General features: G+C 48.6%; 3 protein-coding genes and 1 long non-coding RNA gene across 4 annotated transcripts in view; 2 read left to right on the forward strand and 2 right to left on the reverse strand.

Annotated features, from left to right (window-relative positions):
- Nucleotides 1-2,715: 2,715 nt before the first annotated feature.
- On the reverse strand, nucleotides 2,716-21,129 carry LOC140458785 (platelet-activating factor acetylhydrolase IB subunit alpha2-like). The gene is made up of 5 exons (XM_072553422.1): nucleotides 20,988-21,129; nucleotides 13,124-13,213; nucleotides 9,220-9,336; nucleotides 4,726-4,848; nucleotides 2,716-3,933 (listed from the first exon to the last, which is right to left on the reverse strand). Exons 1-5 carry the CDS (start codon nucleotides 21,066-21,068, stop codon nucleotides 3,655-3,657), a joined length of 690 nt encoding a protein of 229 aa, XP_072409523.1. The 5' UTR covers nucleotides 21,069-21,129; the 3' UTR covers nucleotides 2,716-3,654.
- A 30,271-nt stretch (nucleotides 21,130-51,400) lies between these two features.
- On the reverse strand, nucleotides 51,401-74,721 carry LOC140458787 (platelet-activating factor acetylhydrolase IB subunit alpha2-like). The gene is made up of 6 exons (XM_072553425.1): nucleotides 74,495-74,721; nucleotides 73,480-73,621; nucleotides 65,467-65,556; nucleotides 58,894-59,010; nucleotides 53,409-53,531; nucleotides 51,401-52,618 (listed from the first exon to the last, which is right to left on the reverse strand). The coding sequence occupies exons 1-6, from the start codon at nucleotides 74,590-74,592 to the stop codon at nucleotides 52,340-52,342; spliced, it is 849 nt and encodes a 282-aa protein (XP_072409526.1). The 5' UTR covers nucleotides 74,593-74,721; the 3' UTR covers nucleotides 51,401-52,339.
- On the forward strand, nucleotides 74,591-111,241 carry LOC140458786 (uncharacterized). Its single transcript, XM_072553424.1, has 4 exons — nucleotides 74,591-74,700; nucleotides 106,550-107,350; nucleotides 108,118-108,260; nucleotides 110,353-111,241. The coding sequence occupies exons 2-4, from the start codon at nucleotides 106,564-106,566 to the stop codon at nucleotides 111,193-111,195; spliced, it is 1,773 nt and encodes a 590-aa protein (XP_072409525.1). The 5' UTR covers nucleotides 74,591-74,700; nucleotides 106,550-106,563; the 3' UTR covers nucleotides 111,196-111,241.
- Nucleotides 111,242-134,448: 23,207 nt separating this feature from the next.
- The window catches only part of LOC140458789 (uncharacterized), an 11,407-nt gene continuing 2,574 nt past the window's right edge, over nucleotides 134,449-143,281 (forward strand). Inside the window, exons 1-2 of the long non-coding RNA XR_011953698.1 lie at nucleotides 134,449-134,669; nucleotides 139,048-139,218. This is a non-coding gene — a long non-coding RNA (uncharacterized lncRNA). The remainder of the gene's footprint in view (nucleotides 134,670-139,047; nucleotides 139,219-143,281) is intronic.

The following is a 143,281-nucleotide window of genomic DNA, read 5'->3' on the forward strand; positions in this document are numbered from 1 at the left end:
CAGGAACCTGGGTTTGATTCCCACCTCAGGCGACTGTCTGTGTAGAGTTTACATGTTCTCCCCGTGTCTGTGTGGGTATCCTCCACAATCCAAAGATGTGCAGGCCTAGTGAATTGGGCTATGCTAAATTGCCCATAGTGTTAGGCGCATTAGTCATGGGTAAATATAGGGTAGGGGAATGGGTCTGGGTGGGTTACTCTTCAGAGGGTCGGTGTGAGCTTGTTCGACTGAAGGGCCTGTTTCCATAATGTAGGGAATCTAATCTAAACTCATTTTGCAACATGACTTGTCAGCCTTTGTACTCAATGCCCTCACTTATTTTTAAATTCATTCACAGGATAAAGGCATCACTGGCTAGGCCAGAGGGCAGTTAAGAGTCAACCACATTGCTGTGGGCCTGGAGTCAAATGTAGACCAGACCCAGGTAAGAATGGAAGTTTTCCTCACTGTTGGACATTAGTGACCCATATGTTGTTGGTTTTTCTGATTCATGGTCATCATTAGATTCTTAATTCCAGATTTTCATTGCATTCAAGTTCCACCATCTGCCATGGTGGTATTTGAATCTGGGTTTCCAGAACATTCCCTGGCTCGACAGTCCATCGATAATATCCTCCTCGACTGAAGAAAATAAACATGCCTTTTTCACCACCTTATCGCCACTTTCAGGGAGCTATGGTCTCACACCCCAAGATCCCTCTGTATACCGAGTCTCTTGCCATTTACTGCATCCATTCCTCTTGCATTTGGTCTCCCAGAATGCATCACCTCACACTTCCCTTTGAGTGCACCCTCATGGAGTAAGGACAGCAGATTGCCGAAACCCAATGAGGTTTCCTTTTCCACAACTGATGGCGGGTTGTCAGGGTGACCGTGACGGAGCTGGGATTTTTATTCCAGGCTTGTGAGCCGGATTGAAACTCCCACCAGCTGCCGAGGGAGATTCGAACTGGTGTGTCGAGTCACTGTGTGGGTTACTACACAATCGCTGCAACACCATCTGTACCACAGCTAAGATTTCCTCATCTCACTGATCACTGCAAGAGCTGTTAGCTGAACATCCAGAGCAGCTTGACCCCACTGACTGCATGTAGCCCCTAAAGTCAACAGGAAGCAGGGGCTGCACCACCCAATCCGTCGTCTTCTAGAGAATCATTGGCTGTTCGGAACAAAAATATGACCCATCCTTTCCTTCCAGTCACATCTGACAGCCAAGGTGTTCGCTCGTGAGGTTTCTGTGCTCTGGGATACAGTGCAGCTGGAATATCCAGGGGGAAACGGGCAAATTCCACACAGACAGTCAGCCGAGGCTGGAATCGAACCTGGGTCCCTGGCGCGTGGTGTTGGGGAAGATAAACTGATGCTAGTTACTGACTGTGTATTTATATTATACTATGAGGTCAGAACAATTGTAATTTTCAGCAGGAATGGGGAAACTTCTGTTTTTTTTTCCCCTAGGGTGCCCACCTGTACCTGAACAGCTCGAGGGGTTGGTATCGCCTGGTTATGTTTTATTTTCTATTTTCCTCACACTACCGCCTCACAGTGATAAGTGCTTACATTTTCCTCAGACTCATGGGGTGTGTGTGTAGGTGAGACACAGTGAAAGGCAACACATGTACAATCTTTATTCAATTTCCACCACCAGGAAGAAAGGAAACACCAGGATGGCCAGTGACACGCAATGCCCTCTCATCAGAGGCAATGCACCCTTTGTTTCCTTTAAATTAACTCGTCGTTTCATAAGAGATAACTTAGAGCTCCACCTTAGAGACAACTGAAACAGCTGGATGTTTCTTAGAGGTGCACCTTGCACTCATTACTGGGAGTAGAAGCAATCGGCGGTGATCATGAAAAGAACTAAAATGTATTGGTCAATAAAACGCATATTGTCCCAAGGTGCAAGTTAAGAGAATGCCCACACCTCATTAATTGATGTATCTGTCAGACAGTCACCAAATATTGAGTAATTCAAGTACCTTCAAATTGAGAAATGTTTTAGTAGGTCATCGCGGTCTACAGCACAGAGAAAGGCCCTGGTCCAAATCAACTAACAAATTATATCGAGTACGGGAGTTGGGAGGTCAGGTTGCGGCTGCACAGGACATTGGGTAGGTCACTGTTGAAATATTATGTGCAATTCTGATCTGCCTGCTGTAAGAAGGATATTGTGAAACTTGAAAGGGTTCAGAAAATATTTACAAGGATGTTGCCAGGGTTGGAGGGTTTGAGCTACAGGGAGAGGCTGAATAGGCTAGGGCTGTTTTCCCAGGAGCATCGGAGGCTGAGGGGTGACCTTATAGAGGTTTACAAAATCACGAGGGGCATGGATCGAGTAAATAGACAAAGTCTTTTCCCTGGGGAGGGGGAGTCCAGAACTAGAGGGCATAGGTTTAGGGTAACAGGGGAAAGATATAAAAGGGGCAACCTTTTCACACACAGGGTGGTGCATGTATGGAATGAGCTGCCAGAGGAAGAGGTGGAGGCTGGTACAATTACAACATTTAAAAGGCATCTGGATGGGAATATGAATAGGAAGGGTTCAGAGGGATATGGGCCAGGTGCTGGCAGGTGGGACTAGGTTACTTTAAGATATCTGGTCGACCTGAACGAGTTGGGTCAGTTTCTGTGCTGTACATCTCTACAACTAATACCGCTGGAAAAAAAGAAAATTCTGGCTATTGGAAACCTGAAATAAAACAAGACTCTGAAGTGTTTAACGTTACCACGACCATTTCAGTTTTATTGGTAGGACTGATGTGCTTTATAACCGGAGCTCATGGTTCTCTCTTACAGTTCAAACTCACTCGGAGCCAGGAAACCCCAGTATTGGAGTCTCTCGTTCTCTTCAATGTGGCCTGGTTTCCAAGACACCCCTAATCATTTCACATTAGGGATTTAGACCTCGGTTTGCATGGAGGGATGGAGCGTCAATTCACCCACAGAGTTGGGCGGGGGGGTGGGGTGGGGAAGGAGGGAAAGAGAGAGAGAGAGAGAGAAACAATGTCTCCATCTTTTCACTCACATGTACACTTGCTCCCTCTCTCTCCACCCATACACACTCTCTCTTCACACACTCACTCCCCATCCTCCTCCAAGCGCTGACAGTCATGTTTCTCCTCCCATCCGGCCTCAATGTCACACATTACGTTCACGCTGCCCTGAGACTCCCTCCTGCTCGCCCAGCCGCTCTGCACCATAAATCCCTGTGATGGGATGTCAGCAGGTTTCAGACAAGCTGCCAGTGTGGTAGTGAGGGAGGAGAAGGGCGGGAAGGGCAGGCGAAGGAGAACAGGGGGGAGGGAAAAGGCACGAGGGTGTGGACAAGGGTGGGTGAAAGAGTAGTGCGAGAGACAGACAGAGTGCAAGAAAACGAGAGCGAGACTGCACGGGCAGGAGGGCGTGAAAATAACAGCAAGAGAGAGAGAGGGAGGGAGGGAGAGAGAGAACGACAGTGGGGGTACAGGGGGAGTGGAATGAGTGTGTGGTGGGGCTGGGTGGGTTGCTCACAGACTGAGTCAGTCCGAGTATAGCCCTTTAGAGTTTGGTCATCTCACTGAGGGAGCCGTCTCCCTGGGTGGGCTTCCCCCCCCCGTAAATGCTGTGGAATCCGCACAGCGGTGTACCCAGGGTGACAGGGGCAGTCTCTGGCCATCAGATGCCCGGATTGGGGGGGTCAGAGGCAGCCTCAGCCAGCAGCTGCTGTACCCGGGCATGGATGGCCTGGCAGACGCTGCTGTAAGCGTGACGGGTCAGGTGCAGGTAATCGTACATGTCGTTGTGGCTGATGGTGCCGTCAGAGTTCACGAAGCCTGGGTCCACGTCCAGGTAGGAGGTGTTGCTGACGTCCTTCACCATCTCCTTCACCAGCTCGTTCACCTGGGCATTCTTCACCCGCAGCTGGTTCGGGTCCTTCCCCCGGGGCAACAGACCCTGTAACAGGCAAAGGCTGGCATCAGGAGGGGCGTGGGGGGGGGGGGGGCAGGTACCAGAAATCAGAACAGCGCCAAGCACGGGCACGGGGGGGATGGGTGTGAAGTCTAAAACAGGTGCACAAGTGTTAGAGTTAGAATTAGAATCCCTACAGTGTGGAAACAGGCCCTTTGGCCTAACAAGGCCATACCGACCCTCCAAAGAGTAACCCACCTCGACCCTATGTTTCCTATATTTACCCCGACTAACGCACCTAACCTACACATCCCTGGACACTAGGGGACAATTTTGCATGGAGGAGAAAGTGAGGACTGCAGATGCTGGAGATCAGAGCTGCAAATGTGTTGCTGGAAAAGCGCAACAGGTCAGGCAGCATCCAAGGAACAGGAGAATCGACGTTTCGGGCATCAGCCCTTCCTGAAGAAGGGCTGATGCCCGAAATGTCGATTCTCCTGTTCCTTGGATGCTGCCTGACCTGCTGTGCTTTTCCAGCAGCACATTTTCAGTGACAATTTAGCATGGCCAGTCCACCCTGACCTGCACATCTTTGGAATGTGAGAGGAAGCCGGAGGACCCAGAGGAAACCCACGCAGACAAGGGGAAAATGTGCAAATTCCACACTCAGTCGCCCGAGGCAGGGACCCTAACTGTGAGACAGCAGTGCTAACCGTGCCACCCCAACCCAGGGCAGGATCTCTGGCACCACCCCCCCCCACCCCACCCAGCTATGCCCACAGCCATGCTTCCTTCCCGCCTGCGCCCCCCCCCACCCCCCACCGACTTTGCCCTCACCAGGATGATGATCTTGGCCAGAGGTTGCTGCTGGATCATGAGGTGAACGATGGCCTCGATGCCTCCTGCCACTTGCTCTGCAGTGTGGCCGTGATTGTTTGTGCCAACCCACAGCACGATGACCTGCAAACACAAGTCACCCAGTCAGAGCGGCACACCTTACAGACAGAGAGAGAGAGAGAGAGAGAGAGACACACACCCACACCCACACAGACACATCCTTTCCCCAGTGAGGGTGGCACACCTTACAGACAGAGAGAGAGAGACACACACACCCACACCCACACAGACACATCCTTTCCCCAGTGAGGGTGGCACACCTTACAGACAGAGAGAGAGAGAGAGACACACACCCACACCCACATCCTTTCCCCAGTGAGGGTGGCACACCTTACAGACAGAGAGAGAGAGAGACACACACCCACACCCACACAGACACATCCTTTCCCCAGTGAGGGTGGCACACCTTACAGACAGAGAGAGAGAGAGAGACACAGAGACACACACACACACCGACACATCCTTTCCCCAGTCAGGATGGCACACCTTACAGACAGAGAGAGAGACACACACACACACACACCCACACAGACACATCCTTTCCCCAGTCAGGATGGCACACCTTACAGACAGAGAGAGAGACACACACACACACACACCCACACAGACACATCCTTTCCCCAGTGTCAGTGAATAAACACCTTCATATTTGAACCATGGACTAAAAACGAGAGAAATCAGTGCTGTTTTAAGAAGAAAGGGGGACACAGCAAGCACGAGGAGCGATCTGCAGCTTCGGGATTAGATACATGAAGGTGCCTGGTGCATGAGGGACACTGTCACCCTCTGGGGGCAACGACTCCAGATGAACCAGCACTGTTTGTTCTGGGTTCAGGAGAGCTCAGTGTAGCAACAGGCCTTTGATTGGTCAGGACCATTTAACACAGGCCCTGCATGGAGACTGAAACAGAGACACCTCCAGAGACTAACCCCCTCAGTCCTTCCTCACTTCCCTTTCGCTGTGAAGTTGTTCTCCCCAATTCCTTTATCCAATGAGCAGCAAAATTGTATTCGAGGACGGTGAATGAAATAATTCAACAAATCCGAAAATGACATAAAAGACGCTAGGTGCTACTGAGCGATAACAGAACGATCATCGCTGTGTGGACAAAATTGAGGTCTGTGGAGCGAACCCGTGATTGTTGTGTGATTTTTCATTGCTGATACAGAACTATGTTCCTTTGACTGTTAAACTCCCTCCACCATTCATAATACTGGTGTTTTGCCTTCCTGTCTCTGTGGATGGCTGTGCTGGAGGTTTAAATGAGATACAGTTTAAGTTATATACATTGCTAGCCCTGATCTTTTGCTGCCATTAGAGTTGCACAGCATCGAAACAAACCCTTCAGCCTAACTTGTCCATGCTGACCACATTAATCTAGTGCCATGTGCCAGCACTTGGCCCATATCCCTCTGAACCCTTCCTATTCATATACGCATCCAGATGCCTTTTAAATGCTGTATTTGTACCAGACACTACCACTTCCTTTGGCAGCTCATTCCATACACACATCACCCTCTGCGTGAAAAAGCTGTCCCTTAGGTCCCTTTTAAATCTTTCCCCTTTCACCTTTCATCTATGCCCTTTAGTTTTAGACTCACTACCCTGGAGAAGAGACCATGTCTATTTACTGGATCCATGCCCCTCATGATTTTATAAACTCTGTAAAGGTCACGCCCTTAGCCTCCCACGCTCCAGGGAAAACAGCCCCAGCCTATTCAGCCTCTCCCTATAGCTTAAACCCTCCAATCCCAGCAATATCCTTGTCATTCTTTTCTGCACACGTTCAAGTTTCACAATATCCTTCTGATAGTAGGACGAGCAGAATTGAATACTATATTCCAAAAATGGCCAAACCAATGTCCCATATAGCCATAACGTGACTTCCCAACCTCACTATTCTATCTACCCAGCAGCTCCCCTTTCAAAGAACTATGAACCTGCACTCCAAGTTCTCTTTGTTCAGCAACACTCTCTTACCAATGGACCTTACCATTAAGGCTCTAAGTCCTGCTCTGATTTGCCTTTCCAAAATGCAGTACCTCGCTTTTATCTAAATTAAACTCCATCTGCCACTCAGCTCATCTGATCGCGGATCCCTTGTACTCTGAGGTAACCTTGTTTGCTGTCCACTACACCACCAAGTTTGGTGTCATCTGTAAACTTACTAACCATTCCGCTCTTGTTCAAGCGGACAGTGTTACAATAAATAAGGCTTCTTCTTTTGCCAATTTCTGAGCACTACTTTGGAGTAAGGCATCGTTGATGTGTGATGAGGGAGTTGGTACAAATTCTTCACTTTCTTGCAAAACATGAGTACAACCTTTGGATGTAGGTTTGCTCACTGAGCTGGAAGGTTCATTTCCAGACGTTTCGTCACCCTACTAGGTAACATCCTACTAGGAAGCACTGCTGAAAATTCCTGCTTTCTATTTATATGTTTGTGATGTTATTTCCTATGGTGAAGTCACTTCCTGTTCCTTTTGTCAGGGGGGTGGTGGATGCGATTTAACTCTATGTATTGTCCCAGTCGACTGGGACAACACATCCATCCTAGGACAAGCCAAACAAAGACATGCATGAGAATTCCTAAGAGCATGGCATTCCAACCGGAACTCTATCAACAAACACATCGAGTTAGACCCCATCTACCACCCCCTGAGAAAAGGAACAGGACGTGACTTCACCACAGGAAATTACATCACCAACCCAAAGAAACCCAAGCATATAAACAGAAAGCAGGAATTTTCAGCAATGCTTTGCCTGAGGCCCACTGAAGACGTTACCTAGTAGGGTGACAAAACGTCTGGAAATGAATCTTCCAGCTCAGCGAGCAAACCTACATCCAAAACCTCAACCTGAGCTACAAATCTTCTCAAAACTCGCCATGAGTACAATTGCTCGTCCCCACCTCAGGAGAATGGTTGGGGCAAATCTGACATGAATATTCACCCGTTCAGAAACATTACCTTGCAAAACATACACAGGCTGGATCAGGACAGAGGAAGTCAGAGACGCTGTCTATAGCACACGAGGGATTAAAATATTAACTGTCACTTCCCTCCTGTGATTCAGAGTGTTATGGACCAGGCCCGACCAGATCAGACCCCCCTCACATATTTTATGGCAGTAGCCTAAACCCTAACTCTCTCTTAGTTTAAAGGCAGATGTGAAGTGCTGTGTTCCAAATGCAATGGGACTGATCAAACTACTGAATATTAAGCAAAACACAATTTATTTAAACACTATAGTTAAAATATAAACAAAACCAACGTAACCAAATAATAGATACAGTGCCTATTACTAATGAACTGTTCCAATATAGTAACATCCCACAGACACACCCCTTGGCAAAAAGGCAAATTCAGAAAAACAGATTTGTCTGACAGCAGCAGACAGAAACTCCAGCTTCTAGCTGTAACCGAGAGGGGGATAAGACACCTGCTGCTATTTCTTCAAAACTCCAGCAGCTACTGCCCTGTTGAGATTCCAACAGCAACTGCTTAAAGCTCAAGCTGAATACTAAAAACACTAGAAATCCTGGGTCTTAGTGCTGGCCACACCCATCCAGGCTGCTTCTATTGTTCCAACTTTAAACAAAGACCCCCAAAGCCTCTCAAGCTGTTTACGTTCACTGGCTTTCCCAGGAGGAAGTTCGGCACCTCGGTCTGAAAACCTGCCTTTCCCAGGAGGCAGTGGGGCACCTCGGTCTGAAAACCTGCCTTTCCCAGGAGGCAGTGGGGCACCTCGGTCTGAAAACCTGCCTTTCCCAGGAGGCAGTGGGGCACCTCGGTCTGAAAACCTGCCTTTCCCAGGAGGCAGTGGGGCACCTCGGTCTGAAAACCTGCCTTTCCCAGGAGGCAGTGGGGCACCTCGGTCTGAAAACCTGCCTTTCCCAGGAGGCAGTGGGGCACCTCGGTCTGAAAACCTGCCTTTCCCAGGAGGCAGTGGGGCACCTCGGTCTGAAAACCTGCCTTTCCCAGGAGGCAGTGGGGCACCTCGGTCTGAAAACCTGCCTTTCCCAGGAGGCAGTGGGGCACCTCGGTCTGAAAACCTGCCTTTCCCAGGAGGCAGTGGGGCACCTCGGTCTGAAAACCTTTCTTTAAAAAAACACTCAAAACAAAACAACCACTTAAAGTTTCAACATTGTCACAAGTGTGTGTCAAGGGAGCTGTAGTAAGATGACAAGAAGGGGTTGGGCAAGAGGAAGAGTTATTGTGTGGGCAGGCAGCTCACCTCGCCGGTCCTCAGGACAAATTTAATGCCCCTTTCCAGCACTAATAAAAACAGTGAACCGATCATTTCCACTTAATGGTCTGAGGGAGAGTGCACCAAGTCACTGGGTCCCTTGAATTCCCGATCCCTACCACTCCAGCAGTCCCCTTTCTCGATATTTCCCAAGCCTGACAATCTCTACCCTGGTCAAATCTTACCTTGGGTTTGATATTCTCCAGCTCGCCATGTTGAATTCTCCACAGAACGTTCTGGGTCGCGTCACCCCCAATTCCAAAATTCAGGGCGTGGAGTGGGGAAAATAACTGACGCCAAATCTGAGCAGAGGGAGAGAGAAGGTCAAAAAAGGTGGAGTGAGAGACTGAGGGCAAGAGAGAGAGAGAGACAGGAGAGGGCGAAAGACAGAGACAGACAGACAGATGGGGAAAGTGAGACACAAGGAAAGGGGAGGAGAGACTGACAGACACACGGGGAGAGAGAGCGAGAAAGACATAGGGAGAGGGCAAGAGATGCAGGAAGAGACACATAGGAAGAAGGGATGGGAGACACTGACGTGGGAGACAGTGCGAGAGAGAAAGACGAGAGAGAGCGCGCAAGAGAGAGATATGGGGGGGGGGGGGAAGAGACGGAGACACAGGAGTTGACGGAGAGAGTATGAGAGAGAGAGATGAAGAAAGAAGATGCAAGAGACAGACATGGAGAGAGGACAAGAGACACAGGAAGAGTCATGAGAGTCCTATAGGATAGAGACAGGCCCTTTGATCCAAACTGGTCCATACCGACCAAAATGTCCACCCATGCTAACCCCATTTCTCTGCACTTGGCCCATATCCTTCTGATCCTTTCCTATCCATGCATTTGTCCAAATGCCTTTTAAATGCTGTTAATGAACCACCTCAACTATTTCCACTGGCAGGTCATTCCACGTTTGTAGCACTCTCTGTGTAAAAACATTGGCCTTCGGTTCCCTTTTATTCTTTCCCCTCTCACCTTAAATTGATGCCCTTTAGTCCTCGATTCTCCAACCCTGGGAAAAAGACTGAGTGTGTTCACTCTATCCATGCCTCTCATGATCTTGTACACTTGAATAAAATTCCCCCTCAGTCTCCTATGCTCTAAAGAAAGAAAGTCTTAGTTCCATCCACAAAGCATCATTGGAAGATCCTTCAGTTATTTCTTCTCCAATTACTGCTGTGATACTCATCTTCATCGAAAATGCAACTCTTCCTTCCTTCCGTCCACCACCTCTGTCCCACCAAAAGCACCTGTGGATTGGCATATTAACCTGCTAGTTCTGTCCCTCCCTTAGCCATGTATCTATAATAGCTATAATATCCCAGTCTCACGGACCTATCCCCATACCGAGTTCATTGGCTTTACCTATCACCCTCTTGCATTGAAATAGATGCAATTTAACCCAACAGGCAATCCTTGCTCCTTGTCGTCCAGCCTGACCTGTCTCTTCCGATTACTGTATCTCCTTCAAGCCTAGCATTTGCCTCTCTGCTGGTGAGGATCCCACCTCCCTGCCAATCTAGTTGAAACCCTCTTTTGGAGCAGGGGGTGAGAGACAGAGACGTAGGGGAGAGGACAAGAGAGAGAGAGAGAGACACACACATGGGGAGAGGACAAGAGAGAGAGAGAGAGACACACACACACACATGGGGAGAGGGCGAGAGAGAGAGAGAGAGAGAGACACACACACACATGGGGAGAGGACGAGAGAGAGAGAGACAGACAGACAGACACACACACATGGGGAGAGGATGAGAGAGAGACACACACATGGGGAGAGGGCGAGAGAGAGACACACACACACACACACACACACACACACACACACACACAGGGAGAGGACGAGAGAGAAAGAGAGTGAGAGAGACGCACGTACATGGGGAGAGGACGAGAGAGAGAGACACATGGGGAGAGGGCGAGAGAGAGAGACACACACACGGAAGGAGAGAGGACGAGAGAGAGAGAGACACACACACACACATGGGGAGAGGGCGAGAGAGAGACACACACATCGGGAGAGGGCGAGAGAGAGAGAGACACACACACACACATGGGGAGAGGGTGAGAAAGAGCGAGAGAGAGAGACACACACGGAAGGAGAGAGGACGAGAGAGAGAGAGACACACACACACGTGGGGAAGGGGAGAGGGAGAGAGAAACACACAGGAGAGAGACACACAGGGAAGGGGGGAAAGAGAGAGAGACACACACGGGGAAGGGGAGAGGGCGAGAGAGAGACAAACATATGAATGGGGGCAAGAGAGACAGAGAGAGGAGGCAAGAGAGAGGGAGAGACAAGGAGAGAAAGTTAGAAAGACAGGAAGAGAGAGAGTGAGAGAGGAGGCAGGAAAGGGTGTGTGAGCAAGTGAGACAAGGTGAGAGAGCCGGAGAGAGAAAGAGAGACAGACAAATATGGGGAGAGAGGGTGAGACAGAGCAAGAGAGACATGGGGAGAAAAGGAGAGAGGAAAAGAGACAGCAAGAGAGGAACAATGAGAGAGAAGGTGCAACAGAGAGAGTAAGACAGAGACTGAGTGGGTGTGGGTGAGGAAGGAGACATGAAGGGAGGTGGTGGTAGGAGACTGTGAGAGACTGGAGGCCAATCTCCAGGAGGTTTACCAGCTGGGATGGAACAGTTCAGCTTTTGAGAGAGGCTGGCTAAGATCAGGTTATCATCTTTGGAGCACAGAAAGTTGAGGGGGTTCTGATCGAGGAGCATAAGATAAGGAGGGGCAAGGACAGGGTGAATAGAAGACAGCTGTCCCCCTTAATCAAAGGGTCAATAATAAAGAGAGAATGTTAAAGTGAAAGCTTGGCAGTTTCGAGAGAATTTGGGGAAATACATTTCTCACTCAGAGGTGATGGGATGTCAGCGATGCACTGACTGGGAGGGTCGTTATGGTGGGAACCTCACAATAATTGCGAAGTACTTGGATGATAACTAGGCTGTGGGCTAGTATGGGAAGGTGGGCCGAATCTAGATTTACATCATTTGGATGGTGTGGTTCAATGGGCCAAAGGGCCTCTCTGGTCTTGTGCGATTCTATGATTCTTTGACACTGAGAGAGAGAGAGAGAGCAAGAAAGAGACTGAGTGGTGGGTGGGGAGTGTGAGGCAGAAGGACATGCAGAGAGACAGTGAGACAGAGGGAGAGGTATATCAGCTCACACACAGACAGCAAGAGAGAGACTGAGGTTGGGGGGGGGGGGCACTGAAAGAGACACAGGGGCATGAGGAGGGAGTGGGACAGAGAGGAGTGAGAGCGTGAGTGAAAGACAAACCTGGGGGAGAGCAACATGAGGAAACACAGCGTGAAAGTGAAGGAGACTGGGAATACCGACCGAGGGCAGTGACAGCGATTCCCGTGAGAGACTGGGAATACCGACCGAGGACAGTGACAGCGATTCCCCTGAGAGACTGGGAAAACTGACCGAGGACAGTGACAGCGATTCCAGGGGATAGACTGGGAATACCAACCTAGGGCAGTGACAACGATTCCTAGGGGTAGACTAGGAATACCGGCCGAGGGCAGTGACAACGATTCCCGTGGGAGACTGGGAATACAGACAGAGGACAGTGACAGCGATTCCTGGGTAAAAAGACCGGAAATAGTGAGGGCAGCGACAGCAATTCCCATGAGAGACTCGGAATACCGACCGAGGACAGTGACAGTGATTCCTGGGGATAGACTGGGAATACCGACTGAAGACAGTGGGAGTGATTCCTGGGAGCAAGTGTGGTCCTACTGCTATTGAACCCAGTTGGCATGGTGCAATTCAGTTCAGGTGCAAATTACAAAGCAAATGTCCTCCCTGTCCAGGAGGGGTGGGGATTAAACAGCGTTCTGATCTGCATTGTAAATACATACCCCTTGTATCTCACAGAAGGCAAGGATTATGTTGGCCATTTCCTGTATTCACTTCCACCGGATTCCCAGCTCTTTTCTCACATATCCTTCCATCCTCACTTCCCCAGTGTTTTCTTTTCCCCCCCCAATTGGTTCTCTCCTGAGATACAGGCATTGCTGACCGGGTTGGTATTTAAAATCCCTACCTTCTTGCCCTGGGTTATGAAGAGGGGAGGACCTCACCTCAAACTGGTGCAGTAACTGGACCAACGAGTCTCCCACAAACAGAACATCGGGCTCCTTGTCCTTTGTGTCTGCCACAAAGCGGTTGTGCTGTAGGATACAAGAAGAAAAGGTGACGTCCAGGGGAGCAGATGTTACGCGGTAGGACTGCTGGAGGGTTAAATGATGAGGGGTGATTATAGAGTCTTATAGCACAAAAACAGACCCATCGTTCCAACCAGTCCACGTTGACCATAATCCCAACTGGTCCCACCTGCCTCTGCTGGGCCCATATCCCTCCAAACATTTCTTATCCATGTACTCATCCACACAACTTTCAAACATAACTGAACCCACATCTACCACTTCCTCTGGAAGTTCATTCCACACGTGAATCATGGAAAAAAGTTGCCCCGCGTGTATTTTTAAAAATCTTTCTCCTCTCACCTTAAAAATGTTCCCCATAGTTTTGAACCCCCCCCCCCCCAAAACTAGGGAAAACACACCTGCCATTCACCTTATCTATACCCCTCATGATTTTATAAACCCCTCAATCTCCCATGCTCCAGAGAAAAAAAAAGTCCCAGCCTATCCTTATAACTCAAGCTCTCCATTCCCAGTAATATCCTGGTAAATCTTCTCGGAGCCCTCTCCAGTTTAATAATATCTTTCCTATAACGGGGCGACCAGAAATGGACACAGTATTCCAGAAGGGACCTTACCAATGTCCTGAATAATCTCAATGTTACTTCCCAGCTCTTATACTCAGTGGTCTGAGCAATGTAGGCAAGCCTACTAAATGTCTTCTTAACAAATTTCAAAGAATTATGAACCTGAACTCCTAGATCTCTCCATTCTACATCACTACTCAAGGCCCAACTTCTAACTGTAACAGTCCGTTCTTTGTTTGTTTTCCGAAAATGCAATACCTTACATTTATCCAAGTTAAACTCCATTTGCCGCTCCTCAGCCCATTGATAATACAAATGAGAAAATAGCATCCCCTGGAATTGGGAGGGCTCAGGAGTGATGTGCCAATAAAGTTTGTGCAGAAAGACGGATTGTCTGCAGGAAATGTGGCAGGGCCAATAAATCCGAGCGATCCTTCCTAATTGCACACGTATGTGAGGAACAAGAGGATAGCCAGAGTGAGGGTAGGGCCGATCAGGGATAGTAGAGGGAACTTGTGCCTGGAGTCGGAGAAGGTGGGGGAGGTCCTTAACGAATACTTTGCTTCAGTATTCACTCGTGAGAGGGACTTTGACGATTCGGAGGACAGCGTGAAACAGGCTGATACACTAGAACAGGTGGAGGTTAAGAAGGAGGATGTGCTGGAAAGTTTGATAAACATAAAGATAGATGAATCCCCTGGGCCAGATGGGATAAACCCAAAGTTAACACTTGAAGCAAGGGAAGAGATTGCTGCTCGTTTGGCGATGATCTTTGTGTCCTCACTGTCCACTGGAGTAGTACCAGATGATTGGAGGGTGGCAAATGTTATTCACTTGTTCAAGGAAAGGAATGGGGATAATCCTGGGAATTACAGACCAATCAAGCTTACATCGGCAGTGAGCAAATTATTGGAGAGGATTCTGAGAGACAGGACTAGTTAAGCATGGTTTGCCCTTCATGAACCCATGTAACGTCTGCTCAATGGGACAATTTCTATCTAAGATGCCTTGCTATATCCTCCTTGACAATAGACTCAAGCATCTTCCCCACTAACTGGTCTATAATTCCCCAGCTTTTGTCGACCTCCCTTTTTAAACAGTGACACCACATTTGCTGTTTTCCAATCTGCTGGAACTGCCCAAGAGTCCAACAAATTTTGGAAAATTTCCACAAGTGCACTTGCTATTTCTTCTGCCATCTCTTTTAGTACCCTGGGATACATTCCGTCAGGACCAGGAGACCTGTCTATCTTTAGCTCCATTAGCTTGGAGAAAGTGAGGACTGCAGATGCTGGAGATCAGAGTCGAGAGTGTGGTGCTGGAAAAGCGCAGCAGGTCAGGCAGCATCTGAGGAGCAGGAGAATCGACATTTCGGGCATAAGCCCTTCATCAGGAATCATCGGGGGGGGGGGGCTGAAAGATAAATGGGAGGGGATGGGGTTGGGAGGAAGGTAGCTGGGAATGCAATGGGTAGATGAAGGTGGGAGAGAAGGTGATAGGTCAGAGAGGAGGCTGGAGCGGATAGATGGGAAAGACGATGGACAGTCAAGAGGGTGGTGCTGAAGATGAAGGACTTTTTCCCGAAGCGTCGATTTTCCTGCTGCCTGACCTGCTGTGCTTTTCCAGCACCACTCTAATCTAGACTCTGATCTCCAACATCTGCAGTCCTCACTTTTGCCGAGTCAAGAGGGTGGTGCTAAATTGGAGGCTTGAGACTGAGATAATGTAGTGGGAGGGGAAATTAGCAAACTGGTGAAATCCACATTAATCCCAGGGGGTTGCAGGGAGCCAAAGGAGGAATATGAGGCGTTCTTCCTCCAGGCATTAGTTGGTTAGGGTTTGGTGATGGAGGAGGCCCAGAACCTGCATGTCCTTGATGGAATGGGAGGGGGAGTTGAAGTGTTCAGCCTCGGGGCAGTGGGGTTGGTGGGTGCGGGTGTCCCAGAGGCGATCTCTGAAACAATCCGCAAGGAGGCGTCCTGTCTCCCCGATGCAGAGGAGCTTCCCCAACACTCCCTCTTTCATGAGAATGATTGTTTCCAGGTCCTCATCTCCTAGCGAGTAGCTGGTATGTCATTCGTGTCCTCCACTATGAAGTCTCACACAGAGTACCTGTTCAATGCCTCAGCCGTTTCCTCGTATCCCATTACTAAATCCCACTTGTACATATAGCCACTTTTTCTCATTTTTCTCATTTATAGAAACCTTTGCTCTCTGTCTTTTCATTCTGAGCTAGTTTATTCTCATAATCTGACTTTTCTTTATGGCTTTGTTTGTGGCTTATTGTTCACCTTTAAAGGTTTCCCAATCTTCTAGTCTCCCGCTGATCTTAGACACTTTGTATGCCTTCTCTCTCAATTCGGTGGCCTCCTTTAGTTCCTTAGAAACCCATGGCAGGTTACCTCTTTTCCTACAGTCCTTCCTTTTCACTGGAATATATTTTTGCTGAGCCCTTTGAAAAATTGCTTTAGGAATTCCCCCACTGTTCGTCAACTGTCCCACCATAAAGTCTTCGCTTCCAGTCTATTTAAGCCAACTCCTTCCTCATGCCACTATAGTCTCATTTGTTTAAGCACAGGACTCTGGTATTGGACTCTCCATCTGTATTCTATATTGAACCATACTGTGATCACTCCTTCCAAGAGGATCCCTACGATATCATGAATTATTCCTATCTCATTACACAGGACCAGGTCTAGGATGAGCTGTACAGGTGACTGTCTGTGTGGAGTTTGCACATTCTCCCTGTGTCTGCATGGGTTTCCTCCGGGTGCTCCGGTTTTCTCCCACAATCCAAAGATGTGCAGGTTAGGGTGAATTGGCCATATTAAATTTCCCATAGTGTTAGGTGCATTAGTCAGAGGGAAATGAGTCTGGATGGGTTACTCTCCGGAGGGTCGGTGTGGACTGGTGGGACCAAAGGGCCTATTTCCACACTGTAGGGAATCTAATCTCATCTAATCTAGGAGAGCTTGCTCCCTCATCAGTTCCAATACATACTGTTCAAGAAAACTAACACAGATACATTCAATGAACTCCTCACCAAGGCTACCTTGACCGAGCTGGTTCAACCAATCTACATGCGGATTAAAATCCCCCATGATAATTACCGTACCAGTTTTACAGGCATTAGTTATTTCTTTATTTACTGCCTGCCCCAATATGATATTATTTTTTGGTGGCGTATAGACTATGCCTATCAGTAAGTTTTTCTTCTTAGAGTTTCTAATTTCCACCTAAATGCCATCCATTGCTCTCTGTGATTGAGGATTCCAAGTGCATCACAAGCCTCGATGTAAAAATAATTTTTCCACATCTCAGTCTCAACCGGCCTGCCCCTTCATTTTAAATCGTGCCCCCCCCCCCCCCCCCCCCACCCACCTCGTTCTATACTCTCCAACCAGGGGGATTTATCTTACCTGCATCTGCCCTCCCTCTCCCATTAAAGTATTTTCTAGGTTTCAGTGACGTCTCACTCTTCGTTAGTGTCCAGGAGCAGTTCCTCCTACAACAGTCCCCGCTATCCTGCAGACAAGTCTGGGGAACCTTTGTTACACTCCTCCTGTGACTATGCTGTCTTTCCCAAGGTAAGGAGACCAAAAACCACACTCAGATTTCAATGTCCTGTTCTCCCATCCTCCAGTGACAGGCTCACATTCAGTGACTTAGAAGGATTGTGGTGTTGGGGGGGGGGGGAAATCTAATTGAAGCTTACAGAATACTGAATGGCCTGGACAGAGTAGATGTTGGAAGATATAGCCATTGGTAGGAGAGACTAGGACCCAAGGGCACAGCCTTAGAGTAAAGGGAAGATCCTTTTACAATGGAGATAAGGAGAAACTTCTTCGGCCAGAGAGTGGGGAACCTATGGGATTCACTGTCACAGAAAGCTGTGGAGGCCAGGTCATTGAGTACATTTAAGATTGAGATAGATAAGTTCTTGAGTATCAGTGGTTACAGGGAGAAAGTGGCAGAATGGGGTTGAGAAATTTATCAGAGCTGAAAATGTGTTGCTGGAAAAGCGCAGCAGGTCGGGCAGCATCCAAGGAGCAGGAGAATCGACGTTTCGGGCATGAGCCATGCCCGAAACGTCGATTCTCCTGCTCCTTGGATGCTGCCCTGACCTGCTGCGCTTTTCCAGCAACACATTTTCAGCTCTGATCACCAGCATCTGCAGTCCTCACTTTCTCCTTGAGAAATTTATCAGCCATGATTGAACGGCGGAGCGGACTCGATGGGCTGAATGGCCTAATTTCCGCGATGTCTTCTGGTCGTGGACACCCAGGCCCCTTTGAGCATGTGATGACGAGGCCTGGATCGTGCGGGTTGGGAAGAGCTCAAGCCCTGAAGTTGTTGAGTTGGAGAAGGCGGAGGGGCTTCCCAAGGGCTGAGCTTCACTGGGGCACTGCAGCAACCTGACACAGAGATGTTGGTGGTGTGTTAAAGTGGCAGGCAACTGGAAGCTCAGGAACTCTCTTGCGGGCACAACGTGGGTGCTCTGCATAGTCACCCAGTCTGCGCTTCGTTTCGTCAGTGTTGAGACCAGCGAACGCAGCAGACTAGACTGAGTGATGACTTGGTCCCAACTGCACAGCACCCATTGTTAGCCACTAACTGTCCCAGGAACAGCTATTCACCCTCCTAGCTGGATCGTTACCCACTCCTCTGTCTGTCCAACTGTTGATCTCTCTTTCTTTGTGCTCTATCCCTATCGTTTCCGTCTTCCCCCCCCCCCCCCCCTTCACCCACTCTATCCCCAGCATATAACCATCCTTTTCTTCAGTACTGTTGTTAAGACAGTGGGTATACCTTTAAGAGAGTTAAAAGCAGTAGAACTACCAGACCCAGTACCAAGTGTACTCAATAATACTGACAATGTAACACAGGGTCGAATGTTGCAACGAATTAATCGAGTGGTTCGACCCAGTGTTACATTGTCAGCATTATTGAGTACACTTGGTACTGGGTCTGGTATTTCTGCTGCTTTTAACTCTCTTAAAGGCACACCCACATCTTCATAACACTACCATCAGTTGTGAAGAAGGGTTACCGGACCCGAAAGGTTAACTCTGATTTCTCTCCAAAGCTGCTGCCAGACCTGCTGAGCTTTTCCAGCAATTTCTGAATACCTGGCTTGATCGTTTCTTACGCAGCTGTAGTCATTCTGGGGATTAGAGTCAGATTTTTTATACACTTCAGCTCATCACGTCTGTGTCAGTCATCACACGTTTATCCATTCAAATCCCATTTTCCAGTGCGATGGCCTTGTATTCCACGGTGTTTCATCGACATACTTCAATGTTTTGAGGGTGCCTAACTCCACCACACTTTCGGACAGTGACTTCTAGATACCCATGACCCTCTGAGTGAAAAAACGTTTCTCAAAATGTCCTCTAAGTCTCTTGCTCCTCACCTTAAAACAGTGTCCCTGGTTACTGAAGAGGGGTGCTGCCCTCTTTACCCTGTGTTTGCCCCTCAATCAGATGCCGGGTCCCCCAGAATCCTCTGGGAAACATCCCAAGTTTCTCTTTAGAGCTGTGTCGCTCCATCCCAGGCAACAGCCTGGTGAATCTCCTGTGCACCCTCCCCACACTGCAATCCCATCCTTCTAATAGAGTCAGAGCTCAGTAGAACACACAGTCATTGCCATCATCGGCGGTCTCTCACAGACGCTGATGACTTTCGTCCACACTCAAGGTGAGTCAGTAGCTGGTGTCAGACCTATGGGGCTATCACAGGCTCTGTTACACTTGGGGCAGGTGCTGGTCACAGGAAGAGGTGGGTGGGGCATGATGTAGCAGCCCAACCCTTACGCGGTTTTCGCCCGGCTTCTGTTTTTCTCCCCGACAGCAAGTCTCCACGTGCTCCATTTAAGAAAGAATTGGATAGAGCTCTTAAAGATAGTGGAGTCAAGGGTTATGGAGATAAGGCTGGAACAGGATACTGATTGGGAATGATCAGCCATGATCATATTGAATGGCGGTACAGGCTCGAAGGGCTGAATGGCCTACTCCTGCATCTATTGTCTATTGCTCCAGCTTCCCAGATGCTCCTGCTCCTCCACTGACGGCTGTTCCCAGGTGTCTGTGGGAATGCAGCCCTTCCTCTGTCCACCTGGAGCCCATCTGCCACTTTGGAGCTGGGAGTAGAGCACCCGCTTGTGGTGGTGGTGGTGGTGGGGGGGGGGATGCCCTGACGTCAGTCATGTGGACAACATGCCCAGCCCATCATGGCCAATTTTGGGGGGGTGCGGTCAGTGCCACGATGCTGGGAATGTTGGCCCGGTCGAGAGCGCTGGTGTTGGTGCGTCCGTCTTCCCAGTGGATTGCTGTGACCTGATTAATGTCTTACACACCTCCAACAAAACCTCCCTGCTCTAGAAGTCAACACCTTGACTAAAAACAGGCAAGGATCTCAGTTGCCTGCAGCTTGTGTCGTGTGGTCACAGGAGGATGGGATTCAAGTCTCACCGGCTCCAGAGGTGTGCTGTGATATCTCTGAAACAAGTTCGTTAGAACCTATTGGCCCAAAGTCTTCGCTAGCTGTCTGGCTACTTGCAAGGATTCACGGATGTGCTTCCCTGTCCTTCCCACGGTCTTTCACCTCACAAAATGCACCACTTCTGACTTTTCAAGGTTTAATTCTCAGCAGGTACAGTAGCAGCATTTAAAAGGCATCTGAATGGGTATGTGAATAGGAAGGGTTTAGAGGGATATGGGCCGAATGCTGGCAAATGGGATTAGATTTATTTAGGATAACTGGTCAGCATAGACGTGTTGGACTGGAAGGTCTGTTTCCGTGCTGTACATCTCTATGACTCTATTTACTAGTGGCCAGTCTGTTTGACCATAGCCTCCCATAAGCTAAGACTACCTTCCGCTCAATTCTTGCGTCATCTTCAAACTTACAGATCGTACTCCTACTTTCACATCTAGATCATAACTGAACTCTGTAAAACAGTACTGAACACGGAGGTACACCTCTGCTTCCTGTTGCTACACATCTTTAGAATCCAACTTGTCCTGAAGCAGCTTCTTAACCAGTCTGCCACGTGCGACCTTATGGAAGGCCACACTCAAGTCCATTTAGACTACATCCGCCGCAACACCTCCAGGTCTCATAACAGAAGGGTACAACAGTGGATGGCACAGTGCCCATACAGAGCAGGGCTGAAGAGGAAGTATATGCTGGACAGACCCAGCTGCCCATTTTACCTGAGACATCCATCGCCCATCGCCTTGAACGTCCGGGACTGCGGCAGGAATAGCTGCTGGGTTGTTATCTCCGTCACTCATGGTGTCTGCAAACAGAGCACTGAACCTCCCAGGATGCTCTCTGTCCTCCAGGAGGGCAATCCTGCAACACACATAGAGAGGGACTTTGTTAGAATGCATAGTGCTGCTGGGGAAATGGGTTTGGGGGAAACTGGGTGGGGAGGGGAGGGGGATGGGGAAACTGGGCATGGAGGGGGGGACACTGGGCATGGAGGGGGGGACACTGGGCATGGAGGGGGGGACACTGGGCATGGAGGGGGGGACACTGGGCATGGAGGGGGGGGACACTGGGCATGGAGGGGGGGGACACTGGGCATGGAGGGGGGGGACACTGGGCATGGAGGGGGGGGACACTGGGCATGGAGGGGGGGGACACTGGGCATGGAGGGGGGGGACACTGGGCATGGAGGGGGGGGACACTGGGCATGGAGGGGGGGACACTGGGCATGGAGGGGGGGACACTGGGCATGGAGGGGGGGACACTGGGCATGGAGGGGGGGACACTGGGCATGGAGGGGGGGACACTGGGCATGGAGGGGGGGACACTGGGCATGGAGGGGGGGACACTGGGCATGGAGGGGGGACACTGGGCATGGAGGGGGGGACACTGGGCATGGGGGGGGACACTGGGCATGGGGGGGGACACTGGGCATGGGGGGGACACTGGGCATGGAGGGGGGGACACTGGGCATGGGGGGGAGACACTGGGCATGGGGGGGGACACTGGGCATGGAGGGGACACTGGGCATGGGGGGGGACACTGGGCATGGGGGGGGGACACTGGGCATGGGGGGGACACTGGGCATGGAGGGGGGGGACACTGGGCATGGGGGGGGACACTGGGCATGGGGGGGGACACTGGGCATGGGGGGGGACACTGGGCATGGGGGGGGGACACTGGGCATGGGGGGGGGACACTGGGCATGGGGGGGGGACACTGGGCATGGGGGGGGACACTGGGCATGGGGGGGGGACACTGGGCATGGGGGGGGGGACACTGGGCATGGGGGGGGACACTGGGCATGGGGGGGACACTGGGCATGGGGGGGGACACTGGGCATGGGGGGGGACACTGGGCATGGGGGGGGACACTGGGCATGGGGGGGAACACTGGGCATGGGGGGGGGAACACTGGGCATGGGGGGGGACACTGGGCATGGGGGGGGACACTGGGCATGGGGGGGGGACACTGGGCATGGGGGGGGGACACTGGGCATGGGGGGGGGACACTGGGCATGGGGGGGGGACACTGGGCATGGGGGGGGGAACATATGCATGGGTGCAAAGGGATGATAGTTCCCCCCCCGCTGACCGAAAAGCCTCCCCGCGATGAAACCCCATCCTCCGTCTCCCCACGGCCCTCTGTCCATCCCTGCAGCCATCCCCATCTTTCCCCCCCTTTCTCTCTCTGTTTCCCTCCCTCTGCTCCTTACCCTGGCTCTGGGCGGAATGTGTCTGCGCATGCTCGCAGGGCCAGACGGACCCATTCCAGTGAAGGTTGTGGGGGGGGGGGAACGGGGGGACGGAACCATTTCCCTCGCGGGGAGAGTGGGTGCGTGCACACAGCGAGCGGAGACCACCCGAGGGTGAAACAAACAGGCGTCACGTGGAGGTGCGCGTGTGAGGCAAGGGTGGACAAGGTCAGAGTTCACACCACACCGGGTTCTCATCCAAAAGGTTTATGTATAAACCTTACGCAGGAGCACCAAAGGGAGGGAGGCTCCGAAAGATCGTATTTTCAACAAAATCTAAAAGTCACACAACGTCAAGTGAAAGTCCAAACCCTCAACTCAACCTGTCAGAATGCAATCTGGTGCCATGTGACCGTTGGATTTGCGCGCCATGTGAGGGGGCGGGGCCAGTGTAGGGTGAAGTGGGGAGGAGGGTGATGTCAGGGAGAGGCGGGGCCACGGACGGAGCGGTGACAGTGATGGACGGGCCAGTGAGGGGCTGCGGTTGTGGAGGGGTGTGTCAAAGGAGGGGCGGGGACACACACTGGGCGTGGCCAGTGAGTGTCATGACTGTGGAGGGAGAGGTCACGGAAGGGCGGGGTTGAAGAACTGGGCGGAGTCAGTGGGGGGGGGCGTACCAATAACGGGGCGTGTCATTGAGAGGCGGGGTCAAAGACTGGGCGGGGTCAGTGAGGCGGGACCTGAAGAGTCGTGAGCGTGGGGTGCGGACAGACAGGGGGAGGGGTCATGGATGGGGTGAGACGTGCTTATTGAGGGGCGTTGTGGGGTATTGCGTAGGAAGAGTGGGCGGGGTAAGCACGGGGGCGTGGTCAGAGTGGGCTGGGTAAGCACGGGGGCGTGGTCAGAGTGGGCGGGGTAAGCACGGGGGCGTGGTCAGAGTGGGCGGGGTAAGCACGGGGGCGTGGTCAGAGTGGGCGGGGTATGCGGTGAATGGCGGAGCGTGTTTCAGGAACCCGGATGTAGCGTCTGGAAAGAGAGTGTGAGTGACTTAAAACCGTTAGAGAGAAGGAAAGGGATAGAGAGAAGAAGAGAATGAAGGCGCAAGGAAAGAGAGACAGAAGGAGGAAGGGGACAGAGAGAGAGGAATGAAGGAAGGGGACGGTGTGAGTGAGGGGGGAAGGAAGGAAGGAAGGAAGGAAGGGGACAGAGAGAGTGAGTGAGGGGGGAAGGAAGGAAGGAAGGAAGGGGACAGAGAGAGTGAGTGAGGGGGGAAGGAAGGAAGGAAGGAAGGGGACAGAGAGAGTGAGTGAGGGGGGAAGGAAGGAAGGGGACAGAGAGAGTGAGTGAGGGGGGAAGGAAGGAAGGAAGGGGACAGAGAGAGTGAGTGAGGGGGGAAGGAAGGAAGGAAGGGGACAGAGAGAGTGAGTGAGGGAAGAAGGAAGGAAGGGGACAGAGAGAGTGAGTGAGGGAAGAAGGAAGGAAGGGGACGGAGTGAGTGAGTGAGGGGAGAAGGAAGGAAGGGGACAGTGAGGGTGAGTGAGGGGGGAAGGAAGGAAGGAAGGAAGGGGACAGAGAGAGTGAGTGAGGGGAGAAGGAAGGGGACAGAGAGAGTGAGTGAGGGGGGAAGGAAGGAAGGAAGGAAGGAAGGGGACAGAGAGAGTGAGTGAGGGGGGAAGGAAGGAAGGGGACAGAGAGAGTGAGTGAGGGGAGAAGGAAGGAAGGGGACGGAGTGAGTGAGTGAGGGGAGAAGGAAGGAAGGGGACAGTGAGGGTGAGTGAGGGGAGAAGGAAGGAAGGGGACAGAGAGAGTGAGTGAGGGGAGAAGGAAGGAAGGAAGGAAGGGAGGGGACAGAGAGTGAGTGAGGGGGGAAGGAAGGAAGGAAGGGGACAGAGAGAGTGAGTGAGGGGGGAAGGAAGGAAGGAAGGGGACAGAGAGAGTGAGTGAGGGGGGAAGGAAGGAAGGAAGGGGACAGAGAGAGTGAGTGAGGGGAGAAGGAAGGAAGGAAGGGGACGGAGTGAGTGAGTGAGGGGAGAAGGAAGGAAGGGGACAGTGAGGGTGAGTGAGGGGGGAAGGAAGGAAGGAAGGAAGGGGACAGAGAGAGTGAGTGAGGGGAGAAGGAAGGAAGGAAGGGGACAGAGAGAGTGAGTGAGGGGAGAAGGAAGGAAGGAAGGGGACAGAGAGAGTGAGTGAGGGGAGAAGGAAGGAAGGAAGGGGACAGAGAGAGTGAGTGAGGGGAGAAGGAAGGAAGGAAGGGGACAGAGAGAGTGAGTGAGGGGAGAAGGAAGGAAGGAAGGGGACAGAGAGAGTGAGTGAGGGGAGAAGGAAGGAAGGAAGGGGACAGAGAGAGTGAGTGAGGGGAGAAGGAAGGAAGGAAGGGGACAGAGAGAGTGAGTGAGGGGGGAAGGAAGGAAGGAAGGGGACAGAGAGTGAGTGAGGGGGGAAGGAAGGAAGGAAGGAAGGGGACAGAGAGAGTGAGTGAGGGGGGAAGGAAGGAAGGAAGGGGACAGAGAGAGTGAGTGAGGGGGGAAGGAAGGAAGGGGACAGAGAGAGTGAGTGAGGGGGGAAGGAAGGAAGGAAGGGGACAGAGAGAGTGAGTGAGGGGGGAAGGAAGGAAGGAAGGGGACAGAGTGAGTGAGGGGGGAAGGAAGGGGACAGAGAGAGTGAGTGAGGGGAGAAGGAAGGAAGGGGACGGAGTGAGTGAGTGAGGGGAGAAGGAAGGAAGGGGACAGTGAGGGTGAGTGAGGGGGGAAGGAAGGAAGGAAGGAAGGGGACAGAGAGAGTGAGTGAGGGGAGAAGGAAGGAAGGAAGGGGACAGAGAGAGTGAGTGAGAGGAGAAGGAAGGAAGGAAGGGGACAGAGAGAGTGAGTGAGGGGAGAAGGAAGGAAGGGGACAGTGAGGGTGAGTGAGGGGAGAAGGAAGGAAGGGGACAGAGAGAGTGAGTCAGGGGAGAAGGAAGGAAGGAAGGAAGGGAGGGGACAGAGAGAGTGAGTGAGTGAGGGGGGAAGGAAGGAAGGAAGGAAGGAAGGAAGGGGACAGAGAGAGTGAGTGAGGGGGGAAGGAAGGAAGGGGACAGAGAGAGTGAGTGAGGGGAGAAGGAAGGAAGGGGACAGAGAGAGTGAGTGAGGGGAGAAGGAAGGAAGGGGACAGAGAGAGTGAGTGAGGGGAGAAGGAAGGAAGGGGACGGAGTGAGTGAGTGAGGGGAGAAGGAAGGAAGGGGACAGTGAGGGTGAGTGAGGGGAGAAGGAAGGAAGGGGACAGAGACAGTGAGTGAGGGGAGAAGGAAGGAAGGAAGGAAGGGAGGGGACAGAGAGTGAGTGAGGGGGGAAGGAAGGAAGGAAGGGGACAGAGAGAGTGAGTGAGGGGGGAAGGAAGGAAGGAAGGGGACAGAGAGAGTGAGTGAGGGGGGAAGGAAGGAAGGAAGGGGACAGAGAGAGTGAGTGAGGGGAGAAGGAAGGAAGGGGACGGAGTGAGTGAGTGAGGGGAGAAGGAAGGAAGGGGACAGTGAGGGTGAGTGAGGGGGGAAGGAAGGAAGGAAGGGGACAGAGAGAGTGAGTGAGGGGAGAAGGAAGGAAGGAAGGGGACAGAGAGAGTGAGTGAGGGGAGAAGGAAGGAAGGAAGGGGACAGAGAGAGTGAGTGAGGGGAGAAGGAAGGAAGGAAGGAAGGGGACAGAGAGAGTGAGTGAGGGGAGAAGGAAGGAAGGAAGGGGACAGAGAGAGTGAGTGAGGGGAGAAGGAAGGAAGGAAGGAAGGGGACAGAGAGAGTGAGTGAGGGGAGAAGGAAGGAAGGAAGGAAGGGGACAGAGAGAGTGAGTGAGGGGAGAAGGAAGGAAGGAAGGGGACAGAGAGAGTGAGTGAGGGGAGAAGGAAGGAAGGAAGGAAGGAAGGGGACAGAGAGAGTGAGTGAGGGGAGAAGGAAGGAAGGAAGGAAGGGGACAGAGAGAGTGAGTGAGGGGAGAAGGAAGGAAGGAAGGGGACAGAGAGAGTGAGTGAGGGGAGAAGGAAGGAAGGAAGGAAGGAAGGAAGGGGACAGAGAGAGTGAGTGAGGGGAGAAGGAAGGAAGGAAGGGGACAGAGAGAGTGAGTGAGGGGAGAAGGAAGGAAGGAAGGAAGAGGACAGACAGAGTGAGTGAGGGGAGAAGGAAGGAAGGAAGGAAGGGGACAGAGAGTGAGTGAGGGGAGAAGGAAGGAAGGAAGGGGACAGAGAGAGTGAGTGAGGGGGGAAGGAAGGAAGGAAGGGGACAGAGAGAGTGAGTGAGGGGGGAAGGAAGGAAGGAAGGAAGGGGACAGAGAGAGTGAGTGAGGGGGGAAGGAAGGAAGGAAGGAAGGGGACAGAGAGAGTGAGTGAGGGGGGAAGGAAGGAAGGAAGGAAGGGGACAGAGAGAGTGAGTGAGGGGGGAAGGAAGGAAGGAAGGAAGGGGACAGAGAGAGTGAGTGAGGGGGGAAGGAAGGAAGGAAGGAAGGGGACAGAGAGAGTGAGTGAGGGGGGAAGGAAGGAAGGAAGGAAGGGGACAGAGAGAGTGAGTGAGGGGGGAAGGAAGGAAGGAAGGAAGGGGACAGAGAGAGTGAGTGAGGGGGGAAGGAAGGAAGGGGACAGAGAGAGTGAGTGAGGGGGGAAGGAAGGAAGGAAGGGGACAGAGAGAGTGAGTGAGGGGGGAAGGAAGGAAGGAAGGGGACAGAGAGAGTAAGTGAGGGAAGAAGGAAGGAAGGGGACAGAGAGAGTGAGTGAGGGAAGAAGGAAGGAAGGGGACGGAGTGAGTGAGTGAGGGGAGAAGGAAGGAAGGGGACAGTGAGGGTGAGTGAGGGGGGAAGGAAGGAAGGAAGGGGACAGAGAGAGTGAGTGAGGGGAGAAGGAAGGGGACAGAGAGAGTGAGTGAGGGGGGAAGGAAGGAAGGAAGGAAGGAAGGGGACAGAGAGAGTGAGTGAGGGGGGAAGGAAGGAAGGGGACAGAGAGAGTGAGTGAGGGGAGAAGGAAGGAAGGGGACGGAGTGAGTGAGTGAGGGGAGAAGGAAGGAAGGGGACAGTGAGGGTGAGTGAGGGGAGAAGGAAGGAAGGGGACAGAGAGAGTGAGTGAGGGGAGAAGGAAGGAAGGAAGGAAGGGAGGGGACAGAGAGTGAGTGAGGGGGGAAGGAAGGAAGGAAGGGGACAGAGAGAGTGAGTGAGGGGGGAAGGAAGGAAGGAAGGGGACAGAGAGAGTGAGTGAGGGGGGAAGGAAGGAAGGAAGGGGACAGAGAGAGTGAGTGAGGGGAGAAGGAAGGAAGGAAGGGGACGGAGTGAGTGAGTGAGGGGAGAAGGAAGGAAGGGGACAGTGAGGGTGAGTGAGGGGGGAAGGAAGGAAGGAAGGAAGGGGACAGAGAGAGTGAGTGAGGGGAGAAGGAAGGAAGGAAGGGGACAGAGAGAGTGAGTGAGGGGAGAAGGAAGGAAGGAAGGGGACAGAGAGAGTGAGTGAGGGGGGAAGGAAGGAAGGAAGGAAGGGGACAGAGAGAGTGAGTGAGGGGGGAAGGAAGGAAGGAAGGAAGGGGACAGAGAGAGTGAGTGAGGGGGGAAGGAAGGAAGGAAGGAAGGGGACAGAGAGAGTGAGTGAGGGGGGAAGGAAGGAAGGAAGGAAGGGGACAGAGAGAGTGAGTGAGGGGGGAAGGAAGGAAGGAAGGGGACAGAGAGAGTGAGTGAGGGGGGAAGGAAGGGGACAGAGAGAGTGAGTGAGGGGAGAAGGAAGGAAGGGGACGGAGTGAGTGAGTGAGGGGAGAAGGAAGGAAGGGGACAGTGAGGGTGAGTGAGGGGGGAAGGAAGGAAGGGGACAGAGAGAGTGAGTGAGGGGAGAAGGAAGGAAGGAAGGAAGGAAGGGAGGGGACAGAGAGAGTGAGTGAGGGGGGAAGGAAGGAAGGAAGGAAGGAAGGGGACAGAGAGAGTGAGTGAGGGGGGAAGGAAGGAAGGGGACAGAGAGTGAGTGAGGGGAGAAGGAAGGAAGGGGACAGAGAGAGTGAGTGAGGGGAGAAGGAAGGAAGGGGACGGAGTGAGTGAGTGAGGGGAGAAGGAAGGAAGGGGACAGTGAGGGTGAGTGAGGGGAGAAGGAAGGAAGGGGACAGAGAGAGTGAGTGAGGGGAGAAGGAAGGAAGGAAGGAAGGGAGGGGACAGAGAGTGAGTGAGGGGGGAAGGAAGGAAGGAAGGGGACAGAGAGAGTGAGTGAGGGGGGAAGGAAGGAAGGAAGGGGACAGAGAGAGTGAGTGAGGGGAGAAGGAAGGAAGGAAGGGGACGGAGTGAGTGAGTGAGGGGAGAAGGAAGGAAGGGGACAGTGAGGGTGAGTGAGGGGGGAAGGAAGGAAGGAAGGAAGGGGACAGAGAGAGTGAGTGAGGGGAGAAGGAAGGAAGGAAGGGGACAGAGAGAGTGAGTGAGGGGAGAAGGAAGGAAGGAAGGGGACAGAGAGAGTGAGTGAGGGGAGAAGGAAGGAAGGAAGGGGACAGAGAGAGTGAGTGAGGGGAGAAGGAAGGAAGGAAGGGGACAGAGAGAGTGAGTGAGGGGAGAAGGAAGGAAGGAAGGAAGGGGACAGAGAGAGTGAGTGAGGGGAGAAGGAAGGAAGGAAGGAAGGAAGGAAGGGGACAGAGAGAGTGAGTGAGGGGAGAAGGAAGGAAGGAAGGGGACAGAGAGAGTGAGTGAGGGGAGAAGGAAGGAAGGAAGGAAGGAAGGGGACAGAGAGAGTGAGTGAGGGGAGAAGGAAGGAAGGAAGGGGACAGAGAGAGTGAGTGAGGGGAGAAGGAAGGAAGGAAGGAAGGGGACAGAGAGAGTGAGTGAGGGGAGAAGGAAGGAAGGAAGGAAGGGGACAGAGAGTGAGTGAGGGGAGAAGGAAGTGTGAGAAACAAAGCTCACACACTTCAATAATTCCAGTCCAAGACAAGATCTGAATCAGTAGTGTCATTTATTTTACACTTGCAAGTGGGTGTGATGTCCAGTGTCTAAAAAGGCAGAGGACATACACACCAGGTTCAATTCATACATAATATTTATATGTTTTGATGTCTATTGTTTTACACTACTCCCTCCCCTGCTTACATCGTCCACTTCCCTAAGACCGGCCCCCATTACTCCTGTTTATCTCTTGCCTTATCCGGCCTTGTCTGTGATAAAATGCTTATTTCTGGTCTCACAAGGCCGTTTGACCTTGCCCTGCTATAAGTCATTGTTAGGCATATCCTTTCTTCATCATTATCTACCCCCTTCATCTGTGCCTTTCCCGAGGCCATTCTGATCCCTATGACCCTTTTAATTGGGGTTTGTTCCTGTGTTTTCGTAAAAGTGGGAAGCAGATGTTTATACCTACTGTCTGTACAGGCGTATCTAGCTTAACTTCATCCTCTCACAACATCTTATCTATTTGCCCACCGTGCCTACTATTGTTCATTGGCACATTGGTTCATTGTGGGCGGCACGGTGGCACAGTGGTTAGCACTGCTGCCTCACAGCGCCTGAGACCCGGGTTCAATTCCCGCCTCAGGCGAGTGACTGTGTGGAGTTTGCACGTTCTCCCCGTGTCTGCGTGGGTTTCCTCCGGGTGCTCCGGTTTCCTCCCACAGTCCAAAGATGTGCAGGCCAGGTGAATTGGCCATGCTAAATTGCCCATAGTGTTAGGTAAGGGGTAAATGTAGATGTAGATGTAGGGGTATGGGTGGGTTACGCTTCGGCGGGGCGGTGTGGACTTGTTGGGCCGAAGGGCCTGTTTCCACACTGTAAGTAATCTAATCTATATAATCTAATCTAATCTAATCTAATTTCATTCTGACATACAATTTTAGCTAATACAAAAACAATTCTACATTTCCTCTACATCGTTTCCATTCTTGTTGACTCAGCTCTTGACTAAAACAATTACCCACTGGTGTGAGTTCACCTCCTTTGTAAAATGGAATTGCAGAAGTAACACTAATCCACCTATATCCCACAATTCCCCCTCTTTCTTTTAGTTACCATTTGTTATCTTCTGCAAATATTTTGTTTTTAAGCATCACTCCCGAAATTCGCAAGCATCATCCCGGAGATTTCATCCATCTTGGTCTCACTCATCTCCTCATTATTTAGTCGATAAAGTCCTTCAGCCTGATTCCCTTTTAGGGGCATCTCTTTCATTAAGGCTGTTTCAATCAACCTTTGGGTGAGTCCTCGTATACAGGGTATGATACAGCAGCCAATGGCTACTAATACCCCGACTACTACTATCAGGGAAGTAAGGATAGAAACCACCACCCCCTTCCATTTCCCAAACCATGATTCCAGCCATCCTGTGAGAGATGTATCTACTCCTGAATTCTCAGCCAGTTCCTCTGCTAAGGTAGTCAATCCCCTTAAGGCCTGAGTAATTGAACCATCAGGCGCAGTGTTATTAGGAATAAAGGTACAACAGCTTCCTCCTAACATCACACACACGCCCCCTTTTTCTGCTAAAATCATATCAAGGGCTATTCTATTTTCCCATGCCATCCTACTTGTCGCATCAAGCTGTTCTGATATTCCTTTAACCGCATCTCTTGTATAATTTATAAATCGCTGTTGATTATAGAAAATGTAATTTATCCAATCTACATTTTTATTAATTGTTACCCACCAAAAGAGAGCTGACTCAAAGCCTGCTGCAATCTGGTTACGAGCCTTAAATTCATCCGGTACTCCCCTAGGGACTCCTACCGAATCAAGATAAATCCTGTCATCGAAAGAAGTGTCTAACAGTAATCTCTTACTCCTTCCCTTTTTCCCTCCTATCTTTTCCTTCTCAAATGCCAGGGTAAATGGAATTGCCAATTGTACAATTGCACATATCTCTCTCCAATCCGGAGGGAGGGTGGGTCTCTATATTTTGCCCCCACAGTCCCACCACAGATCTGCTCGGGAACCTTTAGTGCTGAGTAGTTCCCGCCCTTCTCCATTTCGGTAACATTCTTAATCTCTGTACATAGTTTCAGCTCCCCCAAATCTTTCGACCGACTTGTACCTCGTCTACGCACACACGAGGTGTGATTTCCAACTGCGGCAGAAAACAGGGGGGGAACTTTTACATCTTTCTTCTCCAAGGGAGGGAACATCAGAGATAGGGAGGTACAGTTCCTATCATTCCATGCAGTCTCATCCTGATACAGGGCTATCATACATCTCATGCCCTTCCTGTCTCCCTTCCACCCGAGCGGAAAGGGAACCACCTGGGCCACTGGCCGACCGGAGGCACCTGCATAGCAATTGCTTTTGTTCAGACTTTTCACAGTATACTTTACCCATTCAACCCAGGCATTTGCATCCCCGTACCCAGTTTCTATTTCAATGGTCTGTTTCAAGTCCTTTACCTCTATAAATTTTACTACTTTAGGATCAGCGGGAGGGGTGAAAGATTGTATCTTATTACCCAGTAGTTCTACCCGTTTTCCCTGTCCTACACTAATTCGGAAACAACAGCCCAAGAAATCCTTCCCATTTGCTTTCATTTCTATCCCAAACATTTCATTTCATTGTATCTCATAGGTGCCCCACCCAGGATTGTTTCGTGCCATATGGTTTTCCTTATTGTCGGGTATATTGGGTTACACTTTTTATCGGGACAATCACGAGCTAGTCGGAAGGGGGTCCGCTGTACTGTGACAAGACCATTATACTAAGTACCATCCCCAAGGCCATCCCCACAGGACTTAAGATGTATCTCAAAGCTGCAGTACTGTCCCTGATTATCTACATCCTCACAATTTACTAAGCTGCATACATCAGCATCTATTACTTGTGGGTTATCAGATTCAGGAACCGTTAATAATACATATGAAAATGATATTTGATAAAATGCCAATACTAAGAGAGCTAGCATCATAACTCTAAGCATTCCCAGTATTCTAAACATCATGCTGAAGCACAAAACGACTTAATATACAATCTTACAGAAATAATCCCGCGCTCGCGTCGCCACTGTATAATTAGTTACTCAAAGTCTCTTTAGTCTGAGTTTCAGCGAATCTTGCGTTGATTCGGCTGTCCAGACTTCTTTCTCCACGGGAGGGTCCACTGGCCCTTTGATCCGAGTGCAGTGAGTCCAGCCTTTCTCCGCTGTCCTTATTGCCGTTTCGGGAGTCAAAAGAGCCTGGTACGGCCCTTCCCAGTCCGGCTGCAATTTAGTCTCTGTCCATGATTTTACTAAGATTCAATCGCCCGGCTGGATGGGATGAACGGTGAATTCAAGGGGTGGAGTCTGTGCCAATAAACCCTGTTTCCTGAGGAAAGACAAAGAGGAGGACAAACCCAGTATGTACTTCTTTAAAAACAAATCTTTAGTTTTGGGAATTGGCAATTCTCCATTCGTTCCCAAGTAAGGTAATCCAAATAAGATTTCATAGCGGGATAGTCCCAAATCTTTCCTTGGGGCTGTTCGTACTCGCAAGAGAGCTATAGGTAAACATTTGGTCCAAGGGAGTCTAGTTTCCTATTATCAATTTAGAGAGCTGTCGTTTGAGTGTTTGGTTCATTCTCTCAACCCTTCCCGATGATGGCGGCTGCCATGGAGTATGGAACTCCCAGGAAATTCCCAACCCTTTCATTACCCCCCCGGAACACTTTAGAGGTAAAGTGAGTTCCTTGGTCGGAATCTATATGGTTCACGAGCCCATATCGGGGAATTATGTGCTCCAATATTGTTTTAGACACTCCACTCGCAGTGGCGGTAGCTAGGGGGTATGCCTCAACCCAACCAGATAAATGATCTACTATGACCAACATATATTTTAGTCTCCCTACCCTGGGGAGTTCAGTATAATCTACTTGTATACTCTGGAAAGGTCTCAATCCTGGGTCTCTTCCTCCCGGGGTCTGTTTTCTCAAGACTTTCTTATTTACCTTTATGCATATGATACATCCCTCACATATTTGTTTAGCAATTGTATATATTCCTTTACATCCATATTCCCTAAGAACCAAATCACACATTGCTTGTACTCCCCAATGGCTGCCTTGGTGTAGGACAGCCATAATCTCTCGCATCATCATTTTGTTTAACATTTCCCTTCCATCAGGTAACCTCCAATGCCCGTCTGCTGTTTTTACAGCCCCTAAATCTCTCAATTCTTTTTCTTCACTTTCAGTAAATATAGGAGCTTCCCGAGGACCTGGAACAGTAGGTATTAGAGAATGAATCACCACTTCTTGTGGGTTCAGGGCTGCTTCCTTAGCCACCTCATCGGCTAATCTATTCCCCCTAACTTCTAGTTCATTTCCTTTCTGATGACCATTTACATGGACTACTGCTATTTCTCGGGGAAGTAATAGGGACTCCAAGACCCGTTTAATCAATTCCTCATGTACTAATTCTTTCCCTCGGCTGTTGATCAGCCCTCGTTCCTGCCATATCTTGCCGAAAGTGTGCACAACACCAAATGCATATTTAGAGTCAGTGTATACTGTTCCCTCTTTATTCTCTAATGCTCTAAGGGCTCTTTCCAATGCATAGAGTTCACAAGTCTGAGCTGATCACCCATTTGGCAACCGTCCTGCCTCCACCACACTACTGTTTGTCCCGTCTACGACTGCATACCCATTATATCTTTTCCCTTCAATCACCCGGGATGATCCGTCTATAAAAAGTCTAACCCCTGCATGAAATGGAACATCTCTAAGGTCCATGCGGACCTTAGTTTGGTATTCTATAATGTCAAGGCAATCGTGCCCTGGATTCTGAGGAGTCTCCTTCCCCTTTCCAAAGAAATGCAGCTGGATTTAAACAATTGTCAGTGACCAACACTAGATCATCCTTTTCTATTAATATTGCCTCATATTTCAGAATCCGCGAGTCTGTCAACCATCGCCCAGCTTTTTGGTTTAGGATTGTTCTCACTTGGTGTGGAGTGCTTACTATTAGGGCTCCCCCAAATGTAAGCTTTCTGCTTTCCTCCACCAACAGTGCAGTGGCAGCCACAGCCCGCACACACTCAGGCCACCCCCGGGATACTGGATCCAGTAGCTTCGAAAGATATGCTACTGGTTGTCTCATTCCTCCCCACCTCTGGGTCAATACTCCCAAAGCCGCTCCCTTATCCACGGTAGCAAAGAGGTGGAAAGGTTTATCTAGAGAAGGTAAGGCTAACACGGGGGCATGGATCAGATCTCTTTTGAGTTTCTCAACTAGTTCTTTTTCCTCATCATCCCAACTTAGACATTTTGGTTCCCCCTCTAATAGTTTGAGATATAATTTCTTAGTCTACTGAGCATAGGAATCAATCCACAATCTGCAATAACCCGTTAGACCTAAAAATTTGCGTAACTCCCTTTTAGTGCTGGGCAGTGGCATTCCCACTATTCCCTCTATCCGTTCCGGGCTTATCTTTCGCTTTCCCTCACTAACTAAATGTCCCAAGTGTTTCACTACTTGCTCCACGTATTGTAGTTTGTTTTTAGATACCCGCAGTCCTTGCTGACCCAGGAAATTCAATAATTTATTAGTGGCTTCTACTACTCTTTCTCTTCTTTTTCCTGTTACTAAGAGGTCGTCTACATACTGCAACAGGGTAGTCCCCTTGGGGCTGCTAAATTTCTCCAATACTTGTTCTAACATCTGTCCAAATAAATTCGGGGATTCCGTAAACCCCTGGGGAAGCACAGTCCATCGGTATTGCTGTTTTCGTCCTGTCTTAGGGTCTTCCCACTCAAAGGTAAACAAATTCCTACTTTCCTCTGCCAAGGGACAGGCCCAAAAGGCATCCTTTAAATCTATCACACTAAACCATTTGTGGTCATGGGGGATCTTACTTAATAACGTATAGGGGTTTGGCACCACTGGGTGCCTGATCTGTACTATTCGATTTAATGTTCTCAAATCCTGCACCAATCGATAATTTCCATCGGATTTCCGCACTGGTAGTATTGGGGTATTATAAGGAGACATACATGGCTCCAACAGTCCATCTCTAATCAATCCTTCAATTACTGGCTGCAGTCCTCGTTTACCTTTGATGGAAATGGGATATTGTCACTCACAGACAACGTCCCCTTTCCTTTTTAAATTTATTTCAAGGGGGGGGGATCTGTAATTTTCCACGATTCCCTTCCCTAGCCCATACAATAGGGTCTATCTCTCTCTCTCCATATCCTCTGTCAACATTGCCTTTGTACAACTAATTCTTTTTCCTGAATTCCAATCTCCAGTCCTAAGAGGATAATTAAGTCTCTCCCTAGTAAGTTACTTCCTATATCAGGGATATACAACAGTTCCCCTGTGACCCTATCCTAAGGACCTTCTATCATCATAGGTTCAAATACTGGAACAGTAAATCCTTCCCCTTTTTACCCCGGAAACAGAAATTGACCGTGTCGACATTTCTACTTTCTTTGGTTTAAAATTCAGCGATGACTGTGCTGCCCCCGTATCTACTAGGAAGACTACCTCTTCCCTACAGGGTCCCACCTTCAGGTTTATCAAGGGTTCCTGGTGGGCCCCCGAGGGCAGGAACCCCTGACACCCCTATTCTTCATCAAAATTCATAAGCGGAATTGCCCTCTCTTCCCTTTTCAGAGCCGGACATTCCCGCTTAAAGTGCCCTATCTTTCCGCAATAATAGCATCCTGCCTGTGGAGACCTCCATCTCTGCCCCTGTCACTCGAACCCTCTATCAAACGCTCCCCCTTGTCCTCTCTGTCCTACATGCTGCCACCCGCCCCTCCGGTTGGTCACTATTGGTTCCACTCTTTTCTTAACTACCTCATCAACCGCAGCTACCATCATTTTCACCTTCTGTTTCTGTCTCTCATCCTCTCTCTTTACAAACACTTTCTGTGCCTCTCTTAACAATTCATCTAATGGCTTTTCACTCCACCCTTCTATCTGCTGTATCTTTCTCTGTATGTCTGGCCGTGCCTTTGTCACAAAATGTACTTTCAAAAGACCCTGTGCCATTGGGTCCTCAGGGTTCATTCCAGAATATTGAGTCTCTTAATCTCTGCAAAAAAGCTGAAGGAATCTCATCTTTCTCCTGTCTAACTTCAAAGACTTTAGTCAAATTCTGTGACTTCGGAACTGCCTCTCTTATTCCTTTTAGAATCAGGTCTTTCAATTCCCTCATTTCTTCTCTATGCTCCGGGTTTTGATTTTCCCACTGGGGGTCTCTGAGGGGAAACTTCACTTCTCCCTGTCCAGCATCCCCATCTCCAATGGGGTGTTCCCTGTCCCATATTTTAATGGCTGCTCCCCATATAAGTCCCCTTTCTTTCCCCAGTAAATAGTATCTTCAAAATAGACATTAACTCAGCCCAGGTATACAGACTGGGCCCCAAAAATTGATCAATTTGTTCAGACAGCCCCACCGGATCCTCAACCAGGACCTTCATTTCTTTTTTAAATGTTCTGACCTCCCCACTGCTGAGGGGGGCACTTATAAACCCAATCTCTTTGTCCCTTATTGGTACCTCCCGAAGGGGATAAGTCATTACATTCTTCCCCTTTTTCTTTTTTTAAAGAAATATTGCAATATTTCTAGCTCCCCATAACTTCAAACACCAATTCATCAATTCATGCTTGACTAACTTTAAAGCCTGTTCCAAACTTGTAAATATATTTATATATTTACGTTCATTTATTCAGTATTTAATATTTAAAATGTAAAATGCATACAGTTCCAAATTTTGAAATCCACTGTAATCACCCAGTTTTAGTCCCTTAATTTAAATCCAAAATTAGTTTTCTTAAGTAGTCCTGACCAATCATTGCTCAATTACAATACTATAGGTCTTGAAATAATCAGAGCTGCCTTAAAATTATTTGTCTATTCAAGTTTAAAGAAAAAAACTTCTAATGCATGAACAATGGCCGAATCCAAGGTCACAGATATTAACCATAGGATCTTGTTTTTACTACAATCTAATGTTGAACTGAAACTTCAACTGTCCTCCATAAATCGCTTTTATGTAAAGATAAAAGAGATTAGTTAGAAACTGATAGTAAGGCAGTCATGACCTGGAAGAAGAACAGGAGTTATCATTCTTTTTTTCGTAATCTCGATAGAATCCTTAACCTTTAAAGAAATCATGGTAAGTTTCCATAATAAAAATCAGATTCAAAACAGTCCCGGAACTCAAGCTCCAGGGAATAAAACGCAAACATTCAATCACCAACAAACAAATGTGCATTCAAACCAAATCACAAAGGGTTAAACTTTCTACCAGCTGTACAGCTCTTTTCATTCTCTCTCTCTCTCTCACTCTCTCTCATTGACAAATAAATTCAGATATTTACAAACCCAGTCTTTGTCCGACCTGAATTTTGGCCAAAAGAGGCGGGACGAAGAATGGATTCCTTAGTCCAATGAAGCAACAATATTTAATCATCTTTTTCCCCTGTACAAGTATTATTTTGCCAATTCCACAACATCCTCCCCAAAGGACTTTCTGGAGGTATGTTGTAAGGGACCCCGCCTCCATTTCCATTGCTTTTTCCTTCTTTTGTTTTCCCGGAGGCTTTTTCCTTACCCACGGCACAACCCATATTGAGTTCCTTCGTTAGTCCCTTATTAACTACTAAAACTCAATCCCGGCCACCAAGGCAATACTTAAAAGTCAATTTTCTTACCTTGGTCTGTGCACAGAGTTGCCTGGCCCCTTTGTGCCATATGTTCTATCGAGCTCCTATCACTGTCTGATTCAGATGTCTCTCTTGTGAGATTCGTACCAGTCGCCCAAGTGAGTGAACCAAACCGGGACACGAGACCGCTCCTCAATGGGGGACGGGACGCGTCTTCCCAGTGTCCAGGGCCAGCCACTCCCCCCGGCGATGGAAGAACATCCCGGACGAGCCCCCAATTGTGAGAAACAAAGCTCACTCACTTCAATAATTCCAGTCCGAGTCAAGATCTGAATCAGTAGTGTCGTTTATTTCACACTTGCAAGTGGGTGTGATGTCCAGTGTCTATAAGGCAGAGGACATACACACCAAATTCAATTCAAACACAATATTTATATAATTTGATTTCTTTTGTTTTACATTGCTCTGAATTGCAGAAGTAACATTAATTTACCTATATCCCACAATTCCTACCTCCCCGCCCACCCTCCCTGGCTTTTCTCACAGTTACACAGTGATTGGGTGGGAACCATAGATAGTTTTAGTCTCTTTAAAGGATACAAAGGGACTTCGATTATCCGGGTGGGGAGTATTTCATTCAGTTAATCGAATTCCAGATAATCGAATGCCGGATAACATAGTTTAGCCAAGCACTGGGACCTTACGATCTTGCCGGATAATCTGATATTTGGATAATCGAATGCCAAATAATCTAGATTCCCTGTATAGAGTCATAGAGATGTACAGTACGGAAACAAACCCTTTGGTCCAACGTGCCCATGCCAACCAAATATCCTAGTCCCATTTGCCAGTATTTGGTCCATATCCCTCCAAACCCTTCTTATTCATGTACCCATCCAAATGTCTTTTAAATGCTGTAATTGTGCCAACCTCTATCACTTCCTCTGACAGCTCATTCCCTACACATACCACCCTCTGCGTGAAAAAATTGCCCTTAGGTCCCTTTTAAATTTTTTCCCTCTCACCTTAAACCTGTGCCCTCCAGTTTTGGACTCCCCTACTCTGGGGAAAGACCTTGACTATTCACCCTATCCATGCCCCTCATAAACCTCTATAAGGTCACCCTTTAGCCTCCGATGCTGCAGGGAAAATAGCCCCAGCCTATTCAGCCTCTCCCTATAGCTCAAATCCTCCAATTCAAAACAAGTGGAAAAAAATTTGGGCTGAGGAAAACTGGGCATGCAACCAAGATCTGCAGGTAGTGCCTTGCTCTTGATCCGAAAGTTTATCCGTAACATTTTCCTGGATGCTTCCACTTGTTTACAGGAGGCACAGACTGGCTCCCTCACTTACCAAAGGAATCTGAACGAAACAATTCAAAGGTGCAACTTGTAGCATCTGAAGGAAAGCGGAGATGGGTTTTTTCAGATTAGATTACTTACAGTGTGGAAACAGGCCCTTCGGCCCAACAAGTCCACACCCACCCATTCCCCCTCTTTACCTAACACAACGGGCAATTTAGCATGGCCAATTCACCTGACCTGCACATCTTTGGACTATGGGAGGAAACCGGAGCACCCAGAGGAAACCCACGCAGACACAGGGAGAACGTGCAAACTCCACACAGTCAGTCGCCTGAGGCGGGAATTGAACCCGGGTCTCTGGCGCTACGAGGCAGCAGTGCTAACCACTGTGCCACCATGCCGTGCCAGTTTTCTTCAGACTTAAAGTGTCTTACTGCAAAGAACTGAGAAAGAGAGAGAGAGTCGTGTCGGGCTGCTGTAGATCTGCTGGTTTCTCTTCTGGTTTGACCAGGTTTCTCTCGGCAATGCTCACAGCCCAAGCTTTTCAGCTGGCTGACTGAGCTAGCTAATCACATGGTTACGAGTAGGCAGAAAGTGGACTTCAAGAAGGAAGCTCTCCACCACTTTCTCAAGGGGCAACCAGAAGTGGCAATAAATGCTGGCCTGACCAGCACCAACCACATCACACAAAAATGAATTTTAAAAAACCTATTTTAAGAAATGAAATAAATGTATTAGTAGCAATTCAGAGAAATGTTGTCTCCATTGATTCCTTGAAAGAGATTCATAGAATCAGGACAGAGTGGAAGAGGGCCATTCAGCCCATCGAGTTCCACACTGACCCTTCGAAGAGCCATCCCACCCAACCCGATCTCCTGCATTTCCCAAGGCTAACCCACCCGGCCTGCAGATCCACGAAGACAACGGGTAATTTAGCGTGGCCATTCCACCCTAACCTGCACGTGTTCGATTAGTGGGAGGAAACCGGAGCACCGGGTGGAAACCCACGCAGACACAAGGAGATTGTGCAAACTCCACACAGACAGTCGCCTAAGGTTGGAATTGAATCTGTGTCCCTGGCACTGGGAGGCAGCAGTGCTAACCACTGAGCCACCGTGCCGCCCAGGATTATATTGTAGTTACAGCTTGGGCTGATGTCGATTGGAGTTTTGATGGGATCTTATTAAAGTATTTCAGATCCTGAGGGGTCTTGACAGATTGCGAGCTGAAAGTTTTTCTCCTGTGTAGGGCTGGAACACATGAAAATATGACTCCCCCATTGAATATGAGGTAAGAGGGATGCTTTCTGTGTTCAGGTCATGAATACTCTGCCCCCCGACGCAGTGGAGACAGGGTCATTGGCAAGCTTTTAACACAGAGATAAGATTCCTGATTAATGAAGGGGTGAAAGAATATCTGGGATTGGTGGGAATGTGGAATTGAGTTCACAATCAGATCTTTCGTGGAGGATCTATGGAGGAACAGGCTGAATCATAGAGTCGGACAGCATTTGTCCAACTTGTCCAGGCTGTCCATAGTCCCAAACTAGGTGAGTCCCACCAGCCTGTGCTTGTCCCATGTCTTTCCAATAATTTCTTGTTCATGTACTTAACCAAGCGTCTTTTAATTGTACCTGCATCCACCACTTCCTCAGGAAGTTCATTCCACACACGAACCACCCTCTGTGTAAAGAAATTGCCCCTCGTATCTTTAAATCTTTCTCCCCGCATCGTAAAAACATGCCCCCTCGTCTTGAAATCCCCTATGCGAGGGAAAAGACATCTGTCATCCTTGCCCCTCATGACTTTATGAACCTCCAATAAGGTCACCCCTCAACCTCATACACTCCAGTGAAAAAGGTCCCCAGCCTATCCAGTCTCTCTTTATAGCTCAACCCCCCCCCCCAATGCCGACAACAATCTTTTCTGAACCCCCACCAGCTTCATAATATCCTCCTTATAACATGACAACCAGATCTAGATACACTACTCCAGAAGAGGCCTCACCAATGCCCTGTATAACCTCAACATGACATCCCAACTTCTCTACTCAAAGGAAATGGGCTGAGAAGTGGCAGATGGAATTTAATTTAGATAAATGTGAGGTGCTGTATTTTGGGGAAGCAAATCTTAGCAGGATTTGTACACTTAATGCTAAGGTCCTAGGGCGTGTTGCTGAACATCTTGGAAGTCAGGTTCATAGCTCCTTGAAAGTGAAGATCTGGACCCCTGTGAGGGGCCTCTCGGTTCCACAATCGGTCAAATCAACACTAGCAACTTGGTGTCTTTTAGCAAATCTTAACAACTTATTATAGCGCCAGACAACACAGGGGTTAAGCACCTCTGTGCACTCTGGAAAATCTGCGCACAATCTTAAAACACAGACAACTTTTATAGCTCTCTTAACAAACAGAACAGCCTTCATTACAAAATTAATCAAATGAAATGAAATGATAAATAGACATAAAGTTAAGCTCATGACATTTCCCGGGAACTGACTTGTTTTGCGCTTTATCTCTGGGACACCTGGCTTCCCAGGTCATTTTAGTTAATTCATACTATGAATTGCTAATCTCTTTCAATCAGTTCAGGAATGGAGTTTTCAGCAGAGTTAGATGCCATTGCTCCTAGAAGCCATTTTGTTATGTCATTTTATGTTACTTGCATTAAGAAGCCATTTTGTAGTTAATAAAAGCATGCATTAAATGGTTGCTCCTGACAACAGCCTAAATCCAAATTTTAGATCCTCAGAAGTAGAGTCGCAGGTAGATAGGATAGTGAAAAAGGTGTTTGGTATGCTTTCCTTTATTGGTCAGAGTATTGAGTAAGGAGTTGGGAGGTCATGCTGTGGCTATACAGCGGATTGTTTAGGCCACTGTTGGAATATTGCATGCAATTCTGGTCTCCTTCCTATTGGAAAGATTTGTGAAACTTGAAAGGTTCAGAAAAGATTTTCAAGGATGTTGCCAGGGTTGGAGGATTTGAGCTACAGGGAGAGGCTGAACAGGCTGGGGCTGTTTTCCCTGGAGCGTCAGAGGCTGAGGGGTGACCTTATAGAGGTTTATAAAATCATGAGGGGCATGGATAGGGTAAAGAGACAAAGTCTTTTCCCTGGGGTGGGGAAGTCCAGAACTAGAGGGCATAGGTTTAGGGTGAGAGGGGAAAGATATAAAAGAGACCTAAGGGGCAACTTTTTCTTGCAGAGGGTGGTGAGTGTATGGAATGAGCTGCCAGAGGATGTGGTGGAGGCTGGTATAATTGCAACATTTAAGAGGCATTTGGATGGGTACATGAGTAGGAAGGGTTTGGAGGGATATGGGCCGGGTGCTGGCAGGTGGGACTAGATTGGGTTGGGATATCTGGTTGGTATGGATGCATTGGACTGAAGGGTCTGTTCCCATGCTGTATCTCTCTGTGACTCTATGACTGAACAACAAAGGCAAGTGTGCAAAATGCCTTCTTTGCCACCCTGTCTACATGTGATGCAAACTTCAGAGAATTATGAACTATAGCCTGAGGTCTCTCTGTTCCACAAAAGTACCCAAGGCTCTATTTTTTTTTTGTAAATATATTTATTAACAAATGTTTTAGCTTTACAAACATAGAAAATGATTGGAAAATACAATCAATAACAAATATCAGTATAATAAAAAGAAATAAAAACAAGTTGCAATACAATTACTGTCTACTAACTACTAGCCTACCCTATAATACAAAACAAACCCTAACACTGTGCAAAGCAACACCAAAAATAGAAAGAAAAGCAAAAAAAAAACATAAAATACAGCTATGCTCAATGCAAAGCTCTCAAACAGAGGAATGGGAGCATTGTATACATACCCGTGTTAACTCAGGAGACCCCCTCCAGGGCCCAGGGTTTGACAAATCTAACCATCCTGGTTAAACAAACACTCTAGTTAAGGTCAATGACAAATCTATATCCAAATAATTCAAGTCTTATAAACTCATGTCTTATAAAAATTGTCTTGTGTGGTGCACCATGTTTGTAAAAAAGTCGAAAGGAATTAATTTCCGTAATTAATGTCTGCCATCCCTGCAAGCCCGGTGGGTTCTCAGACACCCAGTTCATCAGAGTATTCTTCCGTGCACAGTATGCAAGAATATTAAATAGTTTCTTCCCATGCCCGTCTAAAGATGGTAAACTCAGTAGACTTAAGAGTAGAGATATTGGGTCTACTTTGACTTCAGTCCTCAATACCCTCCCTGTCTCTCCCGCCACAGCGCTCCAATAAACACGGAGTTTGTGGCATGTCCAGAAGCAATGGATAAGAGTACCTACATTTATTTTACATTTGGGGCACACTGAAGATGCCCCTTTTTTAAAGTTCGCCAGACGGTCTGGTGCCAAATGAGCCCTGTGCAGAATTTTTAACTGCGTAGCGCATGTCCTATTATAGATTGAGATCTTTCGAGTATTCTCCCATATGTTCTCCCATGTTTCAGAAGAGATCCAAGGCCCTATTTTTAATTGTATAAGCCTTGTCTTAATTATATAAGTCTTGCTGAGAAGTGATTACTTAAGTCTTGTTACAGAATATTAATTTTGTCATCAGTTTCTAAGTTCTTACTCCAATTATTTCAGTTCCCAAACATTCTGTTAGAAGTTCCAGTCCCCATCCTGACACAGAATATCCTTTCTTGTTGCACGGTGCGATTCTCTCCCATAATCACTGCTTCCTGGCCTGAATTACGCTGTTTCAGTAAAAGAAGTTTGTTTCTGACCCCAGAATGTCCTCTGTTTTGTTATAGACTGGGCCAGACCCCCTCAAAACATTTCAAAGCAGACCGTAACTTTGCTGTTCGTTTTAGCAAAGCGCACAGTGGATATTCCCGGAGTAAATTAGGTGGTTCGACTGCCAAGTGTTAAAGCAACAGAATTTATTAACAAAATCACGGAATGAAACACAAAGAAGAGAAAACCAAATACTGGATAACTTATCCTATCCAAACCCGAACTAATTATGCTATTCTAAAAATACTTGCAACAGTCCCAGTACTCACGAAGAGTAAATATGACACAGACAGCTTACAGTTTGAGAAGTCAGAGAGAGAGAGCTCAGCCCATGTTTCACACATCCCCTGCCAGAACTGAACTCACTATGCAAATACACTCGAATTGAAATGTAGGCTAGCCAAGCAGCTAGCTGGCCGCTCCCCTTTGATTACACTGGTTTGTTTTTAAGACATGGAAGCCTTAGGCTGAAGGGAATATCTGTTAGGGGTAAACAACAGGCCCCAAATAAACCAGTCAAACTTCAGACAGGATGGAAATTTGGATCGTTAGAACTTCTCTGGAAAAAAACTCAAGGGCATAGTAACCTTGTTAAAAAGAAGCAGTTTAAAGCCATACACAGAAAGGTTTCTCCCGAAGTTTGACACAAATGGATCAAAATAGTAGACACTGCAGAAAGTTTCCAAAAATACAAAAAGGATCTTGATCAAATGGGTCAATGGGCTGAAAAATAGCAGACGAAATTCAATCTGGATAAATGCGAGGTATTGTATTTTGATATATCAAACAATTAACTGTAGGGCTCTGGGTAGTGTTGGAGAACAGAAGGACCGAGGGGAGCAGGTACATAATTCTTTGAAGTTTGTGTCACATATAGACAGGGGGGTTAAAAAGGTATTTAGCACACTTGCCTTCATTGCTCAGTCCTTCGAGTACAGGAGTTGGGACGTCAAGTTGGGGTTGTACAGGACATTGGGGAGGCCTTTTCTGGAGTTCTGTGCCCAGTTCTGGTTGCCCAGTTTTAAGAAGGGTATTATTAAGCTGGAGAGGGTTCAGAATAAGTATCAGATTCTTTGTTTTCAGAACATGCAGCCCTCAATGTAAATCCCTCGTTCTCAAACCGTTCTTCCTTTTATTGTCCTTCATCACGAGAAGTATGGAGTTTAAAAACAGGGAGGTTATGCTGCAGCTGTATAGAGTGCTAGTGAGGGCACACCTAGAGTACTGTGTGCAGTTTTGGTCTCCTTAATTGAGAAAGGATGTGCTGGCACTGGAGGGGGGGTGCAGAGAAGGTCGATTATGGAGTTGAGAGGGTTGGCCAATGAGGAGAGACTGAGTAGATTGGAATTATAATCATTGGCATTTAGAAGAATGGGGGGGGGGGCTGACAGAAAGGTAAATGATGAAGGGAATAGATAAGATAGAAGCAGGGAGGATGTTTCCACTGAAACGAGAACAAGGGGAATAGCCTGAAAATAAAGGGGAGCCAATTTCAGACTGAGTTGAGGAGGAACCCCTTCACCCAGACGGTTGTGAATCTGTGGAATGCTCTGCCTAGTGAAGCGGTTGAGACTACCCTGTTTTCAAGGCAAAGATAGGAATTTGAAGAATAAAGGAATTAAGGGTTAGGCTGAGCGGGGCAGGTTAGTGGAGCTGAGTCCATGAACAGGTCAGCCATGATCTTATTGAATGGCAGAGCAGGCTTGGGGGGAGGGGGGGGGGGTGCGAATGGCCTCATCCTACTCCTGTTCCTTATGTTCTCATTTCAGCCCAGAGTTTTAAACAGTGTCAAAAATGAAAATGACACAGATTGTACGATTTGCCAGGACTTTGGTCCCAGCTTAGTTCAAACGAAGACCGTCCCTGCGAGACAGCTGTCTCTTTCCCCAGGACTGGAGTCAGCGCCCCCGAATCCAAATCTATTTCTCCCAAGTCAATCTTCAAGCCACCCGTTTATCTGTCTCATCTCATTTGCCCTCTGTCGACTTGCACATGGCTCATAGTCTCATGGAATTATACTTTTCAGACAGACCCACGGAGGTTGTACCACCAAAAATGTATTAAATCCACACTGGGCATCAGGCCCACAGCCTTGAATGTTATGATACTTCCAAGTGCTGATCCAATTACTTTTTAATTAATCACTCCCAGGCAGCGAATTCCATACTGCTACCATCCTCTGGGTGAAAAAGCTTTTCCTCAAATCCCCTCTAAACATTTTCCCTTTGTTATTGATCCTTCGATTGAGGGGAATGGCAGGTTTATACACACCTCCTCAGGCCCCCATCACTTTAACCTCCTCTATTCCCCTCCACAAGCTTCTCTGCTCCAAATGAAACAACCTGAGCTTATCCGGCCTCTCTTCGTAGCTAAGCTGCTCCCTGCCAGACAATACCTTGGTGAATTTCTGCTGCAACACACTCCCTTCCAAGCAGTGCGATCACACGGGTGGCACGGTGGCTCAGTGGTTAGCACTGCTGCCTCACAGCGCCAGGGACCTGAATTCGATTCCAGCCTCGGGCAACTGTCTGTGTGGAGTTTGCACATTCTCCCCATGTCTGTGTGGGTTTACTCTGGGGGCTCCGGTTTCCTCCCACAGTCCAAAGATGTGCAGGTTAGGGTGAGTTGGTCATGCTAAATTACCCATAGTGTTCAGGGATATGTAGGCTAAGTGCATTAGTCAGGGGAAATGTAAAGTTATAGGGCAGGGGAATGGGTCTGGTTGGGTTAGTCGTTGGAGGGTCAGTGTGGACTTGTTGGGCCAAATGGCCTGTTCCCACACTGTAGGGATTCTGTGAAAAAAACCATCCTTGTTACAGTGTGAATGTGGAACAGTACAGCACAAGAAAAGGCCCTTTGGTCCACAACTTATGTGCTGACCATGAATTTCTAAAATAATCCCATCTGCCTACACATGGTCTATACCCCTCTATTCCCTGCATGTCCATGTGTCTATCTGAATGCCTCTTAAACTTTGTGTTGTGAAGTTGAAGGCATGTACTGTATCTTTAAGAGAGAGTGAATGCTTACAAGCACCTGTCATATGATTAGCCAGAGTGTAATGGAAAATTGAAAATATGCAACATTTGGCTGTGAAATGGATACCTGAGTTTTGGTTGCTGTTTTGACAACAATTTGAATTTAACCAATCAGTTTAGATTATGTTCCAGGATACTAAAACCCATTCGAGTTTGAATTGATTGTTTTGCCAACATCTTTCCAATGTTGGGGATATAAAAATGCAGACATTTTGAAAATTGGAGAGAGAACATCTGCTATCAACACAGATCCAAGAAATTTGGAACCATTCTCTATCAAAGGTACCTTTTCATATGAAACATACTCTCAGGAAAAAGAAAGAAGACGACGCAGGGAATTCAGCAACAGAAGACAACAGTCGCAGTCTAGTTTTGAAATTAAGTTGATGTAATTTTAATAAGTGTTTTATTGGAACAACATATTGTTATAAAGTTAGAAGCAGACAAAAAGCAGTTAAGGGAAAGGGGGTTTAGAGTTGGGAATAGTTATTTTTTAATGTTCACTTTCAGAATTAAAAAATAAATTGATGTTATTTTCTTTAAGCCATGGAATTTGGGAGTTCTCTGTCACTCATTTTAACAGATTATGAGGTGAGCTTTTCTGGATGTTTGGTTTAATTAACAATGGGATTCACTGCCATGTCGTAACATTTGCTATCACCTTCCAAACCCACACCAACTTTCATCTTTGGGGTGATGTGGTGGCTCAGTGGTTAGCACTGCTGCCTCACAGCTCAAGGGACCAGGGTTCGATCCCACTCTTAGGCAACTGTCTGCCTGCGTGGGTTTTTCCTGGATGCTCTAGTTTCCTCCCACAGTCTAAAGCTTTGCAGGTTCGTGTGGACTGGCAAGGGAAAATTGCTCATAGTGTCCAGGGATTTGTAGGTTAGGTAGGTCAGCCATAGGAAACGCAGGGTTAGGGTCAGCGGGTGAGTCTGGGTGTGAGCTTGTTGGGCTGAATGGCCTCTTTTCACACTGTAGGGATTCTATGAATTCTAGAAGGACAAGGGCAAGAGAATCATGGGACCACCACCTTCAAGTTCCCCTCCGTGCCACTCACTGTCCTGACCTGGAAATATATTGCTGTGCCTTCAGTGTCGTTGGGTCAGAATCCTGGAATTCTCTCCCTAAGGGACATTGTGGGTCAACCCACAACAGGCGGACTGCAGCGGGTGAAGAAGGCTGCTCATTCCCACCCTCTCAAGGGGCAACTAGGGACGGGGTAATGAATACTGGGCCCAGCCAGCGTCACCCACATCCCACAAACGAATGCAAGAAGTTGTATCTGCTGCTGCCAGGTGAAATGGTAGAAGCTCTGCTCCTTCGTATTTGACATTTTGACCCTGAGGAAAAGACTCCGTCTGTCCACTTCTCTCATTTTATAAACTTCTATCAGGTCGCTCCCTCAGCGTCTGACACTCCTGCAGAAACAATCCCAAGTTTGCCCAACCTGTTCTTATAGCTAATACGCTCCAGTCCAAGCAAACCTCTTCTGCACCCTATCCAAAGTCCTTTGGAAAGTATGGCGACCAGTACTACGCACAATACTCCCAATGTGGCCTGACCTAATCAGGTAGCATAGTGGTTAGCACTGCTGCCTCACAGCACCAGGAACCTGGGTTTGATTCCCACCTCAGGCGACTGTCTGTGTAGAGTTTACATGTTCTCCCCGTGTCTGTGTGGGTATCCTCCACAATCCAAAGATGTGCAGGCCAAGTGAATTGGGCCATGCTAAATTGCCCATAGTGTTAGGCGCATTAGTCATGGGTAAATATAGGGTAGGGGAATGGGTCTGGGTGGGTTACTCTTCAGAGGGTCGGTGTGAGCTTGTTCGACTGAAGGGCCTGTTTCCATAATGTAGGGAATCTAATCTAAACTCATTTTGCAACATGACTTGTCAGCCTTTGTACTCAATGCCCTCACTTATTTTTAAATTCATTCACAGGATAAAGGCATCACTGGCTAGGCCAGAGGGCAGTTAAGAGTCAACCACATTGCTGTGGGCCTGGAGTCAAATGTAGACCAGACCCAGGTAAGAATGGAAGTTTTCCTCACTGTTGGACATTAGTGACCCATATGTTGTTGGTTTTTCTGATTCATGGTCATCATTAGATTCTTAATTCCAGATTTTCATTGCATTCAAGTTCCACCATCTGCCGTGGTGGTATTTGAATCTGGGTTTCCAGAACATTCCCTGGCTCGACAGTCCATCGATAATATCCTCCTCGACTGAAGAAAATAAGCATGCCGTATGCCTTTTTCACCACCTTATCACCACTTTCAGGGAGCAATGGTCTCACACCCCAAGATCCCTCTGTATACCGAGTCTCTTGCCATTTACTGCATCCATTCCTCTTGCATTTGGTCTCCCAGAATGCATCACCTCACACTTCCCTTTGAGTGCACCCTCATGGAGTAAGGACAGCAGATTGCCGAAACCCAATGAGGTTTCCTTTTCCACAACTGATGGCGGGTTGTCAGGGTGACCGTGACGGAGCTGGGATTTTTATTCCAGGCTTGTGAGCCGGATTGAAACTCCCACCAGCTGCCGAGGGAGATTCGAACTGGTGTGTCGAGTCACTGTGTGGGTTACTACACAATCGCTGCAACACCATCTGTACCACAGCTAAGATTTCCTCATCTCACTGATCACTGCAAGAGCTGTTAGCTGAACATCCAGAGCAGCTTGACCCCACTGACTGCATGTAGCCCCTAAAGTCAACAGGAAGCAGGGGCTGCACCACCCAATCCGTCGTCTTCTAGAGAATCATTGGCTGTTCGGAACAAAAATATGACCCATCCTTTCCTTCCAGTCACATCTGACAGCCAAGGTGTTCGCTCGTGAGGTTTCTGTGCTCTGGGATACAGTGCAGCTGGAATATCCAGGGGGAAACGGGCAAATTCCACACAGACAGTCGGCCGAGGCTGGAATCGAACCTGGGTCCCTGGCGCGTGGTGTTGGGGAAGATAAACTGGTGCTAGTTACTGACTGTGTATTTATATTATACTATGAGGTCAGAACAATTGTAATTTTCAGCAGGAATGGGGAAACTTCTGTTTTTTTTTTCCCCTAGGGTGCCCACCTGTACCTGAACAGCTCGAGGGGTTGGTATCGCCTGGTTATGTTTTATTTTCTATTTTCCTCACACTACCGCCTCACAGTGATAAGTGCTTACATTTTCCTCAGACTCATGGGGTGTGTGTGTAGGTGAGACACAGTGAAAGGCAACACACGTACAATCTTTATTCAATTTCCACCACCAGGAAGAAAGGAAACACCAGGATGGCCAGTGACACGCAATGCCCTCTCATCAGAGGCAATGCACCCTTTGTTTCCTTTAAATTAACTCGTCGTTTCATAAGAGATAACTTAGAGCTCCACCTTAGAGACAACTGAAACAGCTGGATGTTTCTTAGAGGTACACCTTGCACTCATTACTGGGAGTAGAAGCAATCGGCGGTGATCGTGAAAAGCACTAAAATGTATTGGTCAATAAAACGCATATTGTCCCAAGGTGCAAGTTAAGAGAATGCCCACACCTCATTAATTGATGTATCTGTCAGACAGTCACCAAATATTGAGTAATTCCAAGTACCTTCAAATTGTGAAATGTTTTAGTAGGTCATCGCGGTCTACAGCACAGAGAAAGGCCCTGGTCCAATCAACTAACAAATTATATCGAGTACGGGAGTTGGGAGGTCAGGTTGCGGCTGCATAGGACATTGGGTAGGTCACTGTTGGAATATTGGGTGCAATTCTGATCTGCCTGCTGTAAGAAGGATATTGTGAAACTTGAAAGGGTTCAGAAAATATTTACAAGGATGTTGCCAGGGTTGGAGGGTTTGAGCTACAGGGAGAGGCTGAATAGGCTAGGGCTGTTTTCCCAGGAGCATCGGAGGCTGAGGGGTGACCTTATAGAGGTTTACAAAATCACGAGGGGCATGGATCGAGTAAATAGACAAAGTCTTTTCCCTGGGGAGGGGGAGTCCAGAACTAGAGGGCATAGGTTTAGGGTAACAGGGGAAAGATATAAAAGGGGCAACCTTTTCACACACAGGGTGGTGCATGTATGGAATGAGCTGCCAGAGGAAGAGGTGGAGGCTGGTACAATTACAACATTTAAAAGGCATCTGGATGGGAATATGAATAGGAAGGGTTCAGAGGGATATGGGTCAAGTGCTGGCAGGTGGGACTAGATTAATTTAGGATATCTGGTCGACCTGAACGAGTTGGGTCAGTTTCTGTGCTGTACATCTCTACAACTAATACCGCTGGAAAAAAAGAAAATTCTGGCTATTGGAAACCTGAAATAAAACAAGACTCTGAAGTGTTTAACGTTACCACGACCATTTCAGTTTTATTGGTAGGACTGATGTGCTTTATAACCGGAGCTCATGGTTCTCTCTTACAGTTCAAACTCACTCGGAGCCAGGAAACCCCAGTATTGGAGTCTCCCGTTCTCTTCAATGTGGCCTGGTTTCCAAGACACCCCTAATCATTTCACATTAGGGATTTAGACCTCGGTTTGCATGGAGGGATGGAGCGTCAATTCACCCACAGAGTTGGGCGGGGGGGTGGGGTGGGGAAGGAGGGAAAGAGAGAGAGAGAGAGAGAAACAATGTCTCCATCTTTTCACTCACATGTACACTTGCTCCCTCTCTCTCCACCCATACACACTCTCTCTTCACACACTCACTCCCCATCCTCCTCCAAGCGCTGACAGTCATGTTTCTCCTCCCATCCGGCCTCAATGTCACACATTACGTTCACGCTGCCCTGAGACTCCCTCCTGCTCGCCCAGCCGCTCTGCACCATAAATCCCTGTGATGGGATGTCAGCAGGTTTCAGACAAGCTGCCAGTGTGGTAGTGAGGGAGGAGAAGGGCGGGAAGGGCAGGCGAAGGAGAACAGGGGGGAGGGAAAAGGCACGAGGGTGTGGACAAGGGTGGGTGAAAGAGTAGTGCGAGAGACAGACAGAGTGCAAGAAAACGAGAGCGAGACTGCACGGGCAGGAGGGCGTGAAAATAACAGCAAGAGAGAGAGAGGGAGGGAGGGAGAGAGAGAACGACAGTGGGGGTACAGGGGGAGTGGAATGAGTGTGTGGTGGGGCTGGGTGGGTTGCTCACAGACTGAGTCAGTCCGAGTATAGCCCTTTAGAGTTTGGTCATCTCACTGAGGGAGCCGTCTCCCTGGGTGGGCTTCCCCCCCCCGTAAATGCTGTGGAATCCGCACAGCGGTGTACCCAGGGTGACAGGGGCAGTCTCTGGCCATCAGATGCCCGGATTGGGGGGGTCAGAGGCAGCCTCAGCCAGCAGCTGCTGTACCCGGGCATGGATGGCCTGGCAGACGCTGCTGTAAGCGTGACGGGTCAGGTGCAGGTAATCGTACATGTCGTTGTGGCTGATGGTGCCGTCAGAGTTCACGAAGCCTGGGTCCACGTCCAGGTAGGAGGTGTTGCTGACGTCCTTCACCATCTCCTTCACCAGCTCGTTCACCTGGGCATTCTTCACCCGCAGCTGGTTCGGGTCCTTCCCCCGGGGCAACAGACCCTGTAACAGGCAAAGGCTGGCATCAGGAGGGGCGTGGGGGGGGGGGGCAGGTACCAGAAATCAGAACAGCGCCAAGCACGGGCACGGGGGGGATGGGTGTGAAGTCTAAAACAGGTGCACAAGTGTTAGAGTTAGAATTAGAATCCCTACAGTGTGGAAACAGGCCCTTTGGCCTAACAAGGCCATACCGACCCTCCAAAGAGTAACCCACCTCGACCCTATGTTTCCTATATTTACCCCGACTAACGCACCTAACCTACACATCCCTGGACACTAGGGGACAATTTTGCATGGAGGAGAAAGTGAGGACTGCAGATGCTGGAGATCAGAGCTGCAAATGTGTTGCTGGAAAAGCGCAACAGGTCAGGCAGCATCCAAGGAACAGGAGAATCGACGTTTCGGGCATCAGCCCTTCCTGAAGAAGGGCTGATGCCCGAAATGTCGATTCTCCTGTTCCTTGGATGCTGCCTGACCTGCTGTGCTTTTCCAGCAGCACATTTTCAGTGACAATTTAGCATGGCCAGTCCACCCTGACCTGCACATCTTTGGAATGTGAGAGGAAGCCGGAGGACCCAGAGGAAACCCACGCAGACAAGGGGAAAATGTGCAAATTCCACACTCAGTCGCCCGAGGCAGGGACCCTAACTGTGAGACAGCAGTGCTAACCGTGCCACCCCAACCCAGGGCAGGATCTCTGGCACCACCCCCCCCCCACCCCACCCAGCTATGCCCACAGCCATGCTTCCTTCCCGCCTGCGCCCCCCCCACCCCCCACCGACTTTGCCCTCACCAGGATGATGATCTTGGCCAGAGGTTGCTGCTGGATCATGAGGTGAACGATGGCCTCGATGCCTCCTGCCACTTGCTCTGCAGTGTGGCCGTGATTGTTTGTGCCAACCCACAGCACGATGACCTGCAAACACAAGTCACCCAGTCAGAGCGGCACACCTTACAGACAGAGAGAGAGAGAGAGACACACACCCACACCCACATCCTTTCCCCAGTGAGGGTGGCACACCTTACAGACAGAGAGAGAGAGAGAGAGAGAGAGACACACACCCACACCCACACAGACACATCCTTTCCCCAGTGAGGGTGGCACACCTTACAGACAGAGACAGAGAGAGAGAGACACACACCCACACAGACACATCCTTTCCCCAGTGAGGGTGGCACACCTTACAGACAGAGAGAGAGAGAGAGAGACACAGAGACACACACACACACCGACACATCCTTTCCCCAGTCAGGATGGCACACCTTACAGACAGAGAGAGAGAGACACACACCCACACCCACACAGACACATCCTTTCCCCAGTGAGGGTGGCACACCTTACAGACAGAGAGAGAGAGAGAGACACAGAGACACACACACACACACCCACACAGACACATCCTTTCCCCAGTGTCAGTGAATAAACACCTTCATATTTGAACCATGGACTAAAAACGAGAGAAATCAGTGCTGTTTTAAGAAGAAAGGGGGACACAGCAAGCACGAGGAGCGATCTGCAGCTTCGGGATTAGATACATGAAGGTGCCTGGTGCATGAGGGACACTGTCACCCTCTGGGGGCAACGACTCCAGATGAACCAGCACTGTTTGTTCTGGGTTCAGGAGAGCTCAGTGTAGCAACAGGCCTTTGATTGGTCAGGACCATTTAACACAGGCCCTGCATGGAGACTGAAACAGAGACACCTCCAGAGACTAACCCCCTCAGTCCTTCCTCACTTCCCTTTCGCTGTGAAGTTGTTCTCCCCAATTCCTTTATCCAATGAGCAGCAAAATTGTATTCGAGGACGGTGAATGAAATAATTCAACAAATCCGAAAATGACATAAAAGACGCTAGGTGCTACTGAGCGATAACAGAACGATCATCGCTGTGTGGACAAAATTGAGGTCTGTGGAGCGAACCCGTGATTGTTGTGTGATTTTTCATTGCTGATACAGAACTATGTTCCTTTGACTGTTAAACTCCCTCCACCATTCATAATACTGGTGTTTTGCCTTCCTGTCTCTGTGGATGGCTGTGCTGGAGGTTTAAATGAGATACAGTTTAAGTTATATACATTGCTAGCCCTGATCTTTTGCTGCCATTAGAGTTGCACAGCATCGAAACAAACCCTTCAGTCTAACTTGTCCATGCTGACCACATTAATCTAGTGCCATGTGCCAGCACTTGGCCCATATCCCTCTGAACCCTTCCTATTCATATACGCATCCAGATGCCTTTTAAATGCTGTATTTGTACCAGACACTACCACTTCCTTTGGCAGCTCATTCCATACACACATCACCCTCTGCGTGAAAAAGCTGTCCCTTAGGTCCCTTTTAAATCTTTCCCCTTTCACCTTTCACCTTTCATCTATGCCCTTTAGTTTTAGACTCACTACCCTGGAGAAGAGACCATGTCTATTTACTGGATCCATGCCCCTCATGATTTTATAAACTCTGTAAAGGTCACGCCCTTAGCCTCCCACGCTCCAGGGAAAACAGCCCCAGCCTATTCAGCCTCTCCCTATAGCTTAAACCCTCCAATCCCAGCAATATCCTTGTCATTCTTTTCTGCACACGTTCAAGTTTCACAATATCCTTCTGATAGTAGGACGAGCAGAATTGAATACTATATTCCAAAAATGGCCAAACCAATGTCCCATATAGCCATAACGTGACTTCCCAACCTCACTATTCTATCTACCCAGCAGCTCCCCTTTCAAAGAACTATGAACCTGCACTCCAAGTTCTCTTTGTTCAGCAACACTCTCTTACCAATGGACCTTACCATTAAGGCTCTAAGTCCTGCTCTGATTTGCCTTTCCAAAATGCAGTACCTCGCTTTTATCTAAATTAAACTCCATCTGCCACTCAGCTCATCTGATCGCGGATCCCTTGTACTCTGAGGTAACCTTGTTTGCTGTCCACTACACCACCAAGTTTGGTGTCATCTGTAAACTTACTAACCATTCCGCTCTTGTTCAAGCGGACAGTGTTACAATAAATAAGGCTTCTTCTTTTGCCAATTTCTGAGCACTACTTTGGAGTAAGGCATCGTTGATGTGTGATGAGGGAGTTGGTACAAATTCTTCACTTTCTTGCAAAACATGAGTACAACCTTTGGATGTAGGTTTGCTCACTGAGCTGGAAGGTTCATTTCCAGACGTTTCGTCACCCTACTAGGTAACATCCTACTAGGAAGCACTGCTGAAAATTCCTGCTTTCTATTTATATGTTTGTGATGTTATTTCCTATGGTGAAGTCACTTCCTGTTCCTTTTGTCAGGGGGGTGGTGGATGCGATTTAACTCTATGTATTGTCCCAGTCGACTGGGACAACACATCCATCCTAGGACAAGCCAAACAAAGACATGCATGAGAATTCCCAAGAGCATGGCATTCCAACCGGAACTCTATCAACAAACACATCGAGTTAGACCCCATCTACCACCCCCTGAGAAAAGGAACAGGACGTGACTTCACCACAGGAAATTACATCACCAACCCAAAGAAACCCAAGCATATAAACAGAAAGCAGGAATTTTCAGCAATGCTTTGCCTGAGGCCCACTGAAGACGTTACCTAGTAGGGTGACAAAACGTCTGGAAATGAATCTTCCAGCTCAGCAAGCAAACCTACATCCAAAACCTCAACCTGAGCTACAAATCTTCTCAAAACTCGCCATGAGTACAATTGCTCGTCCCCACCTCAGGAGAATGGTTGGGGCAAATCTGACATGAATATTCACCCGTTCAGAAACATTACCTTGCAAAACATACACAGGCTGGACCAGGACAGAGGAAGTCAGAGACGCTGTCTATAGCACACGAGGGATTAAAATATTAACTGTCACTTCCCTCCTGTGATTCAGAGTGTTATGGACCAGGCCCGACCAGATCAGACCCCCCTCACATATTTTATGGCAGTAGCCTAAACCCTAACTTTCTCTTAGTTTAAAGGCAGATGTGAAGTGCTGTGTTCCAAATGCAATGGGACTGATCAAACTACTGAATATTAAGCAAAACACAATTTATTTAAACACTATAGTTAAAATATAAACAAAACCAACGTAACCAAATAATAGATACAGTGCCTATTACTAATGAACTGTTCCAATATAGTAACATCCCACAGACACACCCCTTGGCAAAAAGGCAAATTCAGAAAAACAGATTTGTCTGACAGCAGCAGACAGAAACTCCAGCTTCTAGCTGTAACCGAGAGGGGGATAAGACACCTGCTGCTATTTCTTCAAAACTCCAGCAGCTACTGCCCTGTTGAGATTCCAACAGCAACTGCTTAAAGCTCAAGCTGAATACTAAAAACACTAGAAATCCTGGGTCTTAGTGCTGGCCACACCCATCCAGGCTGCTTCTATTGTTCCAACTTTAAACAAAGACCCCCAAAGCCTCTCAAGCTGTTTACGTTCACTGGCTTTCCCAGGCGGAAGTTCGGCACCTCTATCTGAAAACCTGCCTTTCCCAGGAGGCAGTGGGGCACCTCGGTCTGAAAACCTGCCTTTCCCAGGAGGCAGTGGGGCACCTCGGTCTGAAAACCTGCCTTTCCCAGGAGGCAGTGGGGCACCTCGGTCTGAAAACCTGCCTTTCCCAGGAGGCAGTGGGGCACCTCGGTCTGAAAACCTGCCTTTCCCAGGAGGCAGTGGGGCACCTCGGTCTGAAAACCTGCCTTTCCCAGGAGGCAGTGGGGCACCTCGGTCTGAAAACCTGCCTTTCCCAGGAGGCAGTGGGGCACCTCGGTCTGAAAACCTGCCTTTCCCAGGAGGCAGTGGGGCACCTCGGTCTGAAAACCTGCCTTTCCCAGGAGGCAGTGGGGCACCTCGGTCTGAAAACCTGCCTTTCCCAGGAGGCAGTGGGGCACCTCGGTCTGAAAACCTGCCTTTCCCAGGAGGCAGTGGGGCACCTCGGTCTGAAAACCTGCCTTTCCCAGGAGGCAGTGGGGCACCTCGGTCTGAAAACCTGCCTTTCCCAGGAGGCAGTGGGGCACCTCGGTCTGAAAACCTGCCTTTCCCAGGAGGCAGTGGGGCACCTCGGTCTGAAAACCTGCCTTTCCCAGGAGGCAGTGGGGCACCTCGGTCTGAAAACCTGCCTTTCCCAGGAGGCAGTGGGGCACCTCGGTCTGAAAACCTGCCTTTCCCAGGAGGCAGTGGGGCACCTCGGTCTGAAAACCTGCCTTTCCCAGGAGGCAGTGGGGCACCTCGGTCTGAAAACCTGCCTTTCCCAGGAGGCAGTGGGGCACCTCGGTCTGAAAACCTGCCTTTCCCAGGAGGCAGTGGGGCACCTCGGTCTGAAAACCTGCCTTTCCCAGGAGGCAGTGGGGCACCTCGGTCTGAAAACCTGCCTTTCCCAGGAGGCAGTGGGGCACCTCGGTCTGAAAACCTGCCTTTCCCAGGAGGCAGTGGGGCACCTCGGTCTGAAAACCTGCCTTTCCCAGGAGGCAGTGGGGCACCTCGGTCTGAAAACCTGCCTTTCCCAGGAGGCAGTGGGGCACCTCGGTCTGAAAACCTGCCTTTCCCAGGAGGCAGTGGGGCACCTCGGTCTGAAAACCTGCCTTTCCCAGGAGGCAGTGGGGCACCTCGGTCTGAAAACCTGCCTTTCCCAGGAGGCAGTGGGGCACCTCGGTCTGAAAACCTGCCTTTCCCAGGAGGCAGTGGGGCACCTCGGTCTGAAAACCTGCCTTTCCCAGGAGGCAGTGGGGCACCTCGGTCTGAAAACCTGCCTTTCCCAGGAGGCAGTGGGGCACCTCGGTCTGAAAACCTGCCTTTCCCAGGAGGCAGTGGGGCACCTCGGTCTGAAAACCTGCCTTTCCCAGGAGGCAGTGGGGCACCTCGGTCTGAAAACCTGCCTTTCCCAGGAGGCAGTGGGGCACCTCGGTCTGAAAACCTGCCTTTCCCAGGAGGCAGTGGGGCACCTCGGTCTGAAAACCTTTCTTTAAAAAAACACTCAAAACAAAACAACCACTTAAAGTTTCAACATTGTCACAAGTGTGTGTCAAGGGAGTTGTAGTAAGATGACAAGAAGGGGTTGGGCAAGAGGAAGAGTTATTGTGTGGGCAGGCAGCTCACCTCGCCGGTCCTCAGGACAAATTTAATGCCCCTTTCCAGCACCAATAAAAACAGTGAACCGATCATTTCCACTTAATGGTCTGAGGGAGAGTGCACCAAGTCACTGGGTCCCTTGAATTCCCGATCCCTACCACTCCAGCAGTCCCCTTTCTCGATATTTCCCAAGCCTGACAATCTCTACCCTGGTCAAATCTTACCTTGGGTTTGATATTCTCCAGCTCGCCATGTTGAATTCTCCACAGAACGTTCTGGGTCGCGTCACCCCCAATTCCAAAATTCAGGGCGTGGAGTGGGGAAAATAACTGACGCCAAATCTGAGCAGAGGGAGAGAGAAGGTCAAAAAAGGTGGAGTGAAAGACTGAGGGCAAGAGAGAGAGAGACAGGGAGAGGGCGAAAGACAGAGACAGACAGACAGATGGGGAAAGTGAGACACAAGGAAAGGGGAGGAGAGACTGACAGACACACGGGGAGAGAGAGCGAGAAAGACATAGGGAGAGGGAAGGGGAGAGAGAGGGAGACAGACACAGGGAGAGGGCAAGAGATGCAGGAAGAGACACATAGGAAGAAGGGATGGGAGACACTGACGTGGGAGACAGTGCGAGAGAGAAAGACGAGAGAGAGCGCGCAAGAGAGAGATATGGGGGGGGGGGGAAGAGACGGAGACACAGGAGTTGACGGAGAGAGTATGAGAGAGAGAGATGAAGAAAGAAGATGCAAGAGACAGACATGGAGAGAGGACAAGAGACACAGGAAGAGTCATGAGAGTCCTATAGGATAGAGACAGGCCCTTTGATCCAAACTGGTCCATACCGACCAAAATGTCCACCCACGCTAACCCCATTTCTCTGCACTTGGCCCATATCCTTCTGATCCTTTCCTATCCATGCATTTGTCCAAATGCCTTTTAAATGCTGTTAATGAACCACCTCAACTATTTCCACTGGCAGGTCATTCCACGTTTGTAGCACTCTCTGTGTAAAAACATTGCCCTTCGGTTCCCTTTTATTCTTTCCCCTCTCACCTTAAATTGATGCCCTTTAGTCCTCAATTCTCCAACCCTGGGAAAAAGACTGAGTGTGTTCACTCTATCCATGCCTCTCATGATCTTGTACACTTGAATAAAATTCCCCCTCAGTCTCCTATGCTCTAAAGAAAGAAAGTCTTAGTTCCATCCACAAAGCATCATTGGAAGATCCTTCAGTTATTTCTTCTCCAATTACTGCTGTGATACTCATCTTCATCGAAAATGCAACTCTTCCTTCCTTCCGTCCACCACCTCTGTCCCACCAAAAGCACCTGTGGATTGGCATATTAATCTGCTAGTTCTGTCCCTCCCTTAGCCATGTATCTATAATAGCTATAATATCCCAGTCTCACGGACCTATCCACATACCGAGTTCATTGGCTTTACCTATCACCCTCTTGCATTGAAACAGATGCAATTTAACCCAAGAGGCAATCCTTGCTCCTTGTCGTCCAGCCTGACCTGTCTCTTCCGATTACTGTATCTCCTTCAAGCCTAGCATTTGCCTCTCTGCTGGTGAGGATCCCACCTCCCTGCCAATCTAGTTGAAACCCTCTTTTGGAGCAGGGGGTGAGAGACAGAGACGCAGGGGAGAGGACGAGAGAGAGAGAGAGACAGAGAGAGACACACACACACACACACACACATGGGGAGAGGACGAGAGAGAGAGACACACACACATGGGGAGAGGACGAAGAGAGACACACACACGGGGAGAGGACGAGAGAGAGACACACACACACATGGGGAGAGGGCGAGAGAGAGAGAGACACACACACATGGGGAGAGGGCGAGAGAGAGAGAGACACACACACATGGGGAGAGGGCGAGAGAGAGAGACACACACACATGGGGAGAGGGCGAGAGAGAGAGACACACACACATGGGGAGAGGACGAGAGAGAGAGACACACACACATGGGGAGAGGACGAGAGAGAGACACACACACACACGGGGAGAGGGCGAGAGAGAGACACACACACACACGGGGAGAGGGCGAGAGAGAGAGACACACACACACGGGGAGAGGGCGAGAGAGAGAGACACACACACACGGGGAGAGGGCGAGAGAGAGAGACACACACACACGGGGAGAGGGCGAGAGAGAGAGACACACACACACGGGGAGAGGGCGAGAGAGAGACACACACACACACGGGGAGAGGGCGAGAGAGAGAGAGACACACACACGGGGAGAGGGCGAGAGAGAGAGACACACACATGGGGAGAGGGCGAGAGAGAGAGACACACACACATGGGGAGAGGGCGAGAGAGAGACACACACACACATGGGGAGAGGGCGAGAGAGAGAGACACACACACACATGGGGAGAGGGCGAGAGAGAGAGACACACACACACACGGGGAAAGGACGAGAGAGAGAGACACACACACACGGGGAGAGGGCGAGAGAGAGACACACACACACACACACAGGGAGAGGGCGAGAGAGAGACACACACACATGGGGAGAGGGCGAGAGAGAGACACACACACACATGGGGAGAGGGCGAGAGAGAGAGACACACACACATGGGGAGAGGGCGAGAGAGAGAGAGACACACACACACGGGGAGAGGGCGAGAGAGAGAGACACACACACACATGGGGAGAGGGCGAGAGAGAGACACACACACGGGGAGAGGACGAGAGAGAGACACACACACACACACATGGGGAGAGGGCGAGAGAGAGACACACACACACATGGGGAGAGGGCGAGAGAGAGACACACACACACATGGGGAGAGGGCGAGAGAGAGACACACACACACATGGGGAGAGGGCGAGAGAGAGAGACACACACACACGGGGAGAGGGCGAGAGAGAGACACACACACGGGGAGAGGACGAGAGAGAGACACACACACGGGGAGAGGACGAGGGAGAGACACACACACACACACATGGGAGAGGGCGAGAGAGAGACACACACACACATGGGGAGAGGGCAGAGAGAGACCACACACACATGGGGAGAGGGCGAGAGAGAGAGACACACACACACGGGGAGAGGGCGAGAGAGAGACACACACACGGGGGAGAGGACGAGAGAGAGACACACACACGGGGAGAGGACGAGAGAGAGACACACACACACACACATGGGGAGAGGGCGAGAGAGAGACACACACACACATGGGGAGAGGGCGAGAGAGAGACACACACACACATGGGAGAGGGCGAGAGAGAGACACACACACACATGGGGACGAGGGCGAGAGAGAGACACACACACGGGGAGAGGACGAGAGAGAAAGAGAGTGAGAGAGAGAGACACACACACGGGGAGAGGACGAGAGAGAAAGAGAGTGAGAGAGAGAGACACGTACATGGGGAGAGGACGAGAGAGAGACACACACACGGGGAGAGGACGAGGGAGAGACACACACACACACACATGGGGAGAGGGCGAGAGAGAGACACACACACACATGGGAGAGGGCGAGAGAGAGAGACACACACACACGGGGAGAGGGCGAGGAGAGAGACACACACACGGGGAGAGGACGAGAGAGAGACACACACACGGGGAGAGGACGAGAGAGAGACACACACACACACACATGGGGAGAGGGCGAGAGAGAGACACACACACACATGGGGAGAGGGCGAGAGAGAGACACACACACACATGGGGAGAGGGCGAGAGAGAGACACACACACACATGGGGAGAGGACGAGAGAGAGACACACACACGGGGAGAGGACGAGAGAGAGACACACACACACACACATGGGGAGAGGGCGAGAGAGAGACACACACACACATGGGGAGAGGGCGAGAGAGAGACACACACACACATGGGGAGAGGGCGAGAGAGAGACACACACACACATGGGGAGAGGGCGAGAGAGAGACACACACACGGGGAGAGGACGAGAGAGAAAGAGAGTGAGAGAGAGAGACACGTACATGGGGAGAGACGAGAGAGAGAGACACATGGGGAGAGGGCGAGAGAGAGAGACACACACACACATGGGGAGGGGGGAGGAGGGGGAGAGAGGGGGAGAGAGGGGGAGAGAGGGGGAGAGAGGGGGAGAGAGGGGGAGAGAGGGGGAGAGAGGGGGAGAGAGGGGAGAGAGGGGGAGAGAGGGGGAGAGAGGGGGAGAGAGGGGGAGAGAGGGGGAGAGAGGGGGAGAGAGGGGGAGAGAGGGGGAGAGAGGGGGGAGAGAGGGGGAGGAGAGGGGGAGAGAGGGGGAGAGAGGGGGAGAGAGGGGGAGAGAGGGGGAGAGAGGGGGAGAGAGGGGGAGAGAGGGGGAGAGAGGGGGAGAGTGGGGGAGAGAGGGGGAGAGAGGGGGAGAGAGGGGGAGAGAGGGGGAGAGAGGGGGAGAGAGGGGGAGAGAGGGGGAGAGAGGGGGAGAGAGGGGGAGAGAGGGGGAGAGAGGGGGAGAGAGGGGAGAGAGGGAGAGAGGGGGAGAGAGGGGGAGAGAGGGGGAGAGAGGGGAGAGGGGGAGAGAGGGGGAGAGAGGGGAGAGAGGGGAGAGAGGGGGAGAGAGGGGGAGAGAGGGGAGAGAGGCACACACGGAGGGAGAGAGGGGAGAGAGGGGGAGAGAGACACACACGGAGGGAGAGAGGGGGAGAGAGACACACACGGAAGGAGAGAGGACGAGAGAGGGGGAGAGAGACACACACGGAAGGAGAGAGGACGAGAGAGAGAGAGAGAGGAGAGAGAGAGAGAGAGAGAGAGAGAGACACACACACACATGGGGAAGGGGAGAGGGAGAGAGAGAGAGAGAGAGAGAGAGAGAGAGAGAGAGAGAGAGACACACACACACATGGGGAAGGGGAGAGGGAGAGAGAGAGAGAGACACAGAAGGAGAGAGACACACAGGGAAGGGGGGGGAAGAGAGAGAGAGACATACACAGGGAAGGGAGAGGGCGGAGAGAGAGACAAACACATGAATGGGGGCAAGAGAGACAGAGAGAGGGGGAAAGCGAGAGGGAGAGACGAGGAGAGAAAGTGAGAAAGACAGGAAGAGAGAGAGTGAGAGAGGAGGCAGGAAAGGGTGTGTGAGCAAGTGAGACAAGGTGAGAGAGCCGGAGAGAGAAAGAGAGACAGACAAATATGGGGAGAGAGGGTGAGACAGAGCAAGAGAGACATGGGAGAAAAGGAGAGAGGAAAAGAGACAGCAAGAGAGGAACAATGAGAGAGAAGATGCAACAGAGAGAGTAAGACAGAGACTGAGTGGGTGTGGGTGAGGAAGGAGACACGAAGGGAGGTGGTGGTAGGAGACTGTGAGAGACTGGAGGCCAATCTCCAGGAGGTTTACCAGCTGGGATGGAACAGTTTAGCTTTTGAGAGAGGCTGGCTAAGATCAGGTTATCATCTTTGGAGCACAGAAAGTTGAGGGGGTTCTGATCGAGGAGCATAAGATAAGGAGGGGCAAGGACAGGGTGAATAGAAGACAGCTGTCCCCCTTAATCAAAGGGTCAATAATAAAGAGAGAATGTTAAAGTGAAAGCTTGGCGGTTTCGAGAGAATTTGGGGAAATACATTTCTCACTCAGAGGTGATGGGATGTCAGCGATGCACTGACTGGGAGGGTCGTTATGGTGGGAACCTCACAATAATTGCGAAGTACTTGGATGATAACTAGGCTGTGGGCCGAATCTAGATTTACATCAGTGTGGTTCAATGGGCCAAAGGGCCTCTCTGGTCTTGTGAGATTCTATGATTCTTTGACACTGAGAGAGAGAGAGAGAGAGCAAGAAAGAGACTGGGTGGTGGTGGGGAGTGTGAGGCAGAAGGACATGCAGAGAGACAGTGAGACAGAGGGAGAGGCATATCAGCTCACACACAGACAGCAAGAGAGAGACTGAGGTTGGCGGGGGGGGGGGGGGGGGGCACTGAAAGAGACACAGGGGCATGAGGAGGGAGTGGGACAGAGAGGAGTGAGAGCGTGAGTGAAAGACAAACCTGGGGGAGAGCAACATGAGGAAACACAGCGTGAAAGTGAAGGAGACTGGGAATACCGACCGAGGGCAGTGACAACGATTCCCGTGAGAGACTGGGAATACCGACAGAGGGCAGTGACAGCGATTCCCCTGAGAGACTGGGAAAACTGGCCGAGGACAGTGACAGCGATTCCAGGGGATAGACTGGGAATACCAACCTAGGGCAGTGACAACGATTCCCAGGGGTAGACTAGGAATACCGGCCGAGGGCAGTGACAACGATTCCCGTGGGAGACTGGGAATACAGACAGAGGACAGTGACAGCGATTCCTGGGTAAAAAGACCGGAAATAGTGAGGGCAGTGACAGCAATTCCCATGAGAGACTCGGAATACCGACCGAGGACAGTGACAGTGATTCCTGGGGATAGACTGGGAATACCGACTGAAGACAGTGGGAGTGATTCCTGGGAGTGATCCCAGAGCACTACAAGTGTGGTCCTACTGCTATTGAACCCAGTTGGCATGGTGCAATTCAGTTCAGGTGCAAATTACAAAGCAAATGTCCTCCCTGTCCAGGAGGGGTGGGGATTAAACAGCGTTCTGATCTGCATTGTAAATACATACCCCTTGCATCTCACAGAAGGCGAGGATTATGTTGGCCATTTCCTGTATTCACTTCCACCGGATTCCCAGCTCTTTTCTCACATATCCTTCCATCCTCACTTCCCCAGTGTTTTCTTTTCCCCCCCCAATTGGTTCTCTCCTGAGATACAGGCATTGCTGACCGGGTTGGTATTTAAAATCCCTACCTTCTTGCCCTGGGTTATGAAGAGGGGAGGACCTCACCTCAAACTGGTGCAGTAACTGGACCAACGAGTCTCCCACAAACAGAACATCGGGCTCCTTGTCCTTTGTGTCTGCCACAAAGCGGTTGTGCTGTAGGATACAAGAAGAAAAGGTGACGTCCAGGGGAGCAGATGTTACGCGGTAGGACTGCTGGAGGGTTAAATGATGAGGGGTGATTATAGAGTCTTATAGCACAAAAACAGACCCATCGTTCCAACCAGTCCACGTTGACCATAATCCCAACTGGTCCCACCTGCCTCTGCTGGGCCCATATCCCTCCAAACATTTCTTATCCATGTACTCATCCACACAACTTTCAAACATAACTGAACCCACATCTACCACTTCCTCTGGAAGTTCATTCCACACGTGAATCATGGAAAAAAGTTGCCCCGCGTGTATTTTTAAAAATCTTTCTCCTCTCACCTTAAAAATGTTCCCCATAGTTTTGAACCCCCCCCCCCCAAACTAGGGAAAACACACCTGCCATTCACCTTATCTATACCCCTCATGATTTTATAAACCCCTCAATCTCCCATGCTCCAGAGAAAAAAAAAGTCCCAGCCTATCCTTATAACTCAAGCTCTCCATTCCCAGTAATATCCTGGTAAATCTTCTCGGAGCCCTCTCCAGTTTAATAATATCTTTCCTATAACGGGGCGACCAGAAATGGACACAGTATTCCAGAAGGAACCTTACCAATGTCCTGAATAATCTCAATGTTACTTCCCAGCTCTTATACTCAGTGGTCTGAGCAATGTAGGCAAGCCTACTAAATGTCTTCTTAACAAACTTCAAAGAATTATGAACCTGAACCCCTAGATCTCTCCATTCTACATCACTACTCAAGGCCCAACTTCTAACTGTAACAGTCCGTTCTTTGTTTGTTTTCCGAAAATGCAATACCTTACATTTATCCAAGTTAAACTCCATTTGCCGCTCCTCAGCCCATTGATAATACAAATGAGAAAATAGCATCCCCTGGAATTGGGAGGGCTCAGGAGTGATGTGCCAATAAAGTTTGTGCAGAAAGACGGATTGTCTGCAGGAAATGTGGCAGGGCCAATAAATCCGAGCGATCCTTCCTAATTGCACACGTATGTGAGGAACAAGAGGATAGCCAGAGTGAGGGTAGGGCCGATCAGGGATAGTAGAGGGAACTTGTGCCTGGAGTCGGAGAAGGTGGGGGAGGTCCTTAACGAATACTTTGCTTCAGTATTCACTCGTGAGAGGGACTTTGACGATTCGGAGGACAGCGTGAAACAGGCTGATACACTAGAACAGGTGGAGGTTAAGAAGGAGGATGTGCTGGAAAGTTTGATAAACATAAAGATAGATGAATCCCCTGGGCCAGATGGGATAAACCCAAAGTTAACACTTGAAGCAAGGGAAGAGATTGCTGCTCGTTTGGCGATGATCTTTGTGTCCTCACTGTCCACTGGAGTAGTACCAGATGATTGGAGGGTGGCAAATGTTATTCACTTGTTCAAGGAAAGGAATGGGGATAATCCTGGGAATTACAGACCAATCAAGCTTACATCGGCAGTGAGCAAATTATTGGAGAGGATTCTGAGAGACAGGACTAGTTAAGCATGGTTTGCCCTTCATGAACCCATGTAACGTCTGCTCAATGGGACAATTTCTATCTAAGATGCCTTGCTATATCCTCCTTGACAATAGACTCAAGCATCTTCCCCACTAACTGGTCTATAATTCCCCAGCTTTTGTCGACCTCCCTTTTTAAACAGTGACACCACATTTGCTGTTTTCCAATCTGCTGGAACTGCCCAAGAGTCCAACAAATTTTGGAAAATTTCCACAAGTGCACTTGCTATTTCTTCTGCCATCTCTTTTAGTACCCTGGGATACATTCCGTCAGGACCAGGAGACCTGTCTATCTTTAGCTCCATTAGCTTGGAGAAAGTGAGGACTGCAGATGCTGGAGATCAGAGTCGAGAGTGTGGTGCTGGAAAAGCGCAGCAGGTCAGGCAGCATCTGAGGAGCAGGAGAATCGACATTTCGGGCATAAGCCCTTCATCAGGAATCATCGGGGGGGGGGGGCTGAAAGATAAATGGGAGGGGATGGGGTTGGGAGGAAGGTAGCTGGGAATGCAATGGGTAGATGAAGGTGGGAGAGAAGGTGATAGGTCAGAGAGGAGGCTGGAGCGGATAGATGGGAAAGACGATGGACAGTCAAGAGGGTGGTGCTGAAGATGAAGGACTTTTTCCTGAAGCGTCGATTTTCCTGCTGCCTGACCTGCTGTGCTTTTCCAGCACCACTCTAATCTAGACTCTGATCTCCAACATCTGCAGTCCTCACTTTTGCCGAGTCAAGAGGGTGGTGCTAAATTGGAGGCTTGAGACTGAGATAATGTAGTGGGAGGGGAAATTAGCAAACTGGTGAAATCCACATTAATCCCAGGGGGTTGCAGGGAGCCAAAGGAGGAATATGAGGCGTTCTTCCTCCAGGCATTAGTTGGTTAGGGTTTGGTGATGGAGGAGGCCCAGAACCTGCATGTCCTTGATGGAATGGGAGGGGGAGTTGAAGTGTTCAGCCTCGGGGCAGTGGGGTTGGTGGGTGCGGGTGTCCCAGAGGCGATCTCTGAAACAATCCGCAAGGAGGCGTCCTGTCTCCCCGATGCAGAGGAGCTTCCCCAACACTCCCTCTTTCATGAGAATGATTGTTTCCAGGTCCTCATCTCCTAGCGAGTAGCTGGTATGTCATTCGTGTCCTCCACTGTGAAGTCTCACACAGAGTACCTGTTCAATGCCTCAGCCGTTTCCTCGTATCCCATTACTAAATCCCACTTGTACATATAGCCACTTTTTCTCATTTTTCTCATTTATAGAAACCTTTGCTCTCTGTCTTTTCATTCTGAGCTAGTTTATTCTCATAATCTGACTTTTCTTTATGGCTTTGTTTGTGGCTTATTAGATTAGATTACTTACAGTGTGGGAACAGGCCCTTCGGCCCAACAAGTCCACACCGCCCCGCCGAAGCGCAACCAACCCATACCCCTAACCTAACACTACGGGCAATTTAGCATGGCCAATTCACCTGAGCTGCACATCTTTGGACTGTTCACCTTTAAAGGTTTCCCAATCTTCTAGTCTCCCGCTGATCTTAGACACTTTGTATGCCTTCTCTCTCAATTCGGTGGCCTCCTTTAGTTCCTTAGAAACCCATGGCAGGTTACCTCTTTTCCTACAGTCCTTCCTTTTCACTGGAATATATTTTTGCTGAGCCCTTTGAAAAATTGCTTTAGGAATTCCCCCACTGTTCGTCAACTGTCCCACCATAAAGTCTTCGCTTCCAGTCTATTTAAGCCAACTCCTTCCTCATGCCACTATAGTCTCATTTGTTTAAGCACAGGACTCTGGTATTGGACTCTCCATCTGTATTCTATATTGAACCATACTGTGATCACTCCTTCCAAGAGGATCCCTACGATATCATGAATTATTCCTATCTCATTACACAGGACCAGGTCTAGGATGAGCTGTACAGGTGACTGTCTGTGTGGAGTTTGCACATTCTCCCTGTGTCTGCATGGGTTTCCTCCGGGTGCTCCGGTTTTCTCCCACAATCCAAAGATGTGCAGGTTAGGGTGAATTGGCCCATATTAAATTTCCCATAGTGTTAGGTGCATTAGTCAGAGGGAAATGAGTCTGGATGGGTTACTCTCCGGAGGGTCGGTGTGGACTGGTGGGACCAAAGGGCCTATTTCCACACTGTAGGGAATCTAATCTCATCTAATCTAGGAGAGCTTGCTCCCTCATCAGTTCCAATACATACTGTTCAAGAAAACTAACACAGATACATTCAATGAACTCCTCACCAAGGCTACCTTGACCGAGCTGGTTCAACCAATCTACATGCGGATTAAAATCCCCCATGATAATTACCGTACCAGTTTTACAGGCATTAGTTATTTCTTTATTTACTGCCTGCCCCAATATGATATTATTTTTTGGTGGCGTATAGACTATGCCTATCAGTAAGTTTTTCTTCTTAGAGTTTCTAATTTCCACCTAAATGCCATCCATTGCTCTCTGTGATTGAGGATTCCAAGTGCATCACAAGCCTCGATGTAAAAATAATTTTTCCACATCTCAGTCTCAACCGGCCTGCCCCTTCATTTTAAATCGTGCCCCCCCCCCCCCCCCCCCCCCCCCCCCCCCACCCACCTCGTTCTATACTCTCCAACCAGGGGGATTTATCTTACCTGCATCTGCCCTCCCTCTCCCATTAAAGTATTTTCTAGGTTTCAGTGACGTCTCACTCTTCGTTAGTGTCCAGGAGCAGTTCCTCCTACAACAGTCCCCGCTATCCTGCAGACAAGTCTGGGGAACCTTTGTTACACTCCTCCTGTGACTATGCTGTCTTTCCCAAGGTAAGGAGACCAAAAACCACACTCAGATTTCAATGTCCTGTTCTCCCATCCTCCAGTGACAGGCTCACATTCAGTGACTTAGAAGGATTGTGGTGTTGGGGGGGGGGGGGAAATCTAATTGAAGCTTACAGAATACTGAATGGCCTGGACAGAGTAGATGTTGGAAGATATAGCCATTGGTAGGAGAGACTAGGACCCAAGGGCACAGCCTTAGAGTAAAGGGAAGATCCTTTTACAATGGAGATAAGGAGAAACTTCTTCGGCCAGAGAGTGGGGAACCTATGGGATTCACTGTCACAGAAAGCTGTGGAGGCCAGGTCATTGAGTACATTTAAGATTGAGATAGATAAGTTCTTGAGTATCAGTGGTTACAGGGAGAAAGTGGCAGAATGGGGTTGAGAAATTTATCAGAGCTGAAAATGTGTTGCTGGAAAAGCGCAGCAGGTCGGGCAGCATCCAAGGAGCAGGAGAATCGACGTTTCGGGCATGAGCCATGCCCGAAACGTCGATTCTCCTGCTCCTTGGATGCTGCCCTGACCTGCTGCGCTTTTCCAGCAACACATTTTCAGCTCTGATCACCAGCATCTGCAGTCCTCACTTTCTCCTTGAGAAATTTATCAGCCATGATTGAACGGCGGAGCGGACTCGATGGGCTGAATGGCCTAATTTCCGCGATGTCTTCTGGTCGTGGACACCCAGGCCCCTTTGAGCATGTGATGACGAGGCCTGGATCGTGCGGGTTGGGAAGAGCTCAAGCCCTGAAGTTGTTGAGTTGGAGAAGGCGGAGGGGCTTCCCAAGGGCTGAGCTTCACTGGGGCACTGCAGCAACCTGACACAGAGATGTTGGTGGTGTGTTAAAGTGGCAGGCAACTGGAAGCTCAGGAACTCTCTTGCGGGCACAACGTGGGTGCTCTGCATAGTCACCCAGTCTGCGCTTCGTTTCGTCAGTGTTGAGACCAGCAAACGCAGCAGACTAGACTGAGTGATGACTTGGTCCCAACTGCACAGCACCCATTGTTAGCCACTAACTGTCCCAGGAACAGCTATTCACCCTCCTAGCTGGATCGTTACCCACTCCTCTGTCTGTCCAACTGTTGATCTCTCTTTCTTTGTGCTCTATCCCTATCGTTTCCGTCTTCCCCCCCCCCCTTCACCCACTCTATCCCCAGCATATAACCATCCTTTTCTTCAGTACTGTTGTTAAGACAGTGGGTATACCTTTAAGAGAGTTAAAAGCAGTAGAACTACCAGACCCAGTACCAAGTGTACTCAATAATACTGACAATGTAACACAGGGTCGAATGTTGCAACGAATTAATCGAGTGGTTCGACCCAGTGTTACATTGTCAGCATTATTGAGTACACTTGGTACTGGGTCTGGTATTTCTGCTGCTTTTAACTCTCTTAAAGGCACACCCACATCTTCATAACACTACCATCAGTTGTGAAGAAGGGTTACCGGACCCGAAAGGTTAACTCTGATTTCTCTCCAAAGCTGCTGCCAGACCTGCTGAGCTTTTCCAGCAATTTCTGAATACCTGGCTTGATCGTTTCTTACGCAGCTGTAGTCATTCTGGGGATTAGAGTCAGATTTTTTATACACTTCAGCTCATCACGTCTGTGTCAGTCATCACACGTTTATCCATTCAAATCCCATTTTCCAGTGCGATGGCCTTGTATTCCACGGTGTTTCATCGACATACTTCAATGTTTTGAGGGTGCCTAACTCCACCACACTTTCGGACAGTGACTTCTAGATACCCATGACCCTCTGAGTGAAAAAACGTTTCTCAAAATGTCCTCTAAGTCTCTTGCTCCTCACCTTAAAACAGTGTCCCTGGTTACTGAAGAGGGGTGCTGCCCTCTTTACCCTGTGTTTGCCCCTCAATCAGATGCCGGGTCCCCCAGAATCCTCTGGGAAACATCCCAAGTTTCTCTTTAGAGCTGTGTCGCTCCATCCCAGGCAACAGCCTGGTGAATCTCCTGTGCACCCTCCCCACACTGCAATCCCATCCTTCTAATAGAGTCAGAGCTCAGTAGAACACACAGTCATTGCCATCATCGGCGGTCTCTTACAGACGCTGATGACTTTCGTCCACACTCAAGGTGAGTCAGTAGCTGGTGTCAGACCTATGGGGCTATCACAGGCTCTGTTACACTTGGGGCAGGTGCTGGTCACAGGAAGAGGTGGGTGGGGCATGATGTAGCAGCCCAACCCTTACGCGGTTTTCGCCCGGCTTCTGTTTTTCTCCCCGACAGCAAGTCTCCACGTGCTCCATTTAAGAAAGAATTGGATAGAGCTCTTAAAGATAGTGGAGTCAAGGGTTATGGAGATAAGGCTGGAACAGGATACTGATTGGGAATGATCAGCCATGATCATATTGAATGGCGGTACAGGCTCGAAGGGCTGAATGGCCTACTCCTGCATCTATTGTCTATTGCTCCAGCTTCCCAGATGCTCCTGCTCCTCCACTGACGGCTGTTCCCAGGTGTCTGTGGGAATGCAGCCCTTCCTCTGTCCACCTGGAGCCCATCTGCCACTTTGGAGCTGGGAGTAGAGCACCCGCTTGTGGTGGTGGTGGTGGGGGGGGGATGCCCTGACGTCAGTCATGTGGACAACATGCCCAGCCCATCATGGCCAATTTTGGGGGGGTGCGGTCAGTGCCACGATGCTGGGAATGTTGGCCCGGTCGAGAGCGCTGGTGTTGGTGCGTCCGTCTTCCCAGTGGATTGCTGTGACCTGATTAATGTCTTACACACCTCCAACAAAACCTCCCTGCTCTAGAAGTCAACACCTTGACTAAAAACAGGCAAGGATCTCAGTTGCCTGCAGCTTGTGTCGTGTGGTCACAGGAGGATGGGATTCAAGTCTCACCGGCTCCAGAGGTGTGCTGTGATATCTCTGAAACAAGTTCGTTAGAACCTATTGGCCCAAAGTCTTCGCTAGCTGTCTGGCTACTTGCAAGGATTCACGGATGTGCTTCCCTGTCCTTCCCACGGTCTTTCACCTCACAAAATGCACCACTTCTGACTTTTCAAGGTTTAATTCTCAGCAGGTACAGTAGCAGCATTTAAAAGGCATCTGAATGGGTATGTGAATAGGAAGGGTTTAGAGGGATATGGGCCGAATGCTGGCAAATGGGATTAGATTTATTTAGGATAACTGGTCAGCATAGACGTGTTGGACTGGAAGGTCTGTTTCCGTGCTGTACATCTCTATGACTCTATTTACTAGTGGCCAGTCTGTTTGACCATAGCCTCCCATAAGCTAAGACTACCTTCCGCTCAATTCTTGCGTCATCTTCAAACTTACAGATCGTACTCCTACTTTCACATCTAGATCATAACTGAACTCTGTAAAACAGTACTGAACACGGAGGTACACCTCTGCTTCCTGTTGCTACACATCTTTAGAATCCAACTTGTCCTGAAGCAGCTTCTTAACCAGTCTGCCACGTGCGACCTTATGGAAGGCCACACTCAAGTCCATTTAGACTACATCCGCCGCAACACCTCCAGGTCTCATAACAGAAGGGTACAACAGTGGATGGCACAGTGCCCATACAGAGCAGGGCTGAAGAGGAAGTATATGCTGGACAGACCCAGCTGCCCATTTTACCTGAGACATCCATCGCCCATCGCCTTGAACGTCCGGGACTGCGGCAGGAATAGCTGCTGGGTTGTTATCTCCGTCACTCATGGTGTCTGCAAACAGAGCACTGAACCTCCCAGGATGCTCTCTGTCCTCCAGGAGGGCAATCCTGCAACACACATAGAGAGGGACTTTGTTAGAATGCATAGTGCTGCTGGGGAAATGGGTTTGGGGGAAACTGGGTGGGGAGGGGAGGGGGATGGGGACACTGGGCATGGAGGGGGGGACACTGGGCATGGAGGGGGGGACACTGGGCATGGAGGGGGGGGACACTGGGCATGGAGGGGGGGGGACACTGGGCATGGAGGGGGGGGGGACACTGGGCATGGAGGGGGGGGGACACTGGGCATGGAGGGGGGGGACACTGGGCATGGAGGGGGGGGACACTGGGCATGGAGGGGGGGGACACTGGGCATGGGGGGGGGGACACTGGGCATGGGGGGGGACACTGGGCATGGGGGGGGGACACTGGGCATGGGGGGGGACACTGGGCATGGGGTGGGGACACTGGGCATGGGGGGGAACACTGGGCATGGAGGGGGGGGACACTGGGCATGGGGGGGACGACACTGGGCATGGGGGGGGACACTGGGCATGGGGGGGGACACTGGGCATGGGGGGGAACACTGGGCATGGAGGGGGGGGGACACTGGGCATGGGGGGGGACGACACTGGGCATGGGGGGGGACGACACTGGGCATGGGGGGGGGACACTGGGCATGGGGGGGGGACACTGGGCATGGGGGTGGGGACACTGGGCATGGGGGGGACACTGGGCATGGGGGGGAACACTGGGCATGGGGGGGGGGGAACATATGCATGGGTGCAAAGGGATGATAGTTTCCCCCCCGCGCCGCTGACCGAAAAGCCTCCCCGCGATGAAACCCCATCCTCCGTCTCCCCACGGCCCTCTGTCCATCCCTGCAGCCATCCCCATCTTTCCCCCCCTTTCTCTCTCTGTTTCCCTCCCTCTGCTCCTTACCCTGGCTCTGGGCGGAATGTGTCTGCGCATGCTCGCAGGGCCAGACGGACCCATTCCAGTGAAGGTTGTGGGGGGGGGGAACGGGGGGACGGAACCATTTCCCTCGCGGGGAGAGTGGGTGCGTGCACACAGCGAGCGGAGACCACCCGAGGGTGAAACAAACAGGCGTCACGTGGAGGTGCGCGTGTGAGGCAAGGGTGGACAAGGTCAGAGTTCACACCACACCGGGTTCTCATCCAAAAGGTTTATGTATAAACCTTACGCAGGAGCACCAAAGGGAGGGAGGCTCCGAAAGATCGTATTTTCAACAAAATCTAAAAGTCACACAACGTCAAGTGAAAGTCCAAACCCTCAACTCAACCTGTCAGAATGCAATCTGGTGCCATGTGACCGTTGGATTTGCGCGCCATGTGAGGGGGCGGGGCCAGTGTAGGGTGAAGTGGGGAGGAGGGTGATGTCAGGGAGAGGCGGGGCCACGGACGGAGCGGTGACAGTGATGGACGGGCCAGTGAGGGGCTGCGGTTGTGGAGGGGTGTGTCAAAGGAGGGGCGGGGACACACACTGGGCGTGGCCAGTGAGTGTCATGACTGTGGAGGGAGAGGTCACGGAAGGGCGGGGTTGAAGAACTGGGCGGAGTCAGTGGGGGGGGGCGTACCAATAACGGGGCGTGTCATTGAGAGGCGGGGTCAAAGACTGGGCGGGGTCAGTGAGGCGGGACCTGAAGAGTCGTGAGCGTGGGGTGCGGACAGACAGGGGGAGGGGTCATGGATGGGGTGAGACGTGCTTATTGAGGGGCGTTGTGGGGTATTGCGTAGGAAGAGTGGGCGGGGTAAGCACGGGGGCGTGGTCAGAGTGGGCGGGGTAAGCACGGGGGCGTGGTCAGAGTGGGCGGGGTAAGCACGGGGGCGTGGTCAGAGTGGGCGGGGTAAGCACGGGGGCGTGGTCAGAGTGGGCGGGGTATGCGGTGAATGGCGGAGCGTGTTTCAGGAACCCGGATGTAGCGTCTGGAAAGAGAGTGTGAGTGACTTAAAACCGTTAGAGAGAGAGAGAGAGAGAGAAGGAAAGGGATAGAGAGAAGAAGAGAATGAAGGCGCAAGGAAAGAGAGACAGAAGGAGGAAGGGGACAGAGAGAGAGGAATGAAGGAAGGGGACGGTGTGAGTGAGGGGGGAAGGAAGGAAGGGGACAGAGAGAGTGAGTGAGGGGAGAAGGAAGGAAGGGGACAGAGAGAGTGAGTGAGGGGGGAAGGAAGGAAGGAAGGAAGGAAGGGGACAGAGAGAGTGAGTGAGGGGGGAAGGAAGGAAGGAAGGAAGGAAGGGGACAGAGAGAGTGAGTGAGGGGGGAAGGAAGGAAGGAAGGAAGGGGACAGAGAGAGTGAGTGAGGGGGGAAGGAAGGAAGGAAGGGGACAGAGAGAGTGAGTGAGGGGGGAAGGAAGGAAGGAAGGAAGGGGACAGAGAGAGTGAGTGAGGGGGGAAGGAAGGAAGGAAGGAAGGGGACAGAGAGAGTGAGTGAGGGGGGAAGGAAGGAAGGAAGGGGACAGAGAGAGTGAGTGAGGGAAGAAGGAAGGAAGGGGACAGAGAGAGTGAGTGAGGGAAGAAGGAAGGAAGGGGACGGAGTGAGTGAGTGAGGGGAGAAGGAAGGAAGGGGACAGTGAGGGTGAGTGAGGGGGGAAGGAAGGAAGGAAGGAAGGGGACAGAGAGAGTGAGTGAGGGGAGAAGGAAGGGGACAGAGAGAGTGAGTGAGGGGGGAAGGAAGGAAGGAAGGAAGGGGACAGAGAGAGTGAGTGAGGGGGGAAGGAAGGAAGGGGACAGAGAGAGTGAGTGAGGGGAGAAGGAAGGAAGGGGACGGAGTGAGTGAGTGAGGGGAGAAGGAAGGAAGGGGACAGTGAGGGTGAGTGAGGGGAGAAGGAAGGAAGGGGACAGAGAGAGTGAGTGAGGGGAGAAGGAAGGAAGGAAGGAAGGGAGGGGACAGAGAGTGAGTGAGGGGGGAAGGAAGGAAGGAAGGGGACAGAGAGAGTGAGTGAGGGGGGAAGGAAGGAAGGAAGGGGACAGAGAGAGTGAGTGAGGGGGGAAGGAAGGAAGGAAGGGGACAGAGAGAGTGAGTGAGGGGAGAAGGAAGGAAGGAAGGAAGGGGACGGAGTGAGTGAGTGAGGGGAGAAGGAAGGAAGGGGACAGTGAGGGTGAGTGAGGGGGGAAGGAAGGAAGGAAGGAAGGGGACAGAGAGAGTGAGTGAGGGGAGAAGGAAGGAAGGAAGGGGACAGAGAGAGTGAGTGAGGGGAGAAGGAAGGAAGGAAGGGGACAGAGAGAGTGAGTGAGGGGAGAAGGAAGGAAGGAAGGGGACAGAGAGAGTGAGTGAGGGGAGAAGGAAGGAAGGAAGGGGACAGAGAGAGTGAGTGAGGGGAGAAGGAAGGAAGGAAGGAAGGGGACAGAGAGAGTGAGTGAGGGGAGAAGGAAGGAAGGAAGGAAGGGGACAGAGAGAGTGAGTGAGGGGAGAAGGAAGGAAGGAAGGAAGGAAGGGGACAGAGAGAGTGAGTGAGGGGAGAAGGAAGGAAGGAAGGGGACAGAGAGAGTGAGTGAGGGGAGAAGGAAGGAAGGAAGGAAGGAAGGGGACAGAGAGAGTGAGTGAGGGGAGAAGGAAGGAAGGAAGGGGACAGAGAGAGTGAGTGAGGGGAGAAGGAAGGAAGGAAGGAAGGGGACAGACAGAGTGAGTGAGGGGAGAAGGAAGGAAGGAAGGAAGGGGACAGAGAGTGAGTGAGGGGAGAAGGAAGTGTGAGAAACAAAGCTCACACACTTCAATAATTCCAGTCCAAGACAAGATCTGAATCAGTAGTGTCATTTATTTTACACTTGCAAGTGGGTGTGATGTCCAGTGTCTAAAAAGGCAGAGGACATACACACCAGGTTCAATTCATACATAATATTTATATGTTTTGATGTCTATTGTTTTACACTACTCCCTCCCCTGCTTACATCGTCCACTTCCCTAAGACCGGCCCCCATTACCCCTGTTTGCCTCTTGCCTTATCCGGCCTTGTCTGTGATAAAATGCTTATTTCTGGTCTCACAAGGCTGTTTGACCTTACCCTGCTATAGGTCATTGTTAGGCATATCCTTTCTTCATCATTATCTACCCCCTCCATCTGTGCCTTTCCCGAGGCCGTTCTGATCCCTATGACCCTTTTAATTGGGGTTTGTTCCTGTGTTTTCGTAAAAGTGGGAAGCAGATGTTTATACCTACTGTCTGTACAGGCGTATCTAGCTTAACTTCAAATTCTCACAACATCTTATCTATTTGCCCACCGTGCCTACTATTGTTCATTGGCACATTGGTTCATTGTGGGCGGCACAGTGGCACAGTGGTTAGCACTGCTGCCTCACAGCGCCTGAGACCCGGGTTCAATTCCCACCTCAGGCGAGTGTGTGGAGTTTGCACGTTCTCCCCGTGTCTGCGTGGGTTTCCTCCGGGTGCTCCGGTTTCCTCCCACAGTCCAAAGATGTGCAGGCCAGGTGAATTGGCCATGCTAAATTGCCCATAGTGTTAGGTAAGGGGTAAATGTAGATGTAGATGTAGGGGTATGGGTGGGTTACGCTTCGGCGGGGCGGTGTGGACTTGTTGGGCCGAAGGGCCTGTTTCCACACTGTAAGTAATCTAATCTATATAATCTAATCTAATCTAATCTAATTTCATTCTGACATACAATTTTAGCTAATACAAAAACAATTCTACATTTCCTCTACATCGTTTCCATTCTTGTTGACTCAGCTCTTGACTAAAACAATTACCCACTGGTGTGAGTTCACCTCCTTTGTAAAATGGAATTGCAGAAGTAACACTAATCCACCTATATCCCACAATTCCCCCTCTTTCTTTTAGTTACCATTTGTTATCTTCTGCAAATATTTTGTTTTTAAGCATCACTCCCGAAATTCGCAAGCATCATCCCGGAGATTTCATCCATCTTGGTCTCACTCATCTCCTCATTATTTAGTCGATAAAGTCCTTCAGCCTGATTCCCTTTTAGGGGCATCTCTTTCATTAAGGCTGTTTCAATCAACCTTTGGGTGAGTCCTCGTATACAGGGTATGATACAGCAGCCAATGGCTACTAATACCCCGACTACTACTATCAGGGAAGTAAGGATAGAAACCACCACCCCCTTCCATTTCCCAAACCATGATTCCAGCCATCCTGTGAGAGATGTATCTACTCCTGAATTCTCAGCCAGTTCCTCTGCTAAGGTAGTCAATCCCCTTAAGGCCTGAGTAATTGAACCATCAGGCGCAGTGTTATTAGGAATAAAGGTACAACAGCTTCCTCCTAACATCACACACACGCCCCCTTTTTCTGCTAAAATCATATCAAGGGCTATTCTATTTTCCCATGCCATCCTACTTGTCGCATCAAGCTGTTCTGATATTCCTTTAACCGCATCTCTTGTATAATTTATAAATCGCTGTTGATTATAGAAAATGTAATTTATCCAATCTACATTTTTATTAATTGTTACCCACCAAAAGAGAGCTGACTCAAAGCCTGCTGCAATCTGGTTACGAGCCTTAAATTCATCCGGTACTCCCCTAGGGACTCCTACCGAATCAAGATAAATCCTGTCATCGAAAGAAGTGTCTAACAGTAATCTCTTACTCCTTCCCTTTTTCCCTCCTATCTTTTCCTTCTCAAATGCCAGGGTAAATGGAATTGCCAATTGTACAATTGCACATATCTCTCTCCAATCCGGAGGGAGGGTGGGTCTCTATATTTTGCCCCCACAGTCCCACCACAGATCTGCTCGGGAACCTTTAGTGCTGAGTAGTTCCCTCCCTTCTCCATTTCGGTAACATTCTTAATCTCTGTACATAGTTTCAGCTCCCCCAAATCTTTCGACCGACTTGTACCTCGTCTACGCACACACGAGGTGTGATTTCCAACTGCGGCAGAAAACAGGGGGGGAACTTTTACATCTTTCTTCTCCAAGGGAGGGAACATCAGAGATAGGGAGGTACAGTTCCTATCATTCCATGCAGTCTCATCCTGATACAGGGCTATCATACATCTCATGCCCTTCCTGTCTCCCTTCCACCCGAGCGGAAAGGGAACCACCTGGGCCACTGGCCGACCGGAGGCACCTGCATAGCAATTGCTTTTGTTCAGACTTTTCACAGTATACTTTACCCATTCAACCCAGGCATTTGCATCCCCGTACCCAGTTTCTATTTCAATGGTCTGTTTCAAGTCCTTTACCTCTATAAATTTTACTACTTTAGGATCAGCGGGAGGGGTGAAAGATTGTATCTTATTACCCAGTAGTTCTACCCGTTTTCCCTGTCCTACACTAATTCGGAAACAACAGCCCAAGAAATCCTTCCCATTTGCTTTCATTTCTATCCCAAACATTTCATTTCATTGTATCTCATAGGTGCCCCACCCAGGATTGTTTCGTGCCATATGGTTTTCCTTATTGTCGGGTATATTGGGTTACACTTTTTATCGGGACAATCACGAGCTAGTCGGAAGGGGGTCCGCTGTACTGTGACAAGACCGTTATACTAAGTACCATCCCCAAGGCCATCCCCACAGGACTTAAGATGTATCTCAAAGCTGCAGTACTGTCCCTGATTATCTACATCCTCACAATTTACTAAGCTGCATACATCAGCATCTATTACTTGTGGGTTATCAGATTCAGGAACCGTTAATAATACATATGAAAATGATATTTGATAAAATGCCAATACTAAGAGAGCTAGCATCATAACTCTAAGCATTCCCAGTATTCTAAACATCATGCTGAAGCACAAAACGACTTAATATACAATCTTACAGAAATAATCCCGCGCTCGCGTCGCCACTGTATAATTAGTTACTCAAAGTCTCTTTAGTCTGAGTTTCAGCGAATCTTGCGTTGATTCGGCTGTCCAGACTTCTTTCTCCACGGGAGGGTCCACTGGCCCTTTGATCCGAGTGCAGTGAGTCCAGCCTTTCTCCGCTGTCCTTATTGCCGTTTCGGGAGTCAAAAGAGCCTGGTACGGCCCTTCCCAGTCCGGCTGCAATTTAGTCTCTGTCCATGATTTTACTAAGATTCAATCGCCCGGCTGGATGGGATGAACGGTGAATTCAAGGGGTGGAGTCTGTGCCAATAAACCCTGTTTCCTGAGGAAAGACAAAGAGGAGGACAAACCCAGTATGTACTTCTTTAAAAACAAATCTTTAGTTTTGGGAATTGGCAATTCTCCATTCGTTCCCAAGTAAGGTAATCCAAATAAGATTTCATAGCGGGATAGTCCCAAATCTTTCCTTGGGGCTGTTCGTACTCGCAAGAGAGCTATAGGTAAACATTTGGTCCAAGGGAGTCTAGTTTCCTATTATCAATTTAGAGAGCTGTCGTTTGAGTGTTTGGTTCATTCTCTCAACCCTTCCCGATGATGGCGGCTGCCATGGAGTATGGAACTCCCAGGAAATTCCCAACCCTTTCATTACCCCCCCGTAACACTTTAGAGGTAAAGTGAGTTCCTTGGTCGGAATCTATATGGTTCACGAGCCCATATCGGGGAATTATGTGCTCCAATATTGTTTTAGACACTCCACTCGCAGTGGCGGTAGCTAGGGGGTATGCCTCAACCCAACCAGATAAATGATCTACTATGACCAACATATATTTTAGTCTCCCTACCCTGGGGAGTTCAGTATAATCTACTTGTATACTCTGGAAAGGTCTCAATCCTGGGTCTCTTCCTCCCGGGGTCTGTTTTCTCAAGACTTTCTTATTTACCTTTATGCATATGATACATCCCTCACATATTTGTTTAGCAATTGTATATATTCCTTTACATCCATATTCCCTAAGAACCAAATCACACATTGCTTGTACTCCCCAATGGCTGCCTTGGTGTAGGACAGCCATAATCTCTCGCATCATCATTTTGTTTAACATTTCCCTTCCATCAGGTAACCTCCAATGCCCGTCTGCTGTTTTTACAGCCCCTAAATCTCTCAATTCTTTTTCTTCACTTTCAGTAAATATAGGAGCTTCCCGAGGACCTGGAACAGTAGGTATTAGAGAATGAATCACCACTTCTTGTGGGTTCAGGGCTGCTTCCTTAGCCACCTCATCGGCTAATCTATTCCCCCTAACTTCTAGTTCATTTCCTTTCTGATGACCATTTACATGGACTACTGCTATTTCTCGGGGAAGTAATAGGGACTCCAAGACCCGTTTAATCAATTCCTCATGTACTAATTCTTTCCCTCGGCTGTTGATCAGCCCTCGTTCCTGCCATATCTTGCCGAAAGTGTGCACAACACCAAATGCATATTTAGAGTCAGTGTATACTGTTCCCTCTTTATTCTCTAATGCTCTAAGGGCTCTTTCCAATGCATAGAGTTCACAAGTCTGAGCTGATCACCCATTTGGCAACCGTCCTGCCTCCACCACACTACTGTTTGTCCCGTCTACGACTGCATACCCATTATATCTTTTCCCTTCAATCACCCGGGATGATCCGTCTATAAAAAGTCTAACCCCTGCATGAAATGGAACATCTCTAAGGTCCATGCGGACCTTAGTTTGGTATTCTATAATGTCAAGGCAATCGTGCCCTGGATTCTGAGGAGTCTCCTTCCCCTTTCCAAAGAAATGCAGCTGGATTTAAACAATTGTCAGTGACCAACACTAGATCATCCTTTTCTATTAATATTGCCTCATATTTCAGAATCCGCGAGTCTGTCAACCATCGCCCAGCTTTTTGGTTTAGGATTGTTCTCACTTGGTGTGGAGTGCTTACTATTAGGGCTCCCCCAAATGTAAGCTTTCTGCTTTCCTCCACCAACAGTGCAGTGGCAGCCACAGCCCGCACACACTCAGGCCACCCCCGGGATACTGGATCCAGTAGCTTCGAAAGATATGCTACTGGTTGTCTCATTCCTCCCCACCTCTGGGTCAATACTCCCAAAGCCGCTCCCTTATCCACGATAGCAAAGAGGTGGAAAGGTTTATCTAGAGAAGGTAAGGCTAACACGGGGGCATGGATCAGATCTCTTTTGAGTTTCTCAACTAGTTCTTTTTCCTCATCATCCCAACTTAGACATTTTGGTTCCCCCTCTAATAGTTTGAGATATAATTTCTTAGTCTACTGAGCATAGGAATCAATCCACAATCTGCAATAACCCGTTAGACCTAAAAATTTGCGTAACTCCCTTTTAGTGCTGGGCAGTGGCATTCCCACTATTCCCTCTATCCGTTCCGGGCTTATCTTTCGCTTTCCCTCACTAACTAAATGTCCCAAGTGTTTCACTACTTGCTCCACGTATTGTAGTTTGTTTTTAGATACCCGCAGTCCTTGCTGACCCAGGAAATTCAATAATTTATTAGTGGCTTCTACTACTCTTTCTCTTCTTTTTCCTGTTACTAAGAGGTCGTCTACATACTGCAACAGGGTAGTCCCCTTGGGGCTGCTAAATTTCTCCAATACTTGTTCTAACATCTGTCCAAATAAATTCGGGGATTCCGTAAACCCCTGGGGAAGCACAGTCCATCGGTATTGCTGTTTTCGTCCTGTCTTAGGGTCTTCCCACTCAAAGGTAAACAAATTCCTACTTTCCTCTGCCAAGGGACAGGCCCAAAAGGCATCCTTTAAATCTATCACACTAAACCATTTGTGGTCATGGGGGATCTTACTTAATAACGTATAGGGGTTTGGCACCACTGGGTGCCTGATCTGTACTATTCGATTTAATGTTCTCAAATCCTGCACCAATCGATAATTTCCATCGGATTTCCGCACTGGTAGTATTGGGGTATTATAAGGAGACATACATGGCTCCAACAGTCCATCTCTAATCAATCCTTCAATTACTGGCTGCAGTCCTCGTTTACCTTTGATGGAAATGGGATATTGTCACTCACAGACAACGTCCCCTTTCCTTTTTAAATTTATTTCAAGGGGGGGGGATCTGTAATTTTCCACGATTCCCTTCCCTAGCCCATACAATAGGGTCTATCTCTCTCTCTCCATATCCTCTGTCAACATTGCCTTTGTACAACTAATTCTTTTTCCTGAATTCCAATCTCCAGTCCTAAGAGGATAATTAAGTCTCTCCCTAGTAAGTTACTTCCTATATCAGGGATATACAACAGTTCCCCTGTGACCCTATCCTAAGGACCTTCTATCATCATAGGTTCAAATACTGGAACAGTAAATCCTTCCCCTTTTTACCCCGGAAACAGAAATTGACCGTGTCGACATTTCTACTTTCTTTGGTTTAAAATTCAGCGATGACTGTGCTGCCCCCGTATCTACTAGGAAGACTACCTCTTCCCTACAGGGTCCCACCTTCAGGTTTATCAAGGGTTCCTGGTGGGCCCCCGAGGGCAGGAACCCCTGACACCCCTATTCTTCATCAAAATTCATAAGCGGAATTGCCCTCTCTTCCCTTTTCAGAGCCGGACATTCCCGCTTAAAGTGCCCTATCTTTCCGCAATAATAGCATCCTGCCTGTGGAGACCTCCATCTCTGCCCCTGTCACTCGAACCCTCTATCAAACGCTCCCCCTTGTCCTCTCTGTCCTACATGCTGCCACCCGCCCCTCCGGTTGGTCACTATTGGTTCCACTCTTTTCTTAACTACCTCATCAACCGCAGCTACCATCATTTTCACCTTCTGTTTCTGTCTCTCATCCTCTCTCTTTACAAACACTTTCTGTGCCTCTCTTAACAATTCATCTAATGGCTTTTCACTCCACCCTTCTATCTGCTGTATCTTTCTCTGTATGTCTGGCCGTGCCTTTGTCACAAAATGTACTTTCAAAAGACCCTGTGCCATTGGGTCCTCAGGGTTCATTCCAGAATATTGAGTCTCTTAATCTCTGCAAAAAAGCTGAAGGAATCTCATCTTTCTCCTGTCTAACTTCAAAGACTTTAGTCAAATTCTGTGACTTCGGAACTGCCTCTCTTATTCCTTTTAGAATCAGGTCTTTCAATTCCCTCATTTCTTCTCTATGCTCCGGGTTTTGATTTTCCCACTGGGGGTCTCTGAGGGGAAACTTCACTTCTCCCTGTCCAGCATCCCCATCTCCAATGGGGTGTTCCCTGTCCCATATTTTAATGGCTGCTCCCCATATAAGTCCCCTTTCTTCCCCAGTAAATAGTATCTTCAAAATAGACATTAACTCAGCCCAGGTATACAGACTGGGCCCCAAAAATTGATCAATTTGTTCAGACAGCCCCACCGGATCCTCAACCAGGACCTTCATTTCTTTTTTAAATGTTCTGACCTCCCCACTGCTGAGGGGGGCACTTACAAACCCAATCTCTTTGTCCCTTATTGGTACCTCCCGAAGGGGATAAATCATTACGTTCTTCCCCTTTTTCTTTTTTTAAAGAAATATTGCAATATTTCTAGCTCCCCATAACTTCAAACACCAATTCATCAATTCATGCTTGACTAACTTTAAAGCCTGTTCCAAACTTGTAAATATATTTATATATTTACGTTCATTTATTCAGTATTTAATATTCAAAATGTAAAATGCATACAGTTCTCAATTTTGAAATCCACTGTAATCACCCAGTTTTAGTCCCTTAATTTAAATCCAAAATTAGTTTTCTTAAGTAGTGCTGACCAATCATTGCTCAATTACAATACTATAGGTCGTGAAATAATCAGAGCTGCCTTAAAAGAATTTGTCTATTCAAGTTTAAAACAAAACTTCTAATGCATGAACAATGGCCGAATCCAAGGTCACAGATATTAACCATAGGATCTTGTTTTTACTACAATCTAATGTTGAACTGAAACTTCAACTGTCCTCCATAAATCGCTTTTACGTAAAGATAAAAGAGATTAGTTAGAAACTGATAGTAAGGCAGTCATGACCTGGAAGAAGAACAGGAGTTATCTTTTTTTTTCGTAATCTCGATAGAATCCTTAACCTTTAAAGAAATCATGGTAAGTTTCCATAATAAAAATCAGATTCAAAACAGTCCTGGAACTCAAGCTCCAGGGAATAAAACGCAAACATTCAATCACCAACAAACAAATGTGCATTCAAACCAAATCACAAAGGGTTAAACTTTCTACCAGCTGTACAGCTCTTTTCATTCTCTCTCTCTCTCTCACTCTCTCTCATTGACAAATAAATTCAGATATTTACAAACCCAGTCTTTGTCCGACCTGAATTTTGGCCAGAAGACGGCGGGACGAAGAATGGATTCCTTAGTCCAATGAAGCAACAATATTTAATCATCTTTTTCCCCTGTACAATTATTATTTTGCTAATTCCACAACATCCTCCCCAAAGAACTTTCTGGAGGTATGTTGTAAGGGACCCCGCCTCCATTTCCATTGCTTTTTCCTTCTTTTGTTTTCCCGGAGGCTTTTTCCTTACCCACGGCACAACCCATATTGAGTTCCTTCGTTAGTCCCTTATTAACTACTAAAACTCAATCCCGGCCACCAAGGCAATACTTAAAAGTCAGGTTTCTTACCTTGGTCTGTGCACAGAGTTGCCTGGCCCCTTTGTGCCGTATTGTCTATCGAGCTCCTATCACTGTCTGATTCAGATGTCTCTCTTGTGGGATTCGTACCAGTCGCCCAAGGGAGCAGACCAAACCAGGACACGAGACCGCTCCTCAATGGGGAACGGGACGCGTCTTCCCAGTGTCCAAGGCCAGCCACTCCCCCCAGCGATGGAAGAAAATCCCGGACAGCCCCCAATTGTGAGAAACAAAGCTCATACACTTCAATAATTCCAGTCCGAGACAAGATCTGAATCAACAGTGTCCTTTATTTTACACTTGCAAGTGGGTGTGATGTCCAGTGTCTAAAAAGGCAGAGGACATACACACCAGGTTCAATTCATACATAATATTTATATGTTTTGATGTCTATTGTTTTACACTACTCCCTCCCCTGCTTACATCGTCCACTTCCCTAAGACCGGCCCCCATTACTCCTGTTTATCTCTTGCCTTATCCGGCCTTGTCTGTGATAAAATGCTTATTTCTGGTCTCACAAGGCCGTTTGACCTTGCCCTGCTATAAGTCATTGTTAGGCATATCCTTTCTTCATCATTATCTACCCCCTTCATCTGTGCCTTTCCCGAGGCCATTCTGATCCCTATGACCCTTTTAATTGGGGTTTGTTCCTGTGTTTTCGTAAAAGTGGGAAGCAGATGTTTATACCTACTGTCTGTACAGGCGTATCTAGCTTAACTTCATCCTCTCACAACATCTTATCTATTTGCCCACCGTGCCTACTATTGTTCATTGGCACATTGGTTCATTGTGGGCGGCACGGTGGCACAGTGGTTAGCACTGCTGCCTCACAGCGCCTGAGACCCGGGTTCAATTCCCGCCTCAGGCGAGTGACTGTGTGGAGTTTGCACGTTCTCCCCGTGTCTGCGTGGGTTTCCTCCGGGTGCTCCGGTTTCCTCCCACAGTCCAAAGATGTGCAGGCCAGGTGAATTGGCCATGCTAAATTGCCCATAGTGTTAGGTAAGGGGTAAATGTAGATGTAGATGTAGGGGTATGGGTGGGTTACGCTTCGGCGGGGCGGTGTGGACTTGTTGGGCCGAAGGGCCTGTTTCCACACTGTAAGTAATCTAATCTATATAATCTAATCTAATCTAATCTAATTTCATTCTGACATACAATTTTAGCTAATACAAAAACAATTCTACATTTCCTCTACATCGTTTCCATTCTTGTTGACTCAGCTCTTGACTAAAACAATTACCCACTGGTGTGAGTTCACCTCCTTTGTAAAATGGAATTGCAGAAGTAACACTAATCCACCTATATCCCACAGAAGGAAGGAAGGAAGGAAGGGGTCAGAGAGAGTGAGTGAGGGAAGAAGGAAGGAAGGAAGGTAACAGTGAGGGGGGAGGAGGAAGCGGATAAAGGGAGTGAGTGAGGGGGGAAGGAAGGAAGGAAGGGGACGGAGTGAGTGAGGGGGGAAGGAAGGAAGGAAGGAAGGAAGGGGACGGAGACGGAGTGAGTGAGGGGGGAAGGAAGGAAGGGGACGGAGTGAGTGAGGGGGGAAGGAAGGAAGGAAGGGGACGGAGTGAGTGAGGGGGGAAGGAAGGAAGGGAGGGGACGGAGTGAGTGAGGGGGGAAGGAAGGAAGGGAGGGGACGGAGTGAGTGAGGGGGGAAGGAAGGAAGGGGATGGAGTGAGTGAGGGGGGAAGGAAGGAAGGAAGGGGACTGAGTGAGGGGGGAAGGAAGGAAGGAAGGGGACGGAGTGAGTGAGGGGGAAAGGAAGGAAGGAAGGAAGGGGACGGAGTGAGTGAGGGGGGGAGGAAGGAAGGAAGGAAGGGGACGGAGTGAGTGAGGGGGGGAGGAAGGAAGGAAGGGGACGGAGTGAGTGAGGGGGGAACGAAGGAAGGAAGGGGACGGAGTGAGTGAGGGGGGAAGGAAGGAAGGAAGGGGATGGAGTGAGTGAGGGGGGAAGGAAGGAAGGGGATGGAGTGAGTGAGGGGGGAAGGAAGGAAGGGGAGGGAGTGAGTGAGGGGGGAAGGAAGGAAGGGGACAGAGTGAGTGAGGGGGGAAGGAAGGAAGGGGACGGAGTGAGTGAGCGGGGAAGGAAGGAAGGAAGGGGACGGAGTGAGTGAGGGGGGAAGGAAGGAAGGGGACAGAGAGAGTGAGTGAGGGGAGAAGGAAGGAAGGAAGGGGACAGAGAGAGTGAGTGAGGGGAGAAGGAAGAAAGGAAGGTAACAGTGAGGGGGGAGAAGGAAGGGGACGGAGTGAGTGAGGGGGGAAGGAAGGAAGGAAGGGGACAGAGTGAGTGAGGGGGGAAGGAAGGAAGGAAGGGGACGGAGTGAGTGAGGGGGGAAGGAAGGAAGGAAGGGGACGGAGTGAGTGAGGGGGAAGGAAGGGGACGGAGTGAGTGAGGGGGGAAGGAAGGAAGGGGGAAGGAAGGAAGGAAGGAAGGGGACGGAGTGAGTGAGGGGGGAAGGAAGGAAGGAAGGGGACGGAGTGAGTGAGGAGGGAAGGAAGGAAGGAAGGGGACGGAGTGAGTGAAGGGGGAAGGAAGAAAGGGGACGGAGTGAGTGAGGGGGGAAGGAAGGAAGGGGACAGAGTGAGTGAGGGGGGAAGGAAGGAAGGAAGGGGACGGAGTGAGTGAGGGGGGAAGGAAGGAAGGGGACAGTGAGGGTGGGTGAGGGGAGAAGGAAGGAAGGAAGGAAGGAAGGAAGGGGACAGAGAGTGTGAGTGAGGGGGGAAGGAAGGAAGGGGATGGAGTAAGTGAGGGGGAAGGAAGGAAGGGGACAGAGTGAGTGAGGGGGGAAGGAAGGAAGGAAGGGGACGGAGTGAGTGAGGGGGGAAGGAAGGAAGGGGACGGAGTGAGTGAGGGGGGAAGGAAGGAAGGGGATGGAGTGAGTGAGGAGGGAAGGAAGGAAGGAAGGGGACAGAGTGAGTGAGGGGGGAAGGAAGGAAGGGGACAGTGAGGGTGGGTGAGGGGAGAAGGAAGGAAGGGGACAGAGAGTGTGAGTGAGGGGAGAAGGAAGGAAGGAAGGGGTCAGAGAGTGAGTGAGTGAGGGGGGGAAGGAAGGAAGGGGACAGTGAGGGTGAGTGAGGGGGGAAAGAAGGAAGGGGACAGTGAGGGTGAGTGAGGGGGGAAGGAAGGAAGGGGACAGTGAGGGTGGGTGAGGGGGGAAGGAAGGAAGGAAGGGGACAGAGAGGGTGAGTGAGGGGGGAAGGAAGGAAGGAAGGGGACAGAGAGAGTGAGTGAGGGGAGAAGGAAGGAAGGAAGGGGACAGAGAGGGTGAGTGAGGGGGGAAGGAAGGAAGGGGTCAGAGAGTGAGTGAGGGGGGAAGGAAGGAAGGAAGGGGACAGTGAGGGTGAGTGAGGGGGGAAGGAAGGAAGGGGACAGTGAGGGTGAGTGAGGGGGGAAGGAAGGAAGGGGTCAGAGAGTGAGTGAGGGGGGAAGGAAGGAAGGGGACAGTGAGGGTGAGTGAGGGGGGAAGGAAGGAAGGAAGGGGACAGTGAGGGTGAGTGAGGGGGGAAGGAAGGAAGGAAGGGGACAGTGAGGGTGAGTGAGGGGGGAAGGAAGGAAGGGGTCAGAGAGTTAGTGAGGGGGGAAGGAAGGAAGGAAGGGGACAGTGAGGGTGAGTGAGGGGGGAAGGAAGGAAGGGGACAGTGAGGGTGAGTGAGGGGGGAAGGAAGTAAGGGGACAGTGAGGGTGAGTGAGGGGGGGAGGAAGGAAGGGGACAGTGAGGGTGGGTGAGGGGGGAAGGAAGGAAGGAAGGAAGGGGACAGTGAGAGTGAGTGAGGGGGGAAGGAAGGGGACAGTGAGGGTGAGTGAGGGGGGAAGGAAGGGGACAGTGAGGGTGAGTGAGGGGGGAAGGAAGGAAGGGGACAGAGAGAGTGAGTGAGGGGGGAAGGAAGGGGCAGTGAGGGTGAGTGAGGGGGGAAGGAAGGAAGGGGACAGTGAGGGTGGGTGAGGGGGGAAGGAAGGAAGGGGACAGTGAGAGTGAGTGAGGGGGGGGAAGGAAGGGGACAGTGAGGGTGAGTGAGGGGGGAAGGAAGAGGACAGTGAGAGTGAGTGAGGGGGGGGAAGGAAGGGGACAGTGAGGGTGAGTGAGGGAGGAAGGAAGGGGACAGTGAGGGTGAGTGAGGGGGGAAGGAAAGGGACAGAGAGGGTGAGTGAGGGGGGAAGAAAGGAAGGGGACAGAGAGAGTGAGTGAGGGGGGAAGGAAGGAAGGGGACAGAGAGGGTGAGTGAGGGAGGAAGGAAGGAAGGAAGGGGACAGTGAGAGTGAGTGAGGGGAGAAGGAAGGAAGGGGACAGAGTGAGGGGGGGGAGGGAGGAAGGGGACAGAGAGAGTGAGGGGCGGAAGGATGGAAGGGAGGGAGGGAGGAGGGGAACAGTGAGGGGAGGAAGGAAGGAAGGAGGGGGACTGAGAGATGAATGTAAAAGAGAGAGAGTGGGATAATCGGAAGTGGGGAGTCGGCATTGAGTGAGTCAAAAGATATAAAGGGAATAAAGGAATAAGAAAGGGAGTGATGGGGGGTGTATGTGTGTTTGCATTTGTATATGGGAAGGAAGGGGATCGAGAAACATGTAAATATAATATACAGTACAGAAAATGTAGTTTGGTAGACTATATATCGCAGCTGACTATATGGAGCGAACGCAGTGGTGTATACGTTGAGGGAGAAAGACGATAAGGCGATTTTGACTGTAGAGACGGTGTGTAATGGACTCAAACCAAAACCATGTTTCTAATTTGACCCGGGGGCTTCAGTTCAGTTAACCACAGCCCACAATGTGGAAAAAGTGGGCCTGTCGCTAGTCTGGCAACCTCAGCCGAATTTGATTTCAACAAATGTCTGGATGCCAAGTTTAATGATGGCCATGAATCCACCATCAAGTGTCATTTGAAAACAACCCACTTGATTCATTTTATGCCCTTTTAGGAAAAGAAGCTGCCATTGATCTGGCCAAACATGACTCCAGATCCTGAATTGACTCTTCGTTGCCTTCTGAATTGGCTGTAGTGAGCCACTGAGGTATATAAAAGGCAACAAGAAATGGACAGTAAATGCCAGCCCAGCCAGCCACCATTCATGCATGAATATAAATAAACTCACCACGTCTACTGGTTACATCTCCTCATTCTTGGGGATAAAAGTATAGAAGGTTGTGGGGAGAAAGTGGGAACAAGCCTGAATTAGATGATCAGCCGTGATCATGTTAAATGGCAGAGTCGGTTTGACTGGCCTCCTCCTCCTGCTCCTTTTTTTTGTTGTTGTGCCTCTATATTTCAATAATCAATTGAAACCAAATTAACTCTTCATTAACATATCCATCACTCTGCCCTCATTCATTTTGGTCTCCGGCATTCCTTTAGACTATACTATATGGAAGTAGGTTCCTCATTTTCCTTTCAGATCATTGTGAAAGAAAGTAAAGACATACATCATGGCATGCAGATTATCTTCCCTTTTCTTTTTCTTTACACATTGGTCCTTTCCCCAGTATGTTGAGTATAAAAGTTGCTGGTTTCTTTGTGAAACAATCAAATAGGTGACTTTTGCTACCCTCACGTTTTGGAGATCTCCTCTATCTGTTTTAATCCTGCATTATTGCTCCTCCAGTCTTTTTCATTTATATATTCTATTGAGTGCATGTTATCCCATAGTGACTTATTATTGACATGGCACTCAACGGATGTTGCTGCAGGATATCTTTTCCTTTCCATGTTTTCACAATGCCTTCGCAAAAGAACATAGAACGCAAAAACATTAGAGTGGGAGTTTCTGCGGCTGGGGCACGTTTTCTCACTCTTCTCATCCTTTCCACTTTCCAAGCCAAAGGGCAGCATTTATTTCCCTTTCTGTCAAAAGAAATTATGCACCCTCCTGCCATTGGCAACCCATTGAGATTTGCAAAAGGAGCATCACTTAAGTTTCGCGTTCTTGGCATCTCCTAAAGATGAAAATTTCAAAACGTGATGCTCCACCTTAAATCTTTTTCAATATTTTGTTTGCTGGAATAATATCTTCCACCTTGGGATTTTGCGTAGCCAGACTCCGCTCAAAGCTTAAGATTGCTGATGGGAAGTGACACGTGATTCATTCTGCCTGATTTCCGATCAAATGGGCAGCACGGTGGCACAGTGGTTAGCACTGCTGCCTCACAGCGCCAGAGATCTGGGTTCAATTCCACCCTCGGGTGACTCTCTGTGTGGAGTTTGCACATTCTCCCCGTGTCTGCGTGGGTTTCCTCCGGGTGCTCCGGTTTCCTCCCACAGCCCAAAGATGTGCAGGCTAGGTGAATTGGCCCTGCTAAATTGCCCATAGTGTTCAGGATATGTAGGTTAGGTGCATTAGTTAGGGTACGAGAATGGGGGGTTACTCTGTGGAAGATTGGTGTGGGCTTGTTGGGCTGAAGGAGCTGTTTCCACACTGTAGAGATTGTATGATTCCATCCACAGTTCCATTAACTTATCCACAGTCTTTTTCTTACCTTCACTTTGCATTATTATTGATCGATAAAATCATTTTGCTAACTCTATGGCCATTACTTGCTGAGGGCAGACTTGTTATTGGCCAGGACTCCTGTAACATTGAATAAAAGGTTTAATCTTTTAGAAGATAGACGAATTGCCTGTGTTATGAATTACAGCATTTAAATTGGATATGGATGGGTATATGAATAGGAAGCGTTCGGAGGGATATGGGCCGGGTGCTGGCAAATGGGACTAGATTAGGTTGAGATACATGGTCAGCATGGACAAGTTGGACCGAAGGGTCTGTTGCCGTGCTGTACCTTTCTATGATTCTAATACAATTGACTTTCTGTCTTCTAAATTATGGCACCCCTGTTGTCAGAAACACTTCTCTAATTTCTTTACTGGAACACTTCCTTATGACTAATCTTTGATCTCCATCTTCTTCCTCCAAATCCTCCATTTCATGTTCCATGGTTTCAATACTTTATTACAGTGTCCGTGACATAGTGATATTTTAAACTGAACTGAAAGATCAACTGACGACAATCTGGGCATTTCTGGGCATTGTTCACTTCATATAAATTGCAAATTCTCTTTTCTTCTCAAAATTATTAATGGCTTTTCTGTCCGCTTTTTCTATTAGGTTCAATTCTCATTTAATACTGAGGTTTGCAACCTGGAACTAGACAGTATCGCCAATTTGTTAATGTTGCGTCTTCCATTTACTGTTGTAGGCCAATTATAAAAATGTTGTTACAACTATATAAGGCGTTGGTGAGACTACACTTGGAGTATTGTGTCCAGTTCTGGTCTCCTTACTTGACAAAGTATGTGGTTGTATTAGAGGCGGTTCAGGGGAAGTTCACAAGATTGATTCCAGGGATGAAGGGGCTGTTTTACAAAGAGCTTGGGCTTGAACTCACTGAAGTTCAGGAGAATGAAGGGGAGATCTGATTGAGGTATATAAATGCTAAAGGGGATTGAGAAAGTGGATGTTGAACAGATGCTTCCCCCTTGTGGGACAGTTTCAAACAACAGCACATATACATCGAGTGAGGAAGGGTAGGTTTCAAATAGAGTGGGAACTAGAGGGTTGTGGATCTGTGGAACTCACTGGCCCAGAACGCCTCATCTTCCGCCTCGGAACACTTCAACCCCAGGGCATCAATGTGGACTTCAACAGCTTCCTCATTTCCCCTTCCCCCACCTCATCCTAGTTTCAAACTTCCAGCTCAGTTACTGTCTCCTTGACTTGTCCTACCTGCCTATCTCCTTTTCCACCTATCCACTCCACCCTCTCCTCCTTGACCTATCACCTTCATCCCCTCCCCCACTCACCCATTGTACTCTATGCTACTCTCTCCCCACCCCCACCCTCCTCTAGCTTATCTCTCCACGCTTCAGGCTCACTGCCTTTATTCCTGATGAAGGGCTTTTGCCCGAAACGTTGATTTCGCTGCTCGTTGGATGCTGCCTGAACTGCTGTGCTCTTCCAGCACCACTAATCCAGTATGCAGTGGATTCTGGATTAGTGGTGCTGGAAGAGCACAGCAGTTCAGGCAGCATCCAAGTAGCTTCGAAATTGACGTTTTGGGCAAAAGCCCTTCATCAGGAATAAAGGCAGTGAGCCTGAAGCGTGGAGAGATAAGCTAGAGGAGGGTGGGGGTGGGGAGAAAGTAGCATAGAGTACAATGGGTGAGTGGGGGAGGGGATGAAGGTGATAGGTCAAGGAGGAGAGGGTGGAGTGGATAGGTGGAAAAGAAGATAGGCAGGTCGGACCAGTCTGGACAAGTCATGGGGACAGTTACTGAGCTGGAAGTTTAGAACGAGGGATGAGGTGGGGGAAGGGGAAATGAGGAAACTGTTGAAGTCCACATTGATGCCCTGGGGTGCAGTGGAGGCAGCATCAATCAACACATTCAAGAAAGGATCAGATATGCTTCTGATGACAAACAGGATATAGGGCTAAGGGGATCAGGCAGGAAAGTGGAGCTGTGACAAGGATGAGATCAAGTTAAATACCATTACAGGCTCAAAGGGATAAATTTCCTACTCCCATTTGTCCTGTCTGTGCTACAAATGCTGATGAAAGAAATTCTATGCAGGAGTTTTTATTTAGTGCTTCTGACATTTGTTCAAGAACTACATGTTTATCTGTAAGTTTAAAGCTTATTAAAAATAGAAATGTGTACTTGATACTCTGGTACTGTCTAATAGCTCAAATAGAGATTGGGATATGGTTAGAGATCGAACCATCCTCTTCTCCCAACATTACAGTGTAATTCCAACAGAGACCATACCTAACATATTTATGTGAGATCTCTGTTTCAATTAGACACACTCCGTAAAACAGCTCTATTCCTGATGAAGGGCTTTTACCCGAAATGTTGATTTTCCTGCTCCTCAGATGCTGCCTGAACTGCTGTGCTTTTCCAGCACTACTCTAATCTAGAATCTGGTTTCCAGCATCTGCACTCATTGTTTTTACCTACACTCCATAAAACAATCAGCCCACTGAATACAGCTCCCCATATTTTTAATTCGAGCCAAGTTACCCTTCATTAATATATCTGTCACCAGTTCCTTCATTCTACTTGGTCTCAGGTATCCCTCCAGACCATACTAAATGAAGCTTCAGATCATTCGGAAGACTGAGGGGGTGATAGAGAGGGGTTATAGGGAGACAGTCATACCTTTGCAGGATAAAGGTAACTGGGTGACCATCAGGAGGGAGAAAGGGAATAGGCAGACAATGCAGGGATCCCCTGTGGCTGTTCCCCTCAATAATAAGTATACAGGTTTGGATACTGTTGAGGGTGGGGGAGGTGGTGGGGAGCCGTACCAAGGGAAAGCCACAGCAGCCAGATCTCAGACACTGAGCCTGGCTCTGTGGCTCAGAAAGAAAGAGGGGGAGAATAGGAGAACGATAGTGTTGGAGATTCAATAGTTAGAGGAACAGACAGGAGATTCTGTGGTCGCAAACGAGACTCCCGGGTGGTATGTTGCCTCCTGGATGCCAGGGTCAGGGATGTCTCAGATCGAGTCTACAGGATTCTTAAGGGGAAGGGAGAGCAGCCACATGTTGTGATACACATTGGGACCAATGACATGGGTAGGGAAAGGGAGGAGGACCTGCAAAGTGAACATAGGGAGTTAGGTTGGAAGCTAAAAGGAAGGACAAGCAGCATAGTAATGTCAGGATTGCTACCGGTGCCACAGGCTAGTGAGGCTGGGAACAGAGAGCGAGTGCAGCTGAACACGTGGCTGCAGTGCTAGTGTAGGAGGGAGGGCTTCAGATATGTGGATCATTGGGATACCTTCTGGGGAAGGTGGGACTTGTACAAGGAGGATGGGTTGTACCTGAACTGGAGGGGGCACCAATATCCTGGGCGGGAGGTTTGCTAGAGCTCTTCAGGAGGGTTTAATCTAGTAAGGCAGGGGGATGGGAACTGGAGTTACAGATCAAAGGGTGGGGTAGCTGGAGAACAGGCAGATACAGTGCGCAGAGAGTCTGTGAGGATGGATAGACAGTTGATAGGACAAATTTGCAGTCAGTGTGATGGGTTGAAGGGTGTCTATTTTAATGCAAGAAGTGTCAGGAATAAGGGTGATGAACTTGGAGCATGGATCAGTACTTGGAACTGTGGTGATGTTGTGACCATTACAGAGACTTGGAAATCACAGTGGCAGGAATGGGTGTTGGATGTTCTGGGGTTTGGATATTTCGAAAGAAATAAGGAGGGAGGTAAAGAGGTGGGGGCGTCCTGATCACGGATAGTATCAGAAAGGGAGATCGTCAAGGAGGGTTTGTGTACTCAGTATGGGTGGAAGTCAGAAGCAGGAAAGAAGCAGTCACCATTTTGGGAGTTTTCTATATACCCCTCAATAGCAACAGAGACATAGAGGAGCAGAAAGGGAGACAGGTTTTGAAAAGGTGCAGAAGTGAGAGAGTTGTTGTCATGGGTGACTTCAACTCACCTAATATTGATTGGAACCCCCTTAGGGCAAATAGTTTGGCTGGAACAGATTTTGTCAGGTCTGTGCAGGGTGGATTCCTGACTCAATATGTGGATAGACTGACTAGAGGGGAGACCATATTGGGGTTGGTGCTTAGCAACAAACCAGGCCAAGTGTGAGATCTCTCGGTGGGAGGGCATTTCAGTGATAGTGATCACAATTATAGTTATGGAGAGGGATAGGAGCAGATGGTATGGGAAAGTATTTAATTGGGAGGGGGAATTACAATGCTATTAGGCAAGAACCATGGAGCATAAATTGGGAGCAGATATTCTCAGGAAAATGTACAACAGAAATGTGAAAGTTGTTTCGGAAGCACTTGCTGACAGTGCTGGACAGGTTTGTCCCACTGAGGCTCTAGAGGGTTACAAGGTAGCCAGGAAGGAACTAAGAATAGCCTTAGGAGAGCTGGAAGGGGGCATGAAAAAGCCTTGGTGGGTAGGATTAAGGAAAACCCCAAGGTGTTCTACACTTACATGAGGAACAAGAGGATGGCCAGAGTGAGGGTCAAGCTGATCAGGAATAGTAGAGGGAACTTGTGCCTGGAGTCGGAGAAAGTAGGGGAGGTCCTTAATGAATACTTTGCTTCAGTATTCACCAGTGAGAGGGATCTTGTCGTTTTGTCTTTGGCGATGATCTTTGCGTCCTCAATGGAGTAATACCAGACGATTGTAGGGTGGCAAATGTTGTTCCCTTGTTCAAGAAAAGGAATAGGGATAACCCTGGGAGTTACAGACCAGTCAGTCTTACATTCTGAGATGTATGGTTTATGATTATTTGGAAAAGCATCGTTTGACTAGAGATAGTAAGCATGCCTTTGTAAGGGGCAGGTGATGCCTCACAAACCTTAATGAATTGTTTGAGGATGTGACAAAACACATTGATGAAGTTAGAGCAGTGGATATGGTGTACATGGATTTTAGCCAGGCGTTTGATTAGGTTCTGCACGGTAGGCTCATCCTGAAAGTAAGGAGGCATGGATTCAGGGGAATTTGGCTGTCTGGGTACTGAATTGGCTGGCCCATAGAAGGCAGAGGGAGGTAGTAGATGGGAAGTATTCAGCCTGGAGCTCAGTGACCAGTGGTGTTCCACGGGGATCTATTCTGGGACCCCTACTCTTTGCGATTTTTATAAATGACTTGGATAAGGAAGTGGAAGGGTGGGTTAGTAAGTTTGCTGATGACAGAAAGGTTGATGGGAGTTGTGGATAGTGTGGAGGGCTGTTGTAGGTTGCAACGAGCTATTGACAGGATATAGAGCTGGGCTGAGAAGTGACAGATGGAATTCAACCTGGAAAAGTGTGAAGTGGTTCATTTCAGAAGGTTGAATTTGAATGCAGATTACAGGGTTAAAGGAAGGATTCTTGGCAGTGTGGAGGGACAGAGGGATCTCTGGTTGCACCTCCATAGATCCCTCAGAGTTGCCACCCAAGTTAGAACATGGAACAATACAGCACAGGACAGGCCCTTCAGCCCTCGATGTTGCGCCAACCTGAGAAACTAATCTGAAGCCCATCTAACCGACATTATTCCATTATCATCCATATATTTATCCAATGACCATTTAAAGTTGTTGGGCCTACTACTGTTGCAGGCAGGACATTCCAAACCCTTACTACTCTCTGAGTGAAGGAACTACCTCTGATACCTGTCCTACATCTATCACCCCTCAGTTTAAAGCTATGTCCCCTTGTGCTAGCCATCACCATCTGAGGAAAAAGGCTCTCACCGTCCATCCTATCTAACCCTCTGATCATTTTCTTACCTCTGTTAAGTCATCTCTTACCCTTCTTCTTCGAATGAAAACAGTCTCAAGCCCCTCAGCCCTTCCTCACAAGACCTTCCCTCCATGCCAGGCAACATCCTAGTAAATCTCTTCTGAATCTTTTCCAGTGCTTCTACATCCTTCCTATAATATGGCGACCAGAACTGTATGCAATACTCCAAATGCAGCCACACCAGAATTTTGTCCAGCTGCAGCATGACCTCATGGATCTGAAACTCAATCCCTCTACCAATAAAAGCTAACATACCGTATGCCTTCTTAACACCCCTATCAACCTGGGTGACAACTTTCAGGGATCTATGTATCTACACTACTCTGTATTCCTGTTACTCCTTTCAAAATGAATCACCTCACACTTTTCCTCATTAAACTCCATTTGCCACCTCTCAGCCCAGCTCTGCAGCTTATCTATGTCCTTCTATAACGTGCAACATCCTTCCGCACTATCCACAACGCCACTGACTTTAGTGTCACCTGCAACTTTACTAACCCATCCTTCTATGTCCTCGTCCAAGTCATTCATAAAAATGACAAACGACTGTGGCCCCAAAACAGATCCTTGTGGTACACCACTAGTAACTGAACTCCAGGATGAACATTTCTCATCAACCATCACCTTTCAGCCAGCCGATTTCTGATCCAAACCACTAAATCACCCTCAATCCCATGCCTCCGTAGTTTGTGCAGTAGCCTACCGCGGGGAATCTTATCAAACACCTTACTGAAATCCATATATACCACATCAACCACTTTACCCTCATCCACCTGTCTGGTCACCTTCTCAAAGAACTCAATAAGGTTAGTGAGACACGACTACCCTTCACATTGTTGTCGATATGAATACTGAGGCACGAATAAGTAGAATGGATGGCTTTGAGATATGTAGAGAAGAGGTGTTGGAAATTCTGGCAAGGGTGAAAATAGATAAGTCCCCTGGGCCTGATGGCATTTATCCTAGGATTCTCTGGGAAGCAAGGGAGGAGATTGCAGAGCCATTGGCCTTGATTTTTGTGTCCTCTTTGTCGACAGGAGTAGTGCCAGAGGACTGGAGGCTAGCAAACGTGGTTCCCTTGTTCAAGAAGGGGAGTAGGGATAATCCTAGTAACTATAGGCCAGTGAGTCTCACTTCTGTTGTGGGCAAAGTCTTAGAGAGAATTGTAAGGGATAGGATTTATGCACATCTGGATAAGAATGATGTGATCAAGGATAGTCAGCATGGTTTTGTGAAGGGCAGGTCGTGCCTCACAAACCTTATTGAATTCTTTGAGAAGGTGACTAAGGAGGTAGATGAGGGGAAAGCGGTAGATGTGGTATATATGGATTTTAGTAAGGCGTTTGATAAGGTCCCCCATGGTAGGCTACTGCAGAAAATACAGAGATATGGCATTGAGGGTGAGTTGGAGGTTTGGATTAGGAATTGGCTCTCTGGAAGAAGACAGAGGGTAGTAGTTGATGGCAAAGGTTCATCTTGGAGTGCCGTCACTAGCGGTGTTCCGCAAGGATCTGTTTTGGGACCATTGCTGTTTGTCATTTTTATAAATGACCTGGAGGAAGGGTTAGAAGGTTGGGTGAGCAAGTTTGCGGATGATACGAAAGTCGGAGGAGTTGTAGACAGTGAGGAAGGATATGGCAGGTTACAGCGGGATATAGAGAAGCTGCAGAGCTGGGCAGAAAGGTGGCAAATGGAGTTCAATGTAGCTAAGTGTGAAGTGATTCACTTTGGTAAGAGTAACAAAAAGATGGATTACTGGGCTAATGGTCGGATACTTGGTAGTGTGGAAGAGCAGAGGGATCTTGGTGTCCATGTACACAGATCTCTGAAAGTTGCCACCCAGGTAAATAGTGCGGTGAAGAAGGCATATGGCGTACTGGCTTTTATTGGTAGAGGAATTGAGTTCCGGAGTCCTGAGGTCATGCTGCAGTTGTATAAGACTCTGGTGCGGCCGCATCTGGAATATTGTGTGCAGTTTTGGTCGCCATACTATAGGAAGGATGTGGAGGCACTGGAACGGGTGCAGAGGAGGTTTACCAGGATGTTGCCTGGTATGGTAGGAAGATCGTATGAGGAAAGGCTGAGGCACTTGGGGTTGTTTTCATTGGAGAAAAGAAGGTTTAGGGGTGATTTGATAGAGGTGTACAAGATGATTAGGGGGTTAGATAGGGTTGACAGTGAGAACCTTTTTCCACGTATGGAGTCAGCTATTACAAGGGGGCATAGCTTTAAATTAAGGGGGGGTAGATATAGGACTGATGTTAGGGGTAGGTTCTTCACTCAGCGAGTCGTAAGTTCATGGAATGCCCTGCCAGTAGCAGTAGTGGACTCTCCCTCTTTATGGGTATTTAAGCGGGCATTGGATAGGTATATGGAGGATAGTGGGTTAGTGTAGGTTAGGTGGGCTTTGATCGGCGCAACATCGAGGGCCGAAGGGCCTGTACTGCGCTGTATTCTTCTATGTTCTATGTTCTAAAACCGTGTTGATTGTCCCTAATCAACTTATTCCTTTCTAGATGATTATAAATCCTATCTATTACAACCCTTTCCAACATTTCACTCACAACTGAAGTAAGGCTCACTGGTCTATAATTACCAGGATTGTCTCTACTCCCCTTCTTGAACAAGGGAACAACATTTGTTATCCTGCAGTCTTCTGGCATTTTCCTGGAAACAATGACGACATAAAGATCAAAGCCAAAGGCTCCACAATCTCCTCCCTACTTCCCAGAGAATCTTAGGATAAATCCCATCCAGCCCAGGGGACTTATCTATTTTCACACTTTCGAGAATTGCTAACACCTCCTCCTTATGATCCTCAATCCTGTCTAGTCTACTAGCCTATATCTCAGTATTCTCTTCATCAACATTGTCTTTTTCTGTGTGAATATTCATTTCGCACTTCCCCCACCTCAAACTCCACGCAAACTTCCCACTACTATCCTTGATTGGCCCTAATCTTACGCTAGTCATCCTTTTATTCCTGATATACCTGTAGAAAGCTTTAGGATTTTCCTTGATCCTATCCACCAACGATTTCTCATGTTTCTTCCTGGCTGTTCTTCGCACTCTCTTTAGGTCCTTCCTGGCTAACTAGTAACACTCAAGTGCCCTAACTGAGCCCTCACGTCTAATCCTAATATAAGCTTTCTTCTTCCTCTTGACAAGAGATTCAACGTCTTTAGTGAACCACGGCTCCCGCGCTCAACCACTTCCTCCCTGCCTGACAGGTACAGACTTATCAAGGACATGCAGTAGCTGTTCCTTGAATAATCGCATTTCAATTGTGCCCATCCCCTGCAGTTTCCTTCCCCATCCTATGCATCCTAAATCTTATCTAAACGCATCATAATTGCCTTTCCCCCAGCTCTAACTCTTGCCTGCAGTATGCGTCTGTCCCTTTCCATCACTCAAGTAAACTTAACTGAATTGTGGTTACGATCACCAAAGTAGTCACCGACCTCCAAATCCAACACCAGGCCAAGTTCATTACCCAGTACAAAATCCAATATAGCCTCGCTCCTTGTTGGCCTGTCTACATACTGTGTCAGAAAACCAACCTGCACACATTGGACAAAAACTGACCCATCTTAGGTACTTGAATTATAGCGTTTCCAGTCAATATTTGGAAAGTCAAAGACCCCATAACAACTACCCTGTTACCTTCTCTCCTATCCAGAATCATCTTTGCAATCCTTGGGAGTCCAGAACTAGAGGGCATAGGTTTAGGGTGAGAGGGGAAAGATATAAAAGGGACCTAAGGGGCAACTTTTTCACTCAGAGAGTGGTACGTGTGTGGAATGAGCTGCCAGAGGATGTGGTGGAGGCTGGTACAATTGCAACATTTAAGAAGCATTTGGATGGGTATATGAATAGGAAGGGTTTGGAGGGATATGGGCCGGGTGCTGGCAGGTGGGACTAGATTGGGTTGGGATATCTGGTGGCATAGACAGGTTGGACCAAAGGGTCTGTTTCCATGCTGTACATCTCTATGATTCTATGACTCTATCTCAGGAACATTTCGGAGGCCTATAGGAAACTCCCAACAGGGTGACCTCTCTTTTCCTGTTTGTAACCTCAGCCCATACTACCTCAATAAGTCCTCATCAGACATCCTTTCTGCCACCATTATACTGTCCTTGATTAACAATGCCACACCTCCCCCTCTCTTACCACCTTCCCTGTTCTTACTGAAACATTAAATCCTGGAACCTGCAACAACCATTCCTGTCCCTGCTCTATCTATGTCTCTGAAATGGCCATAACATCAAAGTCCCAGATACCTACACTTGCTGCAGGTTCACCACCTTATTCCAAATGCTCCTGGTGTTGAAGTAGATGCACTTCAAATCATCTTCCTGCCTGCTGGTACACTTCTGTGAGCTTGAAGCCTTATTTATGACCTCACTACTCTCAACCTCCTGCACAGTGGAGTTTCAATTTCCGCTCCCATCCCCCTGCTGAATTAGTTTAAGTCCCACCCTCCCAAAGATCATTAGCAAACCTCCCAGCCAAGGATATTGGTTGATAGGGTTGTTAAGAAGGCGTATGGTGTGTTGGCTTTCATTAGCAAGGGGGGGATTGAGTTTAAGAGCCGCGAGGTTATGCTGCGGCTCTATACAGCCCTGGTTAGACCACATTTGGAATATTGTGTTCAGTTGTTGTCACCTCATTATAGGAAGAACGTGGAAGCTTGAGAGAGGGTGCAAAGGAGATTTACCAGGATGCTGCCTGGGCATGTCTTATGAAGAAAGGTTGAAGGAGCTCGGGCTTTTCTTATTGAAGTGATGAAGGATGAGAGGTGACTTGATAGAAGTGTACGAGATGATGAGAGGCAGAGACAGAGTGGATAGTCAGGGTGGAAATGGCTAGATTCTTGGCAGTGTAGAAGAGCAGAGAGATCTCGGAGTCCATGTACATAGATCCCTGAAAGTTGCTACCCAGGTTGATAGGGTTATTAAGAAGGCATGCAGTGTGTTAGCTTTTATTGGTAGAGGTATTGCGTTTCAGAGCCACATGCTGCAGCTGTAAATAACTCTGGTGCGGCCGCGTTTGGAGGATTGCGTACCGTCCTGGTCACTGCATTATACAAAGGATGTGGAAGCTTTGGAAAGGGTTCAGAGGCAATTTACGAGGATGTTGCCTGGAATGGCGAGAAGGTCTTGTGAGGAAATGCTGAGGGACCTGAGGGAAGAAAGTTGAGAAGTGACTTGATTGAGACATACAAGATAATCAGAGGGTTAAATAGGGTGGACATCATTTTTCCTCAAATGATGATGGTTAGCATGAGGGGACATAGCTTTAAATTGAGGGGTGATAAATATAGGACAGATGTCAGAGGTAGTTTCTTTACTCGGAGAGTAGTAGGGGCGTGGAACGCACTGCCTGCAACAGTAGTAGACTCACCAACTTTAAGGGCATTTAAATGGTCATTGGATGAAAATGGACATCTAGATGAAAATGGAACTGTGTAGGTTAGATAGACTTCAGATCAGTTTCACAGGTTGGTGCAACATCGAGAGCCGAAGGGCCTGTACTGCGCTGTAATGTTCTCTGTTCTCTTGGTTCCCAGGTAGAACCAGCCAGAAGCACTCTCCCTGTTTCTGCAGTAAGCCACTTTAAACCTGAAGAAAGCCAGGTTTTCTATCTTTCTGTCAGCAGTTGCTGTAACTTTTAATTGATAAGTCGGGCACTTTGCCATCAGTGAAACAGCCACCCTGTGCCTCATACAAACCAGAGGCATTATCAAGATTCTGAAAAAAACCTGAATCATAGAATCCCTGCAGTGTGAAAGCAGGCCATTCGGCCCATCACGTCTACATCGATCCTCTGAAGAGCAACCCACCCATATCCCTGAAACTGTGCACTTCCCCATGGCTGACCCATTTAGCCTGCACATCCCTGGACACTACGAGCAGTTTAGCATGGCCAATCCACCCTAACCTGCACATCTTTGGATTGTAGGAGGAAACCGGAGCAAACCCACTCAGACACGGGGAGAATGTGCAAACTCCACACAGACAGTCGCCCGAGATGGGAATCGAACCCGGGTCCCTGGTGCTGTGAGACAACAGTGCTAACCACTGAGCCACCGTGCTGTCCCAAACCAGAATCACTTCAGCAACCTTTGTGGAAGCGCTGAACTGCTTTTCCTTTCCAGGCAGAGGTGTGCCACCCTGGCATAATGGCCCTCGCAGTTTGGGGTGCAGACTCTCTGGCATTCCAGTTTTTCCTAATCCGTGTTCTTTTCCTGTCTCTGTGTCTGTGTGAGAGATGGGGGGGGGGGGGGAGTTAAAAGAGAATTAGAGTTTTAGTTTATGATGTTACATGCCGCCAGATTTAAAACTCACACCACACCTGGTTATAGTCCAATAGGTTTACTTGGAAGCACTAGCTTTCAGAGTGCCGCTCCACCCAATGAAGGAGCAGTGCTCCAAAAGCTAGTGCTTCCAAATAAACCTGTTGGACTATAACCTGGTGTGATGTGATTTTTAACTTTGTCAAGATTAGAGTGGTTCTGCAAAAGCACAGCAGGTCAGGCAGCATCCGAGGAGCAGGAATAGTGACGTTTCGGGCAAAAGCCTTTCATCAGGAATGAGGCTGGGAGCCTCCAGGGTGGAGAGATAAATGGGAGGGAGGTGGGGCTGGTGGGAAGGTAGCTAAGAGTTCAAAAGGTGGATGGGGGTGGAGATGAAGGTGATAGGTCAGAGGGGAGGGTGGAGTGGATAGGTGGAAAGGAAGATTGGCAGGTAGGACGGGTCATGGGGACGGTGCTGAGCTGGAAGGTTGGAACTGAGGTAAGGTGGGGGGAAGGGGAAATGAGGAAACTGGTGAAGTCCACATTAATGCCCTGGGGTTGAAGTGTTCCGAGGCGGAAGATGAGTTCTTTCCCCAGGCGTTGGGTGGTAAGGGAGTGGCAGTGAAGGAGGCCCAGGATCTCCATGTCCTCAGCAGAGTGGGAGGGGGAGTTGAAATGTTAGGCCACAGGGCAATGTGGTTGATTGGTGCAGGTGTCCCGGAGATGTTCCCTAAAGCGCTCTGCTAGGAGGCGCCCAGTCTCCCCAATGTAGAGGAGACCACATCGGGAGCAACGGATACAATAAATGATATTAGTGGATGTGCAGGTGAAACTTTGATGGGTGTGGAAAGCTTCTTTGGGGCCTTGGATGGAGGTGAGGGGGGAGGTGTGGGCACAGGTTTTGCAATTTCTGTGGTGGCAGGAGAGGGTGCCAGGAAGGGAGGGTGGGTTGTTGGGGGGTGTGGACCTGACCAGGTAGTCACAGAGGGAACGATCTTTGCAGAAAGCAGATAGGAGTGGGGAGGGAAATATATCCCTGGTGGTGGGGTCCGTCTGTTGGTGGCAGAAATGTCAGCGGATGATGCCATTTATGTGGAGGTTGGTGGGGTGGAAGGTGAGGACCAGGGGAGTTCTGTCCTTGTTATGGTTGGAGGGGTGGGGTTTGAGGGCAGAGGTGCGGGATGTGGACGAGATCCGTTGGAGAGCACCTTCAACCACGTGGGAAGGGAAATTATGGTCTTTGAAGAAAGAGGCCACCTGGTGTGTTCTGTGGTGGAACTGGTCCTCTTGGGAGCAGATACGGTGGAAGCGGAGGAATTGGGAATACGGGATGGCATTTTTGCAGGAGGTAGGTTGGGAAGAGGTGTAATCCAGGTAGCAGTGGGAGTCGGTGGGTTTGCAAAACATGTCAGAGTTGAGTCGGTCGTCATTGATGGAGATGAAGAGGTCCAGGCAGGGGAGCGAGGTGTCAGAGATGGTCCAGGTGAATTTAAGGTTGGGATGGAACGTGTTGGTGAAGTTGATGAACTGCTCAACCTCCCCACGGGAGCATGAGGTGGCGCCGATGCAGCCAGCAAATGTCACGGAGGAAGAGGTTATGAGTGGTGCCGGTGTAACTACGGAAGATAGACTGTGCCACGTAGCCAACAAAGAGACAGGCATAGCTGGGGCCCTGAAGTTTGTCCATCCCAGTCCGACACCAGCACCTCCAAATCATGGCCATCAGCTTTATCATTGTTTAGCTATAAGTCATGGTTTAATTACATTGTAACGAATGTCAATTCATATTGAGTGAGGCCACGTGCTCCCTCCTCTCCGCCAAGCTGCTCGAGAAGACAGGAGATATTGGACGTGTTTTAAAATCTTTAATTTTTGTGACAACTGTGGGAATAGATTCCCAATGAGGAGTGATGCCCAAACTGAAAACAGAGTAAGGAAGTTGGAGAGTTTGATGGAAGGGTCAGTGCAGAGAGGGCCAAATGGTATGAGTTATCGATGGCAGTCTTCGTCTTTTCAGGTCATGGGCTGACAATGAGCCACCATCACACAGCAAACAGGAGCAACATCCTGAGGTACTTTGAGTCGGCGCTGAGGGGATCACCCCGAGAGAAGGGCAGCCTCCCCTCGGCCGTCACGCACACCCGTCCTGCGCCGGGACAGTCCTGCAAGGCGGCCGTCAAAGTGAAGCGCAGGAAGACGCGGCGAGAGCTGAACCGCGCCAAGTTTGGCCGGGACCTCGGCGAGAAGCCGTCTCGACGCAAACCCTGGGCTCAGGGAGCGGGTAAGGCCAGCGGGTGTCACTGCCAGCGGGCCAGGGCTGAGCCGGGGTCTGCTGCCAAACCCTCCGCCCGTTCCAGCTGGGTGATCACCCAGAACCGCCTCACCCAGCGGCACCTGGGCATCTTCAACAAGGAGGTCAAGTCCGTCGCCGCCGAGAGGCTCCCCCTGAGCGACGGGCAAGCCGATGCCAGAGAGTCTGCGCCCCACACGGCCAAGGACGCCTCGCTGGGCGGCACACCTCTGCCAGGGAAGGAGGTCACCCCGCTACCAGCCCCCGTGGAGGAACCGAGGTCCCCGACACCAGAGCCAGCGAGGAAGGGGTGCCAACCGACGGCCACACACCGACCCCCCGCACCCGTCGACGAGGTGGCACAGAAGCTCCTCCGGGCCTTGGGCACCCAGCGGGCATTCCCAGGTCAGACCCTGGTGCGGCAGACGCAGCAGCAGCTGCTGGAGCTCCTAGTCAAGAGGCATGGACGCTGGGCAGCGAGGCTGCTGGAGGGCAACGCCTCTGCCACCAACGCCACAGAGATACAAGGTAAGAGTGGCCCCTCGCAAATCAGTCTGACCCTCTCCCCCCCCCCCCCCCCCCATATTGCCCCCTTCGCAGCTAATGGCACTGTCACACAGATAGACAAAGGGAGGTAAATGCCAAGGCGTAGCCTCCCATGTGGCTGCTATTCCCAACAGAGGTCCTGCAGTGCGGAACGTGGTTGTTCGGCCCATTGAGTCTGCACTGACCATCCGAAGAGTTGCCTGAGGCCCCGTCCCTCCTTTCAGCAGCAATCTGTTTGCAGTTTTTCCAATCAGAGTGCCAGGGTCCGCTGTCTGCAGTGGGCTGGCTCTCCTCACTGGGCAGACCAGGCGCAGCCCGGGGTGACGGATTCACAAAGCAGCCCCGCTCAAGCCATGACACGAGCCTGACCTTGCAGTCACCCAACGTCGCAAAGTCCTGCCTGGGGTTACTGTCCGCGGCTCACCGTACTCTAACAGCGAAGCCCAAAGCAAGCTGCCGAACCCAACTCCCCCTTTCCTCTTGGGCGCTCTCCAGCCTCAGGACTCTACATGGCCTTTAACAATTTCAGCGGGTGAGCCTGTTCTTGGTGCTGAATTCCTCCCCCCTCCGCCCCCACCATGTTGTCTGTCTGGCAGAGGTGCTGTTAACACCCACACTGTGTCCCTTCACTATAATCGTCACCAGCCCCCTTCCCTTTCGTTCTATGATCATATTACTGTCGAAACTCCTGATGTTCTCTCTCTTTCTGATTTTGCTGCAAACTGACTGAACCCACTATGTCTTCTCAGGGCCACATTCAGGCACCGACCCACCTAAAGGGCACCTCATTGCCAGTAACACCTCACCTTCAGGGGACCAGCTAACCAAGAAGACCTCCCTGGTCCGCAAGGAGCGGGATTGTGAATTTCCTGTGCACTCAACACCACTGATGGTAACGGGACCTTTGGGAGGGAAACGTCTGGGGTTGGTGCCGGGTCCCCTTTTGTTTGTTATTTACATAAACGATTCAGATGAGAATACAGAAAAGGATAAGTCAGTTTGCAGACGGCACCAAAATTGGTGGCATAGTGGACAGTGAAGAAGGTTACCTCAGATTACAAGGCGATCTTGACCAATCGGGGCAATGGGCTGAGGAGTGGCAGATGGAGTTTAATTCGGATCAATGTGAGGTATTGCGTTTTGGTAAAACAAACAAGGATTGTAGTTAAAAGTAGGGCCCTGGATAGTGTTGTAGAACAGAACACGGAAACAGGCCCTTCTGACCATAATCCCAAACTGAACTAGTCCCACTTGCCTGTGCTTGGCCTCCAAACCCTTTCTCTCCATGTACTTATCCCAGTGTCATTTAAACATTGCAACTGTACCGAGGGGTTCAGGTATATCATTCTTTGAAGTTTGTGTCCCATGTAGACAGGGTGGTGGAGAAGGTGTTCAGCACACTTGCTCTCATTACTCAGAGCTTTGAGTATAAGGGTTGGGAACATCGTGTTGAGGTTGTACAGGACGTTGGTGAGGCCTCTCCTGGAATACTGTGTTCAGTTCTGGTCACCCTGTTACAGGAAGGATATGATGAAGCTGGAAAGGGTCCAGAAGAGACTTATGAAGATGTTGCTGGGTCAGGAGAGTGTGCGTTATAAGGAGAGGCTGGATAGGCTGTGACCCCCCTTCACTGGAGCACAGGAGGCTGAGGTTTAGAAAATCATAAAATCATATCGATAAGGTGAATGGTAGGTGTCTTTTCACGAAGGGTGGGGCATTTCAAGATTGGGGGCACATTTTTAAGGTGAGAGGAGAAAGACACGTTTTTTACACACAGTAGTTTGTGTGTGAAATGAACTACGAGAGAAGGTGGTGGATGTAGGTACAGTTGCAATATTTAAATAACATTGGGATAAGGACATGGAGAGGCCAAGCACAGGCAAGTGGGACTGGTTTAGTTTGGGATTATGGTCAGAAGGGCCTGTTTCTGTGTTGTCTGACTGGGTGACTAGGTGGGGAGAGCTGTGACAGTCTCACTGTGTGATCTTACCCAATATCCTGCTGATGGTTACAGTCTGCTGAGAGCAAAGAAAAGTGAGAAAGAGGCGTGTGTGTATGTCTGTGTGTGTGTGTGACTGTGTGTCTGTCTATCTGTCACTGTGTGTGTGTGTTGTGTGACTGTGTGTGTGTGTGTGTGTGAGAGACTGTGTATCTGTGTCTGTGTGTGTGTGAGACTGTGTCTGTGTGTGTGAGACTGTGTATCTGTGTGTGTGTGACTGCGTGTCTGTGTGTGTGACTGCGTGTCTGTCTGTGTCTGTGTGTGTGACTGTGTATCTGTTTGTCTGTCTGTGTGTGTCTGTGTATCTGTGTCTGTGTGTATGTGACTGTGTGTCTGTCTGTGTGTGAGACTGTATCTGTGTGTGTGTCTGTGTCTCTGTGTCTGTGTGTGTGACTGCGTGTCTGTCTGTCTGTCTGTCTGTGTGTGTGACTGCGTGTCTGTCTGTCTGTCTGTCTGTGTGTTTGTGACTGTGTATCTGTTTGTCTGTGTGTGAGAGACTGTGTATCTGTGTGTGTCTGTGTCTGTGTCTGTGTGTGTGTGTGTGTCTGTGTGTGTGACTGCGTGTCTCTGTGTCTGTGTGTGTGTGTCTGTGTCTCTGTGTCTGTGTGTGTGTGACTGCGTGTCTGTGTGACTGTGTATCTGTTTGTCTGTCTGTGTGTGAGAGACTGTGTATCTGTGTGTGTCTGTGTCTCTGTGTGTGTGACTGCGTGTCTGTATGTCTGTGTCTCTGTGTCTGTGTTTGTGTGTCTGTGTCTCTGTGTCTGTCTGTGTTTGCGTCTGTGTCTATGTGTCTGCGTCTGTGTCTATGTGTCTGTGTGTGTGTCTGTCTGTCTGTGTGTGTGTGTGTGTGGTAGTGTTATGTGTTGAGGTGTACTTTTTCTCCCCCAGCTCTCCTTATAAGGCAGGTTGTGAATCTGAGCAGCTACTGTCTCTTCCTGAGTATGTCTGCCTCTCGCTGACACCTTCCCTTTGGTTTGGTCCCCAGGTGAATCGTGTTTGGTACAGACAGCAGCAGAGCGACGGTTTCTCAGTGTGTGTCCGTGCTGCCACTGCCACAGCCTCTCCAGGCCCTTGTCTCCAGCAGGAAGTGACTGACGGAGCCACTCTGATCACTGCCTCTCAGGCCAGTCACCATCTCCTGAGGCCTAGGAGTCAGGTCCAGGAGAGGCCTACATCGCAGCACTGTGCCAGGCCTCAGCAAATGTGCTTGTGGGCAAACGCTGGGCCCTTGCAGACAGCCCGAGTGGGTGGTGCCATTTTTCCGAGCCCTGTCCTCGCCCCGAGCCAGTCAGAGAGCGCCTGGGATCTGCTGACCAGAGCGGTGAGCGGGATGGAGAGGAACTGTGGCCTGTCTCCGCTGCCACCAGCTGCCAACACGTCCGAAGGTCAGCTCTTCACTCTGGGGAAGGACAGCGGCTTCCGGGGGAGAGGCTGGGAGGCCCGGGATGGAACAGGCCACAGCCACTTTCCCAGACGGTTACGGGGCCCTACCACTGGCGATCCCGAGGGGCACAGGATCAGCGGTCTGCCCTTAGGAGACATTGGCAACTTGTACCGCCCACAGGCGTTGGAGGGGGCCACTGAGTCAGCCACCGGTACCAGGGGGCGCCAGTCCATCTGTGGCAGTGCCGGCCTGGACCCCTGGCTGTGGCCAGCTCAGGCCCAAGTAGGGGCTTTGCCCCTTCCCCTGGCCTTTTATTACCCACCGTCAGGGGCCTTGGAGTGGGCTGACTCTCCAGTGCCAGGCTGGGGCAGAGCCCCTCAGACACCCACTTGGAAGCCCACAAGCCCTGAGCCCTGGGTCTACCCCAGGATGAAGCTATACTGACCACTGACTGGGCAAGGGGCACTGCCTGCTCGGACCACTGCTCAGGGGGAGGGGAGGGTGCACTAACCACTGCCCAGGATGGGTGGGGGGAGAGGTGGCGGTAGTGGAGAGGGCATTGATGTCTGCCTGGGGGAGGGGGGCATTGATGGCTGTCGGAGGGAGAGGGCAGGGGGGGCGGAGAGGGGACATTGATGGCTGCCTAGGGGAAGGGGCACTGACGGCTCCCTGGGGGTGGTGGGTTTGGTTATTGTGGTTACCTTTCCCTCACCCCCCCCCCGCCACCCCGATCCTCCACCCTCCCCCTCCCAATCCAGCCCAGCGCTGCCCTCGATGGGGGTGGGTTTATTGAGGGAAGTTTCCTGTCCGCCTCAGTCTGGGGATCAACCATTCGACAGAATTAAATTTAACCCTTTTTTTGCTGAAAACTTTCTGCCTTCCTGTTTTTTGTCCCCATCCAACAATACCCTGGGCACCAGGGATATCCAGGTGAGGAAGGGGAGGGCGAGTCCGAGTGAGGGGGGGGAGGAGAGTTGGAGCGAGGGAGGGGGAGTCTGAGCAAGGGATGGTAGGGAAAGTCCCAGTGAGGAGGGAATCTGAGTGAGGGGGAGTCCAAGTGAGGGAGGGGAGGGAAAGTCCCAGTGAGGAGGCAGTCTGAGTGAGGGAGGAGAGGGAATGTCCCAGTGAGGGGGAATCCAAGTGAGGGAGAGGGAGGGAGAGTCCCAGTGAGGGGGGTAAGGGAGAGTCCCAGTGAGAGGGGAGTCCGAGTGAGGGAGGGGAGGAAGAGTCTGTGTGAGCCTGAGGTCTGAGTGAGGGTGGACTGGGACAGTCGGAGTGAGGATGGGGTTCGAGTGAGGGAGGGGAGGGAGAGTCCCAGTGAGGGGGGATTCCGAGTGAAGGGGGTGGAGCGGCAATCAGAGCGAGGGAGGGGGTGTCTGACTGAGGGGGTGTAGCGAGAGTCCCAGTGAGGGGGGATTCCGAGTGAGGGGGGGTGGAGGGAGATTTGGAGCGAGGGAGGGGTTGTCTGAATGAGGGGGTAGGGAGAGTCCCAGGGAGGGGGGGGGGGGTTTGAGTGAGACAGGGGTGGGAGAGTCAGAGCGAGGTAGAGGGCATCTGAATGAGGGGGGGTTTAGGGAGAGTCCCAGTGAGGGAGGGGAGGGAGAGTCCTAGGGAGGGGGGAGAGTCCCAGTGAGTGTGGGGTCTGGGGGAGGGAGGGAGAGTCCCAGTGAGTGTGGGGCCTGGGTAAGGGAGGGGAGGGAGTGTCCCAGTGAGGGTGGAGTCTGACTGAAGGAGGGGAGGGAGTGTCCCAGTGAAGGGAGTGTCCGACGGAGGGTGGGAGTGTCCTAGTGAGGGAGGAGTCCGACTGAGGGAGGGGAGGGAGTGTCCCAGTGAGGGGAGTGTCCCAGTGAGGGAGGGGAGGGAGTGTCCCAGTGAGTGTGGGGACTGGGGAGGGAGGGAGAGTCCCAGTGAGTGTGGGGTCTGGGTAAGGGAGGGGAGGGAGTGTCCCAGTGAAGGGGGTGTCCGACGGAGGGAGGGAGTGTCCCAGTGAGGGAGGGAGGAAGTGTCCCAGTGTGTGTGGGGTCTGTGTGAGGGAAGGGAGGGACTTTCCCAGAGAGGGGGGAGTCCAAGTGAGGGAGGGGAGGGAGTGTCCCAATGAGTGGGAGTCTGAGTGAGGGAGGAAAGGGAGTGTCCCAGTGAGGGGTGAAGGAGTGTATCCGAGTGAGGAAGGCAATGGAGGATCCCAGCAAGGGAGGGTAGGGAAAATTGAGGGGGAGTCTGAGTGAGGGAGAGTTGAGGGCAAACGTTGAAGTGAAGAGGTCTGGTGGACAGTTTGACTGCACGAGGACAGTCTATGTAAGTGTTCCGCATTTGACCCAGAAAAAAAAGGATTAACGTAGTAGTCAGTGAGCACTTGACTGAACCTTGTGTTTGGATGCTTTTAGAGAATGGTGGTGTGATGTGAGACAGTTAACAGTCACATAGCAATATTTCTTCATTGTCAGGATGTGATTGTCCTAGTGAGGAGAGGAGACTGGGTTGTAAGGACAGCCACAGAGCTGTTTGAGAGAGGGGGTGGGGGAGATTGTAAATGATTTACAATAAAAACCAGCTCAAGCTGATTGAGGCCAGATTCTGTGGACCAATGGCAGTGTTAATGAGGGAACCAAGAGACTAACGGGGAATGAACATGGAGCCCTAAAGGAGGGTCGGTGAAATATACCCCGGCAGAGTCGGAGGGAAAACTAGGATTGAGACATCAAGAGGAGGTCGGATCAGGTGGACAGACGTTGGGCTGAAGTACAGTTATGGTGTATGCTGGGATTCCTTGGAATCCGGAATGACTTTTCCTGCTATCCAATCTTCAACATGGCTGGGTTCCCCAACGATATTGGAATTGGGAACTGTCACAGGGTTCGGGGCTGATGGAAGAGGATTACAGAGTCAGGTCTAAGGCCTTCTTCAGTGTAATGAGGGTTCCTGCCTGTCCCACCCTCACAGGCAGTCAGTTCCAGATTCCCCACCAGCCTCTGGGTGAAAACGATTTTCCTCACATTCCCCCCGCAAACCTCCTACCCTTTACCGTAAATCTCTGCCCCTTTTCATCAATCCCTCCATCAAGGGGATAACATTTCTTTTTCTCTACTCATGCTCCTTCTGATGTTATACATCACAATCCTGTTCCCTCTCAATCTCCTCTGTTCTAAGGAAGACTACCTGAGTCTATCCAATCTCTCTCCATCCCTGAAACTTTCCAGCCTCCACGGTAACATCCTGGTAAATCTTCCCGTGTACCCTCTCCCAGTACTATCCCGTCCCTCCCACAGTGTGGATTCCCGAACTGCACACAATACTCCCACTGTGTGGCCTCACCAACATTTTACACAGTTCCAGCGTCACCTCCCTGTTCTTTAACTTGATGCCCTGCCCAATAGAGGCAAGTATCCTGTAAGCCTCTTCACTACCTATCCACCTGTCCTGATCCTTTCAGGGTATTTGATCCTCAGTGTTTCCCAGGGTCCTATTGCTCATCATGTACTCCCAAGCCTTGTTTGTCCTGCCTGAGTGCATCCCCTCCCAGTTTTCTGGAGAGGATTCCATTTTTCACTGAACAGCCCATGTGACTTGCCTGTCTATATTCAATTTTTGTAACATAGAATTATCAAATTTTACAGTCCAGAAGGAGGCCATTCAACCCACTGTGTCTGTACTGGATCCTGAAAGAGCTACCCAGCTAGTCCCATTCTCCAACCCCATCTCTGTACCCTTCCAAATTCAACACTTTAAAATATAGATCCAACTCTCTTTTGGAACTTTGTATGGAATCCACCCCCATCACTGTCCCAGCGCGTTCCAAATCCTAACAACTCTCTGAGTAAAGAAAGTATCTCCTCATCTCTCTCCTCATACTCTCGCAATCTTGAATTCAGGTCAGTTGTGACCTGAATAGTTTTTAACATACCATTTAGTGTGACCAGAATATCCTTCTTTACCCTGTCAAAATGGTTCATCATTTTGAACACCTCAATAAGGTCACCCCCTAATCCCCTCTGCTCCAAGGAGAATAAGGCCAATCTCTCTAACTTTTCCTTGTATCCAAAATCCCTCGTTCCTGGTATCATTCCAGTAAATCTCCTTTTCACTCTCCCTAGGGTTTTAATGTCCTTCCTTAAGTAAGGTGCCCAGATCTGAATACTCCAAATACGGTCTGACCGATGATTCATGAACTCACCGATCAACCTTTCAATGTTCAAGCCTAAATTGTTTATATAAACCACAAATGGCAAGACTAACTCTGTGGGGCCCCGCTGGACACAGCCTTCCAGTCAGAAAAACCATCCTCTCAACCTTTGCTTTCTGCCACTCAGCCAATTGTGGATCCAATTTGCCAAATTCCTCTGGAGCGAATGCAATCTTATCTTTTCTATCAGTCTGCCATGTGGGGGACCTTTCTTAGTCTGTGGTTTACGGTAATGGCCCGGACCAACACCGCACCCCATCCCAAACATATCGATGAGATAGCTGAGACCCTGCATTTTTCTTATTTTAAAGGTGTTGGGGAAAAGTCAATCTTTTGCCGGATCGTTTAAAACGAAATAGTCAGGCCTTGAGCAATTAACTAGCTTTTAATCATGGCCGTGGGGCATGATCATCGTTGTTTGGAGAAGTCCAATGCGCTCCAATGAAATACAGAATGTTGCAAGTTATATAGTACATCACAAGCCCACTGCCCATTATTTACGCAACTTAGGGGCAGTCGTAAGGTCCACATCCATTGTCCAGACCTACATTTCTTAATCAGCCCTTACCTGAAGAAGGGCTGATGCCCGAAACGTCGATTCCCCTGCTCCTTGGATGCTGCCCTGACCTGCTGCGCTTTTCCCAGCAACACACTTTCAGCTCCGATCTCCAGCATCTGCGGTCCTCACTTTCCCCTCCTACATTTCTTAATGTCTACAAAACTGAATGTTACCTCATACTGCAGGTTTAGTTAGGCAGAAACAAACCGATAAAGGCCTAATGAACAATACATCGTTTATGAAGCAGAACTGTGTCGCAGGGGCCAGAGGAACGGAGCCAGTTTGTAGCTGCAAGGGCATGTTATCAAAACCAATTCTTCAGCTTAGGCTCTACCAGCACTTTGTTAGCAGTCTACATTCTACTGCAAAGGTTCTTTGTGACAAAGATGGCTTCCACACATATGTGTCAATTCTGGTCAAATTCTTCCGCAGTAAGCAAGTCCCAGGCATTGCATTCCAGATATAATTGTATTTGTCAAACTATCAGGCTTGAAGCAAAACACACTTTATTCACACACGATCGTTAAAGAAAGAATTAGAATAACTTAGCCATATTGGAAAACATAACAGAATAACAGATTATTTAATTACTAAGCAGTAACTGTTCCAATATAGTAACTTCCCAAAAACCCACCCTTTCCAAAGGCAAATTCAGTAAAACAGATTGTCTCACATGCAATTCCAGCAGCAGGAAGAGAACCCCAGCTTCCAGCTGTAACCGAGAGGGAAATAACAGCTTCCTCACCCAGCTTCAAGACCGCCGCAACAGCTACTGAAAAATTAAAACTAAAAATCCTGGTTCTGTGGGAGCTGGGCTCCACCCATTCAGGCTGCTTCTATTGTTCCACTTCAAACCAAAACCCAATGCTTCACAAAGTGTTTACTGGCTTTGAGCAGACCGCTTTTACCTCTGTCTCAACCTCTCTTCATAAAAACCCAGGAGAAAACACACCTCTTAAATCCATAGTATCGTCACATTGTTATAAAGATGTAGAGGATGGTTTCATTCTTTGCCTGCCTACTGATATATAAAGCAGCGACTGCAGAAATCTACCCATGTTTCCTAGTAATCACTTTGAACTGAGATAGCTGGACCTCAATAAGATTGGAGTGGTTGTGCACAGGCTCATGTTGTACATGGGAATATGTCTATGATTTACCAGGATGGATTCTAAGTGCTCCGCACTTGGGCGGTCCCAAATGGAAGCCTCAATGGAGAGAGGAGGACAATTGCCAACACAATAAGGGATGTCGCCATTGGCTGGAGGACTAAAATCGGGAATCACAGCAATGAAGCTGAAAACAAGGCAAGAGCATTGAAAACAAACAATACAGAGGTACATTTTGCCATTCCCTCAGAATCAGAGGTCTCTTTGTGTTTTTGTGCAAAGTCAAATGGTTATAGATTCATACAGCATGGAAACAGACCCTTTGGTCCAACCAGTCCATGCCAACCAAACATCCCAATCTGACCTAGACCCATTTGCCAGTATTTGGCCTCTCTCCCTCTAAACCCTTCTGGTCCATGTACCCATCCAACTGCCTTTTAATGGTTAGGATTGTGAGGTTTGATTGAGAATTCCATATTCAGCTGTAGTCTGAAGAGTCATAGACATCGCTGTCCTTTAGAGAAATCATTGGTTGTATCACTTAAAGGTTACAACTTCATATCAAAATTGGGTGAGGGTGAGGAGAGGGCACCCCGTGAAAGGCCGTCCTGCAATTGACCCAGTGCTATGAACAGTGCTCTATCCTCTATCCAATGGGCTCCAGTCACCTTGGAGTTAGACTGTTTCCTGTTTAATCTTTCAGAGAACCTAATGGTCTTTATTATCATTGCTTTAAACTGGGCTTTGTGTGGGTGAGTGGCGAGATATATTCACATCATTCTTTCACGTCACATCACCTGTTCTCTTTCCCTTCCAATTCATTCTATCTCTCCTTTCTTCTCTATAATTCCTCCCTCCGTCCACCTACCTCTCTCTCTATCCCTCCCTATCTCATTCTCTCCTCCCTCCCTATCCTCTCCCTTTTTCTTTTCCTCTCTCTCTCCCAGTATCCCTCCCCCAGTTTCCATCTCTTCCATTCTCCCTCTCTAATCTTCCCAAACTCTCTCCATCCATCTCTGGCTGTCACTATCATTTTCTCTATCCCTCCCTCACACTCCAACTCTCCCATTCTTCTCTCTCTCTCTTGCGCACGCGCACACACACACACACACGTTTGCCTTCATTCTCAGTCCTTTGAGTATAGTAGTTGGGACGTTATGTTAAGGTTGTACAGGACATTGGTGAAGCCTCTTCTGGAGTACTGTGTCCAGTTCTGGTCACCCAGTCATCGGAAGGGCATTATTAAGCTGGAGAGGGTTCCGAAAAGATCTCCAAGGATGTTGCCAGGAATGGAGGGTTTGAGTTATAAGGAGAGTGTGGGAATTTTTCACTGGGATGAAGGAGGTCGAGAGGCGAGCTAATAGAAGTTTATAAAATTATGAGGGATATAGATAAGGCAGATGTCGTTTCCCGAGGGTGGCGAATTTCAAGACGAGGGGGCACATTTTTAAGATGAGACGAGGAAGATTGAAAAAAGACGAGGGGTAATATTTTTACACAAAGGATGGTTCGTTTGTAGAATGAACTTTCAGAGAAAGAGATGGTTGCAGGTACAGTTACAACATTTAAAAGATGTTTGGACAAGTACATGGATAGCAAATGTTTGGAGGGATATGGGCCAGGAGCAGGCAGCTGGGACTGGTTGTGTTTGGGATTATGGTCAGCACAGACTGGTCGGACCATAGGCTCTGTTTCTGTGCTGTATGATCTATAACCTGCTATAGGATACAGTAGGATCATAGCTGATCATCTATCTTATTGTACACACCCATCTTCCCCTTTTATGCCTGACTTCCCATTGGATCCCAGTACCTGTTGCCCTATGTCAGACGTGTACTCAATGACAAGGCAGCCACGAGGCTCGGGAGGAGGGGATTCCTGAGGGAAGGAAAGTCTCCACATCTCAGTCCAAAATGTCCGCCTCCTCATCATGGTTGCCCCATTCCCCAGACGGTGAGGCTCTTTCAAAGCTGGGAAACTGCCCCTTGTCTTTTCTCGGTCAAACACTCGGTCTTTGGTATTTCGATGAGGTCGCCTCACAAATTCGAAGAGTGCTGACCCACCTTACACAACCCTTCTTCATTGGACAATAGCTGACCTCACCAAACAGTCTGACGAATCAGAATTCAGGAGGTCATAATTGTACACAACACTCCAGGTGCTGTCTCACTCAATGGGCTGATTGGCCTACCTCATTCCTCTTTTCTGCACTTTCATACCCCAAACCTCCTCCGGGATTGGATTCTGGGTAAGTCAAGAATGGACGACGGGAATAATTTCTGGCTGTTAAGAGCTGCTCCTTGTTTTGAGGTATTTTAGGTGTTGGAGGTAATTTCCTCGAATTCCAGGAGCAGCAATTACTGTTTCATATGCTGTTGCAGTGTTTTGGAACTTTGGAAAAAAAAGTCAAAACAACAGCAGTTTTAAAAGGGAGAAGAGCAGACAAAGGAAGCACATGGTGGGGACGGTGCAGGAGAGAGAAACAGAGAGAGAGAGAGACAGAGAGACAGAGACAGACAGACAGAGAGAGAGAGAACACCTGCACAGTTACTGCCTTTGCTGTTTTTGAATTCATGTGTTGCTGAACATCAGAGTGCGTCTGGGAAAATTAACAAACAGTAAATTTCACAACTAATCTTGGAGGATCCGGTTTGGGCGAGGTTTACAACACAGAATCAGATAAGTTAATTGTTGTTTTAAGTCTGACCAAGAGAAAGACTGTATTAGTGAGTACAGTGGGTTCTTTCTTGATTATATGTTTTTGGAGATAAGTCTCTTGATTAAACTTAAAATATGAGCCATAGCTCTTAATTTAACCTGGGGCAGTGTTTTGGAGAGGAATAAGATGGTGTTATTTTCTGGGTCTGTAGATTGTGAAGAAGCAAAAATAGCCTTTGCAGTGATATGTACTTCTTGTCAGATGTGGGAGTTTAAAGAGAGTTTAAAACTAACAGCGGATTATATCTGCAATAAATGCTGTTGGATGCAAATCCTATCAGATCGGCCTGGATCGGTTGGAGAGACCAGAGAGAAGAGATGAGGAATTTGCAACAGCAACAGTATGTGATGGATGGTAGTTATAGGAAGGGGGGGGGGGGGGGTGTGAGGAGGTCTCAGATACAGTCACATAGATGGGTTAACTCCAGGAAGGGTAAGAGAGGTTGGCACCTAGGGCAGGAGTCTTTTGTGGATATACCCATTTCAAACAGGTATGCTGTTTTGGAAAATGTAGGGGGTGATGGATTCACTGGGGAATGTAGCATGAACAGCCAAGTTTCTGGTTTTGAGACTGGTTCTAATGCAATGAGGAATACGTCAGCTTCCAAGAGATCAATTGTGTCAGGGGATTCTATAGTCAGAGGTACAGACAGACGTTTCTGTGGCCAGCAGAGAAAAAGCAGAGTGGTGTGTTGTTTCCCTGGTGCCAGGTCAAGGATGTCTCAGAGAGGGTGCAGAATGTTCTCACAGGGGGAGAGGGGCCAGCAGGAGGTCACTGTCCACATTGGAACCAACAACATTAGAAGGGAAAAGGTTGAGACTCTGAAGGGAGATTACAGACAGTTAGGTAGAATTTTAAAAAGGAGGTCCTCAAGTGTAGTAATATCTGGATTACTCCCAGTGCTACGAGCTAGTGAGGGCAGTAATAGGAGGACAGAGCAAATGAATGCATGGCTGAGGAGCTGGTGCATGGGAGAAGGATTCACATTTTTGGATCATTGGAATCTCTTTTGGGGTAGAAGTGACGTGTACAAGAAGGACGGATTGCACCTAAATTGGAAGGGGACTAATATACTGGCAGGGAAATTTGCTAGAACTGCTTGGGAGGATTTAAACTAGTAAGGTTGGGGGGGGGGGGGGGGGGGGGGGGGTGGGACCCAGGAGATAGTGAGGAAAGAGATCGATCTGAGACGGGTACAGCTGAGAACAGAAGTGAATCAAACAGTCAGGGCAGGAAGGGACAAGGTAGGACTAATAAATTAAACTGCATTTATTTCAATGCAAGGGGCCTAACAGGGAAGGCAGATGAACTCAGGGCATGGTTAGGAACATGGGACTGGGATATCATAGCAATTACAGAAACATGGCTCAAGGATGGGCAGGACTGGCAGCTTAATGTTCCAGGAAACAAATGCTGCAGGAAGGATAGAAAGGGAGGCAAGAGAGGAGGGGAAGTGGTGTTTTTGATAAGGGATAGCATTACAGCTGTGCTGAGGAAGGATATTCCCGGAAATATATCCAGGGAAGTTATTTGGGTGGAACTGAGAAATAAGAAAGGGATGATCACCTTATTGGGATTATATTATAGACCCCCTAATAGTCAGAGGGAAATTGAGAAACAAACTTGTAAGAAGATCTCAGCTATCTGTAAGAATAATAGGGTAGTTATGGTTGGGGATTTTAACTTTCCAAACATCGACTGGGACTGCCATGAGATGGAGAGGAATTTCTTCAGTGTGTACAAGACAATTTTCTGATTCAGTATGTGGATGTACCTACTAGAGAAGGTGCAAAACTTGACCTAATCTTGGGAAATAAGGCAGGGCAGGTGACTGAGGTGTCAGTGGGGGAGCACTTTGGGGCCAGCGACCATAATTCTATTCATTTTAAAATAGTGATGGAAAAGGATAGACCAGATCTAAAAGTTGAAGTTCTAAATTGGAGAAAGGCCAATTTTGATGGTATTAGGCAAAAACTTTCGAAAGCTGATTGGAGGCAGATGTTCGCAGGTAAAGGGACGAATGGAAAATGGGAAGCCTTCAGAAATGAGATAACAAGAATCCAGAGAAAGTATATTCCTGTCAGGGTGAAAGGGAAGACTGGTAGGTATAGGGAATGCTGGAAGACTAAAGAAATTGAGGGTTTGGTTAAGAAAAAGAAGGAAGCATATGTCAGGTACAGACAGGAGAGATCGAGTGAATCCTTGGAAGAGTATAAAGGAAGTAGGAGTATACTTAAGAGGGAAATCAGGAGGGCAAAACGGGGACATGAGATAGCTTTGGCAAATAGAATTAAGGAGAATCCAAAGGGGTTTTACAAATATATTAAGGACAAAAGGGTAACTAGGGAGAGAATAGGGCCCCTTAAAGATCAGCAAGGTGGCCTTTGTGTGGAGTCACAGAAAATGGGGGAGATACTAAATGAATATTTTGCATCAGTATTTACTGTGGAAAAGGATATGGAAGATATAGACTGAAGGGAAATAGATGGTGACATCTTGCAAAATGTCCAGATTACAGAGGAGAAAGTGCTGGATGTCTTGAAACAGTTAAAGGTGGATAAATCCCCAGGACCTGATCAGGTGTACCCAAGAACTCTGTGGGAAGCTAGAGAAGTGATTGCTGGGCCTCTTGCTAAGATATTTGCATCATCGATAGTCACAGGTGAGGTGCCGGAAGACTGGAGGTTGGCACACGTTGTGCCACTGTTTAAGAAAGGTGGTAAGGACAAGCCAGGGAACTATAGACCGGTGAGCCTGACCTCAGTGGTGGGCAAGTTATTGGAGGGAATCCTGAGGGACAGGATGCACATGTATTTGGAAAGACAAGGACTGACTCGGGATAGTCAACATGGCTTTGTGCGTGGGAAATCATGTCTCACAAACTTGATTGAGTTTTTTGAAGAAGTAACAAAGAAGATTGATGAGGGCAGAGCAGTAGATATGATCTATATGGACTTCAGTAAGGTGTTCGACAAGGTTCCCCATGGGAGACTGGTTAGCAAGGTTAGATCTCATGGAATACAGGGAGAACTAGCCATTTGGATACAGAACTGGCTCAAAGGTAGAAGACAGAGGGTGGTGGTGGAGGGTTGTTTTTCAGACTGGAGGCCTGTGACCAGTGGAGTGTCACAAGGATCGGTGTTGGGTTCTCTACTTTTTGTTATTTACATAAATGATTTGGATGTAAGCATAAGAGGTACAGTTAGTAAGTTTGCAGATGACACCAAAATTGGAGGTGTAGTGGACAGCGAAGAGGGTTACCTCAGATTACAACAGAATCTGGACCAGATGGGCCAATGGGCTGAGAAGTGGCAGATGGAGTTTAATTCAGATAAATGCGATGTGCTGCATTTTGAGAAAGCAAATCTTAGCAGGACTTATACACTTAATGGTAAGGTTCTAGGGAGTGTTGCTGAACAAAGAGACCTTGGAGTGCAGGTTCATAGCTCCTTGAAAGTGGAGTCGCAGGTAGATAGGATAGTGAAGAAGGTGTTTGGTATGCTTTCCTTTATTGGACACAGTATTGAGTACAGGAGTTGGGAGGTGACATTGGGGCTATACAGGACATTGGTTAGACCACTGTTGGAATATTGCGTGCAATTCTGGTCTCTTTCCTATCAGAAAGATGTTGTGAAACTTGAAAGGGTTCAGAAAAGATTTACAAGGATGTTGCCAGGGTTGGAGGATCTGAGCTACAGGGAGCAGCTGAACAGGCTGGGGCTGTTTTCCCTGGAGCGTTGGAGGCTGAGGGGTGACCTTATAGAGGTTTACAAAATTGAGGGGCATGGAGAGGGTAAATAGGCAACGTCTTTTCCCTGGAGTGGGGGAGTCCAGAACTAGAGGGCATAGGTTTAGGGTGAGAGGGGAAAGATATAAAGGAGACCTAAGAGGCAACTTTTTCACGCAGAGGGTGGTACGTGCATGAAATGAGCTGCCAGAGGATGTGTTACAGTTGCAAGATTTAAGAGGTATTTGGATGGGTACATGAATCGGAAGGGTTTGGAGGGATATGGGCCGGGTGCTGGCAGGTGGGACTAGATTGAGTTGGGATATCTGAGATAGGGAGGGGGTGTTGGGGTCGGAGGGGGTTACAGAGATAGGGAGGGGATGTAGGGGCCGGAGGGGGTTACAGAGATAGGGAGGGGGTGTTGGGGTCGGAGGAGGTTACAGAGATAGGGAGGGGATGAGAGCAAGGAGGGCAGTGACAAATGAGAGGTCGATAACATTGTGATGAAATTGTTGCTGATTGGAACATTACAACGATCCTTTCTCCATTCCTCGGTTTGTAACCTCCTATACTCACCAACAGAAATAAAGAATGTGACTGGGATGTGACAGGATGTGACTGGAACTGGAACAGCTACAAAACGGGGGCTGGACAGAGGAGGATTCAGGGGGAGAGAGAGAGAGAGAGAGAGAGAGACAGAGAGAAGACTGTGGGAATAGGGGCAGTACTGCAGCAGATTATGTTCCTGATTAACGTCCCAAGGTAAAGTCCTGAATGAATACCATTGCGATTAATATTCCAGAGTACAATCATATAGGTATTATGTTATTATTTCATATTCCAGGATATAATAGTGTAAGGATTAAGTTATTAAATAATAATCCAGGGTACAATGCTCTAGGGATTAATAAACCAAGGTACCGTAATGTAGAGTTTATTGTACTGAATAATACTCCCCAGTAGAGAGTGTAGGGATTATATTACTGACACAACAGGATACAATAGTGTAGAGGTATTGTTTCTGATTTAATATCCAGGGTGCAGTAGAGTAGGGATTATGTTACCATTGACAGTAGTGTAGGGTTTTTTTATGTCATGGATTAATACTCCAGCGTACAGTAATGTCAGGATTACTTTGTTGAATTTCTCAGTTTTTTGTTGTGTTGCTGACATTGTCCATCTTTCACTTCATCATATCTTCTGTCAGGGGTGTTGCTTCCCTTAAAAGCTGCCAGGATGTTCTGTCTTCATCAGATGCCTCCAGATCCCCAACACTGACCAGATGTGGTCCCCACAGTGTCTCCTTGGTCTTAAGTCTTCAAAGAGAGAGAAGGCAGTGCCTCACAAACTGACAATCAGAAGCAGCAACACCCAGATATACAGCGACACACTTCCAGCAGGCAGGTCTATCTCCCACCCTCCTTCCTCCTTCTCGGACCCTCATGTTATGTCTCTCTTTGATTGTCAGTTCCACCCCACTGTCTCTCTATTTCTCTCTCTGGCTCTGAGGAGCTAACTTGAATACAACCCACTCCACATAGATAGTGAGGGCTCAGGCAGCAGACTGAGAGAACGAAAGAGATTGAAACTGAGAGATTACTGGAGAAAATGTGATGCACAGGGCTTTGGATAGAGAGATAGTGAGTTACTGAGAGAGACAGTGAGTGAGTAATTTACACACAAGGCTGAGAGATCATTTTTGTTCTCAGTGAATATCTAACTCATTCCCCTCGGCTTCTCTGCACACTTCTCTCCTTCTCAATCTCTCTCTCTTTCTCCCAGTTTCCCTCTATCTCACTCTCTCACTCACAGTCTCTCTTTCTCTCTCCCTCTCTCTCGCTTGTTCTTTCAATCCAGCTCTCTCTCTCTCGGGCTCCCCATCTCTATCTCTTTCCCTCTGTCTCACTCACACTTTCTCTCAGTTTCTGTCTGTCTCTCTTGATCTCTGTTTCACTCTCTCTGTCTCACTGTCTCTCTCTCTCTCTCTCAGACTTTGTCTCACTCATGCGCGCTCTCTCAGTATCCCTTTCTCTGTCTCTCTGTCTCACACTCTCGGTTTCTCTGACTCACTCACTCATTCTCTATCTCTCGGTCTCTCTGTCTCTGTCTGTCTGTCTCTGTCTCAAAGTTCACCTTGGAGGATGGTCACCCGAAGATTGGAGGCTGAATGTCCTGGACCTCTCACATTCACACACACACACACGCACACGCACACACCCACACACACTCTCTCTCTCTCTCTCTTGCGTGCGCATGCACACATGATGAAGGGGTTTATTTAATTTAAGATTCTTCTCTGTCAAAACAAAGCTGGATCTCAGCATAAAACAATGATTTGAAATGGGATCTCATACCTAAAGTACATTATGTTATAGACTAGCCAGACCATTCAAAACATTCTTAAGCAGGCAGCCCCAGACCATAACTTTTACAATTTGTTTTCAGTAAGTGTACAGTGAAAATTACCCAGATTAAGTTAGCTACGTTGACTACTGGATTTTAAAACAGACAAAAATTTACTCCCAAAATTACACAATGAAACCCAAAGAGCAGAATAAAGAATCCCTCCAGAACTCAGCCTATCCAACTAGACTTAATTATGCTGTTCCAAATATACACAACAGTCCCAATAAACAAACTCCCTTTAAAACCCAGTATAACTGGAACACATTCTTACAGGTTGAAGTTCAGAGGCAGAAAAGAGAGAGAGTTTAGATTAGATTACTTACAGTGTGGAAACAGGCCCTTCGGCCCAACAAATCCACACCGCCCCACCGAAGCGCCACCCACCCATATCCCTACATCTACCCCTTACCTACACTACAGGCAATTTAGGATGGTCAATTCACCTGACCTGCACATCTTTGGACTGTGGGAGGAAACCGGAGCACCCGGAGGAAACCCACGCAGACACGGGGAGAATGTGCAAACTCCACACAGTCAGTCGCCTGAGGCGGGAAATGAACCCAGGTCTCTGGCGCTGTGAGGCAGCAGTGCTAACCACTGTGCCACCGTGCCGCCCACAATTCCACACGGCTCCCTGCACAACTTTCCAGTTCAGGGCTGAACTAAAACTGCTCAGCCCAGCTAAGAGCTGACCACTCCCCTTTCATTATACAGGTCACTTCTAAAGCATGACCACTTTGGTCTGAAGTCTCACCTGTTTACATATAAACAAAAGGCCTCTCAAAATCCTTTCCATCTCCGTGCCAAACCAGACTGATCGGAGCCCAGCCCGGTCTATTGCCCCTCCAAACAAAATCAAGGACAAAATCCTTGAGCAAGGAACAGCTTTTAGGAAAAAAAAGGGACTAGCTTTGTGACACCTCCCCCCTTAAAAAACATCAATACCAAAAGATGGCTTCATTTTTAACCCTTCAAAACCTGAATAGTAGTGTAAACACACATATACATTATACTGTAAACATGCACAACCACATGCAAATTCAGACTGTGATACACCTGCCACTGAACACCTCTGTATCTCATTTGAGTCTCGATAACGCATCGGCAATCACGTTTTCGCAACATACCACATGTGCACAATTGTCACACTGAATGGCTGCAACAACAAGCTCCATCTAAACAGTCTGGTATTTTCGTCTGTAAACTTTTCCACAAATGTCAATGGGTTATGACCAGTGTGGTAAAAACAATGACTGCAGATGCTGGAAACCAGATTCTGGATTAGTGGTGCTGGAAGAGCACAGCAGTTCAGGCAGCATCCAAGTAGCTTCGAAATCGACGTTTCGGGCAAAAGCCCTTCATCAGGAATAAAGGCAGAGAGCCTGAAGCGTGGAGAGATAAGCTCGAGGAGAGTGGGGGTGGGGAGAGAGTAGCATAGAGTACAATGGGTGAGTGGGGGAGGGGATGAAGGTGATAGGTCAAGGAGGAGAGGGTGGAGTGGATAGGTGGAAAAGGAGATAGGCAGGTCGGACAAGTCCGGACAAGTCATGGGGACAGTTACGGTACGATTGTATCAGATGCAATGCTGGTAATATAAACACTGAAATATTTTAATGCCAACACCAAGCTTAAAGCCTCTTTCTCCACCGTTGACTATTTCAGTTGATGAACATTCAAATTCCTGGAAAAAGACTCAAAGGGTTTTTCTGTTCCCTTCTGCAGGAGCACCACACTGACACCCACATCACTGGCTTCGATAGCTACCTTGAAAGGCTTCATGTCATCTGGTGTGGCTCATACTAGGGCAGTGGTTAACACAGTTTTTAGGCTGTCCAATGCCTTTGACAGTCGGCTATCCATTGAAACTTTTGACTTTTTTTTAACAGTTCGATGAGTGGAACAGCCACACTGTTAAAGTTTGACACAAACTCTCAGTAAAATCCGCTCAACCCCAGGAACCGCAGTACTGCTTTTTTTGTCAGCGGTGTGGAAAATTTCCCAATTACTTTCATTTTTGCATCCAATGGGGCCATTTGCCCATGTCCAATAACATGGCCCAGGAAGGTGACTTGGGCTTTGGCAAATTCACCACCAAGCCTGCCTTCCAAAGTCGATCGAACAAGTCTGATAAATGTTCCTTCCATGAGTGACTAAAAATCACATTACAGTTGAGTACTCCAGCAAATAGCTTATTAGTCAGTCTCTGAAATGTGGCTAGAGCATTCTTCAAATCAAATCGCATGACTTTGAACTGATATAGTCCATTTGGCATTATGAAAGCCAAAATTGCCTTTGCTCTCTCTGACAGAGGTACTTGCCAGTAGCCTCTGAGCAACTTGGAAATCTAAGTTGCTTGTCCCACTTTTTCAACACAGTCCTCCAGCCATGGAATTGGATATGCATCAGTCTTTGTAACGGCGTTGACTTTGCAATAGTCCACACATAACTGTTGGGTACCATCTGGCTTTGGCACTATGACTATAGGTGAGCTCCAGTCACTGTAACTCACTTGGATTATGCCATCTTGGAGCATGCACTCTATCTCCTTCTAAATCTGTGCCAACTTTAGAGGGTTATGCCTATAAAAATGTTGCTTAATCAGAACAGCATCTCCTATATCTACGTCATGCACACTTAGGTTCGTACCTCCCAGTTTATTTCCGCATATGTCCCCATGTGATCGTAATAACTCTTTCAGGTCGATTCGATTTTCTTGTGGAAGGTAACTCAATAATATATCCCAATTTTTGACAACTTCCTCACTGTCCAATTTGATTTGAGGAATGTCCAATTCAGAATCCTCTGAGCTTGGCTCTTCCTTCTGTGCTGTCATTACTAACACCTTCTCCTCTTGCTTTCCTTCCCTCTCAAAATACCTTTCGAGCATATTCACATGACACACTCCGTGAGATTTCTTCCTGACTGGAGTCCTTATCAAGTAGTTCACCTCACTCAATTTCCTCTCAATTTGATAAGGTCCACTAAACCTTGCTTTTCAAGGCTCACCTGTTACTGGAAGTAAAACCAATACCTTATCGCCAATTGCAAAATTGCGAATTTGTGATTTCTTATCCGCTTCCTGTTTCATTGTATGCTGTGGTACCTTTCAATGCTGTCTAACCAACTCACCAGCTCGATTTGATCGTTCTGTAAAATTTGACACATAGTCCAAATGGGTGTTCTCTGAATTCTGACCTATTAATTTCTCCTTAGTCAGTTTTAACGGTCCTCTTAGTCCATGCTCAACAATTAATTCAAATGGACTGAATTTGGTCGATTCATTCGGTGCATCTCTGATCGCAAAGATTACAAGCAGCATTCTCCTATCCCAATCATCTAGATATTCCTGACCATGGTCTTTAGTGTTTGATGCCATCCCTTCAGCGTTCCCTGCGATTCCGGATGGTACACAATAGATTTGAATTGCTTTATTCCCAAGTTAGCCATAACCTCCTTGAATAGTTTAATGTGAAGTTAATCCTTGATCTGACTGGAACTCTATTGGCAGTCTGTATCTAGTAAAAAATTTAAGTAATTCTTCTACAACCCTTTTAGCTGTGAAGTTGTGGAATGGGATTGCCTCTGGAAATCTAGTCGACACACCCATTATTGTTCGTAAATACTTCTTCCCACTTTTTGTTTGAGGTAAGCAATTTGGCACTTCCTCTTTAATCAACCTCTGATCATCTTCTACACTCTGACGCAGTTGTCTAACTTCCCTTGTGCTTTTCGTTACTAGTCCAACAAAACTTTCAGGCTTGTCTGGTTTTCTACAACTGACTTTCTCCTAGCCCACCAACACTGCTTTTATGTGGCCCATTTTATTACAATGAAAACACTGGAGCTTTTTAACTTCTTTGTCCCCCTCAAGGGTTTCCTTTTAACCCTGTGGTAAGTTCTCCTTATGATCTCCACTGAGATCTACCTTTCCCTTTCCACGTGAGGGTTTGTCTTTGCCCCAGTTTCTACCCCTCACGGACTGAAATTGATTCTGAAAGTCAAACCGTGTTTTATGGATCAGCTCATAACCATCAGCCCCTTCAGCTGCCAACCTTGCTGTTTCAACTCTCTGCTCTTCCACATGAGTTTGCACTACTTCAGGCAGTGAATTTTTGAATTCCTCCAAAATAATGACCTCTCTAAGGGCATCATAGGTTTGCTCGATTTTTAAAACTCTTATCCATCGATCAAAATTACTCTGTTTGATCCTTTCAAACTCAATATAGGTTTGACCAGGGTCCCTCCTTAGATTCCTAAAACGTTGTCGATAGGCTTCTGGTAGAAGCTCATATGCACTTAAAATGGTTTTTTTACCTCCTCATACTCCCCAGGTACCTCCTCTGATGCTGATGCGAATACCTCACTAGCCCCACCTACAAGTTTCGTTTGGATCAACAAAACCCACATTGCCACAGGCCACTGCATTTGTTTAGCCACCTTTTCAAATGTAATGAAAAAGGCTTCCACATCCTTCTCATCAAATTTAGGCAACATTTGAGCATACTGAAACAGTTTCTCACTCGGCTTCTGAAACCAGGGGCTTGCTCCATCCTCACTCTCTCCCTCAGTAAGCCTACCCTCAGCCTTTATCTCCGCCCTTTTACGCTGACGTTCCTTTTTTGAGTGTCAGTTTTTGAAGCTCAAACGTTCTCTGTTTTCCTTTCTCTGCTGTCTCTTTCCCTACCTTCTGTTTTTCATCATTACCTCAAACGGTTTCATTTCTGCTGCCCTTTCCTTATCTCTCACCTCTAACTCAAGCTGTTTCATTTGCAGTTGAATGCTTGCCATCTCTATAGATTCTGATGGTTTCCCTGGCAAGTTTAAATGCTGACCTCCTGCTGTAATGATCTCTCCTTTCCTCACAGAAGCAGGCAGTTCCAATTCCAGCTTCTCTGCTAATTCTTGCAACTTGGTCTCATTCACTCTTTGCGAAACATCCAAAGTCACCGCATCCACACCTAGAAAACTTTTGGCGACTGAAAGAGCCATTCCTATCCCAAGCTTTGTCTACACAACCAAACCAACATCCGAAATAAAGGCACTAGCACCTACCACTCGCTGTTTAAAATCCTGCAAAGAACCCCCAGGCTGTTATGGACTAGGCCAGACCACTCAAAACATTCTTAAGCAGGCAGCCCCAGACCATAACTTTGCAATTTGTTTTCGGTAAGTGTACAGTGAAAATTACCCGGATTAAGTTAGCTAGGTTGACTACTGGATTTTAAAACAGTCAAAAATTTAGTCACAAAATCACACAATGAAACTTAAAGAACCCCTTACAGAATTCAACCTATCCAACTAGACTTAATTATGCTGTTCCGAATATACACACAACAGTCTCAATTAGCAAACTCCCTTTAAAATCCAGTATAAATGAAACACATTCTTACAGGTTGAAGTTCAGAGGCAGAAAGGAGAGAGAGTTTTCACACAGTTCTCTGTTGAACTTCTCCGTTCAAGACTGAACTGAAACTGCTCAGCTCAGCCCGAGAGCTGATCACTCCCCTTTCTTTCTACAGGTCATTTCGAAAACGTGACCACTTTGGCCTGAAGTCTCATCGGTTTACATACAAACGAAAGGCCCCTCAAAATCCTTTCCACCTCTGTACCAAACCAGACTGATCGGAGCCCAGCCTGGTTTATTGCCCGTCCAAACAAAATCAAGAACAGAGTCTCCTTGAGCCAAGGAACAGCTTTTAGGAAAAAAAAGGGACCAGCTTTGTGACAATTGTCTAACCTGAGATATCACCCCTTGTACATTGATAAAAATTTAAATTATCTAAAGATAGAGACTTGAAAGGAATCTGTTTTTTCCATTTTAATCAACAGTTTACTTCCTAACTGATTAAAGGATTCAGCAAGGGCAGCTAGTTTAAAAGTTGTTAACTTTTTGTTTATAAATAAAAAAAAGTGAGTATGTGTGTGTATGAGTTGTGTGAGTGTTAGTCTGAACAGTTAGGCAACATACCTTTACATAGTTCAGCAACAAAACTGACCTGTTTCCACACTGTAGGGATTCTATGATTCTAGACAGTTCTTTCATTGACAAGTGAAACAAAGCTTACAGAGGCAGGGAGGTGAGTGCAGGTACGACCACAACCAGGCCATCCTTTCTCTTATTGAATGGGGCAGCAGGTAATCAAGTCGTTGTTACCCTCCCTCTCCCAGAAAACAGGTCATGTTGCTTCAATTCCCTTTTCCAGGGTTAATTGGCATGTTGTCTTTAATTCCTCTAGTTTGTTGCTGTCCCTTTCATCTCAGCAACCAGTTTACTCTAGAAAGAGTTACTGTTGATTATTTAAATCCACGGATAGGTATTAAAGTTCTGAAGGTTACACAGCTAATGTCAAACCCTGGCAACATAGATCCAACACGGGGTATGTGGATGCAGTACTGAAGAGAAGCAATTTTATAATCATAGAGTCAGACCGTACAGAAGAGGGCCTTTGGCCCATCAAGTCTGTACTGCCAAGAATATACAACAGTCAACAATAGAAAGGGTAATCTGGGATATTTGCTCCGGAACGTAATGCAAGGGTTACATTGTAGGAGGGATTGTAGACTCAATGGTGCAGCTGGAGGTTGGGGAGTGGGAGTAGGAAGGAATGCTGTTGGGGATAGTGAACCTACAAGGAGTTTCTACAAGCTAGGGCCTTCATGCACATCAATGCATTTTACAAATGGACATTAAGTGGTTACACGATCTATTCCACAAATTTATTGAACAAATGGGCATGAGATTGTTCATACATTCATTAGATACAGGAGCAGAATTAGGCCATTCGGCCCATCGAGTCTGGTCTGCCAATCGGTCACGGCTGATGTGCTCCTCACCCCTATTTTCCTGCCTTCTCTTCACATCTCTTCAACCCATTACCAACTAAAAATCAGTCGAACTCCCCCTTAAATTCACTAACTGATACCAGCATCCACTGCACTTTGGCGGAGCAAGTTCCACAGATTCACAGATTTGGGAGAAGTATTTTCTCCTCAAGTCTGTTTGAAATTTGCTACCCCTTATCCTCAGACCTCTCGTCCTAGAATGCCTGACAAGAGGAAGCATCCACTCTACGTCTATTTTACCCAGACCTTTTATCATCTTGAATACCTCAATTTAATCTCTCCTTCTAAATTCTCGAGTATTGGGTTAAACTGTTCAATCTCTCTTCATACAACAAACCCCTTATCTCTGGGATCAATCTAGTGATCCTCCTCTGAACTGTCTCCAATGCCACTACATCTTTCTGCAAGGGGACCAAAACTGTGCCCAATACTCCAGGAGCGGTCTCACCACTGCCATGTATAGTTGCAACAACACTTTCTTACCTTTATATTCTCTTCTTTTAGCTATAAAAGCCCACATTCCATTCACTTTCTTTATTATGTGCTGTACCTGTGTGCTAGCTTTCTGTGACTCATGAACGAGGACACCCAGATCCCTCTGCACTGGAGCACCCCGAAGTCTCTCCCCATCTAGAAAAACAGGTCGCCTTCCCATTGTTTCGACCAAAATGCATGACCTCACATTTAGGCGAAAGTGAGGACTGCAGATGCTGGAGATCATATTCGAGAGTGTGGTGCTGGAAAAGCACAGCAGGTCAGGCAGCATACGTTTCGGGCAAAAACCCTTCATCAGAAATCTGATGAGGAGAGACTTTGGGGTGCTCCAGTGCAGAGGGATTGAAGTGTCCTCGTTCATGAGTCACTGAAAACTAGCACACAGGTACAGCAGATAATAAAGCAAGTAAATGGAATGTGGGCTTTTATAGCTAAAGCAATAGAATATAAAGGTAAAGAAGTGTTGTTGCAACTGTACAGCCTGCCTGATGAAGGGCTTTTTTCCGAAATGTCGATTTTCCTGCCCCACGAAAGCTGCCTGACCTGCTGTGCTTTTCCAGCACCACGCTCTTGACTCTGACCTCACACTTATCCATGTTAAACTCCTTCTGCCATGTTTTAGCCCGGTCTGCTAACCTATCTATCTCCATTTGTAAGGTTCTTATTTCCTCATTGCAATTTACCACCCTACCTATTGTTGTGTCATCCGCAAATGTGGCTATAGAGTCTCCTATCCCTGTTTCCAAGTTGTTAATGTAGATTGTAAATAGTTGGGGTCCAGGGACCAATCCCTGTGACACCCCACTAGGTACTTCTTGCCATCCAGACAAAAACAAATTTATCCTGAGTCTCTGCCTTCTGTCCATCAGCCGGTGGTCTATTCAAGCTAATAAATTACCCCAATCTGATTTGACCCAACCTTTTGTGTGGCACCTTACCAAATGCCTTCCAGAAGTCCAGATATATTACAGCTACAGGATCCCGGTTATCCACTATCACTGTTCTTCACTGTTGTTAGTCTGCTCAACCTCTTCCCTGCCAACAGACGGAGGGACATTGTGTTGTCTGTCTATGTGTATGTGTGAGTGTGTGTTTGACCAGCTCTGCCTGCAATGGGACACACTTCTTCCTGGGGGGAATTAAGAGTAAACGTCTCAGAGTTTTTTTGAAAAAACAACAAATGTTTCCAGCATTGGTTACTTTGGGTACAGATTCCATCTGCAGTAACTTGCTCCTTCTCAGAGCCTCTCTCTGCCTCCTTATGCCTTTCCCTATTGTGCTGAAAACGATACAATGCTGCAGTCTGCTGATCACTCCACTTCAATGTCATTCATGTAGTACGCCCCCCCCTCACTCTCTCTATTGGACAGACCTGCCATCAGTCTTCGACTCTTTCAATTACTATTGGGTAGATCATCCGTCGGTCAAAGTTTTTCGTTTTCCCCCCCCATGGTCAGTCCCGCCTTCAGGTACACGGTATCGCTCTCACCAATGGCCATGCCTGCCGTCAGTCACCGACTACCCTCGTTCTATTGGTCAGACCCACCTTCAGTCACAGCATCTCTCTCTCTCTATTGGTCACTCCTGCCTTCACTCCACGGTCCGCCCTTTCTATTGGTCTATCGACCAGTAACGCACGTGCAGAGGGCGGGTCCTTCAGTGTGCGCCGACGATTAATAAACCGTCCGTGGCGTCGGGGAAGAGAGGGATTCTTCAAAAGGAGAGAACTCGTATTTATTCAGTGAGACCCCAAACTGTAAGTGAACCTGTAACGGTTTATTTATTAATTACACAGCACGGTGATTCATTTTCATTCTGAATGTGACACAATTCCGAGTGACAAGGAGCCGTCCCGATGGGATGAAAACACACAACAGGAGGTGAGGAAAGGCCCGGAGCGGCATCAAATCGCGGGTTTTGTTTGTTTTAATGTTAATTATCTGCTTTTGGTCGGGCCGGCGGCTGAATCTTGACAACTCGGTGCTCTCCCCCCTCCTCCTGAGGGATGCTGTTAGTGTCTGGTCCCCATTCACAACCACGTCACCATGACAACAGCCGCCAGGATGGAGAGAGAAATCCCGGAGCCTGGGAACAAAGGGAAGGTCATCAGGTCAGCACGTGATCGGGGGGGGGAGGGGGCGGGCACTGCCTGGATGGGCTGAACGGCCTGAGTCCCGCTTCCTACTGTTAGAAACACAATCAATAACATTTAGGCGAGACCACCAAAACTGGAAACAAGACGATTTATTCTACGATCTTGCAAGGAAGGGCATCAAATGCGGAAGCAAATGAGCAGTGAACATTCAAACTAGTACACAGTTATACTTTTGAGCTGCGTGAGGTCACCTCTCCCGACTCTTTCATTCGGTGTCTCGCGGGCACCTCCTCCTGCTGCCCCCTTGACCACGACCCCACCTCCCACCACCAAGCCATCATCTCCCAGACCATCCGTAACCTCCTCACCTCAGGGGATCTCCCATCCACCACCCTCCAACCTCATAGTCCCGCAACCCCGCACCGCCCGTTTCTACCTCCTGCCCAAAATCCACAAACCTGACCACCCCGGCCGACCCATTGTCTCAGCCTGCTCCTGCCCCACCGAACTCATCTCTGCATACCTCGACACGGTCCTGTCCCCCTTAGTCCAAGAACTCCCCACCAACATGCGGGACACCACCCACACCCTCCACCTCCTCCTCCATGATTTTTGCTTCCCCGGTCCCCAATGCCTTATCTTCACCATGTACATCCAGTTCCTGTACACCTCCATCCCCCCCCATCACGAAGGACTCAAAGCCCTCCGCTTTTTCCTTTCCCACCGTACCAACCAGTACCCTTCCACTGACACCCTCCTTCGACTGACTGAACTGGTCCTCACTCTGAACAACTTCTCTTTCCAATCCTCCCACTTCCTCCAACCCAAAGGAGTAGCCATGGGCACCCACATGGGCCCCAGCTACGCCTGCCTCTTCGCAGGATATGTGGAACAGTCCATCTTCCGCAGCTACACTGGCACCACCCCCCACCTTTTCCTCTGCTACATTGATGACTGTATCGGCGCTGCCTCGTGCTCCTACAAGGATGTTGAACAGTTCATCTACTTTACTAACACCTTCCACCCCAACCTCAAATTTACCTGGACCGTCTCAGAATCCTCCCTCCCTTTCCTAGACCTCTCTATTTCTATCTCAGGCGACCGAATCAACACGGACATTTACTATAAACCAACCGACTCCCACAGCTACCTAGACTACACCTCCTCCCACCCAGGCCTCTGAAAAAACGCCATCCCATATTTCCAATTCCTTCGTCTCCGCCACATCTGCTCCCAGGAGGACCAGTTTCAATACCGAACAACCCAGATGGCCTCTTTCTTCAAAGACCACAATTTCCGCCCAGATGTGGTCGACCATGCTCTTCACTCCATCTGCTCCACTTCCCGCTCCTCTGCCCTTGAGCCCCGCCCCTCCAATCGCCACCAGGACAGAACCTCACTGGTCCTCACCTACCACCCCACCAACCTCCATATACATCATATCATCCGTCGTCATTTCCGCCACCTCCAAACGGACCCCACCACCAGGGATATATTTCCCTCCCCTCCCCAGTCAGCGTTCCGAAAAGACCACTCCCTCCATGACTCCCTCGTCAAGTCCATACCCCCCACCAACCCAACCTCCACTCCCGGCACCTTCCCCTGCAACCGCAAGAAATGCAAAACTTGCGCCCACACCTCCCCCCTTACTTCCCTCCAAGGCCCCAAGTGATCCTTCCAATACCGCCACAAATTCAACTGCACCTCCACACACATCATTTACTGCATCCGGTGCACCCGATGTGGCCTCCTCTATATTGGGGAGACAGGCTGCCTACTTGCGGAACGTTTCAGAGAACACCTCTGGGACACCCGGACCAACCAACCCAACCACCCTGTGGCTTAACACTTCAACTACCCCTCCCACTCCACCAAGGACATGCAAGTCCTTAGACTCCTCCATCGCCAGACCATAGCAACACGATGGCTGGAGGAAGAGTGACTCATCTTCCGCCTAGGAACCGTCCACCCACAGGGGATGAACTCCGATTTCTCCAGTTTCCTCACTTCCCCTCCCCCCACCTTGTCTCAGTTCCAACCCTTGAACTCAGCACCATCTTCCTAACCTCAATCTTCTTCCTGACCTCTCCGCCCCATCCCCACTCCAGCCTATCACCCTGACCTTAATCTCCTTCCACCTATCGCATTTCCAACACCCCTCCCCCAAGTCCCTCCTCCCTACCTTTTATCTTAGCCTGCTGGACACACTTTCCTCATTCCTGAAGAAGGGCATATGCCCGAAACGTCGATTCTCCTGCTCCTTGGATGTTGCCTGACCTGCTGTGCTTTTCCAGCACCACATTTTCGATTTTTACATTACCCAATCTTTCTTATTGTATTCTACAACTACCCAGCTGCGCTCTGCCCTTATTGCCCCCTTTTCTCCAAGTTGGCAACCTTTCCCTCTAAGTGCTGACATAAGGCTAAACTTGTATCTTGATGTTCTTTTACTTTGCTTGTAACATCTTCCCCCATTTCTTTTTTTTTACCATTTGTTGTTTTTGCAATTTTATTTTCTGCCCTCTTTTCACCCTATGGTGCAGAGGTACACAATCTTGCCATTTCTGTCCTTCTAAATTTGTCTTTTTTCAAACTCTAGGAGTAATCTGCTCCTCTCTCTTTCTTGCGCTTGTGCTATTGTCATGACCATTGTTGATTGTTGTCCTCCCAAAGACATTACCAGCTTATCCACTTTAATTCATTAAACCCTATGAATAGACCTACTATTATTAGTAATATATAAATGCCTAAATTAACTAACCATTTTCCCCAACTGTTACCCCAGTCTCCAGTTACCCCATCCCCATCTTTCATCTTTTCGGAATTCATCCCCAATTTCTCTTCTATTGCTTATCTTTTTCTTTACTATTTCTGCCTTACCTTCCACTATGGAATGGGATGAAAGTGCAGCATTCCTCACCAATCAGAGAATAGGTTCCCCCTTTTTCGGCCAAGAGATAGTCCAAAGCCATTCGATTCTGTAAAGCTGTTAGTCTTGTAGCAATCGTTTTGGTGGTTATGGCCGATATTTGGGACTGAGTTTCTCCCAGTGCGTCGACGGTATCATTAATTAACTTCTCAAGGGCAGCCACCAGTTTCTGTATTTCTACCCCTGCCCTTGCAGCACTGTAGTTTGGGAATAGTGTCCACAACAGACGGTCTCCTTCAAAGACCTCTCGGGCCTTACGTCTTATTCTCCCCTCCTTTCTCAGGTTGTGCTCATGTTTTTCTAATCGGAGGTGAGGAACTATATAAGCGAGGTAATAGCAGCCACTCCAGTCTTTCTGGCTTTGAGGCAGTGTTTCATCAACATCATAACATGCATTTATTCCTATACGTTCGGTCACACGAATGTAGTTTTCCCCGGGAATAAATGGATAGGCCTTCAGGCCGCATGCACAATATGTTCCGTTTAATATTCGGGGAGTGGTCGTGGCAGTGTGGTCACCAGATGATTTTCCTAATCTGAAGGATGCGGCATCATTCTGATTACAGAAACAGGTGGTATTTACTGCTCCTTTTGGTGAGGAAACCCTAAGGCCATCGATAGCACCCTGGGTTTTCGGGGCTGCTCGAGGGAATCATCCCGCGAAGTTATATTTACCCCTGTCAGATCTCCACTATGTATCATTTGAGCCCGAGTCAAATTGTGATACATCGTACACTTCTCTTTTGGTGAGCGGTATTTCTGAGGTGGGAATCCCACATTCGCCATTGTGTGGGACCTCTGCACAGACCCAACAGTCGGCAAGTCCCTCTTGTTCAGCATAATTTTGGCATAGTGTAGTAACGTTAGTACGACTAACGTTACAACACTATACCAGTACCCGCCCATCTCTGACCCCTGCCTACCGTCCTGTCTATTTGTCTTAATCTTTTAGGTGCCAGGGAGAGATGACTCCACATCCCTTATAATTAATAACAACAGATATCATCAAATGTTAAGAGTCTTTTGTCTCAGTTCATTCCTTCTTTCTTAGCTTTAACTTTCAGAGGGTTGTCTGTAGGATGAGCGTGCCACTCCGCCAATGGGGTATTCACAGGACCTTCTGACGCGAGTGTGATGACTCTACCCTTTCTCAGCAGTTCAGATAGCTGTCTCAGTAGTCAGGAGGGTTAGGAATGGTTCCTCCCAGCTCAGGTGCAGTTTGGTATTTTTCCAGGTCTTGATCAGGACCCAATCACCCGGTTGTCGAACTCAAGTGGAGATGTCTGGGTCAACAGATCCTTCTTCCTAAGGACAGACAAAGAAGAGCCGAGCACCACAATATAGTTCTTTAAAAACTTATCATTGAACTCTACAGTTGGGAATTCCCCTCTTCCACCCAAGAAAGGTAATCCAAACATCATCTCATAAGGAGAGAGGCCTATACCATGTCTAGGCGCAGTCCCAATGCATAGCAGCGCGATAGGTAAACATTTTGTCCATGGTAATCGAGTCTCTAGGACTAGCTTAGACAATTGCTTCTTTAAGGTTTGATTCATTCGTTCCACCCGTCCAGAGGAAGGCGGGTGCCAAGGAGTGTGGAATTCCCAAGAGATCTCTAATCCCACCATTACTTCTTGTAGGATCTTAGAGGTAAAATGGCTACCTTGGTCTGAATCTATACTTTCCACCACTCCATATCGAGGAATTATATGTTCTAAAAGAGTTTTCACTACTCCCTTTGAGGTAGCTGAGGACATTGGAAATGCCTCCACCCACCCAGTTAGGTGATCCATTAGGACTAATAAGTACTTTTGTTTCCCTACTGGAGGTAATTCTGTTTAGTCTACCTGTATTCTTTGAAAAGGTCCTACTCTGGGGTTTCTTCCACCTCTTGGACCCCCTTCCCCCCCCCCCCCCCCCCCCCCCCCCCCCGTTACTTTCTTATTAATTTTTTGACAAGTCGGGCATCCTGCGCATATCTGCTTGGCTAAGGTGTATATCCCTTTACATCCGTACTTCCTTAACACTATGTCACACATAGCTTGCTCTCCCCAGTGACTCCCCTGATGTAGGACAGCCATACTCTCTTGCATCATCATTTTATTCAACATTTCCCTCCCATCGGGTAACATCCAGCACCCATCTGCTGTCTTTGCAGCTCCAAAATCTTTTAGTCCCTTTTCCTCCTTTGCAGTAAACAACGAGGCACCCTGAAGATCTGGAATTGTAGGTATTAGGAAGTATATCACTGCTCCTTGTGGATTCAGGGTCACTTCTTTAGCTACCTCATACTTCCGGTTCATTCCCCTTCTGATGTAACTATCGCTATTTCTCTTGGGAGTAACAGGGATTCCAGCACTTGTTTTATCGATTCCTCATGAGCTAGTTCTTTTCCTCTGCTATTTATCAGTCCTCTTTCTTGCCAAATTTTTCCGAAGGTATGTACCACTCCAAACGCATATTTGGAGTCTGTACATATCGTTCCTTTTTTTGTTTTCTAAGATCTGAGAGCTCTTTCTAGGGCATAGAGTTCACAAGTTTGGGCTGACCAGCCGTTAGGCAGTCTAACAGCCTCGATAACGCTTCCCTCTATCCCGTCTACTACAGCATATCCATTGTGCCTTTTACCCTCAATCATCTGGGAGGACCCGTCGATAAACAACCGAACTCCCGCGTGCAACGGTACGTCTCTTAAGTCCATTCGCACTTTAGTCTGACATTCAGTAATATCAAGGCAGTCATGCTCTGGATTGCCAGGGGCCACCCCCTCTCTCCCCACCACAGAAATGTAGCTGGATTCAAGCAACTGTCTGTGACTAACACAAGGTCATTCTGCTCTGTTAAGATTGTCTATATTTCAAGATCCTAGAGTCTGTGAGCCATCGACCTGGTTTCTGATTTAGTATGGTCTGTACCTGATGTGGGGTGCTGACTATTAAGGCTCCCCCAAAAGTAAGTTTCTGACTCTCCTTTACCAATAAGGCTGTTGCTGCCACTGCCTACACACACTCTGGTCAGTAATGTATCTTTCCATTCTTTAATTAACAATGAATTAATGCAGTCATGTTTTAAATTAACCATGAGTCAATATGACAGGTCACTGAGAATGTGTGAAGGAATCCTGCCAATTAATATTGATTCAGACTAACACAATTGGTTTATTATAATTATTAATTATTTATATATATATATTATTATTATTCAGGGCGGAAACACAACAAGTGACAAAAAACATTTTAAAAACTGTAATCGCGCTGTTCTGTTTGTTTACCAGTCACTTGTGACTTCTCATTCTGTTTCTGTCATTGTTTGCTCGAGCACATTCATTTTTAAGAACCTCAACAGATTCTATAGCACCATTTGCAGTTAATTCAGTCCCCAATTTGGTGGCAATATCTCGTCATGAGCGCAAAACTGATTCTTCGTGCCTCTCATCACAAAACTGTTGCCATAATCCAATTAACTTTTTCGTTCCCGCTCCCTTTGGCTTAAACTTTAAGGATGACCTTGCTGCCCCCCGTATCGACTAGGAAAACTACGTCCTCTTTGTAAGGTCCCACCTTTAAATTTATCAAGGGTTCCTGGTGGGTCCCCGGGGTCAGGAACTCCTGACACCCCTATTTTTCATCAAGGTTCATAAACGGCACTGCCTTTACTTCCTTTTTTCGGATCCGGACACTCTCTCTTAAAGTGACCTGTCTTTCCACAGTAATAACATCCCGCCTGTGGGGATTTCCACTTTGATCCTTGTTCCTGTTTACCAGACCCCTTAACATCTCCTCCCCGATCCCTTCTCCTCCCTTTATTTTCAATATGCTGCCCGGCACCATTTCAGTTTCCTTATCCTTTTTAGTTTTGTCCTTTTCTTTATTACCTCATCAACCGTGGCTTATCATTATTTTTGCCTTCTGTTTCTGCTTCTCTTGTTACGTTGCCAGAGCCGATTTTTAACCAACTGAACAGCTTTATGGCCACCTCATGGCCATTCCTCATCACACAATGTTTTGTTTAGACCTTGATTTTTTTTAAAAGAAATTTTGCAATATTTCTTGCTCCCTGTAATCTCAAATATCATTTATCAATTTTATGCTTGCTTTTCTTTAAAGCCTGTTCCTAACTATACATTTTGGAATCTTGTAAATATATATTTATATATTATAAATTCACTTAGTGTTTAATATTCAATATGCAAAATGCACACAGTTCCCATCTCTGAAATCCACCAAAATCACCTGGTTCCAGTTCCCCGATTCAAATCCAAAACTAGTCCTCCCAAGTAGTCTTGACCAGTCATTGCTCAATTACAAAGCTAGAGGTCATGAAATAACCAGAGCTGCCTTAAAAGGATTTGTCTATTCAAGTTAAAACTTCAAATGTCCTCCATAAATCGCTTTTATGTCAGGATAAAAGAGATTAGTTAGAAACTAATAGTTAGGCAGTTATGACCTGTAAAAAGAGCAGGAGTTAACATTTTATTTCATAATCTGTAAAATCCTTAACCTTAAAAGAAATCATGTTAAAATTTCCATAGTAGAAATCCGATTCAGAACAATCCCGGATCTCAAGCTCCAGGGAACAAAGCACAAACATTCAACCTTCAACAAACGAATGTGCATTCAAACCAAATCACAAAGGGTTAAACTTTTTGTTAGCTGTACAGCGTTTTACTCATGCACACTCACGCACCGTACCTCACAGACACTTTGAGCTTCCCGCAACGACTCTTCTAGCTTTTGAATACTTTTCTGGATGTCTGGCTATAAGTTAGTAACGAAATGTACCATTAGTAGCCCTTCAGCTACTAGCCCTTCTGACACGAAGCATAATCTGATTCCTCCTGACTGTAAGGCTGTTTTTCATTGACATTTTATCATTCTTTTTATCATTTCCTCGCGTCCGAGGATTGTACTTCCAATCTCTTAACATTTTTCCTAAAGGACTGTCCGTTGGGATGTGGTCCTCGGACATCCCTCTCATGTCCCCTTCGACACTTAAATCACAATTATTATTTCCCATTTCAATACTCGGCCATTTCTTTATGTAATTTAATTAACCTTACTGAGGTCCGGTGTCACCTTCTTCCACACCCACTTCAGGGTCCTGACCTTTGCGTGGGGGATTTCCCCTCTTAACAACCAGTCTAAGGCTGGGTGATCGAATCAGGTAGACCCCTTACTTGTCAGATTAATCTAGCCAATTAAGTACTTTATTTTATATGTTGCCAATTCCCTGTACTTCTCGTACGTCCCCGACCACCAAGGCAATACTTAAAGGTCAATTTTCTTACCTTGGTCTGTGCACAAGAGTTACCTGGTCGAATCAGCATGCCCTTTCCTGCGGCAATACCTGGCAACCACTACCGTTGCCTATCCCGGTCGCTTACCCGATCAAACCTCCCGCTGTGTATCAGTGCGCCCTGTCCTGCAGCAATTCCCGGGATATATCCAACTGGCAGCAGTAACTATCAC

The sequence above is a fragment of the Chiloscyllium punctatum genome, chromosome 34, assembly GCF_047496795.1.
Source record: "Chiloscyllium punctatum isolate Juve2018m chromosome 34, sChiPun1.3, whole genome shotgun sequence".
Classification (NCBI taxonomy): Eukaryota; Metazoa; Chordata; class Chondrichthyes; order Orectolobiformes; family Hemiscylliidae; genus Chiloscyllium; species Chiloscyllium punctatum.

Bases quoted from the DNA above. Each gene is read 5' to 3' on its own strand.
- LOC140458785 (XM_072553422.1), bottom strand. From the start codon at position 21,068: ATGAGTGACGGAGATAACAACCCAGCAGCTATTCCTGCCGCAGTCCCG. The intron at 4,849-9,219 runs GTAAGATTTGAC...TTGTGTTTGCAG, and splicing joins TGGAGAATATCAAACCCAAG to GTCATCGTGCTGTGGGTTGG. The intron at 3,934-4,725 runs GTGAGGGCAAAG...TGCCTGTTACAG, and splicing joins TGGCCAAGATCATCATCCTG to GGTCTGTTGCCCCGGGGGAA.
- LOC140458787 (XM_072553425.1), bottom strand. From the start codon at position 74,592: ATGGTTCCGTCCCCCCGTTCCCCCCCCCCACAACCTTCACTGGAATGG. The intron at 53,532-58,893 runs GTAAGATTTGAC...TTGTGTTTGCAG, and splicing joins TGGAGAATATCAAACCCAAG to GTCATCGTGCTGTGGGTTGG. The intron at 52,619-53,408 runs GTGAGGGCAAAG...TGCCTGTTACAG, and splicing joins TGGCCAAGATCATCATCCTG to GGTCTGTTGCCCCGGGGGAA.
- LOC140458786 (XM_072553424.1), top strand. From the start codon at position 106,564: ATGAGCCACCATCACACAGCAAACAGGAGCAACATCCTGAGGTACTTT. The intron at 107,351-108,117 runs GTAAGAGTGGCC...ATGTCTTCTCAG, and splicing joins CAACGCCACAGAGATACAAG to GGCCACATTCAGGCACCGAC. The intron at 108,261-110,352 runs GTAACGGGACCT...TTTGGTCCCCAG, and splicing joins TGCACTCAACACCACTGATG to GTGAATCGTGTTTGGTACAG.